At 32.8% G+C, this 125,981-nt stretch overlaps 4 protein-coding genes across 5 annotated transcripts in view; 1 reads left to right on the forward strand and 3 right to left on the reverse strand.

The window, feature by feature from the left end:
• LOC123708887 (fringe glycosyltransferase) overlaps positions 1-15,428 on the reverse strand; it is a 19,780-nt gene extending 4,352 nt beyond the window's left edge. Inside the window, exons 1-4 of the mRNA XM_045659885.1 lie at positions 14,989-15,428; positions 10,305-10,353; positions 9,960-10,062; positions 1-77 (exon numbers count right to left, since the gene is read on the reverse strand). The exon at positions 1-77 is cut by the window's left edge and continues 71 nt beyond it. Of these exons, the coding sequence (XP_045515841.1) occupies positions 1-77; positions 9,960-10,062; positions 10,305-10,353; positions 14,989-15,279 (520 nt within the window). The 5' untranslated portion in view covers positions 15,280-15,428. The remainder of the gene's footprint in view (positions 78-9,959; positions 10,063-10,304; positions 10,354-14,988) is intronic.
• A 16,725-nt stretch (positions 15,429-32,153) lies between these two features.
• Positions 32,154-121,629, forward strand: LOC123708213. The gene is made up of 14 exons (XM_045658798.1): positions 32,154-32,539; positions 49,787-50,044; positions 77,950-78,086; positions 105,330-105,621; positions 106,356-106,948; positions 111,037-111,389; positions 111,693-111,926; positions 112,470-112,658; positions 113,199-113,405; positions 114,532-114,739; positions 115,870-116,100; positions 117,096-117,283; positions 118,539-118,761; positions 119,137-121,629. The coding sequence occupies exons 1-14, from the start codon at positions 32,524-32,526 to the stop codon at positions 119,242-119,244; spliced, it is 3,237 nt and encodes a 1,078-aa protein (XP_045514754.1). The 5' UTR covers positions 32,154-32,523; the 3' UTR covers positions 119,245-121,629.
• On the reverse strand, positions 93,300-99,284 carry LOC123708214 (15-hydroxyprostaglandin dehydrogenase [NAD(+)]-like). Of its 2 annotated transcripts, none has more exons than XM_045658800.1 (5): positions 99,113-99,284; positions 96,134-96,370; positions 95,377-95,520; positions 94,802-94,932; positions 93,300-93,540 (listed from the first exon to the last, which is right to left on the reverse strand). In XM_045658800.1, the coding sequence occupies exons 1-5, from the start codon at positions 99,209-99,211 to the stop codon at positions 93,387-93,389; spliced, it is 765 nt and encodes a 254-aa protein (XP_045514756.1). In that variant the 5' UTR covers positions 99,212-99,284; the 3' UTR covers positions 93,300-93,386. The 2 variants fall into 2 exon arrangements, with proteins under 2 accessions (XP_045514756.1, XP_045514755.1); XM_045658799.1 differs by having other exon boundaries at positions 95,350-95,520; positions 99,113-99,280.
• Positions 121,630-124,734: 3,105 nt separating the features above from the next.
• LOC123708825 (15-hydroxyprostaglandin dehydrogenase [NAD(+)]-like) overlaps positions 124,735-125,981 on the reverse strand; it is a 4,452-nt gene continuing 3,205 nt past the window's right edge. The window contains exons 4-5 of the mRNA XM_045659738.1: positions 125,929-125,981; positions 124,735-124,921 (exon numbers count right to left, since the gene is read on the reverse strand). The exon at positions 125,929-125,981 is cut by the window's right edge and continues 99 nt beyond it. Coding sequence (XP_045515694.1) covers positions 124,771-124,921; positions 125,929-125,981 — 204 coding nt within the window. The 3' untranslated portion in view covers positions 124,735-124,770. The remainder of the gene's footprint in view (positions 124,922-125,928) is intronic.

The following is a 125,981-nucleotide window of genomic DNA, read 5'->3' on the forward strand; positions in this document are numbered from 1 at the left end:
TGTGGTTATAAGTCTGGAGTACGCTGACAAGTCGTGGCACATTCACATAATTGTCGTCGTCGAAATGACAAAACCACCTAAAACAAAGGAATTACGATCATTAATTACTATCTGATTGTGTGAACTTTGTTCGCGAAGCTTCATCGCGTATAAAAATGGGTTTTTTAAGTGCGCAATTGTCAATTGCTCGTACGAAAAATATAATGCCGGTAACCCAAAAACCATCATCGTTCAACACGTAAGGTTGATAATTGCTAATCAATCAAAAACACATACAGGTTTAGGGTCTGTTTAACAATGTATGGATAAAGTACGTAGTAGTATGATGGACTTTATGTGACTAATAGCGCTATCTGGCGGTCGTGAAACGCAACAATAGTGTTTATCCTACCAATAAGTAATTAATAAATAGCTTATTTGGAACCTATATAGAACTTGTCCGTACATTGTAAAAGAGACACTTATTCTTTATTTGTCTGTCTAAATTATAGTGACGAAATCATGTCACTCAAGAATTATGTTCTGCTGGTAAAAGTTTCAACACGGAAACCATTAGCTATAATCAACACAGAGTTTTTAATTATTTACAATCGGGCTATTCAACATTTTGAAATCAGTAATTTTGAAAACAATTTCAAATGTGAGTTTAACTATTTATTGTTGGTCCACTACTTCGCCATAGAACCTGTCTCTTAAAGAGCAATAAGGCATACACATTTTTACATCGGCATCACATATAATTTTTAACTTAAAAAAAACTAAAGGAGGATCGAATCCTCGTGTTTTATGTGTATTTTCAAGCAATATATATATAAGGGTTTTCTAATCAGATAGAAAACTCTGGACATAATAAAATGTGGATGTCCAGATCGGAAGCACATCTTTTGTCTATCGAAATTGATACATTACACTTGTCACTGACTAATAACTGGACAAAAAGGATCTTTTTATTCCGTATATAAATAAATAAATTACCCTTTCATTCATTTATCTATGAACTATAAGATCAATTAATACAAATAAGAAAAATTGATAGAAATTTATTAAAGGATACACATCATTCCTTGAAGTAGTGCAATTAATGATACATTTAACACCCGTAATAAGTTGACCAATTTCACATTTAATAATGTTTAGTTTGCGTACGTATAATTAACATCCCAGCGACTCCATATTTTACAACACCACTTATTACCGCTTGTAAAAAGGCTATATTAAATTGCAAGTCGCAGTTTCCTTCGGGTTACGGGTGGTAGTAATTATTACTGTATAATTTACTGACATTACGATCGACGTTAATAACAGGAGCTTAGACTAAGTTGCGCGGTACGACATATACGTACAATGCGAAGCTGCATGGCTACCCTGTAACCTTAAGGACGAGTTTAATATTGTGTGCACAACGTAATTACAAGTCGAAAGAGCATGTTCTTACAAAAACGGGTGTCCATGGGCTACCCTTAATGGGCGTACCGTAGCCTGGTTTACAAAAAAAACGAAATGGATGAAAAATAACTAAATCAAGTTGGGTTTTGTCGTCATATAACATCATAATAATTGTATAAATGATGGCCAATTATTATAATAAACCTATATTTGACGCAACTGAAGCATGCATACTCGTTAAATTATGTAAATCCAATCGTGATTCCAATTTTAGATAATATTCAGTATTTGTATTAACGTCTCCGCGATTAAGACGATATTTTAAGAAGGCTTTGTCGTTAGAAATAGAATTTTTAGATATGACGTTTTGTTATTTTTATTTATTATTAAGTTTATAGAAAAGGTTAGTGGTGGAAACAAACATTACATAGGGCTTTTTGTCCACCAGGACTTCGAACCAATTTTCAACTTATTTATCAATGAAAATATGTTGCTTATATAATTTTGATTATGACAAGCATTTATAGGCAAACATGACATTCACGAAGAGATAATACAAATATTAAACAACACAATTGAAATTACAAAAACTAAACGAAAATCGTGCAATTTTAAAATGAAGTAATGGGGAGAAACTACGGATATTCAGACCTAGCTCGTTTATGAGAAGGCTCAATCTAGACATCTGAGCTTTGACCAAAGCGCGTTCTTCGGAAAGGAGGAACAAATGATATGATGCCTGGGGTTTAACAGAAGTATATCGGTGAAAGTATTGCTTTACACAATAGCCCTGTTTGTCGCGTAAGACACAATACACCTAGTATAACAGGAGAGCAGGTGTCCAGTGTTACATTCGCCTTATCATTAAAGTGTTACTCTGTATGTATCATCTTGTTTAATCCTATCTTATAACTCACCATTCTGAGTTCTTTGTAGTATAAGATTTCATAAAACCATGAAGAAATGTATTGTAAATAGTAAATTTTCTGTTCTGAATATTGAAACATAATTTTACAACCCTATTAGTAATGTATTACTGTCAACTCTAGAAACAATAATGATTTGGGGACGGCAAATGAGATTAATCACTCGAATAGTCGTCTAGAATTCTTTGTGATTCGTATATACGATTATACAGGTATTCATACATTTATTATTTTAAGATACTATTCGTAAAGATAGAGCTATCGAGAAGCTTGTATTTCGTATTGATAGGAATTAAAGTTTGGATCAATACGACAAAAAATTCTCAATGAATTAAGGACTTACGTTTGCTGCGTTTATCAGCTACAGAGGTTTAAATCTGTAAAAAAATAATTTGCTCGTCTGCCTTTGAGGTTGATAGTCATTACCAATTAGATAACGAAGAAAATATATAGTGCAGACATCTAGATCACTACATTATCACAGTGCTTGCTTTTTAAATTGATTTTTTTAATTATAAGAATATCTTTAAGAATTGATAACTTGAACAGTCACAGTCATTTGTCAGCCTTTTTGTTTTTTTTTAATTTTGACAAGTTTTCTAAACATCAACTATAAAGGCAAACACGAGCAAATGATATAGTGTACTTGTTTTTTTAACTTTTGTAATAGGGATTCAATTGACAACGCAGCGCTACCATGGTGGCAGACGTTGTCCTTAATATTCGTAATCATATAAATGTCGCTATTAAAAAAAGCAGCATCATGCTAATCCTGCCGACTTTTTTTATAATAGTAGCATCAGCATCATAATAGCATAGCAATGCTATTATGATGCTGATGCTGATGCGGTGCTCCGCATCATATAGTTATTTTGTTCGCCAGCTCCCTAGCCAGTAGTTTTAGTCTATGATCATTTATATTAAAATTAAATACTTCTGTGCGTCCAAAATTCTTTCACCATTAGCAAAAATCTTTACGCTACAACCTTTTAGGTTTTGGCCTTTTTTGGTGATCATTTGTTTTATCTATTAGGAAGGTAGGCGATAATCTGTTCGTAACACACACTGGCGACTTTTTGGGTATGGGGCATGCCGTTTTTCTCTTATGGTTCTGAACCTGGCCCCTGAGACGGGATTTCTCTCCTTATTTTCGTGCGGAAGATTCTTCAAAGAGTCTTTGGTCCAGTATGCGACGACGGTGTTTGGCGTATTTGATACAATGAAGAACTTTATAACATCCTAGTCGACGCCAACATCGTCCAATTCGTAAAGTGCAACAGGCTCAAGTGGCAGGGACATGTGCACTGAATAGCGAACGACAGAACCTCAAGGTCTGAACGCGGTGGCAAGAGAAAATCGAGGCTGCGTTGATGGTATAGAGTTGTGAAGGACCTCGAAATAATAGGGGTTCGCAATTGGAAGCGGGAAGCACTGCGAAGTTTACTTAAGGAGCCTAAGGGCCACAAGGGGCTATATAACCATTGATGTTGATCATGTACAAGCAATTGTTTGATGCTCATAGACATAGGACCTCAAGAAAGAGTCGTTCGGAGAAGCCACTAGGCCAACACTGCTTACGCTTCACCTTTCCCTTTTTTTTTAAGTGACGTGAAAATGCGCAGGCCAAGGATATCGAGCTTGACGCGGGGACTGTGGGGCTGGGTCTACACTCAAATCCCTCTGCTATTCATATCAATATTCATATCATCTGGTAGCAAGACCCCACCCACTAAAACCACCTTAGCCCTTCACACGCCGCTTTATTATAAAAAGCAGTTTCCAGAAAATGCTAATATGTCGATATCGAGGTGAATTACGAGTAGTATTCTCAGTTTTTACATTTTACCGTTCGTTCTCGTTAGCAATTAATATTTTTATTGGAATGTCCGTCTTATTAGATTTATGAATACCTTGACTAAATTAGGAAAAGTATGGTTTAGTTACACAAACAAGGAGCTGATGTTGTAACAGTTGGTATGATATGACAATTTTTTGGTGTCGTTTCTTTATAAATTCCATAGTTATACCAACTTATATGAACACATATTGCATGATTGAGATATGTTGTATGGCCTGTATATTCAGCAATAAATCTAGTTCTTATGCGAAATTTTTCATGTATGTAATACTTGAAAGAGGTGACTTAGCGGTTAAGTGTGACTTTCAACCTTAAGGTTGTGCATTCAAATTCAGGCTGTAGCAGAATGAATGTTTCTATGTGGCTTATATAGCGCTTGCATTATAACTTTTTAACGCATGTTGGTGTTATCTTCAAACATGACATATCCAGCCAAAAACGCGTCCTTTCCTGCTAATTTCAAAATAAGCAGCATTAGAAAAAAAACATTTTGTTTGGACAACATTAAAATTCGATACTTCATACTTTTCAGATACATAACTTTAAGTAAAATTAAAACATCTTGTGCACCTATTAAGACAGCTTTATGAAGAGGGCACAGCTTCGGTTCGCACAGATGATGTCCTATCAGGTGATTTCCATCCAAGTGCCGGAGTACGCCAGGGGTGCATAATATCGCCGCTCTTATTCAACGTGTACACCGAACTCATAATGCGCATCACCTTGGAAGACTGGACAGACGGTGTAACAATTGGTGGATACCGGATTGCGAACTTGCGTTACGCGGATGACACCACTCTGTTTGCATCCAGTTCGCAACACTTGGACGAGCCAGAATATACGAAGTTTGCAAGTAATGCACTGTATGCACGTAAACTGCAAGGTGACATAAATATCCAACTGGGAATGTCGGATGTATCCCCGGTACGCTTTTCCCGAATACCACTCATAAAGTAACATTAAATACATTTTACTACTTAAACTACACCTGAGGTTGGATTTGAATAGCTTATCTGGCAGCGTTTGCATACCGCAATAAAGTATTATTACCTTACTTCTTAGGTGCATATTACGATTGGAGTTTACATTTGCTAAACGAAAGTTCGTACAGACATTTATTTACTGACCAATTACATTATTCGTGGCAATAGTTTTCAAATATTTCTCTATCTTCTGGCCTACATTCTAGGAGCATGATAAATATATGACCATAGTCATATAACACACAAATAATATAAACGTACTATGTATCCAAAGGCTTAAGTACCTGGTTGTGATGCGCCGAAGGCTGATCATCTACTGCATATAAAATTAAGTGAAGAATCCACCAAACCTCTATCCAATATCAATAATTAAATATCAGAAAGCTTTAAAAACAATTTTTAAAGCTTTCAATAAACACTGTCGAAAATGGATCTTATGTTTGAGTTTCTCCAGTTAATATAGATGAAACTATAAACGTTAAGTGAATTTTTCATTGCAACATAATAAACGACTTTATTGAAAATAAATGAAACACTTTCTATGTCATTTATATTTTTTATGATATGCGTTTGTGTAGGAGCTGTTCAAATGCTGCATTCACTTGGGATAATTTTGCTCCGTTTTTAGATTCTAAACTCGCTATATATTTAATGCTAACTTACACGTAATGATCGCCTTCATTATTTCTAGCTACTATTTGTTCATTACTTGCAAATATCACTTCAAGTTAGATATATGTTGTCTGACTTTTTTGTAGGCATTAAAAGTTCAATCCAATCTCTAGAACTCAATCATATTATATCTTCAATCATTAAGGTAGTGTTCGTAAATGTTTCCGTTTGACCATTTCTTCTAAGACTTAATGTCAATAATGACAAATCCATCTACCACGAAAAAGTCCTTTTACTTTTAGGGTTATTATATTTTGTATGAGAATCACAATAATCGTGGTATAGGTAATTAACCAGTACAGTAGATCCAGAGATTTAACTCATACATTACCTTTTAATAATATTGGCATAGACAATACATTTGTTCGTCAGCGTCAAAATCTTAGATTTCCCCTAAATTTTTACAAATTTGTGAGCGATTTAATTATTTTCTATTGAAATTCCATGACAATAAAGGACCGAAGAGGTTCAACAGAAAGGTAAAGAATCATAAAACTGCTAATGGAAAAAATCTGTTTGACGCGTGTCAAAATGTGTCAAAAGAATTATGTCGTCGTGTGAACCACTTATCTGTTAATAAAATGATCATTGTGTTTATTGGTAATTTATTAAATGGATTTCTTTTGTCACGTATAATCATAATATACCTATGCTATATAATGTGGCATATTTTATGCCTGAAGAGATTAATATTTCCGTCGAAGTAATTAGGTATTTCATTTACGTTTTGTATGAAAAGTTCTGTCTGCTCTATTTGTAGAGGGCTGATAGATATGGCGACGTTCTAGAAAAGTGTTCTTTTGCTTTTATGAGTCATTAAACCTGCACAACTTATTTGATACAAAATTTTTGAACGTGGATGTTTTTAGATGTAGTCTTTACTACGACCCGTAGAAATGACAACTTTGTTTTCGATATTCTAATTTCAAATTCGAAACATTAGAATTCGAAATTTAAATGAGTGTTTCGTACTAGTTGCTAAAAATAAAGTTAGTTAGTTATTAAGGTTATTAGTTAGTTAATTAAAGTTATTAGTTCGTTTTTTTGTTAGTTAATTATGCACTTCTTGTACTTTACCCTCTGAAGGTGTTTCTTTTTTTATTGTACTATATTAGAGTTGCCTGGAAGAAATCGCTTGTTAGCTTAAAAACTTATATAACCTACTTAATTTTTTTTATTTGTATATTATGGTAACAAAGTATAAATAAATAAAACGAAGTTATAGAATTTTGAACGTGAAGTTAGTCATCGGCTATAGCTAGTCCGAATGCTAAAGATATTATATTTACAAAAGGGGATCTATTTACAAATCCAAATAATTAGTTGACATAAAGTTGACGATGCCACTACGCAAACAGTTCTGTGGGAAGAATAACAAGAGTCTAACAAAAACATAGGTCGGTGCTATGCAAACGCGTGAAAATAGTTGTGCGCCCAAAATAATATTGGATTTGCTCTCAAAAACCCATTAACTATCTATTTGAATTTAGAGTGGACCTCCACAGTGACGTTGGCTGGACGTTGACGATGACTTGAGCACACAGGTACCATTTAATGCGTCGTTAAACATATTAGTATAACTCAATTTAGTTAATGGCTTTGTGCGCTACCGTTAGGCATTTTGCGGTACAAAGCAGGTCTTTAATATTACATAATCGATATTATTTCATAGATAGTCTTTTTGTATATATATTTAAATTTGCAACTTACTGAAAAAGTGCGTGCTTAGAAAATGTTTAGTGATATTTTTATTGTTATATTTATATATTTTTGAAATTAAACTTCTTTATCGGCGTTGGAAAAAAAATTACCGTCAAGTATTTCGGTCACGCGCCATCTTTTTCTTGTCCCTACCACGGTTGATTCGAAGAGATTCGAACCCGTAATAACAAAAATGTATAATAACGATAACAATGATAGTAATAATTATATTACAATTAATGATGTTCTGTTAGGATATTAGTAGTAATAAGGTAAAATGAAATAATTGTATTATTTGTATTCTATGATAATAAAGCCTTTTGTTAAACTTTATCTAATTTAACTATATTTAACCATTTTTCGAAAAATAAGGTAATAAAGAAGTTTCACTTCTTACGTGTGTAGTATACGCACATATTTATCTTAATATATTTGTGTCTAAATTAGATATAAGAGAGAATAAGAATGAAAACTTGCAAAAAGTTATAGTTGTAGACTGAATTCGTCTCTTTCTATCAAATTGTATAAACACTGTGTTGGAACGAGAAAAATTAGGAGTTTAGTTGATATATAACGTGAAATGTCACTTATTAAATAATAAAATTATCTTCAAACGATAATATATATTTAATTCATAGATTCTCGATGAAATAAAGAAGATCCTTAATAAACAGTCCTTAAACCAAATCATATTGTGCAGGTAATTTTTGTACATAGTATTAACAACCAAATCTACTTTGAATATACATTTACTGTTTACTGAACTGGCAAAAATCTCCCCACTATTGCCTTTAATTGGCAAGTATTTTGATTCACAAGGCTTACTCCACGTGTAGTCAGAACAACACGCAAACAGGAACCACCGCGATATTCCCATAAATATATATTTAAGTACAATATTTCCGAACCATGGTCCCCCATTGAGTCTTATGGTTGGCCCCATTAACTAAAAAAAAGTTGATATATACAAAAAATGCTTTATATTTTATACACACGAATCGTAGTTGACTATGGAAGAAAATATTAACATTGATATTATCATTAGGTACAAACAAAACCGCTCATTATTTATACAGTGAGGCTTCTCAAAACAGAAGTTAAGAGCGTCTTGTTTTTACTTGAAATAAAAAAGCGTAGCTCGAGTGTTTGTTAAGAAAATATTTTCACTTTAAAGTGTGTTTTTAAATGAATTATAGCTTAAAACGAGGTTTCAATTTATATTCTATACACCAGTGAGTTTGTCTATAGTTATTTTATTTCTGAATACATTATAAAACGCGTCGAAATGTAAAACAGTTTTGACACTTCCCAAATATGATTAATTTTTGTTTTTACAATTCGGTGAACGTGTAAAGTGAATAAAATATGAAATTATATTTCCAACCTGACTAATTCGAATCGACAACTGATAATAAAGCCTTTATACCTAATGTTCAAATTACAATTTAGTACGTCTACTTACCGATAGATGTCGCGATGGATTAAAGGTAATTTACTTAAACACGATTGAAAAGTACGTTTATTAATGTCTATAATTGTTGAAGTGAAACTTCGTTGTCGGCGTTTGATCGGCATTCACCGGCATAAAGAAGATTCACTTCTTACGTGTATACACTAGTACACGTACACTTAATTCTTTTCTATGTCAATAATCTGTACCAAGACAATAAAAATAGCAGTGTAATATATTTGAGTGCAAGACTAAATCGATTAAACACTTATTATAGTAGATTAAAAAAAGTTATTTATGCAAATAAACGATTATCTCTTTTGCTTTGTATAAGTAGTTATAAACACAAATGATAAAGAATGATTTATGCCGTGTGTAAAACAAAATATTACATTTTAATAGCCGTGTACAGTATAATTACACTTGTGATTAATTGCATCCGCTTTGCAAGCAATAGTCTGATTGAGTTTTAATTGCTTCCATTTTGGTGTTTTAATTGAAAGCTTTGACTTATACATTATTCATATTATTACAAGAACTCAAAAATGCTGTATAACTCATTATGGTTTTATATAAAAAAAATTGTAATAGAGGTCGCAAAAACAAATAGCCAAAATTCACATAATTTACGCGGGCGGAAGCAAGTTACAAGAACTTGCTTGTAAACAAGTTAGTTTCAAAGGCCATTTGATAGGTCTAATTATTTTGTAGGGAAATTAGTTTTACTCTAGACACAGACAAGCGGTAGACCACTATGCTAATTTTGCACAAGGCTAATTTTTGTTAATTCGTTTACAATCGTACCTGTATGAAATATTTTTAATTTAAGATCCGCTAAGGGCCCATGACCTTCCGTCACTCATACAAACCTAGTTACAAAAATAAAGCAAATACAACCCGATGTTCGATATACTCTGCGATAATCGAATAATGTAACCATTGGCTTTAACAAAATTATCGTTTTACGATTAAATGGTACTTACTTTTTACCGCTCTCCAGAAAACGGTCATATTCCACGGACATTTTGCAGCATAGGTGTTTTCGCTGATGTGACGCCGAGCAATTGGTGTTTACCATGTGGCCGTCTGCAATAATACCAAGCAATTATGACCATTATTCGCAAGCCGTAACACCGAGTTTGCTGTGAGGCTACGGGTGTTTGTGCAAAATTTGATTTAAGAATTTTCCAACCAGTACAACGTTCGTACGAAATATCATCGAAACTTTTCGTTTGAAATTTCTTGGTGCTCTAACTGGAGATAGTTTGTGGATTAATTCTTGAAAACTGCAATAATTTTAACTTTTTTCAAACATCGATTTTACTTACTTGTTTGGTTTTGGTGTTGGCGATTGTCTGTGTCCGTGAAAAACCATATCTGTAAAAGAGAAACAGCTAGTAAGATGAATATAATTTGGCTATTCTGACACAACGACTGTTTTCAATCAAAGGCATTTAGGTATACCATAGAGGCCTAAAAGAGAATTGTTAGCTGTCTTTATTTGAACCAAATTCCATTTTAAATCAACTCAACTCATTCAATGAGAAACTCATTAGAAGTAACAATGAGTTATTAAACTATATCCAGGTATTTAAACATCATGTATATCCAGACTGCCTAAGTGTATCAAAGCTTGAGCTTTTTGTAGGTGAATTTAAAACTTAACGTTTAAATAATAATATAGGCAATGGATGATTCCGAATACTTCGACTTACATCGTCGTATTGACGTTTAGGAATGCTTTTGTTTGAGTGTGGTATTCAAACCACATCAAATATTATATAATTTTCTACAGTATATATATACACGATTAGTTATGACGCTGGCGCATCGACCCAAAGAGAGCTATGGACTCAGAAACAAGACAATTAGGTGATCATACAATTTGCAAAACGCAGACACAAATTTAAAACTTAACTGAGAGTTCGTTTTGAATTTCCTGACATTTGATTGTGTTATGATAGTGTAGAAGTTAGACATATATTTTTTCTATCAACTGATATGTCATATGGCGACGTATCTTCTGCTTTGACAAAGAGTTAAAGATTATAGTACAACATTCGGTTTTCTATCTAAAATATATACATAGTAATAATATGATTTGTTTTAATACCGGTACGGTATTGTATAACCAAAAAGATTGTATTGTTCGATAATTCAAAAAAATATAATCCTAATAACGTATGGACATTACATTGAATAGCCACTGTTAATCTCGATAGTATGAATAATAAAATTCATTATAGTATTAATTATAGTGGTTCAACATTTATGTTTAAAGTATTTCAACAGTCGTCTGAAAAAAATTAAATTTTGAATAGTAATACAAAAATAACAATGAAACTACATTACAATAAAATTAATGTACCAAGTTCATTGATAAGAAAACAATCGTGTTTATATAGAATTAACAGCGGTTAAATGGAATAACATTGCCATTACATTAGCATTTGGGGCGGAAAGCCGTGCCTAGATGACGGAATTGTGATACACAGAACATTGTGAAATTTAGTCCTAATAAATTTAATCTATAGAAAATTTATTTGTTTCTTTTTAATTTTATATTATTTGCTTTCTGTAGTATGGGAATATGTCTTTGATGGCCCATGTCTATCAACACTGCCAAGAATTAAACCTAGGACCTCTGGATTATATTATAGTATTATATGGAATAGGAGATCTTTTAGATTTCCGTATGATACTAATAGAAAAAATAATAAAATTATTTATCTATATTGACCAAATATTTGGCTACATCCATTTTCTATCCAATATTCGTCTTCAAAAATACCTAAAGCGGATTTTAAAAATATTATATGTTTTACCACACACAACAGCAAAAGTGCTTTGCTATTGCAAATATCGGCCACGCCCGGTTACCTCATAGATCACACTTCAACCGAGCTGATAAATCACAAACGGGTCAATTTCGTCACGGAAACGTGAGCCCTTTACCAGGTTGGACCTCTCTAGAAGCAAAGTAAGCTCTAATTAATTTCGTGAATTACTTTCGGCATGTTGAAGTCATTTAAATTGCTTTGATCACAGAGAATTACTATTTTTACACAGCTGCGGCTGCCTTAAAGCTTTAATCAAGTATGAATTATTAAACTTTACAGGCTGACACGCTAGGGTAATCTAAAAATACTTTTTTCAGGTGCTAAAAATTTTCAGTAGACGTTAAATAAACCTTTCAGTTCGCGTTCCGTTAATTGATAAGTTTCATTTTCACCCGCGCCGAGACAATATTGGCAGTTAAAACAAATTATTGAAATATTAATACTTCCGATGTGTATATTTTACATAGAGAGCCCATTGTTGGGCTATTGTGATGTAAAGATATACCAGTATAAGATATATGTATATAACCAGAACAATAATGTATGAATTATTACATATTAAACAACTCTTTGTCCAAACAGAATTAAGAATCTTCATCACGTGATAGAAATATAAATTTCTAACGTCTACACTGTCATAACATAATTAAATGTATTTTTAAAATAAGTTATTTAGTATATATTTCAAATAAGAACGTGATTAGGATAGAGATTTTGAGAAACGAAAATAATGGAAAAAGCTGCTCTATATAGTGTAACTAATAAAAATGTATGTCAACGACAATTTATAGAATTCTATCACGAACTAGTTTCGCATTAGCACGAGTTAAGCTTTCTTGAAATGTTGATCATGCAAGAGCGATAAGCTGTTAACTAAACAAAAGCTCCGGTTACGAAAGTTTGTGTCAATAAATGCGTTCTTAGAACCTCACCTTAAAAATTCAAATGGTCGTGATAAGCTTCAGGAAATGCGATATGCGGAAACAAGATCTGTCAACGTACCGTAATTTATGGCGTGAGTTTAGATATTCTGTGGGCGACGAGAGTAGTTTGTTTTTAGGAAATTTATGCCCAAGATTAGCAGGTTTGTGGGCAAGTTGTGTTATGTTTTATAGGTGAATAAAGATTAGGAGGAAAGATTAATTAAAATTCTGTAACCCACAGCTAATTAGTATAAGTGATATAACCAAAGATTGTGGTATAATTTTGTTAGACTATGTAAAAACCATAATATGCATAATATGTATACATAGTTTTTGATCTTTAACAGATAAAACTAATTTAAATATATTTTGTGGAAACGTTGAATAACTAAAATAACTCATAAATCAAAGATTCGAGAGGTTGCCACAAAAAGGGCGAAAGCGGGGCAAAAATCCGGTCACGTGTCGAGCGCGCGCTATGCCACGCGCTGCGCTGGCGCACAATGGAAGCTATGTTGCTCCTTCAAGGATTAACGGTCGATTATGCACGCTCCAGATTCAGGAAATGGGTGAAGCACGACTTTGGTTTCCCTATATCGAATAGGGACCAGTAATGCTTAAATAGAAAGTGTAGTAGTTAAATATAGAGGCAGATTTTAAATACAGTTGGAAATAATTCAGATTTTTGTCTTGAAGCGAATTGCTTACACTATTTCGACTAATGTTTTCCCTTTACATGTAAATAACTAATTCAGTTAACAAATAAAAACAAATTACAAAAACATTAACGAATAAAACTTAAAAGTATAAATATTTGTAATTGATTAGATTATAACGGTTTGGTTATTCTGATTTATCGTTCCAATTACAAATATTTAATAAGCTTACAAAACTACCTAATAAATAACGCCCGTTACACGAAGAATATGGAGGTAGCTAGCAACCAAATTTGTAATTCAACCAGCGGTCGATAATAAAATAAAACAGTGAGAGTTTAAGTTCATATTCACGTGAGAGTTATTTTATTAAGAAAACGAAATACGATTAAACAAGCCTCCCACTGGGAGACGAATGTATGCAGCGAACATTTTTCCGTAATAACGTTGTTTCTGTCACAGTCGTACATGTCTCGCGTGAATAATGGGTTCATCTTCATATTAAGTCCATGGAACTTGTTTGTTGGGTTCACGAGCCGGGAAATCCGAGAGAATCTGCCGCACACGATTCCTTTTGCAGGAATTAAATTGCTTTAAATTAGACGTCTCGAGAAATTGCTCTTCCTGTATACGTACAGTAGTAGCGATACAGATGTTCTTAAATACATTGTTGCCATGTGCGGATAATGTAATTAAATATACAAATAGTATAAAGTCACGGCCAATGTCCCTGAGTTCTAGACTCAAGTCTAATAAATTTAAAAGCTTTTTTTTCTAGGGGGCTAAATTGATGTTACGTGAAACCGCCACCCATGGTTACTCAATGCTAGCGGGCTCGCGACTTGTATACTAGAAATGAGAAGCTACTCAAAAGTAAGCTAGGTATTAAATCTGTACTAAGACCATAAAAAATTAAAAAGAACCATATCTAGTTGTATTTTAAAGCCACTAAGATTTTATTACCCATACTCAAATGCTTATGTAAATCACAAAGTGATCTAAACAGTAACGTGAATGGGCAGTTTTAGAAATAAATGCTAATCGAGAAATCAAGTTTTAAAGTAATTTTGGCAGATGATACGAGATATTCGAGAACTTTAGAACAGGTTTATCAATCCTCGGCAGATGGACACGATAAATTGTATAAAATTAAGATGTTTTGCGAAAACCGTTGAGATTCTTATTTTGTCATTTTTACAAATGTCAAACATAACCGCCATATTAGCTTGGATTGAATTTAACATTGGTTTGAGATTAAACATTCTCAGATCATAAGTTGTGAATTTAATGTTTAATCATCAATAATCATATTTATGCTTTTTTTTAATTTTAAAATGATTAATAATTGTTCTATAGTTACTTTAGTAATAACATTATAATAGAATATTCAAAGGTACTTACAAGATTTTAAGATAAATAAAAACAAACTTTACTCTTTGATAACAAACAAAATCTTTCTAAAACAAATATCTAATTAGCACTAATGATATACAAACAATAACAAATCACCTGATTTCTATGTCGAATAATTTGTAACTTTTCTTATTTGGATATGAATAAATTACAATAAATGAAATTCTATTTTGAACTTACCTGTTGTTTAGCTAACTGGAACCACGTCTTAAGAATAATTGGCAGTCTTGTATACTGATAATGTTTTGTTGTCTTTACACTAATAAATACATCACTTAAAGTAATATTATTATCCAGTTCACTATCATACAACGTGGTCTTTGTAACAGGTTCAATAGATAGGACAGCGACTTGCACAGATGCTCGATTGTCTTGAAAATTAAAGTTCACTCCGCTTTGATAAACAAGCAAACTGCTGTAACCCAAAACAATGAGCACAGCCGCAGCCTTAATCAGCCTGCGTCCACCCATGCCAGAGCCGGCAGGCGCCACGCCGATGTCTTCCAGAATGTCTTAGTTCCTCAATCATCTGCACTACATAATCAAAACATTGTTGCTAACGACAACACAACTTATAACCGCCCGTTCTTATCAAAGAACGGTTACAAACTAAATAAAAATGTAGCACGGACAGCGAATACGCCCGCGCTTTGCTGCCCCACCATGTGTTGAACAAAACACGCACGATTATTGTATCTCGCTCGCTCTAGTACAGCCTACCTGCGCGTGCGCCTGTGCAACGCCGGCAGCGCCACTCGTGTCAATGGCTCAAGTAATTGTTGCTTTCATCGATGGCTGCATCTTTTTACAATTTTATGCATGTCGTAAACCCACTGTTGTGGAAACATAATTCTTGACTTGACTTGACTTTCGAAGCTTTTAACGACTACGTATTATCTTACGCAATTAAGGTTAGTATCGACGCGTTTTCCTTCGAATTATGGTTACTTTTACTTGAATTATTGATTTGTTATTCACCTAGATTCATTAAGAGCGCCTGACTTGGTTACGATTTTATAAAGTTGCTATGACAAATACCCTGACTAATATTATTCTAAAACGTATAACTAAATACGTACGTACGTAATATTTAACCTAAAATAATAACAGCCTAAATAAGAAGAATAAATAATAATTTATATAGTATCTGATAATACTACATAAATTAATATTTAATAATTATATTTTTTATAATATACTTTTATTCAAAACAATTAAAATAAGAATTTTAAATGAATATTATTTTCTCAATAATATATCTTTTATAGAATTTAAAGTTTTATTGATATTTATATTGGACAAGGCTAACGGTAGGATGTACGATTTAACTGGTCAATTGACAAGAGTGTCCGTGGGTGGTAAATTGTAATGGAATTAAAGCTAGTCATTCCGGCATTAAATTCAAATCAGTATAATAGCGGATAATTGTCGTTAAATTGGCTTTGAGTAATTATGAAACCCACAATTTCAATAACGATTTGAATTTGCATTATCACCAAAGATTTCAGACAATCTTTGCAATGCTTCTTGAAAAATCTAAACAAGCTTACCTACCAACGAATCATTCATTTTACTCCAGCGCAGTTATAACATTCGCATATTACAGCAGGGTTTTATGATTATGTTTTAGAGATATATTTAGAGAAAGAACGTAAAATTCCTGTAAGCCAGACAACGCACTCGCGAGCCCTCAGGCATTGAGAGTATTCACGGGCGGCAGTATCACTTAACATCAGGTGAGCTCTCTGCTCGTTTGCCCTCTGTTCTAATAAAAATATATATTGTTTTTCTTTAAGAAAAGCTCAGTCAACCATGTTGAAATGTCAAAGTTGCAATACAAGTTTTTCATTGAGATTGGGGACATTACGAAAACCAAGTGAATGTTTTATTTTAATTACATCGCTTTATTAACTGCATCCCATTAATTTCAACTACCAAATATAAACAAAATGGTGTCAAATTAAAATTAATAGTCTTAAGTAGTCCGCCCACACCGTTTTTTCTGGTAAATCAAGTTTCGATCGCGTAGGTATGATTTCAAATTCTAGTTTTTTTTAACTTAGAGTCAAACATTACATTTATTAATGGGTTATGTTATATAATTGAATCGGACAAAATCAAATTTAGGTTTATTGATATTTTATCTATTTTCAAAGTTCAGACAATGCGTTATATTTTTCTGTAACAGTTTTTACGTAGAACCATGACCAAACAATACATTTACGAATTTCATAATACCTTTCTACATGGATATTTCGCTTATTGGCAGGAAGGTCGTTCGATAACGCAACTATACCGGGCGTCCCAAGACTATGGGGACATCAAGGGCAAGTAACTAAAGAGAAGACTTTATTTTATTCTGTGAAATACTCAAATGTTAAATAACAACATTTTTTAATGCCAATCGAAAGAATGTAAACAATAATAATTCTTCTTCGGTAACAAAGTATTTCGAAAGAAAGTAACAACATGAAATTAATCATTTTAAACAAATAAAATCATGCATTAAACTGCTAAAGTCAATCAAGTCGCATTTGAGCCGGTTCGATTCCCAGACGAAACAAGTTATTTTTAGAAAATCTTTGAAAGTACAGTATAGTTTACTTTTCAGTATAAAATAAAGTCTTCTTTCAGCAAAGTACGATATTTAAGGTACTTTCCCTTGATGACTAATTATATGTATAGATCACAACGAACTCATTTATTTTACGGTCGGTCCACCGGTAGGCATTGTTTAAACCGAACTCATCAATTTAAACTTGTAAAAGCAGGTGAAGGTAAAATATAAATACATACGTGTCTGCATATTGGCTTTTATTGCATTACGAAATCGCTGAACTTTTAATTACTATATCGCGTTGTAAATTGATTTGATATTCCAATAACACAATTTGTTATTTTAAGCAATGACGTTAAAACCATAATAAAATCTCAAATCTACACCCGAACTTCAATCATACTATATAAAATATTAATTACAATTGGTAAGATTTGTAAAATAACATTGCTTAATAATGAAATGCAAAAAGTTTACAAACGGGTAATAGGCTCGCATGATGTTAAGTGACATTGACACTCCCACTGCAAGAAAGCCTTTCAAGAATTGTTACGCTCTTTTCTTGAAGGACCCTAAGTCGATTTGGTTCGGAAACACTTCAGTGAGCAACTTGTTCTAGGTACCAATGACATGCCAATTGACAGAACTATAAATCGCCGAAAGTGGAAATGGGTAGGCCATACTCTCTGGAGGGATCCAAATCTCATTGCCAAACCCTCGATTGGAATCCTCAAGGCAAAAGGAAACGTTGACGCCCAAATCCTAGCAACTTTGTTGCAAAGGCGAAGGACATAGAATGTTGGAATGATAAAGAATGAAATAAAGAGAGCTGCCCATGTCCGATCAGGATGGTTTTCTACGCTGTATTCCCTCTGCCCTACTTGGGGATATCGGACTTTAAGGTAACTTGCCTGCACTTTCAAAAGCTACCTGTGTGATGTTGGCCTTTTATTACATTTCTGCTTGTATTTCATATAGTTTTATTAAACGCCTGACACCCGCCTTGTTCTCGGGATGTTTTCTTCACCATACGAGTGAGTGGTGTTTGCGCACGTAGAACTATTATCCTAAATCGAAAATAAAACCTAAATTTAGGATTATATCCTAAAATATATAATCCTAAATTTTATAGAAGTTTATCCCTATTAAATAAATTAAAGTCACGACACCGTCGAACGCTGTTACTGCACTAGAGTCCATCTACCAAAAAACTCCGCAAGCGTTTGGAAACGGGTCCACTCCACACACTTTAGTATGATAATGTAATTTTGTAGTTTTAAACATATCTTATTTACGTTTAGGATGTACTCAGAGCAAATAAAGGTTAAGTAAATGGTTAGAACCAGTACGCATTCCCACGATTGTGGCTGGCATGTGCTATCCTCATTAGCCTTGCTTCCGCAGCTTACGATTTGATTGCAGTGAGTGCACTCATAAATCGTTTAGAACCGCATTGGTTGGTATTGTTTAAATGTCGTACTCGATACCCGATTAATGAACGATAATTCATCAAATGATGTTGGAGGTTTCTTACTTTACTTTTCGACTATATTTGTATATGAAGTATATCATATACGAATAGGTTTCATCTAGTTCAAAAGTATGGCTAACATATTAAATATTTAAAAAAAATTAACAACAAATGCAAACATAAAAATATTTGCTAATGAAAATATTTATTTCTGGAATTTAGGTTAGTAAGTCTTTGTTACCATGGTTACCAGAATATATTCAAATTCAAAATTTATTTATTCACAAGTTACATTGTTTTAGCAGATATTGGAGGAGACCTGTACATCAGAGTACTCTGCTTTTCTAACGGTCTAATGAACTTTTAACGTTTTAATTTCGTATAATAACTTAGGGTAAATATTAAGGATCCTATTAAGTTTAAACGGACGTCTATGGTATCAGCCAGGTACTAGTTTTAATCCAGGACTAGGGGTTTCACCCCGCCTTGCACTATTGGACACTTGTTTCATAATATATATTCTACGTATATAGCCTATGTTCATAAGAGGTAATGTAGAATGCTGATAGATCAATCCAATCTTTTCTGTTTGAAATAATAGTGTAGTTATTTTTAGTAGTAAAAATAATATTAAAACATTATTTATGAACAAATACATCATACAATTCAAAAAAAAAATTCCTACTGCATAATATTATTATCCATTCGGGGCTTCCTAAAAATTTTAATTCATCATTTTATTTTAAGTTCTTTAATTGTTCCTTTTTATAGAACCATACGAGAAATATTGTAAGACAGTTTAGGAGTGTAATGTGAATTTCGTACGCCTACATATCCCGTCTTTTGTTAACGGTGACGATCCATATTAGGAATTATTATAAAGTTTACGACTAAATAGCGGACGTCGGCTGCGAACCGGTTGATTCGATTCGGCTTAGACTGTAATAATTATAACGAATGAAAACGGATTTAATAAAAGCTTACATAAAGTTCTCTGTGGAATATATAATTAATTAATCCTCTAAACCAATGTTATGGTCCGTAAATAAAGTGTAGGAGGCGTGGTATAAACTGGTTTACCGTAATTTAGGCCTGAATGTATTTAATATATTTCAGTGCACTTTTCATTGCAAATCACTTTGCGCTACAGTATGACAGAGGGATTATGAAAATGCCGGTAGCGATTCGTGACTAAGGCTCTTGGTAGAATGCTTCAAAGTCAAAGTCAAAAGTCAAAAATCATTTATTCATAAAGATAAAACAATGTACACTTATGAACGTCAAACATAAAAGAAGTATACATTAAATGCTTCTAATTTTACATTTACTGCCAGTTCTCAAATCAAGGGCATAAAACGGAAGAGAAGAACTGGCAATAAACTCTCCGCCACTCTTTTTAATCGCCAATTTTTTTTTCACCGTACACGTTTCACACTCACCTGACGGTGATGTACAAATCAAAAAAGTCCATAGGTACAAAGTCGGGGATGAATGGGAACCTACGACCTCTGAGATCAGAGTCGCACGCAGAGTCGTTCTGTGTGCCTTCTACATGCGACTCACAGCACGCAAACGCATACGGACAAATTTTTCATATTTCTTTTTAAAAATATAAACAGATGACCGTTTTTTTATTTACACAACCGCTGTATTGTTATATTTATTGTTCCTATATTATCCAGCGATGGAGTTTTTTCATCATCGCAGACTCATACTCTCCAATTCGCATCTACAAACAATGTGATGTCGTTATACACTAACAAAGTTATCGGCCAACCGACAACTTTTCGACCTAAACCACTGGAGCCTTCGGGCCAGTCAGGAAGAGCACAACATCCTTCCTCCACAATACTAATATTATTTAGTTGAAGAGTTTGGTTAGGTTAGGAAGTAGTTGATATTATATAATCTACGTATTGGATAGAACTTTTATCAATACTATAGACTATATTACACTATGTAAGTAGTGAAAAATATAATGTTGCAAATATAGGAAAAAAATATTACTTTTAGCTTCTATTGCGTGCACACAGAGTTAAAATGTCCTAAAGTTTACCAAAAAGTCTTTGACGGAAAATCTTTTAAAGTTGAATCTCTATATTATTTTTTATTTTAACTAAGTTTGTGACAAAATTGACCATTTTTGCGTGTGTTTTTCGTATCTTTGAGCAGTGTTGGCCATGTGGCTTAAGTGTGCGACTCTCATCCCTGAGATCGTAGGTTCGATCCCCAGCCGTGCACCTTTCTTTCTATGAGCGCATTTAACATTCGCTCGAATGATGAAGGAAAACATCGTGAGGAAACCGGCTTGCCTTAGATCCAAAAAGTCGACGGTGTTGATGATTAACAAATGATCATGAAACTGATACAGAAATCTGAGGCCCAGACCTAAAAAGGTTGTAGGGCCATTAATTTATTTTCATTTATTTATCTTCCTATCTTTAGTTACCAGTGCTGCAGGAACAAAAATCTTCTGAAGCTTTCTATAAATCCAATTAACGTAGGCCAACATTTAACAAAAAAATATTAAGGCATTCCATAACCTATTGTACGTCCAACGAACTCTTCAGTAGTAGCAAGTCTCGCTCGAGTGGGTAAATCCGTCTCAAAGTATGGTTTTCGGTGTCGGAAACGTCGTATTATTGGATTAAGCGGTATATTACACCGGCCATTTATCGGCACTTGCGCCAATTTAGTGATTGGTGACGTCCGCTTGCGATGCTCTATTATCCAATTTGTATGGATTTGTGACATTGATCGCTTTCATATTTTGTATTTATTGTTTCCTGCACGACCTCTGGACAGACACAAGTATGACACATTAACGCCAATTTATAAACCAAATCACTGTCCACTTGCCTTTAAAAAAATACAATACACAACTAATACTAAATGTATTTAGTGCTTGCTTACCGCTTCCGTTCAGAAGATGTCAACGTATCAGCAGAAATCAATCAACAGTTTAAAAAAAGGTGTTTATTCATTTGTCAACATTTCATTATAATGTGTAAGGTTTGGGACCCAAGTAAAGAAATACCAGTGTCAGGGTTTTAAGTTCTTAATAAACTTAATTATAAATAATATAAAAATATATAATTGAATTACATATTTTTTAAATTATTTTTGTTTTTTCAACTGTTTTCAACACGCCTGTGTACATGACTGAGTGGGTGCTTGTGAGTGAGTGAGTGAAAAGTAACTATATATTAGGCAGTATCAGTTGTACTTAAAAGCAGAAGCAGTATCAGTTGTACTTAAGAAATTTAAGGAATATAATCAAAGTTAAATGACGTTAATTGAAGATACACCTCTGGTTATTTCCATGATAATACAGAGCCGAATTCTCTATTCAACGTATAAATTTGCAAACATGCCTGGTACAAGATTAAAAAGTACATAACGTGCAAATCCTCGACCAACTCGTTATATCGATAATGACGTCATTACCTTGCTCGATAGTGAGCATTACGTTGCATAATGATCCTCTTAATGTACAGTTAACAAAAACGTTTCGTTGATAAAACTGTACATAGAATCGAGAAGAGATGTATTCTGCAAATAAATTATAAGGCTCATCTGATGTTAGGTGTGCACTATGCCCATGGATACTAAGTGCATGGTCGCATGTGTCACGCACACAATTTAATGCAAGGGTTTGATGGAGTCGAGTTGATTAGAGAACTGGCAGTAAATGTAAAATTAGAAGCATTTAATGTATATTTCGTTTTTATTGACGTTCATAAGTTTGCATAGTGTTACCTATATGACTAAATGATTTTGACTTTGACTATGACATTTAATATATGCTGCTGAGGCCTTGGTAGATTACGTCTTGCCCAGCTTCTAAATACCAGAAATTAAATGGGCATGAAACAAGTCTTACAGGCCTTTATCGGAAGCAGGAAGTACAAAAACAGGTCCATATAGAATAAAAAAATGCCTATTTTGTATACTTCATATACATGTAGGTTACTTGACATTTGTAAAAAAAGTAACTATATAACTCTATTTATATATTTTTTTAAATATTATTTTTATATTAAGTTAATTTACTAATGTTAAGTATTTATACGTATTAAAATAGATTAATTATACTTTAGAAAGGTAGAATATTTAGAAGTATTTATTTTTCCATAAAGAATACTGTTCCGTATTTCTGTAAAGTTTTTTATATGGCTGTTAGTGTTATTTTTAGGGTATAATGTTCATAACTGTTAATCTCATTACGGCTTATATTGTTCAAACGTTAATAGGCTTAATTAGATTAGAAATATAATGCTAAATGACCTAAACGTGCAAAGGGCAAGTGATGTTTTATACAAACATAAATTATTGTATGTATTAAAAAAATATCACCGCAGCTGCAGCTGAGTTTCATCATCGGACGTCAAGGCAGAATACGAAATTTTATCCTTATTATCTCGACATCCGTCGTTCCACAACGGAGCGTTTTTTAAAGCAGTTATTGCCGCGCAGCACTACTATGTGGAATCAGGTACCCACTGAAGTATTTCGAAAGAATTCGACTTAGTAACCTTTAATTAATCAGCGTACCAATTTTTAAAAGACAATGTACTTGTGAGCCTGCTGGTAATACGAGTAAGGTATGAGGTATCAATCTCTTAACGTAAAAAAAAAACGCTGACAAATTATCAAATCAACTGGGATTTTCACATATTAGACATTATACAGCTGAAGATTATATTGTGGGACAAAATGCAGCAAGTCAAAGACAAACAAGACAAATTCTATCATCGTGTGCGCTGTGGAAACTATTGATGATAGAACACATATATTTTGTACAGTATTATAGAACGTCAATATTTATAAAATGAATGTTTTACCCATGGGCAATTCTATGTTGGCCTATCCCAAGTCGAAAGTCCAAAACATGAAATTATTTCGCTGCCACAAAAGCAAAACTACGTCAAATGTTGTGTTTAGGGAGGTTCTAATATACTGAATTTCTATAAAGACATCTCTTTTCTATTTATTTATTTATTTACACTACAAAATAAAAATAAACATAATTAAATCAAAAGGAGGGCAACTGGCGGCCTTATCGCTTACGAGCGATCTCTTCCAGGCAACCACTGTGAGTAAAGAAAAAAGAAATGTATTAAATAAGATAGGCAAGTAGTGCAAAATACATGTAATACACAGGTATTAAAACAAAAACTAAACAGGAATAAAATATTAAAGATACATTAAAGAGTAAAAAGACACATAAATCACGCTAATTTAAGATAAGTCTCACGTCAGTTAGTAGTTAGTAAGAAAGTTAGGGATACGATGTGGACAGGTAATGTTTGTACAGAAGAAATTTAAAGGAAGATAAAGAAGGAGCTAAGCGAATAGGGACGGGAAGTGAATTTCATAGCCTAACTGCGGAGACCTTAAAGGAATCGCCAAGAAAGGAGGAGTTATGAGATGGGATTTCAAGGGTATAGTTTTCGGAAGAGCGTAAGCTATAGTTATGGGCTCCCAAAAAATTGAAATCATTTTTGAGATAGGAAGTGAAAACTGAAATGATTAAAAAAATCTATCATTACCTACTTGAAATGTACATTTTCAAAATATTTATAACATTGTTTGCACTCTTTTAGCCAAGTTACTTTACGCACTCACATAATGTAGAACGTAATATAATAAAACCGTTACTCTAAAGACATAATAAATGATTTCTTTTTAGTTCTATAATATATCAATCGTCATTAGTTGACTGTAATATAGATAAGAAATCTTATATATGCCTTCTATTAATTATACAACCAAGGCGTGATTTTCAAAGGTACCCACGAACATTAAATCAATACCCGTCATTCACGCTTAAGTCATTAAAATGATATCGTAAACATCTAGGAAATAACAATCACTAATCTCGATTTAACCGTATTATCTACATTCGTTTGATACGCAACTAAATCCATTAAACACGACTAGGGAGACGATAATGCGACATTAGGCTGACAATTGGTATGTCCGGACTGTGGGTATTAAATTAAGTGCACTGATGTTATAACAACAAACAGAGATTACTTACTATAAAGCAGCGAGATAATTACGGTTTAAAAATAAAGAGATGTTGCCGATTTTCAAAAGATCGCCAAAGCTAAAAGTGGCAGTCATGAATCCTAACCTACCACTTACTAAGCTATTTATTAAAAATTAAGGTATTTTTAATTAATTAATGCATAAAAGTATCCAATCGGAAACTAAAAAAGGTCTGTATTGTATACAGGCAAACATACATAGACATTTATTAATTTCCTAGTCAGTATTAGAAGACACTATCCGACGATAGATGGACCATAGGGTGACCCCGTGGGGAGGACCGATTGGGAAACGAAACAGAAGAAGACCGCTCACGAGATGCATGACATTACTAAAACAGCTGCCTTGAGCTGGATGCAACTCACCCGCTGTATGTATATTGGATACCTGGAGATCCTTGGAGTAGGCCTTCAACTGCTGATGGGTTCTTGCAAAATTATTAGGAAATATATATAAAAATAAGAAAAAAACTTATTTATATATTTAATAAGATTAAGGTTACCTTTGCAAGAAAGAAAAATGCTTTTCGAAGTGAAACTTTATCGGCGTAGTAAAAATTATTTTATTTTATATTATTTATTTATTAGAAGTTGAAGCTTACAGAGTACATTTAATATATACGTATGATTATCAACAATAAAAGAAAATTTAATTGTGAATTGTGAAAATATAGAAGATTTAATGTTTTACTAGCGAGTCAAATGTAGCATCTCAATAGGTGATCATAAACTAAGCCTTAGAAAAGAAGGCTTACATCAAATTATAAGTTTCCATACAACCTTATTTTATTCATACAAATGCAATCGTACATACTTTTAACACATTTTAATCCATCTATTGTCGAAGTTATACCCCCATAGCTAGGCGTTAAATCAGACAAATCGTTTTATATATTATTGTGTATACAATTTAAGCTTAAATTGTATTAGATTCATATTAATTGTAAGCCTGGCGAGGGATGACGTTAACGGGTTTCCAGCTGAGTTATAAGTTACTCAAGTAAAATCAATTAAGCCGTGATTAACAGAGCTTTACTGACCCAAGATTTATCTAAATATTATACCCGCGGTTATTGCGTAGACGGTTAGGATATATTGTATGCTTTTATCATGATAGTATTATAAAATTATTGAGCTATTGAAGAATATTAGGAGATGTGATTTGGCTGCGTCTGTCTATATGAACACAAAATTCATAATATTAAATTTACCAAACGGATTTTGGCACGATTTTTTCCAATAGATAGGTGATTCCTAAAGAAGGAATAATGTTTATTCATTCATAATGGTTGTACGTGAAATTACTGTCTTTTGCCTGTTGATAATCTAAGGAAATATGGTGGTCGAAGACCAGTAGGTCGTCCTAGGTACCGTAGGATCAACAGCCAGCAATTTGTCGGGTGGCACAGGGCAGGGAGCGCTGGAAGTTTCTTGTTTCAGAGGCCAATACTCTTTATGAGTTGCAGAGCCAGTGGAGTGAGTGACTGAGTGAATATGTATATTTTTGTAAGATATCGTCAAAAAGTCGTCATCGTTTAAGAACAATTTTTGAATAAAAATAACACTATAAACAATAGTAAAGATAACAATTTATTTTCTTTATCATTCTATGTCAAAAGTTAAAGGGAAATTAATAAAATCTGATCCAGAGGTAGCTTCTACACTTGAAGAGTTTTTTACAAACATACCACTTAATACGGCCAAGTCCCTGGATTCTTCACCTGCTGCTGTGATCTCTTTACTAGAAAAATGTGTACCTAAATGTAATATTTAATTTCAGTTTATACATATAACTTGTATCATTAAAACTTTTAAGCTTATTAATTAAAAAAATAGTAAAGATATATGGGGTATGTCAACACTCATGTTAAATTCCGATATTTATGTAATAAGCTCTGAATTGTCTCTAATTTTTAACAGATGTATCGATTGTGGAGTCTTTCCGGACGAAATGAAATTAAGTAAGATTACACCATTGTTCAAGGCGGGTAGTGAGTCTGATGCGTCAAACTTCAAAACTGTTTCAGTGCTCCCCGCGTTGAGCAAATTATTTGAAAAGATAATGCTAGACCAACTTTCTTTACATTTTAATAAAAATAAACTCTTACATAATAAACAGTATGGTTTTACTAAGGATCGCTCCACAATCGATGCCGGTGTGATGTTGATTTCGGACATATTTAACGCCTGGGAAGAATCATATGATGGAGTTGGCGTCTTTTTCGACCTCTCAAAGGCCTGTATTCATCTTGATATAATGGTTGGAAAGCTTCCACACTATGGCGTTGATGGCAAAGCTTCCAGCCTGATGAATTCATATTTAAAGGAAACGATCCAAAGAGTGCATGTCAATGGAGTCACCTCTCCGGGTTCGCAGGTGTCAATCGGCGTCCCCCAAGACTCAATTCTCGAGCCTTTCTTGTTTTTGATCTACATAAACGACTTTATCAACGAATTTCATGAGATGATATTGTTTGCGGATGACACTTATGTAAGTGAATAGGAAAAACGTATTATTGGACGATGTAAATAATTCTATCTCCCGTATAGTTAACTGGTTTAATGTAAGTAAATAACTTACTGCTTAATGAGAATAAAACAAAATGTATTCGTTTTACAACTACTAGCGTAAAGCGAGATATTGGTAACCTGAACATTTTTAGGTTATCAATCAGGACAGTGAAGGACAGTAAACTAAACATTATTGAAAAAACTGTTTTTCTAGGCATAACAATAGATAGTAAGCTCCAGTGGGGCCCACACATAAAGACTCTTTCGAATAGGCTGAGTTCTGCAGCTTTGCAGTAAAGAAAATCCGACAGTTTACTGATAAGGGCATGGCTTAAATTGTGTATCATGGCGTCATCACTTTCACAGCATTCTGTAGTACGGTATTCTACTGTGGGGTGCTGTTGCAGAGGTTGAACCCATATTTGTGCTGCAGAAGCGGGCTGTTCGGGGTATTCGTTGTGTTTTTCCGAGGGAGTCGGTACGGAATAAGTTTAAGGAATTAAATATTATGACACGTTTGTCGGTTTACTGCCAATTAATTATAGACAAATAATTTGCAATAAAATAAAATTGCGACTATAATTAAAGATCTAAGCTATCCTATCTCTTAAGTTGGACCAGACTGCTCACGGTGTGCCAATTTTATTTAAAATCGGTTAAGTAGTTTAGGAGTCCATCGCGGACAAACATTGTGACAGAAGATTTATATATATTAAGATTTTAAAACAAATGGTGACTTTCGCCAGTATAATACGCGAAATAGAACTAATTTGAGTGTGCGACCAACCAGGCTCTAGAAGATAAACCACTCCTTATATGGAAATTGTATTCGTTCTTACAACAATCTCCCAAGGGAAATTAGAGAATTATCCCAAAATAAATTCAAAGCCCTCGTTAAACGTAAATTAATCAATTTTTTTTTATAAATTTGACGAATACTTCTTCTTCTACTTCTTGGGATTGATTTGCTTCAGTTCAAACAATTTGTATGACTCAATACATTCTTGCCAGTTCTTCTTACCCGCTCTACGACCTTGACTTGCGAACTGGTAGTAAATGTAAATTTACAATTAATTTAACTTCTTTTGACGTTCATAAGTGTACTTGTTTACCTATATGAATAAAGATATTTTAAGTTTGTGTTTGAAAACATCTCTAAATCTAATTAATAATACATCCTATACAATAACCTATACTTGGCAAGAAATCCTTAAATTTTGCATCACATTTTGGATATAAATAACTATATAGCGAAGAAACTTTACGGAAAATAAATGGAAGTTGGGATGACTGATCGCCTGTCTGCTCGAGCAGTAATTGATACGAAGTTAAAATCAGACTGAAAATGCATTTTATTTCCATACAAAATTATACGTCTCATTGCGTCAGACATTAACGGTATATGTATAAATACTAATAAGTACTGCTAGTGTTAGTACGTTTAAATATATTTTAAATGATATTAGACTCTATTCCATGGACGGCTTTCTGGACCATCGGTTGAATTATCAAAAATCTTCAAACACAGAAAAGACTTACGGCTTGTATAGATACGGACATTGAACATAAGGGCATATCTCAAGGAGTGATGCCTCTAAACAGAGGATGTCACCCGTGGCCATGTGAAAGGAAAACGTCTATACAACTGGCAACAACTGGCCAAAGTGGAGATCTATAGTGATGCGGTTCCGGGATGAAACAACGAAGTGGATCAGAAACCGACCACTCGATTAAGAATCGTCTTACAGGTGACTGTCCTGCCCGTCAGGACAGTCACCTGATGTTAACTGATACCGCCGCCTATGGACATACATTGCCAGGAGGCTCGCAAATGCGTTGTCGGCCTTTTAAGAATTGGTACGCCCTTGAAGGACCCTAAGTCGAACTAAGCTAAGACTATTCATAAAGTCTTCCATAGACTATGTCTAATCTTATTCAAAACATTTTCTGAACAATTCTGAGGTGGTTATTGGTTTGTGGACTCAGTTTCCGTACTTATGCGTAAAGTCCTGGCCAACTAAGCCAGCCTAACTCCTTCCAAAAGCACAGAAGCATCTTGGGCACTTCACAGGCTTCACGGAGCGACCTCACTGTTCCAAGGATTTCGGCACGTTGTTTAGCCACAGCCTTGCATTCAAGGACTACGTGGGTGACTGATTCCTCTGCGAATTCTGAGGTGGAAACATCACCTTAACTTTATACATCTATCAGGAAGTAATATTTAATTTAATGAGAATATAACCGAAATAAAAATGCACTTATGTAGCGTTATTGTAACAGTGTTTTTTAATTGAACTTAGTTTCATTACCGGACGTCGAGGCAGAATATAAAATTGTACACCTATCACCTCGACGTCCGTCCTTCCACAACCGAGCGCCTTTTCAGACAGTTTCTGCCGCGCCACCACCTCTACGTGGAAACATCTGCCCACTCAAGTAATATATTTCGACTTCTTAAAAAGCAGGCAACGCTCTTGTGGGCCTTCTGGCAATGTGAGTGTCCATGGGCGACGATATCACTTAACATCATGTGAGCCTCCTGCCCATTTGCCTCCTATTACATAAAAAAAGAAATTAGACGGACGGATCTATGGTTTACCCGTATTAATATGTAATAATTCAAATGTTATTGGTAAGTATACAGGATACTGTGACAAAAGCGCAATTTGAATAACCTTATAATAAATAATTCCATTAACGAACCCAAGAGTTATTGCTTACCGGTGTAAAATTGATTCTTGTACAGAAGATGTATGATCCAATCGATTCTACTTAGGTGTAATAAAATTTAATTACCGCAATCCTCAGCCGGTGTATGGTGTCAGCTAATACGTTATTTATCGGACGACCCGGGGTTTGAAATATATAATACAAGGTTATAGGACTGCTGAATTCAAAATATAATTATGATTTACGGCACATTTAAATAAAAAATATATTTAATAAAGATGACGAGAGTCTCTCTGAACACAATTGTAAAGCCCTAGAATCGTTAAGATTTGTAATGTAATGTTATCGTGTATATATTCGTATATAGTAGCTAAGCACATTCATACTATACAATTATTAAATGTTGAACTTTATGTTGTAATTTTTGCGGATTCATACGAGTTCATGTTAGAGTGTTAAAACGCAAATAATTATAACAATCTGACAGTGGATCTACCAGTGTTGCCAACTCCCGATAATTGAAATGCGCTGAATGAGCTTTCCATAGGGGCATTTACAGATCAAAAATCACCTAACATACAAAATCAATATCTTTAAAGTAACACTAGATTGGGCTCTAGACAATCAATTTATTCAAGGTTATAGGACTACGGTAGATCTGTCAGCGAAAGCGATCCGTTGGTGACAGTGGGGTAGGTCAGTGATCATTTCTCGACTTCTTGCGTTGTTATGTTAATGAAAATTAATGATAAATAATTCATTAAAATGTATTTATTAAAGTTTACACAAAAAAGGGTTATTTCTACTAAACACGTTGTAGACCTCTTCTGTTTTTTCCTATAAAAACAGAATTAAAATAAACATTTTTAAGAAGGGATTACTTATTACTTTATCTACCATTTTTGATAAATTACAGGGGGTCGCTTTAGGTGATAAATAATATCGAGGAGACGAATTAGAATTCTCATTAATTCGTTACTGATTTATAGACGCCTATTCATTTTGTACATTTACAAACTGTATTAAATATTAGAGTGATTGCTATAATATTTTACGGGGCGCAAAAAGTTCTAACATCAACTTCTGTACTCGTAGTATAAGACATATTCTTAATAGTCCCATGATTGCCTTAGATAAGGAAAACATTTTATCGCCCAGGAACTCAATTTGTAACGTGTTTACATTGAACTAAATTAAGTTTGAATAGGGAAGTGATTTATAATGTACTTGGTAAATGCCTACGGATTTTGTGTTAGTAGACTTACCTATATAGGAAAATAAAAAAATCACATTTTTTTCTTAAATCGAGAAATTGCTGACAAAAATTTATAGGCTGAAAACAGTGCTTCAGATCATATTAAAATAGTCCTTATTTCATTATTATTTCTGACTACAATAAATAATTGTCCTAGAAATAATAAAAACGCGTATAATATATTTCTACATAAGAAAACGTCTTTTGATGCTTGAGTGAATTCTCCATCCCGTCTCATTTTCTTATAGAAAGGGAAAAATCCCTTGGTTCATTGATGAAGCCTTTTTGCATTATTATAAAAAGGCATGTAAAAACGTATTTGTTATTCTAATTTGAATGAAACTCTTGTTTCAGTATTCACAAAAACCCGAATGAAGGGGTTTCATTATTCAGGCAAAATTAATTCTTGCTAATAAAAACAAAAACTTTTTGCTTGTTAAAAAAGGCTGGCTGTAAAAAAAGAAGGATGATAGTTACGTACAGTAAAGACTAAAAAACTAAGTGCAGCCGCAATATTTCACCCTAATAGCGTATGAAAGGTCGCAAAGCAGTCTAAGTTGTTTAGTGCCAGTAAACGTTGCAAATGGGACAGTCTTACTGCAAGGCGGTCAGTCGGCTTAACTTGTTTTTGTTACGACCGATTAACCCATATTGTATTTTGTGACGTCACTTTTCGTCCTCAATTTTTCTATCAAGCGAGGCTTCGGATCCGATTGTGTCCCGCGCGTAGCAAATAAACCGCGCATGCGTCAAAATTGCGCCAATTTCGCACGCAGCGGCCTCTACCGCCGTTTGCAGTCTAGTTAAACCACGTCGGGGGTATGCCGCCTCGCGGGACGTTTCGATTCGCGGGAGATGTCAAATTTGATATGGATCAGTACGATGTGATGCGCGATTAGGGATATTAATATAACGTCTGCTAAGTATTGGTAGATTAGATTATTGTGTTCATTTAGAATGTAGGGATGTTTCATGGGCTTGAATGTCTAGGTGTTGAGTGGCTGAGTGCGGTCCGACGCGGTTATATTGTGTAGCCTGCATAACCTTGACATCAATTTCCCGCGCTAGAACGCAGACTTATCCAACACTCCTCTCAAAATTGCAGCGTGGAAACTGTTATATTAATAGGAAGTATTTTAGACGTAAAATGAATGTTAGATTTTAATTAAAATCGTGAAGTTAAATTGTGATTATCAAAATGATTCGGTTTAAAGGTAAGTTTATCTTATATACTACATATGTATTAATTTCCCAAATATGAAAGTTCCCAATATTTGTTAAGATTTTTTATTTGTAGATATCAAATTTTTCTAATTAATCAATATTTTTTTATAACAAGTGGTGGCGTAATCCTAAGTGCTAATCATTATATTCGTAGTCACTCCAACTCCGCAGTCACACAGCGTTTGAAATCCAGCTAAAATGGTTGATATTTTCTTCTGTACCCAAAAAAATAATAATAAGGAAACTGGCCTGTCGTAGGGTCGCACAATCGCACCTTAGCGTTGAGTATGACTTCCGTATGTCAAATCTAATACGTGTTTCATACACTCGACAGGAACACTGCGCTACGTTTTGACAAATAATTTAACAATGTTCGACAGAACAAGTCTATTGTCTATGTCATAGACACAGGAAAAATTTTATAGCAATATTCATTTCATTTCATTTATTCAGACATCGGTCTTGCCACAATCGCAAGACAAATATTAATTTCTATTTCAATCTAACTACCATAGAATTTATTTATTGTGCGACTGGAAGGGCGAGGAATTTCCTCGTATTTTGTATTAGAACCACTCGCATTGATTCCTATGACATATAGTTATTTGATGTATGGAGTTTTTCACCTGACCTACTCTGATTATCATTTCTATCTATAATATTGGATAAAAGTATTTCCATTTTTTTTCAATCCGCACAATCAGCCATATATAAATAGGCATGCGAATGTCATATCAATTTATACTATATCTTATTAAGAACATACAATAATGTCAAAGTTAAGTTATTTAAAATGTTTGTTAAATCTATGGTCGAAATACTCGCCTACGCTAAAAAGGCACTTTGCCTTTAAAAATTTAATCACATTCCCCTTGAAAGAATTACACGGCAATAATCTATAACTTCTAGGAAGGTGATTAAATAGTTTTATAGCTATGGCGTAATATTTTTGTTGTATATATCGTGATGGAACATGCAGGGATCCACAGCCATGTTGGATACCTCGGTACATAAAGGCAAGTTTCTTTGAATGTTTTGAACAATTTTTTTACAGTGATTTTTTACAGTGTTACTATATTTTACCGTACCGTTTTACCTCTATAAATATAATGCTCATTATCTAAACCTAAACAGGCTTATCAATATATTTGTATTTCTCACATTATGTATAGATTGGTTACTTTAAGACACTAAAGATTTCGCTATTCGTTCGTTCGTTCGTTCGTTTCTAAAAAAATATGTTTAGTTTCACTAAGGCACTCAAACCAAACTTCTGCATAGAGTTAGCATTAAAATTCTATTACAAATCCAAAATCCGTGGCGAACACATGCAAGAGAACACTTAGCTTCGCCGCTGGGGCAATTTACTTAAGTATAGAAGAACATTAACTATCAGACTCTGCGGTAAACTTTAAACTACCCAATACATTGTTAAACGAGTTGAGACTTACCTTCTTATTCATAAAATCAGCTATTAATTTGTCTTTAAGCGTTTTGTTAGCTTTAATACGTCTGCGATTCAACCATGCATGTGTTCAAATCCAACCATGATCCAAATAATATTTCATTTTTGTTTTACTTACGATGTTTACTATACAACTGTTCATTGCTAATGTACACTGAATGTACTGTATACAGCCGGCTTTTGAAGGCACAAACTCATGGTTGAGAGCCTTATATTAGCGAGCAAATATATATAATAATATATAAAATATTTTACACAGATTAGAGTACAATGGAAAAAATAAATTCTCTTTGTTTTAACCTATGTTAAATTAAACCTTTAGAATACAATAAGAATTCATATTATCATGAATACATCATTCATGTTTATGTAGTTTGCAAGGCGTTCTATCAGGAAATTGTCAAAAGGAGTTTTCGGTCATTTAGTAGGGATGTCTTTCGGGTACAGGTATTCTGACCTTCCCATTAGGTATCTACTTTTTATTCCTTGCTTCTTCAGATAACATAAGAGTTTTTAATTTTATCGTCATTCCATGGCTTTGTAGAATTCTCTCCTTCGGGGAAGAGATAATTTTTTTACCCCAAATAGAAATTGGAAGCTAATTACAATATCTTTTGTTTTTATAATGCCCAATTGGGAAATTATTTTATCGCAGCGCCTTCAGTGACTAAAACACGTCGACGACTTTTGGACCTAAGACAGGCCAGATTTTCCATTATTTTTCAAGCTTCAAATTCACATAGAAAAAAGTATCCTTTGGTATACCATCAGGGAACCAATAGTAAGGAAAATATACTCATAACTATATTCTTAATTCAAATTGTGTCATTCGTTTGACTGCCATGAATAAAGCTTACCAACATCTAAAATGATTGGTTTCCTACGAAACGAAATAACGTATTATTACATAGTGCTATTTCATTAACTTTTCTATAATTGACTGTGAATTTTGACTTTAAAAGCCGGGCGAAAATATTGTAACACATTAAGCATGTACGCTATGCAGTACAAATCGCGTTAGCAAAATTGCATTTTATTTTTCACAAATAATATTAAACCTCAAAATGAAATTTTATATTGTAGTCTGAATCAAAGAGGTCGTACACCTAATGTCTGGTTACTCGACCCGGCTCACCTTACAACCTTTAGAAAGTGAAGAATAACGACCAGACAGACTGTCATTAGATTTATTTAAAAAATATAATATTTTTGTAATATTAACGTTCGTTGTACATTAATTTCTCTTATTGCTTTTTACTGTTGACATGCCGTACTAAGTAATCCCAGATACCCGTACTAAGTAAAATCTTTATTACAATGTATACATTTCTAAAATAATATGTCAGATTTCATTTTCGTGTTATGATAATTTTATATACTAGTTATATAATATATATTTTTCTGAACTAAGTTAACGTTTTATTACTAACTATTTATTAAATTTATTTATTTTTATTATTAACTAGTTAGAGTTAAAGCCAGGTCTAAGTGCTTTTTACTTCCTACCTCAAAATACTACTACAATTTGTGTCTTGGCTTCGGATTTTCTGTATAAGTTTCGTGACCATGTTTTAGCATCAGGTTCTTGTGCCAGACACACGTCGTCGTTTATTTAGCTCTCAGACTTATCTCATGTTTTCCTTCACCGTACGAGCGATTGTTAATTCCGCACATAGAAATTACGATTGGTGCACAGCCGTGATTCAAACGTACGAGCTCATTGTTGAGACGCGCTCAACTAGGCCAACACTTTTTAACTGAGGCAATCATTAATTACTGTTCAAATTTATTTCCTCAGTGTTGTTCCAATTTTGGCATAAAAACGTTGAAGATACTACTTAAATGATGAATATTATTTTTTTCTTAACGTATATAGTCAATAAACATACTACTGTAATACATCTCAAAGTGTAAAATATATATAATTAAATAACAAACGGTGTGGAATAAATCAAAAAGATTTAAAACATTGGAGAAATTCTTCGCCTGTTGTTTGATTTGAAAAAAATTGCTGCAAAATATACTGTAATATATTTAAAATGATAGATAGATATATAGACCTTTTACATACGCAGATTGAAATGGAGGGGGCTGGGGTAAAAGTACTACGTACGTGCGTCCAGTTAGCCCCTTCGAGCACGACCGTCATTAAGCGGCTGTTCAATTTGTATAAGGGTCGTCTCTTAAACAAGCACTTTTTGCACCTTTTCCCCTCCAACAAAGAAAATGGAATATTATCTAAGCTTTAGAATTTAAAAAGTTTCTTTTTTTCCCTTAAAAAGGGTCAGCCTTATGGTTTTTTATATCGCATGTAATTGTAATACGTTTGCTAAGATTTCAGAAAGTAAAAATTTGTGGTGAGGTTCAGTTAGTTAAGATTTATGTGTTTCTGTTTGTACTTATTATTTAAATAAACTAAATTTAAGAAAACTAAAGGAGTGGAGTAAGTTTCAGTTGTCTGAGTCGTTACATAGATTGGGCTTAATTTGTACACTTGGAAAACAATTTTAACAGTAAGCCGGACTTAAAAAAAAGATAAGTTACTGAAAGTAGTTAACTATATGAAAAAACTGTTTAAAAACATAAAAATAAAAATACGTGTCAAATATTTTAAGATTTCAAACTAGATACCAGGGTTATAGCAAACTCCAAAGAATTCAATGGAAAAATGGCGCGCCGCCTCTCAAGGTTAAACAAAACCTGACTCACGATGAAAGTCCTGAATGATGTGAATCGCGTGATGAAGTATGAAGTGAGACATTTTGTATTCATTGCTCGTGGCGTCAAGTGACAAGAGATAATGTTTTAAGTGAAATATAATGAGAACCTTAATTACAGAAAGTTGGGAGATTTTTTAATTTTATATTTTAATATTACGTGTTGTAAAAACGTTACGTACGTTTTTTATTATATATTTTCTAATATGCTAACAAAATGCAAAATCAAATTTGCGTCCTTCAAAAAAAAAGTACCAATGCTTAAAATCGGCAACGCACTTGCGAGCCCTCTGCGATTGAGTGTCCATGGGCGGTGGTATTACTTAACACCAGTAGAGCCTCCTGCCCGTTTGGCTGCCCGACGAAAAAATATGAACAATTTACATCTTTATCTCTCACGCGAAGAGTTTTTACTATTACTACTTATACAGGTTCTTCGCGTAATATCTGACAGTAAATTTTAAAATTATAATTAGACAAAATATTTCTTACTAAAGTATTTTGTCACTGTTAGGTAAATATATGTTTGAGAACAAAACCAACCTGACACACTATGCCAGAATATCTTTGTTTATTTTCGTCATTTATCATCTTGCGGAGGCTACAATCTTTTGTAACAGGAGACCATAAAAACACGAGAGCTTGCCAGGCGCAATAAAAGTGTTTTATTGAAGGAATTATCTGCACATGTTCAGAGTTGGAATATGTTCTCAATCTTATGAAAACTTTGCATCTTTATTAAATATCAGAATTCTTTTATTATAAAGTGATTGGAGAAAATATATAGTTAATTGAATTAATCTGATGTTGTTTAACGAGCGAAAATTTTTGGTCAATTATTTAATATGACTTTCGTAGTGGGCTTACTGAACAACAAAGCTACGATAGGCTGCGATTAGCATTTCTAAATGAAGCCCCATCTCGTGCCACTATTTACAATTGTTTTTACGACCTGTAACAGCAACTACTAAAGATAACATCAAAGCTGTGCGACGATAGAGGAAGATAAGAGAGTGACCTATCAGCAGATACAGGCAAGCTTAGGCATTGTTATGAGTCAAGTTCAAAAAATATTACATGAACACTTAGGCGTCAGGAAGCTTTGTACTAGATGGATTTCCCACACTTTAACCGATGACTAGAAACACCTTGGCATGGACTGGTGTCGCCAAATGTTAGGTAAGATGACTAAAATTGACACAACGGCGGTGACTAAAATTCTGTAATCGACATCGTCACAGGTGATGAAAGCTGGATATAATACGAACCCGAAACCGAAAGACAATCAGCTTAGTGGGAGAAAGGAAGAAGTCAAGGAAAATTTTTTGCTTCATTCTTCGATTGGAAAGGTCATTTCGCAATAGTTGTACTAAAAGATGATACCTTGTATGTCAATCGCCGCTTGCCTGTTGTCTTGGAAAAAAATCGACAGCAGCGCCCTCGAAACAGGATCCTCCTTCACCACGACAATGCTACAGCGCACTGCGCAAAACGGACTGTTGAATATCTGAGTCCTGAAGATGCGGTGAAAGTAAACGAAAATGCCATAGAAGAGACCCTAAGGAAGAATAGGAACGGAGATTACTTCGAAAAACAATAAAAGTATTGGCAACTTACTACATTAGGCCGTTTTTCATTTACGGTGTACTCATACTTTATGATTTTATATTGATAACACATAAATTTCATTCTTGATAGAAAACAAAAGTTTATTTCAGATTGGTACACGATATACAAGGCCGCCGTAAATTCATAACACAAATTTTGTGTAACTTTTATCGTGGCAACAAAACAGAAAAAATATATAAATTTTTAAACGTTTCTCTAATAAAAAGCCCCATTCCTTTTTAATTTCATTATACGTATATAGAACCTTAATGCTCATACAATTGAACTCATAATTTGTTTCTGAAAGGTATAAAATATTACTTCCATTCAAAGCCTCGCAATATATACCTTAGGACAAGGAAAATCCCTCGAGCGTAATAATTTAGAAGCTCTTCCAACACTTCTAAAATTTGAGGATTCGACTCTAAGCGCCAATAATCACTTCCTCAACCTGAAACTACTCTTAAGGGATCCTTTAAATATTAAAGGGTGAACCCTCTAACTGACCACTTCTTAAATGTTATATTGAAGTTGTAAAACCAAACGTTATTAGCTTCGACATGAATGACATTTAAATAAACATTTTATAAAGTTTTATTAATAGTAGCCGGCGTTTCAAGGTCTTTACCTCAGTCTCAGATTGGCCCTTAAAAATTTCTTAGTCTTTATACACTTTTAAGTACTCTTCATAAACATTTCTTAACCATATCCTATCCTGCTCAATCGTGACTTTTGTAATTCTTGTATTTCTGATTCTTTTGTAGTGCATCGCAATTCATGAATCCGTGAGATTTGATTTTTTAAATTTATGTTTATTTTATCTAAAGGTTGGTGACACTATATTCTTTTTTATAACATTTTTTTCTTGTGTTTTACCCGTTATATTTTTTCCTTACTATGGTTGCCCGAAAGAGATCGAGATTAGCGATAAGGCCGCCCTATAATTTTATGTCATGAAGTGTTATTCAATAAATACACAATAAAAAAACGTTATAGAACGTTATAGTTATAATAGAATTTTATGTTTATTTTAGGACTTTTCTGCTTCTATCATAAATCTTTCATTTTAAAATACTATTTAGTTTAGTAAACATCTTATATATAGTCTGTTACTACGCTGCTCTTTTATGTCTTACACGAAAATTAACATATATACACAGACAACACTTTTTAATTACAAAAACTGGTACCAAGATAATTTACGTTTCTTAATGCGTGAGCTGACTTCAATGATTCTTTTACGATTCCTTAGTTTATTTTCTTATTTATTTACGACGTGTCGTGGAATTTCAATTACTTTCCGGGTTCTACGATGCTTCGTTATTTTATACGTGCGAAGTATAGTCGGCGAAGGATATTATTATAGCGTATGTTAATTAAAAATATATTTATATTTCTTGCATTATTTTATTAAAATTTTGTTCAACAGTTTTGTGCAGTTGGAATAATACATGTATTTATTGTGTACTTATATTCACAGTATGAAACAAAAGATCTTGATAAATGTATTTCATATGCAATACTAATAAAACAGCAATATTAACTGCTTGTTATTGTGTTTGTTGCATTTCTGTTGATTAAACTGCTGTTTTTTTTATGATCCTGTAGGCAAACGGGCAGGAGGCTCACTTGGCATTAGGTGATACCGCCGCCCATGGACATTCGCACTGCCAGAAGGCTCGCAAGCGCGCTGCCGGCCTTTTCAGAATTGGTACGCTCTTTTCTTAAAGTGGTGGTGTGTGGCAGAAATTTCCGTAAGAAATGTTCAGTTGTGGAGCGACGGACATCGAGGCGATACGGATGGTATTTTGTATTCTGCTTTGATATCCAATGATGAAACTCAGCTGCAGGTATTAGTCCGAACACTCTGCCGGCCTGTTCATGCTGTATACGCTTATATATAGATATTATACAAACTACAACAAATAAACAACTTAAATAGATTTAATACATTTTAGTTCTACCCATAACAGCCACCTTAGCACAAGTTGTTTTAAAAAGTTTCGAGAAAAACTCAATTCAATTTATCCCGAAAATGTTTTTCATTTTCTTGTTAACCTTTTCGTAGAACGCGTTGGCTAGCTTTATTTAGGAATGCAATAAAGCTACAAGATTTGTTTTTTGACCCCATGTGGGCGAGACGGCAGTTTTATGAAAATTCTACGCTTACAATTGCTAGATTTTCTGATATATATTCATGTATGTTGACTTACGTGTATGATTAATGTATCCTGGCTATGTTTTTTGACTGTTCAGAACTGAATATATTCTTGAACAAACTGATAAAATAAATTAATATATAATTAAGAGTTCTATTGGTAGAATCATTGACATCTGTAAAACTGACATTGACTTAGTCTTTATAGGATTTGGACGCTTTGTTGCCACTCTTTTTAATCGCCAAGTTTTTAGTTTTACGATTACACCATTACATTACATGTTCCACATGTATTTATTTGTTCGAAATACATAATTTCAATTTAATAATTTTTGATGAGGGTGATCGAAAATATTTTTTCTCAGCCGATCGTCATTTATTGGTTGAGTAATTATTGAGATTTACTCGGGTTTCGTTAGTTACGTCCACTATTTAGAATTTTATAGTGAGTGTTTAGTGCGTTTTTGAGAACTATCGTGAGGGAAGATATTAGCATCAGTCTAACCTCTCTTTGTTCCCAAACTAATAGAATTTCTCCAAATCCTTACGGCTGATAATATTGTGTGCCTTTCTTACTGGTAAAAAGATATTGTAACGATATGTACTCAGGACTTATTATTCTAGTATAAGATTGTGTATCGACGGCCACCGAACCGTTCTTTGTGGTACATTATTAATAATAAAGTTAATTAAAAACAAAGGTTTATCCTCTAACAGCAGGAGGCATGGTGAAATAGGAGCACGCACTTACATTCTCGTGGGAACAACATGCAAATACATAGTCGAAATAACTAACATAGATACTATATTTATATACTAGATAAATAAATCAGACCATTAAAAAGAAAAAAAAACAACTACAAAAAATATTTAACGAATATTAGACAACACGGTCTAATTTGCATCCTAAAAGGAAAAAATATAAAATGGAAGGGCTATTCAAGCTTACGTAGATGAACATGGATGACCTAAAACTCACATTTTGTAAGAGCTAAGAGGACACCAGAAGATAATATCTTAAAAGGTATGTTCATCTTAGAACAAAGCATTAAAAACTGGAACTAGCCTAACGTGGAAATACTTTAATCTAAAAGCTTAATTGTATGTATATATCTTATATAAGCACATCAAAGAGTTTTCTTATAAATTATTCTAGTATGCCCTTAACAACCTCTGAGTAATACAATACAAAATTTATGTGTTAAAACAATTATAGTCACACATGAGATATAGCTATATATTCCTTGTAATTCAGTAAATTTCCTTTTTCAGTCTTAGAACTAAGTATGATTTTAGGACATCAAATCCTATACGGTTTTCACATACGGAAGTCATACTTAGCCATAGTTAATATCTATGATATATAAAAGTCAAATACTTAACGAATCAACTAATAAACACGCTTCAAATTGTATACCTCCTTTGAAGTCTAACAAAAAATAGCAACGATAATAAGGTTATATATATATAATAAAGTTTAATATTTTGCCAAGTTTATACTCGTATGTTTTAATTTCGTGAAATAGTTTTATTTGAATAATATCAAAATCAGTCCGTAGATCATCTTTGAAAATTCGCGTGCTTAATTTAAATTTTACAAAGTCCTTTGTTAACAATTCCAATGTCCATTTAACTTTAAACCCAATATTTACAGTCTCATAGACTAAAGTTGTAATTCCCGATAGCACAAAGCGACTGTTCCCAAATCTAATTTCTATAGTATCGGGGCTTTGTGTGAGACAATTGTACTGTTATTTACTGGATAAGTTTTAAAACTATTTTTGCTAAGTAATTAAAATTATTCAGAGAAAGATATTTACTAACACATAGGTTATTAGACATAATTAAGATAATAATGTATATAAAAGATACATTTAAAGATAATTCCCCAATTAAAATACATACATTTAAAAGTTTAGCTCTAGCACGTGTACTAATTTAACAGAAACTAACCCTCACTGGAAAACACTATATTAATGAAGAATTCCTCTTTCTGAAAGAGAAAGTTATCTATGAAGGAAATGATCTCAAAGATTTAGGTCATACAGCCATAGTCCTTATATGTTCGTTGTGACATTAGTTTTTAAGACACTTCGCACCACCACTAAGTTGAACCTGTCCATCAAGTATTTCTGAACAAAATTGACGGACTTTTGTAAACAGAGCCCATGTGTGGCAGCGTATGTGTTCACATCAACCTACTGCTCGTTTGTAGCCTATTCTATAAAAACTTAAAGGACAATACAGGTATATATGTATTTAAAAACCCGATTGATTTCACTGATTTAAGTAAGCATGGTTCAGAGAAAGGCTTATTTTAATTCCCTGAGTCTGTGACGTGATGATATACTAGTAACAATACTGATCAACTAATAATAATTTCAAAATATTATAAGTTATCACGTTACAATAACTGTCAGATAATATTAAATAACTAAGACCCGAATAGGCTGACAGATGCCGAGTCGAGAAGGGATGACGTTTCCGTTCTGTCACCTCGACAAATATAGTGGAAAATTGGGAATCTCTGTATTACGTGATAAAGTTCGTGATATATATTAAATCTCTCAGATATGAAGGGTTTATTAAATTGTCCCTTGACTAATACGAAAGTTAATTTTAGATTTAATACCTTTCATACATAGTTAAAGCGGTCTTCATATAAACAACTGATTAGCTTTGGTTGATGTTAATGTTCCACTCTAGGAACCGACCATGTGTGTTCATTATTTGTGGATTTTTTATACTTAACCAATTGTAACAAAAGATGAGCTCATTCGTTGAACTTCATATATATATATATATATTTTCTGAGCCGTGAGCTAAATTCATTACCGTGCACGGAGCATTACTTAGCTGCGGGAAAGTTAAAATTAATTATATGAAAGAGAAATCTAGAAAACAATTACTGTACACTCGTTGGCCCAAGTTTCAAAAGTGGTCAAACCTTTGTGAATGAAATGTTTCATGATGTGCACAAGATAGGTTTAGGATTTACGATATAGCATCATCATCATCAGCCTCTTTATTTGGACTATTTCTAGACGTATTTCCTCCATTTACCTCCAGTACGCCCTGCACTGGCCTCTTTGCATCCACTGGGATGCCAACCTCCTCGACATCAATCTAGTTGGACGGGTCTTTTATTTATTCGAGCTAATATGGCATATATATATATATATATATATATATATATATATATATGCTATGCCTATATATATATATATATATATATATATATATATATATATATATATAGGCATAGCATAATATAAATGTTACCATGAAATATAGCAGTAGTATACTTTGCATAGAAAAAGTTTTGAATCGCTGTTGGAAGTTACCGATAACATATAACAATATTATATTTAAAAGATACTGTTTTATTTTGTAATAGTTGGTGAGATAATAGGAAAAAGATGTAAGCATTTTGTGATAGTTTGCATAATATATTCGTTCATTTTAATACATAAATAGGCACAAATAAAGCTCTCAAAATTAATAATGCTTTGAAATCAGTTTGTCATGATATTGGTTCTGATTAATATGTATGATACAATGGTTTGATTAAAATACTTTTACATTTTCTATTCATCAAATAATTTATCTAGATGGGAATTTAAAAATGTCAAGCGATTAAATTTTAGCTACGCACCAATGTAATATGTGCATATAACACTTACTTATAGAAGAAAAATAGTGAAGAAAACAATTATGGTATGAGACAGCCACGGAATTTAATTGTGTTGAGTTGACCTTAGACCTTTTATAATTCTGTATCTGTGTAAAGTCAGTGAATTTAAGTCTGTATAAAGAACATTTATTAAGGTACCAGATACAGACATTTGATACAAGATCAAAGCGCCTACTGGTTATATTTTTATGTAAGCTGAATATTAGGAATTTTATGACCTTAAAAATATTTGCCGTAACTAAAAATTCGAAGTTTTTGATGACCAAATGGATTAGAAAGTAAATATAATTCGGGCGAAAATAATTTATAAAATTCAGAACCTCCGTCCTTTTCTGACCTGATTATGTTTAAATTACAGTGTTTGCTCGGATTTAATACAAAGGTATATTTAAAAAAATGTACAATAATTTAAAAATGTAATGTTTGCACTGTTAAAAATGTATCAGAACTCATTAGCTTCCACGAAACTTGATTTATATTTCGTTAGACTCTTAAATATTGTTTATTTGTGTTCAAGAAATATGTATTAAAGCATCTTAATAGTATTAAAATCTTCATTTTCGATGGTCGTGCCTGGGTTTGAAATGCTCTATCCGCAACTTTTCTCAGAGTATTAGGTTGAGACCTACTGTCTTCGTTGGTCAGACCAATGGGGGGTTTGTCCTACCAACACTTCTCACAGTTTGTGGACAACATCTGGTTCTCTATTTCTCGGATATGATTTTGTCTTTGATTAATACGAATAGGTATTTTATATTTAAATTGAACTTCATAAATTTACTGAACTTTATGAACTTGTGTTCAGTAATTGTGATCAACTAGAGATTGATCTCTGACTGAGTCTTCATGATATATATGCATCATGATATTTTGATGGACATATGACTTTTACTTTTTATAGACGAAATAAGAGACATCTAGAAAAACAATAGTCTCAAAATTTAATAACGAAAACATTGCAATTTAAAACGAATTGTTTTGCTGTTATTATCCTAACAAAACAATGGTAACAAATGATTCTATAGAAACTGAAAATTGAAAAATGCCTTGAAAATATTCAGTGAACTTGCGATCATTATTTTTTGAGTTTAATTTTAGTATAAGTCATATAACCGTGACATACAAACATGTTTCAAACTAACATCAACGCAGACAATAATTTTAAAAAACTTTGCTCGTTCTTGTTCGTATTCCACTGAGTTCGATTTGGAATAGTAATTATAGGTTGGTAAGTGTGTGTAAAATCAAATTAAAATTAATTTACTATGTAACTATGTATACGAACGAAAACTATTAAAACAAAATTGAAATGTTCTAAATTAACATCTACTCCAAGGCCCATAGAGCGTAGAGCGGCTGAGAAGAACTGGCGAGAATCTCTTCGCCACTCTCTTTAATCGCCATTTTTTGTTTACAAGATGATTGTTAGTAACTGCAACCATGCAAATTGATAATTCATTAAGAAAAACACTTGTGAGCGTGCGTGGTCTACTACCCCGTGACTACGCACGCTGAAAAGCACGCGAAACGTCAGAAAAATTTAGAATTATATAAATAATAATAAGTTTTTAATAATAATACATAGCTTCAATCCGTTCAAAAAGTGTTTTTCTTAATGTGTAAAAGCTATGTTAACAAAAGACAATACTATTTGATAATTCATAATTAAAAGGAATGTACTAATTACTTACGTCAATCTTTTACAAGTGGTTACACACCATGAAACCAGTTGCCTATTATAAACATGTTCAATGCTCAAACCTAAGGTATTATTCTCGTGCGACAGTAGTTTAATTATGAAATTGTAAGTGTTATGTAGAATTTATTACGTCAAGTAGCTAAAATCATTAATATCTCCACGACTCAGGGAACTAAAGTTTTTGTTTCTCTCTATTTTATATCATGCCAATTTAAATGTAATATGACACATTCGAGACACTGATTATTCATTCTTAATCGCCTCTTATTCCCAGTTCCTAAAGCAAAGAAAATAGTATAGGAAAATAAAAAATAAAAATGTTGTGTAACGTAAATACAAAAGGTCAATCGCATCAACCCTATAATTCTGTTTAATTAGTACGAAGGTCATCTTTCATTAATGAGACTTAAATACAGCCTCGATATTTTCCAGAGATAAAAACTAATTCAAGTGTTGTCTATTTCTATTCTTAATTCGCGTATCTATACTTTTTTTTGACACAATCAATAGACACAGGTAACTTAAGTTATATTTATTTACTCTTAAACATAATGGCGAATGATTTCAAATAGTTGTTAAATAAAGCAATGAATTTGGGTTACTGTATGCTACGATGTATTATCAATAAATGAGACTTTGGTTGATGGTGGAATAAAATATAAGGTTTTAGTGTCATCAAGAAAATAACAAAAAAGCGGTATTTTATGTCGGTACTTTTTGGATTTAATTTAAAAATATAATTTCTTTTTACAATTTATTATGCATGGTTAACACAATAGCCTACACTATAAGTGTATTATATTAATTTTAGTGTTTAATTAGAAAGAACAGTATTGCCTAGGCATAAGAGGCGTGACTGAGATCGCGGATTCGCATCACGGTGTACCAATGGTTTTCTCTATGTTCGCGATTTAAACTGTTCGTATGGTGGAGGAAAAAATAGTCAGGTAAATAATCGAGAAATAAATACAGATTGAGACCAAAACGGTAGCTTGTCACTGGTGATTTTTATATTTGATTACACTTACACTTGTAAGTGTAACAGAGTATGACATATATAGTCTACAGAGATGTCTGACAGAATTATCTTAATGCATAAATTAACATCTAACACAATAGATATAGTTCAATCCAATACAAGCATGAAAAGGTGTCATCGTGTAGAACCGAGGAAGATTGATTACAGTTTCCGTGAACAATCCGTTTTAACTCTCGGGAGTTTTGCTGAGAAAAAGATATAATTTTCTTTTGAATCCTGGATAATGGAGATTGCTTCAATGAAACTCTTCATGTTTTTAAATTTTCTAAAGATATAGTTTTCAGCTGCGTTTTTATATAATCACATTGTTTATAATTCCTTAGATAACGAATTTCTGCTTGTCTCATCAATTTTGGTAAGGAAACGTTTTTTTAGTTGCAACTTATGGTGATTTTTGATTAATTAATAACCGAATATTCAGTATATAGTACTGATTAGCGGCAATTATCACAAAATCTTTACATCAAAACTCATATTGACAGACCGATATGCGAGATAGCATACTCGTAGTCACAAATTAAATCATTTCAATTAACATATAAGATTAAATTTGCTCGCGTCGCGTACATTACTTCAGTTATAATATAGAACTAATAGCCATTTACATATCCTATTAATTCGTCTTTTGTGAAACAAAGTCAAGAAATCGTTTGGCCGAACTGCAAAATAAATTCTAAATTTGAAACAAGGCGAAAACAAAAGACGATAATCATTGGGCTGTTCCAATTATATTTCTTAATTAATAAAAGGTATTTTTAGATTAATTATATTGTTATTCTTTATATAATGCCTTAAAAAAAAACAAAAGTGGTGTATATGTTCTACTTTTCAAATTTGAGTCTTTTTGATGATCTTTATATATTTTATGCAATTATAAATAAACTCTCCGTTCCATATTTAACACTATTTTATGTATGTAAAATAAAACAAAAGAGTAAAAGATATATCAAAAAAGCTTAATATTAAAAGGAACGTAAAGTAAGTACGTAATGTACTACTGAATTAAAATTAGGATACCCTTAACATTAACTAAATAAATATATAAAAATGGTAGGCGCCACAAGGATTTCTGGACTGTTCAATATATATATATAGATATATGTAATTGTAATAATTTTTACTGCAAATATTGTTTTTTCTGTCACCATTATGTTAATAAAACAAAATTTTGCTCTTACAAAAATTCCAAAATCCTTCCATCAAGAACAGAGCGTTCCAATTCTTAAAAGGCCGGCAACGCACTCGCGATCCCTCTAGCATTGAGAGTGACCATGGGCGGCGGTATCACTTAACATCAGGCGAGCCAGGAGGGGACGAACGGATTCCTATCCGTTCGTCCCCTATAAAAAAAATAACACAGAACGTCAAATTCACGTCAATCACCGTTCGTACCAATCATTTATTCTCTTTTCTACCTTTAATCTATCATAACGCACTGTTCAACTTCGCTGAACTCGCAAAAAAGGCCACATGAATAACTATAACAATTAAACGTTAAGCTTTTTTAAATTCATTAATTGTTCAACTTTATAGTTATATTGATAAGAATTGTATTTATTGCCAAAAACAGATTACATAATAATTGCGTATCCTAGGCTTTTATAGTTTGAGAATTGTATTCCTAGTTTATTTATTTATAGAGAGACTAGACTCCAACGCAGACCGCGTTGGAGTCCCGAATCGATAAATCAATCAAGCACAGAAATGTATTTCTGTACCTTATCACAAAATCTACTACTCACTATTTAAAAAAAGTGTGTCCCTACAATGTACACATGTCAGAAGTGAAACTTCTTTGTAAATTAATTATTAATAATTTCATCGACTATTAAACAACTGTATGTTTATAGCAATCGTATCTTTAAAAAAAATTAAATGGCTCTTTCCATCATCAGCTTATCATTTAAAAAGATCAAGGACACAACCAACACACAACACTCGTCGAGCGAGTTTGCTTATCTTGCCGAAGCCGCGCACAAATTATTTGAAGAGGTCGATTGGGTATGAGGGTGTGCAACTGTTTAATCGGTTGCCATCTAAAATTCGCAATATTGGCGTGTTTGACAGATTCAAGGGGGCATTAAAATGTATGTCAAATTAAATTTAGTGGACTAAAATTGGGACGTGTATCTCGCTCGTATATACATAATATTAAGTTTCTCATGTAAATAAAATATAATTTTGTAATGAGAAATAAATTTGTTTAAACATAATTATTACTAAGGTAGAAGCCCCAATAGATGATCATGTACCGTGCTAATGATAATATAAATAAATAAAAAATCTGCGTTTACTGCACAAGACGTTTTATGCGACAGTAATGACATCTAAAGTTCTTATTTGTAACTACTAAACGAATACATCAACCAATAGCGTGTATTTTTTCTCAATCTCCCTAATTCTCTCTCTCAATCTTTTTCACTATAGCTTTCTCCCACCTCCCGTTCCATGGCACTGTGCGCGATACGATCGCTATATCTCACTCTCTCGCGATATTTCACGCTTGCTTGCTCCGTTCTCTTGCTCTATGGCTATTTTCTTCATACTACGTTCGCCCTTTCTCACTCTCTCTCAATCGGTCATGATCGCTCTCTCCCTTTTCTTAGACAAAAACGCTGCACATCTTTGTGACGCTAAATATTATTATTATTACGTGTTATCCCTACAAATTTTACCCTCGTGCGCCTAAAGAAGTTTCACTTCAAAAATGATCAATGTAATAGACACAGAAATATGCTATTATGAATAATAGTATTAATTTATGACGTCCAGTGATGCTAATCTACTGGTTCAGTACGACGTGAAAGCCTTAATTGAACATTTCAACTGGCCTAATCAACCTTACCTTTTGTTTCAGATATAACTCCATTAGCTGTTCATTTAATAATCGTAACACTGCATTTAACTGACTGCGATGTGGTATCCGAAGCTCCGAGCTCAAAGGATACCCGATACATTCCTGAACCGGAACTACTTCCGGTCCTACATAACAACGATTCTAGATGTAGAATATCGGAGTACCAGTGCGCCAATAAAAAATGTGTACCTATAAACCGATTTTGTGACGGAAGTAATGATTGTGGCGACGCATCGGATGAACCAAGGCATTGCACTCGTAAGTACTGTATTACCTATCATGTCATGTTTTCTGCTTCTCATTGGATAGATTTAAGGTAACTTTGCGTATAGGTCAAAACAAAATTTGTTGATACTGTGTTTTAGTGTTTCCAATAACGTGTCCTTTTTAGGAGTTTGTGAAGAGCAGTGTTGGCCTAGTGGATTCAGCGTGTGACTCTCCTCTCTGAGGTCGTAGGTTCGCTCCCCGGCTGTCCACCAAAGGACTTTCTCTCTATGAGCGCATTTAAGATTGGTTCGAACGGTAAAGGAAAACATCATGAGGAAACCTTAGACCCAAAAAGTCGACGACGTGCGTCAGGCACAGAATGCTGATCACCTACTTGCCTATTCGATTAACAAATGATCATGAAACGGATACCGAAATCTGAGGTCCAGACCTAAAAAGTTTGTGGCGCCATTGACTTTATTTTAATTTTATTTATGAGATTTTTAGGAGTCCCAGGTTTTCCCCTTAACTAAAATCTCAACCTATTGAATGGTATTCTAACTGTTGTGAAAATTGTTATTGTTTGGTTATATTTCGTTCATAAAGGAAATTATTAAATTGCGTTTCTCTGAAAAATGACAAAAACATAATTAAATATTAAAATATTCTACGCCCATTCGTCATCCGGCATTCAGAAATCACTCTTCTAGGTTAATTTTATGTAATATTATATATGTAAACTTATTTATTACATATCTATATTATAAGTATGCTCGCAGTTGGCACCTATTATCGCGGCCCCAACGTGTGGGTTAGTTTGTATAACTTGTTTATTTTCTGTACGGTGGCCTTGTTATTGCGGTCAAAATAAATACCCTTTATTTAAGTTTGCATTAATTCTAAAATGGTAATATATTAATTACTCTCAATAATCACATTAATTAAACAGTCTCCCAGAATTTTCTTTATTTAATCAAAGTATTGTATTTTACACGCTTTATTCAGGCGTTTAACGAACATCGGATCTTTCAACTAGAGTTTTTGAAAATTGACTTAATGTACAAAAGCAAATATGTATAAATAACTGAAACTTTATGATTAATATTAATTTGATAATGTAATAATATTTTGATAACGTGACAATGTAGTTATAAAATAATATTAGAATTCAGTATTGTCATATGACTCATAATGTATGTAACTTATATGTACAATTCCCGTCAAGGCAAATTAGCACGCCATTATGTGTGGCAGAATATTCGAACTTTGGATTCCAACACCATAATATTTTTGTACCATGTTGCAAATAAATTATTAATAAATCCTAGTACCCAATCATAGAGTACGGTGTTATGATTATGGTTTTTGTATTACACACATTTTGAAATCAGGTACAGGTAGATATAATTCAGCTTCAAAACCCTGAACGCTGACCTATGAAGTCTCACAATAGAAATACCAGCGACACGATTTATTCATGCATGACTTTCCGATTGAAACGGATTGGAATTTTGCGTTTTTCACTTTTTCATTAACAAATTGTAACCGAGCGCTTCTCTCCATTTTAGATTTTCTAAAACTAAAGTGTACAATTGTGAGTTAGAAGTTGTAATTGAGAATTTAACATACAGTTAAGATATATTTAATGACTGTTTGAGCCACAATGAAGTATCCGTATGTAGCGATGTCTACAATCTACGGTTACGATCACAACAATGACGTCATACATACCAGTTGCATTCATTCGTTAAATAGCAACATTTCATTATTTCGCTTATATTCTATTGTTGTACGCGAGTGTTTAATATCTAGAATAAAATTTAAAGCACCCCAACGACCCAGGAACGGTATAATATAATTTATTAAAAATATATTGTAAACGGATATCAAACCAAAATATGATCAATGTTTCATATTTAAAATTTAATTTTTACCCTCCAAACGAATAAATGTTTTCGGAAATTGGAATTGCAATCGAATCGCATGCAATGCCCTCGCATATGCGAACTCGATTATGCAGCTTAACGAGGTGAATAGACTGGTCATACTATTGACACTGATTGAATTATGCAACTACTTGCCCCGGATCTACTTGAAACGTTTCAGGAATATCTCAATTTAAAATAACAGGCTCTAGAATAATATTCCAACTTCACATTCACATATTTAAGAACTAACTATAGGCGAAAGTTACGGACGTCAATATTAAGGAAGCTTCTAAATTTGTATTGACTACAAATTAAGAGCCGGCAACGCACTCGTGACCCCTTTGGCATTGAGAGTTTCCATAGGCGGCGGTATCACTTAACATCAGGCGAGCCTCCTGACCGTTTGTTCTATACGAAAAAAAAGCGAAAAGAACTGGTAAGAAATTTACTGGCACTCTCTTTGATTACTAACGAGCAAATTGGGAGCACTGCCGAGAAACACTAATTGCAACTGGAAGATAGGCCAGACATTACGAAGAGATTCCAATTATATGCGCAAGCAGGCGCTTGATTAGAACCAAGGAAGCGAAAGCTCGGCCGTCCCAAGTAAACCTGGCGTCGTGCAGTTGCAGATGAGGCAAAGACAACTGGAAGACTTGGAGCAAAGTGAGATACAAGGCAAAAGCAATCGAAAGCAATCGAATATGGACATGAAGTCAATTAAGTAGTAAGTTTTGGGATATATGGGACGGTGTGAGGACTAGCGTTTATATGAATGGCTAGCATAATATTTTGTTATTTTTTTAATAAATAAAAAAATATAGGAAGACCATCAATGAAACCGGACAATAAAACACAACCCAATAATTCGTAATTAGATACCAGACGTATTAGATTTTGATACATTGTTATTGATTGCGCTACATTGAAGATGTTTGACGGTGACCGAATACTTTCATCCCCGTGTTCTTACGTTGAGACGAATAGGTTTTTCTTTCTTTGTGCGTAATTGGCCCTTATGGCGAAAACATTGTGAGACAACCATTATTTCTTAGAATCGATAACGAGTCGGGCTCAGAAAGTTCATCATCTATCAGCCTGTCAACATAAATCATAAGTAAATCCAAATGTATCTGCACAAATCTATTGGAGTTGTCACATAGGGTATCCACGTTGTTTTGATTCCACTGATTATTTATTTTCCAGAGGAAAACTAAATATCGTATCACCGTCCGTGACGTCCGTCGTTCCACTACTGAGCGTTTTTTAAGGCAGTTTTTGCCGCGCACCACCACTATGTGGAACCAGCTGCCCACTAAAGTATTTCCCACTAAGAATTAGGGTCCTTAAAGAAAAGAGCGTACCAATTCTTAAAAGGCCGGCAACGCAATTGCGAGCCATCTGGCTCAATATTATACACCTATACCTTTCTCAAGAATATAGTAATTACCTAAAATCCGTTGTGCTTATTACAAGACAGATGCGGCCTCTGTTTTATAATATGTAAGAATATTGTCATCAATGTTGGTAACTTATTACAAACTCATCAAATCAAAAAAGGTTTTTTTGCCTTTGGGGATTCTGACGTTATTAAGTTTTAAGGACATCACTCAGATGCCATAATAAAGAAAAATAGCATCTATTTCCGTTGCTGTTAGACAAATAGTCCTTTGCAAACTGTGCAAAGTGTTTCGATGTTGCCTAAGTGTTTGTCGTAAACAATGTAATGAAAAGTGGTACGCGTAATTAACTGTATGTTTACAGAGTACGATTACTGTTGTTATAATTACAAAATCGTTGAACAATCGTGGACTTTGTAATATAAGTGTTTTTATTAAGCCCACTGTCGTAGCGACCTGGCAGGTTATTAACAGAAGAACGTTTTCCTATTATTTTTCTTAAAAATGTAATATATTGTGACCACACCAATACGTTTAAATACGTCTTGGGTGTAATTATTGAGCTAGAACTCCTCCGGACGACTTCAGTTAATTCGTAATAATTTCGATTATAACGACTTTATTTATTTATTCACTTACTATAAATGTTGTGCATATATAATATTATATGCATAACATTCTCAATATCACTACTGCGAAGTCACTGGACAACATTTATCGACAGATGTCGATAGTTTCGGAGACAACAGCCGTATTAGTCGTTCAGTATTCGTATTTGTTAACAGGGATCTATGCAACAGACTCAAAATGACTTTATTCATATAGGTAACCAAGTACACTTATAAACGTATAAATAACTTAATAACAATATGTTAAATTAATTCTAAATTTACATTTACTACCAGTTCGCAAGTCAAGGGCCTAAAACGGGCCAAAAGAACTGGCAAGAAACTCTTCGCCACTCTTTTTAATCGTAAATTGTATGAACTGGCAAAAGCAAATCAATCGCAAGGATTAGGATTATTTAAGTAATATATTATTTAATTATTCAGTGATAATTCTCTAGTATCGTTTGGGAGTTCGTTGTAACACTTCCTACGCTAAGATTTGTTCTTCTTCGTTTGCTTCTTTCGAGTGCATTATACTGGTGAGATTGATACTGGCCCTTGGTATGTCAAATAACATTGGTCTTTGCAGTCGCACATATCCCCTAGGTACAAATGAACCGAGTTTTTTAGTTAGTTGCTTACTTTCCCCCGCAAGATTTTAAGTAGATAGTAGGCCAATTGTAAGCCGTCTTCGTCTTAATATTATTAGAATTAAATCAACAAAGCCATGGTGGCAGTTGTCATTTGTATTCAATACAAATCGAATTAATTTTATAACTTTCGTACGTTAACATAATAAATACGTCAATTAAAAGTATGTTCTCATATCTTAAATAGGACTGTTTTCCAAATTCATTCAGTATTCATTTGTTTTGTTGGGTCAGATATTTCATAAATTTTCTTAACAACCTGTCTTTGCAAATATAGGTTAACTTATATTTTCTTCAATAAAGGCATCATCCGCGAGGCCGTTCGTATTATCCCTATCATAATTTTTATTATTTCGTACAAGGGAAAATAATATTATTCCTTCTATCGAAATTCATTAAAATGGGAATTTGTGTGTATATCATACTGTGGGTTAGAAAACTTGAAAGCTGATTTCCGAATTCGGTCTGAATTATACATTCAAAATAGCAATAGACATATTAGTGTCTGCGGTTTTACCCACATTGATATGACTGTAGCGGTCGATATACCTATTAAATTTCTTGATAAATGTACAAAAAATTACAATTCTGGGCACAAGGTTATTGTTTTAAACAAAACAAACAATTAAGTTTCATAAAATTGGTATTTATATAATGCATTAGAAGTCGTACGAAATACGACACATTTTCGGGTTTTTATCTAAATCGAAGAGAGAAATTTGAAAGAAGAAACAAATTAATATACGACAAACAGTGGATCTATAATTGCTCTATCTATTTCGTAAGCAAGTATAATCACTTATAGGTGATCAGCCTAGCCTTCTGTGTGACATACGCCGTCAACTTTTTAGGTCTGTAGAAAGCGTGTAGCGAGTGATTAGTGTGCACATACATTTTTCGTTCCCAAAGTGTGCACGTACATACACAACTTAGGAAACGAAAAATGGCCTTAATGAAGATCAGTGATTAGGTGTACTTTATTACGTTGTCATATCATATTATTAGAAGACATATTTTTGAAGTGAAACTTCTTTATCAGGGGTCGAAAAAAAATTACCTGCACTTTTTTCGGTTACGTGTCATCTTTTTCTTGTCCCTACCACGGTAGATTTAAAGAGATACGAAGCCATTGATAACAAAAATATATAATAACGATAACAATGATAGTAATAATTCTATTACAATTAATGAAATTCTGTAATAGTCTTAGTAGAATTAAGGTAAAATGAAATAATTGTATCATTTGTATTCATGTCTATGATAATAAAAGCCTTTTCTTAAACTTTATCTAATTTAACTTTATTTAACCAATTTCTGTAAAATTGCATATAGTAGATCATTTTTCGAAAATCATTCTTAGAAAATAAGGCACACATTTTTTATTTTTATAGAAAACGTCTAAATCCAATAACTTATACTAATTATTTATCTTTAACTGTTTATATAATCGCATGTGTGTTAATAAATGATTCCTTCTTTCAAATTGATTTTAATATAAGGATAGATACAGAAGTAGCCATTAAGCTGAAGATTAAATCGGTACCGTCAAGATTGTGTTACGAAAGTTTGCGCCAGTTGCACTTAAATGGTCCAAAGTTTCGCTTCCCTGAAACATTATTTATCGTTGACTACAACTTATATTTACTGTATACTTTGAAATATAACACGGTACTTTGCATAACGTAGTTTCCTCAAGTTATAAAGATTAAAGCTAAGAAAGTGCGCTGGTAAATCTTTAACTATGCCATAGAGATGGTGACTTGTTTATTTTAAGCTCTGAGATAAGTCTCTTCTGTAAAATGTCTCGTAGTAAGGCATGGTTCATGGTATATGCTTCTAATGGAGTTCATTTAATTGGAACGACCTTCGTATGCATTATATATGTATTAACCCAAATTATTTTGATGGTATTTGGATACTTTATATCTGTTGAAAACCGCGGTAGTTGGTGTATCCTGGTTGCTGTGTATAGAATCGCAGTAGGGATTGATTTTGATATAAGACGCCAAGATCCCAAATTTGATGGGAATTTGAGAGAAAATATTAGATATTAAATTTTAATATGGAGAAAAAAAGGTAATGAAATTGACTCAAGCAGAGATTAAACTAAATCTTTAGAACCAATAATGGACGTATAATACAACTCATGTAAATAATTGATAAGTTTAAAATTAATTTATCTATAATAATAATTATAAAGTTAATGTGCCTCTTTACAATATTGTATTTTACAGGTTTAAATAAGGTTTATAACCTTTAAATATAGACTGATTTTTAAAACGAAACGCTTCGAAGTGATTCAATACCTATAAAAATAAAATCATCTAATTTCAAACCGTAGTATTGTCTATTAACTCCAATCAATTCAACACATGTCACCGGTAATCTACCTACGGCAACTTCCTTGTTAACGAACAAATGAAACAATGCATTGTAACTAGAAGCGCTTGATTGGATTTCAAGCCTCCGTCGCAAACTTATCCAGTGCAAACTTCAAGTTGAAATAGGTCAACGAATAAGATGATCTAGGAAAAGAAAAAAGTTATTCAAACCCTTTTCAACAGTAGTACAAGATGCGCTTTTAAATTCTCAATTTAATTTTTCTGTATTGAATAAAAAATCCGATGTATCAGGCACAGAAAACGGATTATAGTTGCCGATTATAGTTATAGTTATTAATGACACAGACACATAAATCCAGTGCCGTTGCAACATTTTATTGGACGATTATTTCGAATCATAATTGTAAATTATTTATTTATTTATTTATTGTATAAGTGTTCTTAATATAAAGGAAGTTGATGTGGTGGAAACACATACTGTGCACAGTTTTTCTATCCACCAGGACGTCGAACATAATTAAATCATTAACACACATATATATGTATATATATATACTAAGGCCAGTGACATATAAACTGTAAATTTATAACAATCAAACCATTCAAACGATTTAAAATTGCACGTAAACGCCATAAATAAATTAAAACTTAGTACAAATACATCAATGTTGTTTTCCGTATATTGGAAAACAGTATCTTGATTGACCCATGATTGAGGTGTGGGGTAGTCACTCTTCTGTGTCCATTTCTCTTTTCAATTTTGTATTTATTTCAAAAAAGGTCATCTACTATGACCCGAACTTTTGAAGTTTTAGGTTATTCCTCAGTTGCAGTCTTTAACCACTGAAACAAAGACACAAATGTCCATTAAAATATTCAGTTTCATTAATTTATCAATATTTAGGTGGCATGGTCACACACATAAGTGCGAAGTCGTTCACAAAATACATTTTCAGACTCCGCTTTCTGAAGTAAAAATTATTCAAGAACGTATATTATTGTATTAATTCGAAATAATATTGTTCCCTTTGAGCAATTTAGCATCGAGTGTTCGTATGAGCGAAATAGTCTCGAGTAATACGAATGGCACTTGGAAAGGATAAGATCGCCTTGAGTGGCTTTTTACGCCATCTATAAAAATAAAGTGGTGTAGAACAGGTCGGATACAATTCTTTCTCTTGATTACAGCTTTATTAAAGCTGGCCGATCGTAAAAGTGTTTTACGATGTTGGATAAAGGTTAGATTCGTTATTGGAAAAATAAAGAAATTCTATTTTTTATTCAAAAGTCTATTATTTGATAATGTTTGATAGTGATGCCATACTTATATAGTTAAATGGGAATTTTTTTGAATTAGTAGTCACAATGAACATACATGTATAAGAAGTAGATTTAAAAAAAAAATACATTTTCGATACAAGTGTTATTTTGGCAGTTTCTGCCTTTTGGCACGCTGTATGCTTTATGAATTTTAATGTCTGACGAAAATTTTTTCTTTGCTATGAACGTATTACTAAAAGTTCAACCTTCTAACCATCTTTATCATGGCGAGTGTACAGAGGAGTCGTTCATAATACTTGAGGCTGAGTATCAGCATCGTCGAGGCAGAATACGAAATTCCACCCGTACCACCTCGACGTCCGTCGTTCCGCAAATGAGCGTTAGTTAAGGCACGTTTTGTCACGCACCACCGCTATGTTAAACCAGCTGCCCACTAAAGTATTTATTAACAGTGTTTGTTCATGCTCATCGCTTGATAGTTGCCCACGCAAATGCAGAAAGAAAAATTGTGTACCTAGATTATCACCTTGGTCCAGTCGTTCTACTGTTGACCGTTTCTTAAAGCACTTTCTGTTGTGCACTACCCCTATGTGGAACCAGTCCGTCGAAGTATTTCGAAACTAATACTTGAGTCATTCAAAAAGAGCGTACCGAGTAGACCGGAATCGGCATCACTTCGCATCAGGTGATGTTATGTCACTTAGCTCGGTACCGTATGTTTAAGAAAAAACATACAAAAATTATGAGTTTTATTGAAGTGAAACTTCATTATCGGCGTTGGAAAAAAATTACAGTCACATTTTTGGTCACGGGCCATCTTTTTCTTGTCCCTACCACGTTTGATTCGAAGAGATTCGAAGATTAATAACAGCAATATATGACAACGATAACAATGATAGTAATAATTCTATTACAATTAATGAAATTCTGTAATAGTCTTAGTAGTATTAAGGTAAAATGAAATAATTGTATTATTTGTATTCATGTATATGACCTTGATAATAAAAGCCTTTTGTTAATTTTTATCTAATTTAACTTTATATAACCAATTTCTGTAAAGTTGCATATAGTACATAATTTTTAAAAATAAGGTCATAAAGAAGTTTTACATCTTACGTGTGTACACTAGTACCCCGAGTTTTACACCGAAAAAAAAAACGAATAGAACTTTTACTACGCAAAGAAAGCTATCTGCACTCGTAAGTTTATTAATAATGAAAACGTTAAGCGATTACAACGGCTGGTATAACTCATAATGGATATAATCGTTTGGATCTTGGCGACTCGCCCGACACTGCAACTTTGCAGATTCATTCTTTAGTATTTTCCAACATCGACTTAAAAAACTTGAAAATGCTCTCTACATTTAAGTTCTACAATATATTTTGAAAATTGTTTTACCTAGTTTGCAGTTCATGCAAATATTTCTTCAGCGTGGGAAGATGAGACAGTTTTAAACAATGGTGTGTTGTAAATAGTAGTGGAAAAATAGTAATAATTTCACTATAATAAATATATATAAGGCCAGTCTCGAGAATAATGTTAGTCTATTTAAGGTAAATATTTCAATTTGTTACAATATAGGAATACTAGTAAAATGTTACTTGCCTCTAAAAGTGATCATAAAGTTAAAGAAAGATATAACATCTTCCGTATATTGTGGCTTTTATGACCTAGTTGGGTCTATTACATAATAAACCTTATTTAAAGACATAGTTTACAATTTTAGAACGTTTTGTTCTAATAAAATATCGTATTTATAAAATCCATTAGGCAGTTTCTGAGTAATCTTGGAAACCCTACTCGACACATGTACCAACGTATATGCTTTAATACTTATACTTTTTAAGTATATAATGTGTACAATGTAGAGGCAATCTGACAAACGTAACAATATTTTTTGTACTCATCACACTCTTTGAACACGCCCTTGAACATTTGAATAATTTTTCAAATTATCTTTACTGATATATGCTTGGATAAATATGATAGTGTTGTGAAAAATTTAAAATAACAACGGTACCTGAGCTTTGTTGACTATTAGGAGAAATAACTATATTGGTGATGTTCTTTAAGTAAAGAATCAACTTTTTAAATTGAAGAGCAATGTATATGACAGAGTAGTAATGGAAGGAGATTTTTGACACAATACGACCTAGGATTTAAACGGAAATAAGAGTGTTTGACAATGAATAAGCTGAAGGTAAAGCCAGCAGCCTATTGTAACAAAGCAGGATACAAGAACCTGAGCAATGACTAGACGCCCACCCTGAATATTAAGAACACCACGACCTGAAGTTAAATTATTAAAAATAGTGATATTAAATAGGACTGAACGAACGGCAGTCGTTAGAGCGACTGTCTCAAATGATTTAATTAATATTAATAAGCGTTTAAGTTTCAAAGGTTTAAACTAATAACTACTTTTAATAATAAGTATGAAATCATTTGTACCATCGTCCAATGAAACGCTGTTAATTTATAGATCTGACAATATTGACAAAGTGAATAAACCACTAGCTGATAGATACGCCGTTGCTCCGACATATATGTAATAAAGTTATTATATTATATTTACATACGAAATAAGATTTTCTTTACGTAATCCAAATTGAAGTGAAAATCCTTACTTTGTAATATACGAATTTCGGATTCCAATAACTCTGAATACGAATGATTACAAGGCGCCCTTTGACAATGTTGTAATTTTGTACCGATTTTCTTTTTCTAAAATTTTTTGGTTCGAAAAGTGACGCGATAAATCTATACAAACGCAAATTCACAAAACTTATTACAATCAAGAACTTATTCCAAATAAGATTAATTTCATTTCTATCATTGTTTTAGACAATCCAGACTAAATTAAACAGCTTTTCTTGTAACACTAGGTACCTATAGATACTGGTTTTCTCCATCCAGCAGTGCAGTAATTTCAAAGTGAATAGTGTTTTTAAAAATTAAGATTTAGTAAATTCAGTATATAATTTTGTATTATTTAGGGGTATTCAAAGTGGTAATACAGCAAATACGATCAGAGGCTGTTTCGACCTCATTCTCTTTAAAAACTTAAAATAAAACAACGATATTACATATAACGAACGCAAAAAGGACCTATATAACATTTACGAATACTTCACAGCGTATAATAAAGTGCCAGATTTTTATTTTCTCGAAACGCAATAAAGATTTAACCAAGGCTATGAGTGTGACGGTAATTGTTGGTGTGCTACGAAAAGACTGCGACGCTTCTACGAAATGCATCACATATGAGCGAAATACACGTTTTTAACCAAATTTGTGTATTCATATTTAAAAAAAATACTTGTAGTTTATGTGTTTATTTATACTGAATCAAAAATGTTAAATATAAAATAGCATTCATAGAATCGTTAATATTTATATAATTTTTGTATTTTTGAATGCTGTTCTTTATTGGGAATAAAATTGCCGTCACATTTTTCGGTTATGCATCACATTTTTTTCGTTATGAGCCACCTTTTATTAGTCCCTACCACGGTTGATTCGAAGAGATTAACAATAATATATAAGAACGATAACAATGATAGTAATAATTCTATTACAATTAATGAAATTCTGTAATAATCTTGTAGTAATAAGGTAAAATGAATATGATATAGAAATAATTGCATTATTTGTATTCATGTCTGTGATAATTAAAGCCTTTTGTTAAACTTTATCTAATTTAACTTTATTTAACCATTTTCTGTAAAGATGCATATAGTAGATCATTTTACGAAAAATAAGGTCATAAAGAAGTTTCACTTCTTACGTGTGTACACTAATACACGCACACATTCTTCTTATAAATAAAGCAAAAGAGTACCATCAAAATAGATTTGCCTCCTAGATCGTCTTTAGGTCACCAGTGAAGGCCCTAATTAGATTATTATAGACCGACTGCGTGGAAAACAAGTGCGATCCTTTTGCCTGTTCAATCTAATTACTCTCGCGGATTTGAACCTGTGACCTCGTTTCCGTAAACGGTTATAGAAATACTTTGAACGTTGTTCATAGATCACTTGCCTAGGGGGACTTACGTCCGGCCAATTAGCTCGCTCTAGCAAATAATTGTCAATCGCCCGCCGTGACGTTGAGTAGAATATTAATAGGTTGTAATATGGAAATGTTAACAGTAACGCACTGGTTGTGATAGGGAATTAAATACATACGTCAAGTATATTATTCAATTCTTATTTCAATAATCTTAGTTTTGTGCGTAAACACCGCGCTGTAAAATTGTGATCCATGTTCAATTACTATCAACCGTTAATGTATTAATACCACATAACACTGAAAATGTTTAGAAAATGAAAAAAAGCTTAATGTAGTAAGTTGCCAATACTTTTATTGTTTTTCTAAGTAATCTCCGTTTCTCTCTACACATCGTCGCATTCGATGTAGACCACTGAGAAAAGCAGTGGGCCCATTCTTCCTTAGGGGTCTATTCTATGGCATTTACACACGCTTTCACCGCATCTTCAGGGCGTAAACCGAATACCTAGAATTTTATATTTAGTTCTTGGGTATAAAGTTTCTTGGGGCACCAGGTCAGGACTATGGTGGATGACTCATTTGCTCGACACCTGTCAAATATTCAACAGTCCGTTTTGCGGAGTGCGTTAAGCATCGTCGTGGTGAAAGAGATCCTGCTTCGAGGGCACTGTTGTCGAATTTTTTCCTGGACAACAGGCAAACAGCGATTGACATTTCAGTCTGCAGTCCTGTCCTGAACTGTCCTTCCAACTTCTAGTACAACTGTCGCGAAATGACCTTTCCGACCAAAGAATGAGGCAATCATCTTTTTACCTTAACTTCTTCCTTTCTTCATCTTAGTTGTCTTATCCTCGCAAGAAAACACCCACTGATTGACTTTTGGTTTCGGGTTCGTAGCAATATGTCCAGCTCTCATCACCTGTGACGAAGTCAAATACAGCATTTGAGTCACCGCCGTTGAACTTATCTAACATTTGACGACACCAGTCCATGCGAAGGTGAGTATTTTGTGAACTTGACTCATACCAATGCCTAGGCTTGCCCGTATCTGCTGATAGGTCACTCTCTTATATTCCTCTAACATGCGTCGCACAGCACTGATGTTATCTTTATATATGTTTGGCAGTTTTTGCCATACAAAGTATTGCCCACAAAAGTATTTCCGAACCAAATCGACTTAAGGTCCTTCAAGAAAAGAGCATACCAATTCTCGAAAAGCCGGCAACGCACTTGCGAGCCTTCTGGCAATGTGAGTGTCCATGGGTGGCGGTATAACTTAACATCAGGTGAGCCTCCTACCCGTTTGCCTCCTATTACATTAAAAAAATCCTTAGTAGTAGCTGTTAAACGATGTCCCTCATGCGGGTCATCATTGAGATTGCTACATCCACGCTTAAACTCGTTTAACCATTTGTAAATAGTGGCACGAGGTGGCCCCATTTCATTAAGAAATGCCTCTCAGCCTACCATAGGTTTGTGGTTGAGTAAGCCCACAACGAATGTCATAATAAATCATTGACTTGAAACTTTCTCGCGTTAGGTTAGGTTTAACGTGAAACTTGTAAAAAAAGTTTAATTTTGCCGCCAATTCACAAAAACAAATGACAAATGAGTTCATTATATCTAGATTTGGTTACCAATTTTCTAAAATTGAAATTCAAAAAGTTTTCATTAGCAATGTTTCTAACTGGCCAGTTCTAAACATTTTCAGTGTTACCCACGTAGTCAAGTTTTTTCTCATAATCCAAAAACATATCAAATTTTATATAATAGGTAAAAGTAACTACACAGAGAGCTGCGAAGTTTGTTGTTTAATACAGCTCTAATTTATTATTAAATGATGATCCTTAGTTACATTACCACAAGGGAAGTTATAAGCTTGGTTTAATAGAGGAAAGATAAATAGAATCCAGTTTACCTTTAAGAATATTAATTTGCTTCTCATACAGAAACCGGGAAACTTTAGATTATAATAACTTGTGGTAGTTCATTGAATTCTTGGAAGAAAATAAGTTTATTTATTTTATATTCGTTGCAATTTGTTTACATACATTACATCTCTGCTAGAAGACCTGAGAAAATGTTGCAGACCTTTGTTACAGGTTTTTAAAAAAATCAATGGCGCTACAACCTTTTTTAGGTCCGGGCCTCAGATTTATGTATCTGTTTCATGATCATTTGTAAGTTGAATAGGCAAGTAGGCGATCAGGCTTCTGTGCCTGACACAGGCCGTCGACCTATTATGTCTAAGGCAAGTCGGTTTCCTCACGATGTTTTCCTTCACCGTTCGAGCTAATTAATGTTAAATGCGTACATAGAAAGAAAATCCATTGGTGCACAGCCGGGTCTCGAACCTACGACCTCAGGGATGAGTGTCGCACGCTGAAGCCACTAGGCCAACACTGCTCAAATTGCCTGCATTGTTAGATACTAATATATTTGTGCAAGCTATAAATAAACATACTACATACGAGTTGTTCTTAATTTAAATTTAAATAAAGAATTTTGTAACTTATCTCAAATAATGTCAATATAATGGTCTAATCTGGCTTTAAAATAACTACGTACATCGTGTATCTAAAATTTCTCTGTATGGAGAAATGTAATTCAAAATTCCACCCGTTTCACCTCGACGTTAGACGCTCTACAAATGACGGTAAGGTATTATTCCGCTCATTACTACTGTTCAGCTGCCCACTGAAGTATTTCCGAACTGTCTTCGGGTTGCTCAAAAAAAGAAAGGCGAATAAAAGGCCTGTAACGTACTTCCAAGACTTTGGCAGTGTGAGAGTTCAGCGGCGGTGTCACTCAACATCAGATGAGCTTCCTGCTCGTTGGCAGCTTGTTATATATAAAAAAAACTACTTCCCAATGATGCCAATGTTTTTTTTTTAAATTAAAATGACGAAAATGATGAATATTGACTTTTTCAAAGAATTTCAATCACTTGTTTCACACAACTTCTTCTTCCTCACAAATATAATGCTAGTGATATACCGTGTATGATTTACATAATTGTTATCTGATGCTGTAATTGAGAATCATAGTTAAAAATAAACCATTACATTCTATTTTCGTATATAGGTCAACAAGTTATAAGATGGGAACAGTTCTTTTGTTAAGCACTAATCTATCTACAGTTTTCATGGGATATTTAAACTTTCGTAAAAGTGTGATATGATTTGTGGCAAAATTAATTTTATTTTTTACTGTATCAACATTATGAACTTTTTTTTTTTAAACGTTTCACTTATAGAAATGTTTTTAACGACCATATTAAACCAACATAAGTATTCCTTTTAAGCTTTAATTTGTATACATTATATATTATTTAAAGTTTCATATAGATGTGATTAGAGGTGACGATGTTGTTGATTTCTTTAAATATGTTAAGCCTTGCAGACTAAGTAAATTTATTAAGTTGAAACGTCTCAGGACTCTATTTTAAGTATAATTTCGTCCCTTAGTATCAAATTTTAATCACGCTATGCTGAAAATGTCCAATTGAATACGTCGAAACTGTGATATTAAACTGATTTAGTATTTATGAATAAATATACTTACAATGTAATTATAATCTGGGTGATATTTAATAAAGTAAAAGTGTTATTTTTAATTCCAGATGCATTTCTTTGTGTGCTTCGTTATTGACTATTATATATGGGATTCGATAACCAGAGTCTCGATTTACAGGTTTAATGTTCATTAAACTGATACAGGTATATTCCAAACAATAAATACATGTCATAATATCAAATCTCTGTTATTAGTTTTTATTGTTATAGCAACCATTTTCATTAATGCACACACAAATTGAACTACGTACTCATTTTGTGAAATTTACGCTCATTAGACTGGCCATTTGAGTATTATAAAAGTTTTATTTTGGTTCACTACGTTCGTTTTAAAACTATTTTGTATGTTTGTATTACGGTTACTTTCAACTGGCCCCTAATATGTTTTTCGTCGATTTTCTTATCTGCTGTGACATGGTATCTTCCAAATAAGTGTAGCATAGCAATCTAGTTAATATTTATTATAACGTATTGTTTGTAAATACAATTAGCGTTACTACGCGTTCAATTTGAACCCTTAGTTGCATATTCATCCTAACTAATAATAACGTCTTTACTAAATAATATATGAACCTACAGCATTATTATAATTAAATAATACAATACTATATATTTTTCATTTAAAACTTATTATAACATGTTATTTATAATTAGAATTTTAATGAAGCTTAACATTCTTAGAAACATAATTATCTTGTGTGCTCTTTCATTATAAAAGTGAGAACATGTAGAAGCAAAATAGTTTTAAATAAAAAGTTAACGAAACGTGTAACATTAAAATGTTACGAATAAACAAAGAACGTTAATGGAAATTCCGAAACAGCATATGCTCTACTTTTGCATAAATTTAAAAGTACGGCTTAGAAACACGCAGAGCTTTCAAATATATTACATATTAAAATGAATTTAGTTCTCGTTTAACTTTGTTCAGTGTCTCGATGACATTAAGTATTCATTAGCATCATTTATTTATTCATCAATACGGAAACATTGCAGACACATCACATATACATGATATGTAAAAAAATGAATACTAGTTATAATTATATGAGTGACCTTAAATTGAACAGATAAGATTTTTTTAGGGAAAGTATGAGTAACACAAATAAAAAGAAAACAATAATAGGCACGAAAATTTATAGTACATACAAGAAAAAAATAATTAGAACAACAAAGCAGTAGGGGGGGTCTGAGATTACAGTGACTTATGTCAATAAGGCGACGCGAATTACGAAACGAAGACGGGTATCATTTCATTGTGATTGTGTAAGAACTCACATTTTAACTATGAGACACCAATAAACACTGTTCGCAATTGTGTGCTTAAATTAAAAGTATTAAAAAATGCGTGCACACAATGCTTCGTACACACGTCAGAAGTGAACTTCTTTGTAAATTAATTATTACTATAAATAAATTAATTATCATGTACCAGTATATGATCACTCCGTGTATTTGTATAATCATATTCACACTCTTTAAACACTGTATACGTGCTAATGATCATATAAATAAATAATAATATGTAACTACTAAACGAATACATCAACCAATAGCGTGTATCTTTTATCGATCTCCCTTTCTCACTCTATCTCAATCGGTCTTAATCGCTCTCTCCCTTTTTTTTGACAAAAACGCTGCACATATTCGTGACGTTTCATTCGTTAAAAAATTACCCTCATACGCCAAAAGAAGTTTCACTTCAAAATTAATGACGAAAATATTAAAGATAGCAAAACTGATCGGGACGAACACGAAACACGGCAGTAGCAAAATTGTAATAATTGGACACGTAGATTTTCTACGTAAAACACTAAAACTATAGTTTTATCATTTAAATTATAAGTTTCATTATGATGCTGTCTTCAGATAAGTCATAATTATCAGTTTAATTATATCTGTCACTCAGACAGGACTAGCTTGAATTAAAAGTAAATCATACAAAATCTTGTCACGTTTTCTAGCAAATAATTTCTTTGTGTAGGTTGTTTATATTTTGCTCTGGTTAAATTTTCATTTCTTATATTTTACATTATTATTTATTATCGCATATTCTAGTAATTTTCTTTAAGGCGAAACTTTTGAATATAACTCGAAGGCAACAGACAACCACAAAGTACTTAAAAGTTTTTTAAAGCTCAAATTCGTCGTTCAATTTTCAACAACTTTTTCAACTTATTAGAAGTTAGATTGAATAAAGATATAGACACAATGAGAGTTATATAATGACGATAATGTAACGCGAAAACTTTTCTTTTCGAACATACGAGGCATTTCACGAAAAATTTATCTTAGACAGATGACGTTTTAGAAGTTAAATTATTCCGTTATTCATGTCAGACGACCGAATTTAATATACTATAGCAGCCTTACTATAAAGTAAACGTCATCACCGTGGTAACAAATACGATACTAACTTCCAAATTTTGTAAGTTCAGAGAAGTTAAGTATATCATATTACTAGTAGTTGTAGTATATGTAGTAACAGATAGCATATCTTTATATATAAATACCTTTATATGTAAACCTTTCCGTCGAATCATTCTGATAGTTAAAGACCTAAGTGACGATAATTAACCTAAGAACTAAGGCTAGTTGGCAGCTTATAATACGCCCTACATTTCCCATCTCACATCAAAAAGCTGTTTTATAGCAATCCCTTATTTTAAATATTCCATCTATTCCTCATCCCTAAATATGGCTACAAAATTATTATTCGCTACAAACCCAATAGCGGCGTACAAATCTGCAAACAATTTGACGGATTCATTCAATATTCGGGCCTCAGGTATTAATCTATTTGCATTTCGGAGCACACTTTTGGTCAGTTGGATTGTCATATTTGAACAACTTCCACTCATTTATCCTGTTGAATATTCAAAGCTATTACTATAGCGGAAGTGCCAGCTTGCCTGTCAGATTTGAAGAGTTTCATAATAATAATCCGTTTACGCAACCCTACGTGTATATGTTGTAGACAGTAGTCTAGACATGATTCGTCTGATTTCACTGCATAAGTCTTAGTAAAAATTTCTACATATTTAAACAAGGTTTGATACTTACTCGGAGAACGCAACTATTGCTGATCACGCGCTAGTTAATCGGCCACTATAAGCTCGCGTAAGCCTTTCGAAGGCTTAAAGAAGCTGGACCGAATTGCAAAATACACATTTTTCATACACTGAGCATCTCCCATTTCCTTAAGATAATTGGTCAAACTGAATTTTTTACTCCTGGATTTTATATTTCTGCCTGCCTCTTCAGCTTTCATCCTCAGTCTTCATCGAGCCTAACGAGCAGAATAACGTTAAGTGGAGTACTAATTCAAAATAATAAAATATCTCATAAAAATATGTTTGACGAAAGATTGTCAGTCAAGGTTCGGCGGTCGTTATATTCTGAAATAAGAATAGTACTTTATCATTCAATTTCAAAGTAGTTTCTTGGAAAACGTAATAGTTTCAAACGTTAATTTTCACATAACTGTGTGTGAAAATTTGTGCACTTAAAAGGTTATACAGTGGGTAATGAAAGCAAAGCGTTTGGTTGAAAGGATTTCCTAATTTTACGAAAAGGGTCTGTAAGGTGACTTGCGTAACGTTTCCTTTCATTCATTCAATTTGACCTAAATTCGTTATTTTTGTCCAGGAATTAGGTGGAAATATATTATTGTCTTTTTTATAACTCGCTTATTAATCCTTTTATAGTTGTCACTGTGATCACAAAAATAATTGCTAAATGCAATTTTTAAATCAAATTTATTTTAAATCTACCTTCGTTATAAACAATTAAATATGCGAGCATTAAAATATCTTTGAAGTTATAAGTTATATATCGAAAACGAATTAAAATATTTTTCTTCCATTAAAACAATATTATAAACGCCTTTAGCCACAAGTTCTGTTTAATATTAACAGTAAGTTTGTTTGAAACGGATTCTCGTTTTTATCCTAATTAAATCCGAAAAACAAAATAGGTGTATTTACCCTTTCACTTTTAACAAATATATTGTTCGAAATTCATAATTTCAATTTAATAATTTTTGATGAGGGTGATCCCAAATATTTTTTCTCGGCCGATCGTCATATTTATTAGTTAAGTCATTGTTGAGGTTTACTCTTACTTTTTTAAAATTATAATTGATAATAGTTACGTCCACTATTTAGAATTTTATAGTGAGTGTTTAGTGCGTTTTTGAGAACTATCGTGAGGCAAGGTATTAGCATCAGTCTAACCTCTCTTTGTTCCCAAACTAATAATAATAGAATTTCACCAAATCCTTATGGCTGATAATATTGTGTTCCTGTAACAAGGTATATACTCAGCACTTATTATTCTAGTATAAGATTGTGTATCGACGGCCACGGAACCGTTCTTTGTGGTACATATATGTTTTGGCTAAATTCATTATAAAATATTTGAAATTTAAATTTAGGTTATTTGGATATTTTTGGATTGAAAGTTAATAAATTTGAGCATGCTGGGATACTAGATTACTAAAATACTTTTATTTATATATATATATATTATTTCATGAAATAGAATAGTTATTATGATATTAATTAAGTCCTGTGATACTATGATATTTTATTGCGAGCCAATCAATGACCAGCTGGACTGCATTGTCAATTTGTACCATGACTTCGCATGAACTGGCCAACAGTTCAAATAGATCGTTTTAATAAAGCTCAAAGCCTCCAGCATATTGGTTTGGCTTGTAAATCTTTTATATTACTTCTTGGAAATGTAGGATGTAAGTGAAAATATAATATTAATATGAATGTTGTGTTTTTGATGTAACTTTAGGTGATATATATTATTATTCATCTCTATAATGGTCAGGACTTCTATTATTATACTGATTATAAAATGAGTACCGCTGAACAACATAATGTACTAGCCAAGGATGTAGATATTTTTAGTTCGTATTGAATAACACACAAGATATTATTAGATGGTTGAATGTAGATAATGAATAAAAATTGACTAAATTTTGAAACTTACCATACAATTCAAAGTCAGTTCTACTTCAATTACAATTGATCGTCGGGTCAGTTATTTGCTATTTTAACAGTATTTTTAAAATTACATTAATTATATGACTATTATTACGTACATAAAAAGATAAATCTTTTGTTCCGTTAAGAATACTGTTTACGCAACAACTATCTCCAAGTCAAACACAATAGTTCATGTTTGACAGGCCGCAATTTCCCTCCTCGTTTAAAAATAAGGTTAATGCGATTTGAGGATTGTCTATTTAGTTCAGTTTGTTTGATTTAATATATTTTATTACAAAGTAAGAATCAACTTGATTGAAAAAAACGTGGAAACACGTATTTCGAACAGATTAACATCGATTGTGAAAAGGTTTTTGTCTGTGAGGTAATGACAGACGCCATGAAACTTAAAAGAAAAGTTTACAACTTATGTTCATGCCAACTGCTGATGATACTACTTGATGATGCTTATGGCGGTCAAATATGGGCTATAACCGAGTCCTACTAAATAAAATAAGTCTTTTAGTTAAGTGAATCGATAATTTTAAATTTAGAAATGCGTAAACAAAATGTAAAAACCTGAAATGGCCATGGACGTGATAGACATGGTAACAGAAGAAACGGAAAAATAGACAAAGAATGGTGCATAATATGAAAGAACAGATCAAGATGGTGATATGGAGGAGGTCTTTGTCGAGATGCAAGCTGATTAGTGGTTACAAAAATAAAAAAATGTGATAATGAATGTCCGAAATAAAGGCTTATTTTAACGTCTATTGTTGTTTATCGTAAGTGCATATTATATTTTATATAATTTTGTCATTTATAGATACTTATATTAGTACATATACTATATTAGTACTGTATATACCAGTATTGAGAACTAGTTTTAAAAACTTTCTATAAACCAGAACTAAAAATATAACCCAAATCAAAACAAAAAACCATTGTACAAAAACACTTGATAGAAGGGCCGTGGCACAAAAACACGATATCAGAAATGAGAGCAACAATTTTTCACGAGGACCGAAATGCATCAACTGAAGAGTACTCAACACGCCAAGAATCTACGCGCAATCCAACAAGCAAAGCACAAAATGTTGAATCAACTTTCTATACATTTTATACTTAACAGACGTCTTGACTTTATTTGACTTATCATAAACTTCCGATTTCCGATTACAGATATAATAAGAGAAAACCGTCTCAGTACTAATTAAAACTAACTGCGTATAGGGATTTTTTTATATGCAGACGAGCAGTTGAATGACTTGGATGCGCCTGCCACCTACGCCCACTTAAAAAACATATATTCTACATGTATAGTGCTTCTCATAGCGATCTAAATTACCGCGGTATTGATCTTAATCACAGGCAATCGATTTTATTTATTTTTGTGTTAAGTGCACGCCCAATGATTATTGTTATGCAATAACTCTAAAAATATTTTGATAAATGCCGTGTCACTGGATCGAAGATCCGAACGTTTAATAAATATACCATGATTAATGTTATGTATTAGAAATGGATAAATTTGGAAATTTACTGTTCGCTTATCTTTCATAAGTCTACTTACTGTATAAATCTAAAGACATCTTAGGTATTCTAAACACGATTAAAAAACCATTTTGTTTTAAATAGTCTTGGTTGGATACCAGCCTCAACTGAAGCTTGCTACACCCCTATTGGCATTTACACTAAGCTGCGACTAAGGCTAAACCGCTGTCAGTATACATACAATCTACGGCTCCAAGCGATGGTATCACTCTCTGAAGCGCACTAACAAAGTATCCTCAACCCCAGTGTCCTGTCATTCAAAATAGAGGATGCTCAACTAGTCAACTAGTTCCACTGGTTATCCATCCTCTCTTTAGATTGGAGGAATTGCACACCTACCTTCATCCACAGTCTATATGCGAACTCACTATGACCAAATTAATGCGGGTGACATCGAGGGATACACATACGTTAGGTTAGTTGTTATGTTCAAGACTACTGGCCAGTTATACATTGCAATCAAAGAGAAAGCTTTCAGGTTTTCAAAGTGTTCGTATTGTGGATTCGCTTTGAACAGCGAATACATTGCGATACTTCTGCGCTTTGATGTATCGAGGTTTGCATCTAATGTTTTTAAGCAACGACAGATTAACTAAACATATTGATTTGCCACTGAAACAGAAAGCATTAGACACTAATGTTTCAAAAGATGAAAAATAAGACCGCATGTCTTGAATTCTACGGATTAAATCAGTTCTTGAGCATATTTCTCGACTAAAATGAGATTTTGAAATAAGGCAGAGTACTGATTTAGCGATCATCGATCACCGGAAGGGGATAGTTATTAGGAGGCAAGTGTATTGACGCCATTTTAAGAATTGGTACGCTCTTTTCTTGAAGGACCCTTAGTCAAATTGGTTAGGAAATACATTGGTGGGCAGCTAGAAGCCTGTCTAATGCTGCTCTGTGAATGTCTTGGCGAATTTACGGTAAATGTTAGTGTATTACAAAAAATATTTCACCCTTTCCTTGACGAATGCCTTTAAATGACAGAGCGCTTTATAAGACACTTGTTGCGGGGCACTACCACTTCGTGAAACCAGCTCCCATTCCAGGTATTTTTGAACCGTTACAACGACAAAAGAAGAGCAGGTGCAGAAGGTAGTGGTAACCTTAACGGTCGGAAACGCATTTGCAAACCTCCTGATGCTGCATGTGTCCATAGGCAGTCAACGAGTTAAGTGACCCGCCTACTCGTTTGCCTGCAGTCCCATAAAAAAAAGTCCATAAATAACCAGCACTTAACATCAGTTAATAAAACAACTCAAAGCTTCAGGTTGTTTTAACTTTAAAGAAAACATAATTACAATGTACTACCCTTAATGAAATATAAATATTTATTGTTTAACATAACCTTTCTGAGATAATCACCGCTAAATTCCGTTTTATTTACATTTAAATTAGGTTCGTGAGTTGGCATACGTTAATATAATGAGAGCATTAATAATAATAATTGGCCGCAAACAAAACGGAAATTGAATTACCAAAAGTGAGCTTCGCGAAATTCTTGCAATTAATATTTGTAATTACACAATAATAATGGAGACGATAAGAAAGAGAAAAGGAGAAATACATTATATTTTACGTACTAATATAATATAGGACTGATTTGTGTTTTTGTTTGTTTGTTACGAATACTCAATAACTACTGGATCGATTTAAAAAATAATCACACTAATGCTGCAATTTATTTCCAGAATAAAAACAAATATTCAGCCGTGCAAGCCGTAGGTATTATATATTTTAGGGAAAGCTTTTTACAAGTATAAATCGTAATTATTTATAATAACATTAAACATGACGTTTGTTAGCAGTTATAAGTAAATTAAGCGCAAATATTTTTTATTATATTTTTAAAAGGTACCATACATTTATTATTAGATCTAATAAACTGACAATATACTTTAAGAATTTTACTTCCCATAAGGCTGAATTTAGAATGGCAATGCTAAGAATCGGTTATTTCATTTTGTGTAATATTTAGTATTTGTCATTAAAATCCTCGCTAACTTTTCTTCTAAATAATGTCCGCGTATAAACGTTACTAATATATTTCTAACATTTTGCATCGTGCAGTTCTTTAATTAACATAGAATTTTACTCATGTGTATCCCAAGTACACGCAAAGTAAATGTGTTCTTTAAATTATCGATATCCTTTTGTCGTGAGCCATCACAGTTAAGACACTATTTTATTACAAAACTATCAAAACCACTAATATTCCATCTAACAATAGTTCTTTTCACAAACAAACCTCAAAGCACTTTACACTGTAAATGTACGCAACCTTAATTAGCAGCTATTTCAGTTACAAAAGCTTCATTAGGATAAAAACCGCATTCTTTGCATTTGCGTTTCAGATTATTTGGTGTTAATTGCATTTTGAATACAAAAATATGAAATTGAAGGAGAAATTAAAAATATGAGCAATATGTCGGGAAAATATATTCTCCATTTCCCTGTTCATTTGCCTCATAAGATTGTAGGTTCCAGGTTAAAATATTAGTATGAAAGTAATATGTTTAGCCCATAACTAAGATTCATCATATTCTTTGTCAAACTTATAGTAAAGCTTCATTATTTCAACGTGCATACTAAAACATATAAAAACGTTAAACTACAAAAACAATTACGTCTTGACGTTTACTGTTGCTCCTAGATAGTGAACTATGTTAAGTAATATATTAATACAGGGCGACGATCTGGTGGATAGAAAATAATAAAATTATTTGAATAACGTTTTGAAGCATTCGAAAATTTTCCAGCAATAATGGAGAGCAAAAGACTGAATAAAAAGATTAAATAATGTAATTTTGTGTTTATAGCCGTAGGTATCTTTTTTTTCAATGAGTAGTTTTTTCAAAATAAATACAGTTTCGTCGTTAGCTTTTGTATTCTAATAAAAACATTGTATTAAAATATTCCCCACAAAATCTTAGCATACTTTAAACAATTCACATAAATATTGTCAGAATTCCAACCATGTAATGCCTCAAAAGCATTACATGTTCCAAAGACACGTATTTATTGTTTGGGCAATCAACTTGAAAGCTCCATGTAGACGGAAACTTTGGGTACAACTTTCGCCTGCATTGCAACTTGTTTCTACAAATATAAGGTTTAATGCTTTGTACTTAATTAAATGCGGTGAATTCAACGATTTATATTATTACTATTACTTTGACAAGATATAATTTGAATTTAGAATTTATTTGATTAATTTATAGTTTAAACCTGTTTATAACATTGAGAGTTAAAGATAATCCTTACATATTATAGTAGTTATAATCCTTACATAATAGTTTCCTCAGGCCAAGTTTGTCTATATTAATATGCAAGCACAATAAAGGCAAAAACGGTAACTAATAAACTAACGTAAACGTTTATTTTAGGGAAATATAACGATGTCAGTTCTAGATTGGAATTTAGAATGAAACTATAAATAAAGGATAAACACCGATATTAAGATTCCCAGGAATGACTGCAGATCTTAAATAATGTCTAGAAAGCGCGACCTCAGTACTCGTTCCGCGACCGAACTCGTACATCGTCGAACGACAATTGTAGGAACGAGTGCGAAATTATTTTTTTATAATAATAATAATAGTTAATTGGCCAAGATCATGGTACAATAAGATCAATCAACTACAAATATCCGCACAATCAGCCATGTATGTAAATAGTCATGGAAATGTCATATAAATTTTTACAATGTCTTATACGAATTAACATAATGTCAAAGTTAAGTTATTTACAATTGGTATTAAACCTTTATACGCCTACGCTATAAAAGCAATTTGTCTTTTAAAATTTTTATCACCTTATCCTTGATCTATAAATTCTAGGAAGATTAAATAGTTTTATAATTAATGTTGATTGTCTTTAATTTTCGAAGATTTACAGTTTGGATAAATTACGTTTGATAATACTAATAACCCTGAAATCACTATGACCACTATCACTTTTACTAATGACCATCGAATAGTCGTTACTTTAAAGATCTAGTAATATTAGTAAATTGAATGAGTCAAATAATCGTTCTGGACTGATTTGACTTTGACGTTGTTAATTTACTCATATAACCTCTGTGACATTTGACATTGACAGCTCACGACACTAATGTCATTGCTCCAACATGTATAAAAGTAGCGTATTTTAAAAAAACAATCATATCCAATCCATACTTTTTCATTATGTAGCTCAGTATATAAATTACATTATACGTCTTGCTTGCTCGTTTTCTTTCACAGTAGCAAGTTTCCCAGAAAATATGTATAAATTCAAGCCTGGACGAAAGTGGAGACATACTTCACGTGGAATGTGTGTGAGAGCTAACAAATGCGAGGTATTTTCTGGTGTATGTAGAACGATCCTTTGTTTATATGTAAGTGGGTGAGTGCCAACCCTGACCGGGATTGTTCGCGGTAACTTGAATATTGCTCTCGTCATTTCTAGGATATGTAACGAAACACTTGAAAATCAAATTTTTGCCAAAATTATTTCCACATTCAAAATTTTTTTTAATGGCGTCAATTCGTTGAATTATTTTTATCTAATGGTTTTACAACCAAACTAGACTAGCTCAAATACTAGGTTAATAAAATAATTTTGGAAGGGATTTTTTATTTTGCATTAGAGACTAATTTTATAAATTTATATCCGGACAACATTGAAAAAACGTACAAGTGGTAACAATTTGAAAATAAGTATTTATTAGCTATTTAAATTGTTTAAATGAATGATCTTAAATGATCCTAACCCTTGGGATAGATTTGCTCTGGTTCAAACAATTTGTGTGACTCAATTAATTTAACTTCTTTATGACGTTCATAAGTATACTTGTTCACCTATATGAATAAATATATTTTGAGTTTGAGTTGACTAAAAGAGGTTTGACAATATTTTCTTACTTATCGTTAATCATTTTATTATTTTTGCAAGAACAATTTCGTAATAACAATTTATTACTAATGTTTCAATTAATTTATTACATATATTATTATTAATCCCCTTTAAAAAAATGTGTCAACGCCCTTATAAAAAAATACGCTTCCTAACTTCGATTTGGATCATCTTATCACATCACTTCTGTTTATATAAATCAAACGATATGAAAACGTTTTCCGCTGTTGTATTTTATTAGAACCCCGATAGATCGTCATGAGGACTTTTATTCAATCAACCTCACAGTATTACTCGGGAATTCCACTTTGTATTCACTGTGTGTTAGCAAAGGTGTTTTAACTTGCATAATTTAGTCCTTGAAGAAAGCTTTGAAAGTTTTATGCGCTTTGCGGATTTCTAGTGTCCTTACATCGTCTTTGCGGTTAGTGTTTTATCCTTCCTGTTAGGTATGATGCTAGAATGATTGTGGTTAGTAAAAAGCTAGCAATGTCCCCATATTTTATAATACTGACTATTGTAATCACTAAGGCGGTACTCACTGTTTATAAGAATCGATAGTCTTGAAAATTGTCTAGTTAAACCCCAGTAATAATAATGCTACATACTGTGAGCAAACTGGCATGCCTTAAGATCTAAGCATCCACAAAAATTTCGGGTTTTAAATCAATATTTCCTAAGGTCACGTTTTCTATTCAGGGTGCAACCGGACGTATTATGGAGATATAGGCAGAACCTACGAACTGGAGCTTCACCGACCGCGGCAGGACCTGGTGCCCTATGTCTGCCTCATCACTGTCACTGCTGCTGGAGGTATACATGGAGATCTTATACAGGTATGTGTTTATTCGTAATATCTTTCTTAGAGAAATGCCTGAGCGTCAAGACTCAACTTTTTAGGTATTAAAATATCTATCGGGAAATCTTTTTTATAAGGGATTTAAATTACAACCAAACTAAAAAAGTAATTAATTGAAACTAGCAGTGTTATGGCATTCGAGCGTTCACCTCCGGGCAACCACTGTGAAAAAAGTGTGGAAATAAATTAAATTAGATAAGCCAACCAATAAGTGCAAAAGTACATGATGTTATTTAGACAAAACTAAAATAGGAACAAAAAAAACTAAAGAGGACACAATATGAAAAAGAAAAAGTGCACAGGAATCACGATAATTTAGATCAGTCTCACATCAGTTAGTGCGTAAGTTAGGAATACAACGTATATTAATAAGTAATTTATAATTACATATAACATTATTATTGTCTTATTATCGCTTACATATAAGTAAGCGTTCTATTTAACAGTAAAAGGATCAAGCAAATATCGATAACAAATTTTTTTAGGTCTGGCCCTCAGATTTCTGTATCTGTTTCATGATCAATTGTTAATCGAATAGGCAAGTAGATGATCAGCCGTCTGTGCCTGACGCACGCCGTCCACTTTTGTTGGGTAAGGCTACAAAGGCTAAGGCAAGCCGGTTTCCTCACGATGTTTTCCTTCACCGTTCGAGCTAATATTAAATTCGCTCAAAGAAAGAAAGTCCATTGGAGCACAGCCGGTGATCCAACCTACAACCTCAGGGATGAGAGTCGCACGCTAAAGCTACTAGGCCAACACTGCTCTTAAATATCGATAAAACTTACAATTATTTAGTCAATTGTACCAAACCAAAAATACAACTTGCATTACTACGTACAAAAAGTTTATGATGATGAAGAAACGCAGCAATTACAAAAATCATAAAAACGAGACATTCATCTAATTGCCGTATAAAACTAAAATCCCCATACATGTAAATAAATGTGGTAAATCAAAAGTCCTGAATGGGTCGACTGAATAAAATATTCCTCACGTTGAAAACAAAAATCGTCAAAGCGAGCAACGAAATATGAAGGAAAAACGTGCCCTTTCACGCGATGGAATATGAAAAATGATCTGTCGCGCTACCCGGATAGAGTTTTGAACCTTGTCTCGTTTTGTTTGAGCTCAGAATTCCGTAACACACCACAAATGCCTACGCAGAGATAAATTTAAATTTATATTGTACGGATTTTCATCATGAGTACCTGCTCTATATGAAAACGTTAACAAAGAACTGATCCTTAACACTAAATTCTAAGATTTTGTTCTATATTATACTTATTTTGATATCAAAAATGTATTAATCATATTGGTTGGGGATGTACTAAAAAAACTGTGTGTTTATGTACACGCATTAGAAGCGTAACAAGATAAAAATATTTTTAAAAATGTTACAAAAAAGGTATTTAATACATTGAAAGTTTTATTATAACGCATTATCTAGTTAGATAATGTTTATTTAAATATCACTAAATAAAAGGTTGACTATAGCTAACTACGGTTTTTCGGTTTTTGCCGACGATGTGCGCGCGCATCGTAAAAATTTACACTCATAATTTTCCCCTAACACTCCAAAAGAAGTATAACTTCAAATAGTGCTAAATTTTAATTTACTATCAGTCCCCCAATGGAACTGGCAAGAAACTCTCCGCAACTCCTTTTAAACGCCTCGTTTTTGGGTTACAAGGAAAGTGCAACCATTACCTCACTTGACATATTGAAACAATATTGTGCTGGTATATCCATAAGTACCTACATATGATTTTTTGAAGATATATTTCATTAAACCTAAATTTCATAAAAAATATTTTTCACTTCCAAATTAAATTATAAATAATTTTTTTCAATACATGTCGTTTTATCTGAGTTGTATAAGGTAAAGAGGAACATCGATATATTACATGGCATCTATGAAATTAATTATTTTTAAACTATTTTTCTCAAGTCTTTGCTAATCTTTAATAATAATAATTTTTAATTTCTAAACATTTTATATTCTTCTTAATATAATGTGTAACACTCTTTTATAAAATTAAGAAGTAAGTTGAAAGAGTTCTTTTTTGTATTATATTAAATATATGTTTAAATATTTACGCTAATAAGATTTAGAAAATCGGTGACAAGTATGTATAGTGCCTATGGCTTTCACCACTTTTTTATAAACATAAATTTCCAAATATTTTCGATGTTGGGTCACTCTGCATCTTCTACGGCATTTACCATGGTGAGTGTTCAGAAGAGTAGTTCGGTCTAATACCTGCAGCCGAGTTTCATTATCGGACGTCAAAGCAAAATACATAATACCATCCATATCATCTCGACGTCCGTCGCTCCACAACTGAGCAATTTTCAAGGCCGCTATGTGGAACCAGCTGCCCACTGAAGTATATCTGAACCAATTCCACATAGAGTCCTTCAAGAAAAGAGCGTATCAATTTTTAAAAGGCAGGCAACGCAATTGCGAGCCTTCTGGCAATGTGAGTGTCCATGGGCGGCGGTATCACTTAACATCAGGTGAGCCTCCTATTACATTAAAAAAAATATCTTTCAAGAAGGATCAAATTCAAACAAATATTAAAAAAATTCAAACAAAAGAATTTTCACTAATTCGTTTTTCATTTATGATACCAGAAATAGTATATTGCATAAAAAGGAATAAATTTCTTATAGGACGACCATAAATATTCCGAACTCAGTTATTGAGAAAAGTTATATCTCATTTCATTTAAATATCTGCTCTAGACTGAAGGTAGAATTTTATTAAATTTCACCTGAGCACTACGACGATAAATAATAAAACATTTTCAAGTATAAATCTTATTAGAGGTGCGAAATAAAGAATAGTTCAAACTTGGATCTGGTCCGGACTGTTGTCAGCTTTAGTGACTTTATATTGCAACTTGTTAATTCAAATATTGATTTATATTAATTTGGTGATGTAATTATGTAGTTTAATAATGTGATGACGAAGTTATAATGTAAAGTAATCATTATACAATAATTAAGTCATTTATAATAAAGTTTCTGTTCTTGCCATGTGCTCCGAAAAGGGGCTCCTCTCCTCTTGGTGGAGATTACTGGTATTAAACTGATGCTCAAGTTAAAGAAAAAGAATAAACAATTTAGAAGCTGCATAGAACAGATTAGGAGAATAGCAAGTGGTAGATGTCAGAGAGAGAGAGATAGAAATAAAATGTGTGCGTATACTAGTGTACACACGTAAGAAGTGAAACTTCCTTATGACCTTATTTTTCGAAAGACGATCTATCTGCAACTTTACAGAAATTGTTGAAATAAAGTTAAATTAGATAATGTTCAATAAAAGGCTTTTATTATACATATAATACTATTATTTCATTTTACCTTATTACTACTAAGATTATTTCAGAATTGTATTAATTGTACTATATTTATTACTAACATTGTTATTGTTATTATATATTTTTGTTATAAATCTCTTCGACTCAACCGTGGTAGGGACAAGAAAAACATGGGGATATGTGACCCGTAACGGTATAATGTGACGCGTAACCGAAAAATGTGAAGGTATTTTTTTTTACAATGGATAAAGAAGTTTCACTTCAATAAAAAAAAAATACGTTTATTATGGAATATAAGATACAGGTATCACTTATTGTGTGTGGCCTTTGCCAATAAAGGGCACACATATATCTAGAAATGAATCAGATGGTAGAAATAAATGTATTTAAATAAAATGATCTGCCATTGTGTCTATCAAAATTTGCGAATATTTTATATATATATTTATGTGCAATTCCGTATCTTCCATATGCATGCCAATAAAGGATTATAATTATTATCATTAACAATGCTGATGAATTTTAGAAATAATTTTCTATTAAGATCAATTGATTCTTATATAAACTACTTAAAATGGAGTCCCTGCGTCTTTAATATGATGTTCTATATTCAAAACTATACTATCTACTATCTTTGAATCGTTTTTCTATAATCTATTTGACCGTAGAGGTTCTCCATGATCTGTCTCTTACTATCACAGCGGAAATCCAAGTTTTTCGAAGCAAATTAATTGGTATTAATATAAAGTAATAGGAAGGCAAAAGCACTACAGGGAAAAGCTTTAAGGCTTCTACCGCAGCCCATGATTACCCATACTAGTGGAGAACAATACTTTATGTGTAATTTTTATTTTTGATATACACATTTAAAGGAGCGTAAAGCTTTTGTAAATAAGGGATGAATTACGGTTATTCATAAAATCTTTATATGGATATCTGTAGCAAAAAAAAATACTTTACAATTAAATAATAATGTGAGATAACTTAGTATTAGTGACTAAAATATATTTTTTTACCAGTTCACATAATTTATTGTGTTCTTAAACAGACTTGACAGTTAACTAATTATCGTGTCTATAGAAAACAAATGAGAAAGGTTTACGGCTGGAATGAGAATTTGAATAGGGTTCGTTCTCGGCCTCACTATATTAGGAATGTCCGATCAATATATGTCTCTGGGCAAAATGTGTCACAAATAGCTATTATGAATTTCATTGTTGTCTAATTTTGAACTTGATTTATTTTTAAACTACTATTGCGATAAAAACCAATTTAATCCATTTTTTGTTAATTAAAATAACTAGTTTAAGGTCACGTATAAGTGATATGAAATCTAATTAAATGCCAAGTTTTAATATACTGTTGATATATAACAGCTCATGACGCATTGCAGCTCTAGGTAAATTTACTTTTCGATTTAAATGAAAGTTTATTAAACAGCCATTGTGGTCAAACGACTCTATGTTTACGTAAATAATATAATAATTCTGAGTTTATAAGCGGTTGGGGAAAAAGTCTCTTCGCATTTTTTAAGAAAATTCACAACATTTTTTAATATAGTTTATTTACATTTAACTAAATTATCTAGGTACCATTTTGTTCGATAATTTTTTTCCATCTTGTAGGTAGGGACATGATCTCATGGCTATATAAATTTTGGGGCTTCTGATCAAAATACCGTGACAATTGGCAGTCCTCTCGTGATGTTAACCTAAAGAATTCTGAAGAGACCGAAACAGGTGGAAATATGAAGGTCAAAGGTCAGGACTATATGGCGGATGCAATAACACCTCCCAGCCAAGCTCTCTTAATTTTTGCTGAGTGGCTAAAGATGTGTGAGGTCTAGCGTTATCATGATAAAAAACCACACCCCTTCTATTGATTAATTCCGGCTGCTATCTCTTAACTTCTTGCTTTAATCTCATCATTTGTTCGCAGTACAGTTTAGATTCGATGGTCCTGCCTGGTGGTAACAGCTCATAATTAATAATCCATTCCCTAGCCAGAAACAAATAGTAAACCCGTGAACGCTGGGGTCCCACAAGGCTGTGTTCTATTCTGTTTCTTCTGCATATCAGTGATATGTTGCAATTTAGCAACATTCATTGCTATCTGAATTACAGCACTGGGGATACTTTTTACACTGGCCGGGCAGGTATTTCTCGGGCAGTTGTCGATGAGTACCGGAACAAACTTGTGTCTGAAGTCGAAAACTTAGTCCAATTTAACCCCAAGAAGACACATGTTTGTGTCCGGTATCACTTAACACCAGGTGAGCCCCCTGCCCCTTTGCCCCCTGTTCTATAAAAAAAGTATAGCCTAAGAGATTTTATTACAAGTTCACATATACTATAATGCGAAAATACTTTTTTCTTCAATGCAATATATTCATATGTTATCTGCCTTAATTAATGGGCAATATAGCAAGTTACACAGAAAAAAAATGGACTTTAAGGGAAACTATAAGTGTATATAACTATAAGCTGTATATCATTATTTATTTTTTTGGAATGGAGTCTCGCTTTTTGCTGTTTGCCTTAAGAGCCTTTACAGCTCTGCTCGGGCCGTTTTCACGAGCGTAGCTCTGCCTGAATTGGTGTTCATCCCGCGGCTAGCGCAAGGGCGTCTCCTGTGAGACTCGGACCTCGGCTTGGGCCGTCACAGGTTGGTCAATCGCTTGAAGGGCAGGATGGAAGCTCACTGGATTAAGCCAAGTATGCAGTAAAAGTGCAGAAATTAAACGGACCATTTATTATTATTATGAATATCTGCCTTAATAATATCTGATTAAATTAAACCAATTTCATTTATTTAACATTTAAGTTTGAATATGACATGACATATATATTGAATATATATGAATTTGATATGACATATATATTACTATAAACGAATCGTATCATTGTGGTATACTTAGGTTATTGTTCAATATTGTAACAAAATGTAATAGTTACAAAACTATACTTCCGTTTTAAGTTATAGTTTAAAACATACTTTAAAATGCAATGCAATTTATTTAGTAATAATTATAATTTTAAAACAATTTAAATACAGATTACTGCTAACGAGTGTTCTTTTGATTAAACTGCCGCTCTACGCTATATTGTAGCGAATGCTACGCCGTAGCAGAATATGTTTAATATAAACAGTCTGTGGATAGCAATATCCGCTGTAAATCCTTGGAGAGTCAATTTAAAACCTTTTAAATGAAAAGTGAAATCATGCATATCACAGTCGCTAAACAGACGATAAATATTTCCAAAAGAATTACACAGCCTCCGTTAATATTATATTTTTGATTGAAAAAAATGTCACTGTGATTGATTACTGAAAGACGTATTTGGGGCCTCCGCATTACGAGTTATGTTAGTAATTATGAAGATATTGTTTGTACCTAAAGAAACACCATATCTTTTAGAAAGGTATTGGCATATTTATTCGAATAATTAATTTTAAAAAAGTTAGCTGGCTGACCACGAAATATTCTCAAAAAAGTAATACTGTTTAAGAAAAATAGAAAGAAAGTAAAAGGATTCACTTACGATGAATATTAAATGACTGACAATGTTGAATCCAATAGTTATTCCGATGAGAGATCCAGAGTTCCTCCAATAATAACTGCACTGGTAGTTTATGTGAGCTGTGTTGGTCAAGTGGCTTCAATGTGCGACTTTCATGCCTGAGGTCGTAAATTCGATCCCCGGCTGTGCACCAATAGATTTTCTTTCTATGTGCTGATTTAACTCTCGCTCGAACGGTGAAGGAAAACATCGTGAGGAAACCGGCTTGCCGTAGAGACAAAAAAATGGATGGCGTGCGACAGGCACAGAAGGCTGATCACCTACATGCCTATTAGATTAACAAATGATCATGAAACAGATACATAAATCTAAGGCCAAGACCTAAAAAGGTTGTAGCGCCATTGATTTATTATTTAGTTAATGTCAGCAAAAATTGATGCACCCCTGACGTAAGTTATGCCGAAAAAAGGTGGATTAGTAGTTTTGGATCTAAGATATAACATCTACTTTTTTATTTTATAAGAACATTTTTTTAAAATTATTAATGTTAAAATTAATAATCTTTAAATTTTACTAATTTTAAAATTATTAATTTTTATATCACAATTTTTTATTATTTTCGAATAACAATTCGTTTCACACAAAGTTTTAGCGTAACCAATGTCCCTCTTTTATAACTCTAACAAATTTACAGGGAATGTGGCTAGACCAGCGTACTTTAAATATTTTTTTTAACTAGCTGTGCCCATCGGGTCATTCAGTGGTGTAGTAACTTGGTCATAGCGCGATAATATAACCGCGAGGAATCGATAATCCAACACAATATTTTCAATCATCATCATCGTTAAGACGAAGTGTTCTTCTTTGTATACTATTGATTAGTTAATCTATGATTACAGATATCTTATACGGCAGCTAAGCATAAGCTTAATAGAAGTATTTTCGTTAAAAGAACTCAGAATTAATGTTACTAACATAAAAATCAAGTAAACTCGGTCAAATGAATACGCCCGTAACGCTTTAGTTACTCATGCTTCATTACCGTCGCGTTTAATTTCAAAAGTCGTTTGTAAAAAGAACTCCGCGTTTTAATTTGCATATAATTATACCGCCCATTTCTTAACGGGTTTGTTTTTCATTGATGCAATTGGTTTTGTTTGTTTTAGCGAAATGTTTTATGTAAAGTATCTTATAATAATTGTGCGTGAGGCACACCTAGACAAGCCCTAACCTCACCTAACTGATATCTAATATTAAATTTAAAGGGTTTAATTACTATCAAATATATATATAAATTTTTAGCTCCGTGAACGTGAATACGAAATAAAAAGTTATTATCTAATTTTATAATCTTTAAAATAGCAGTATAGTCAATATGCATAGAGCGCGCGTGTTTTTTTATTCTGATTGGAGGTCTGTCATTGGTGGTTGGTTAATAATTTATCTAAATATTTCTGTGTAAGGAAATTGACATATTAATCTGCTGAATAGTCATTACCAAATGGCATGCCATCGGCGCGTGAAGACAAAAATTATTTCCGGTCACTGCGCTGTACGGCCGAGGCGTCTGACCTGTTTTCACCACAGTATAGATATATTCAGGTTGTATTGCAACCATAGATTGCTATACAAACGCTCGGCCATTTAACAAGACTAACGTTGCTATGTTTACTTGAGGCTTGTTCTAAATACTAATGGATAAATTGAGAAATGCAACGTCAGTCCAACTTAAGGATCCAATCTTGAATCATGTCATCACAGAACTTATTTTAAGGTAAAATATAAAATAAAAATAAAAAAGTGTTTATTCTTTAGACAGATTTGGAAACGGTTCCCAGTTACCTACTAAACTTAATAGTTAATTCCGTAATGTATAATCTATATTTGTTTATATTACTATTTTGTTTTTTTTATTTATTTATTAACACTTCGTTGCATTACAATATAAAAATTAAACATAATAAAATTAAAAGGAAAACAACTGGCGGTTTTTTAACTGTTTACAATAATATCTCCGATTTTTGTAACGAAAATCATTACGCGATTAATGTGTGTGTGTGAATAAATGGGTGCATGTGAGCGAATGGGTGAGTGTTTGGGTGCATGTGAGTAATGAATGAGGTACGTCTCTATTCTCGAATCTTGATTGGGAAATCAAATTTTACAATAGCCTTTGTTAACAAAAAAATGTTAAAATAAATTATCTAAATGTTACCAATGGTCTTTGCCAATATTGAAGTATGAACAAATATATCATTATCACTTCCATTGATTTCCTTACTTCCACCCAATTCTACATGGTAGGATTGGCGAAACAATTACAGAGACATCGTTCACCAATTATTATTATAGAGATGATAACGCGTTCCGTTGAATCTTGATTGGTTATCAGCATCTCTAGTCCAACATATGACATGATATGATCAATGTGTCCCATCATAATTCGTCTGTCATCCGTTGCTTTACGCTTTCACACCCAAAGAGTATAAATTAGTTCCATTCCTGTTGCAACGCGCAAAATTTCTGTCTTATATGCTATTTCATGTTTACAATTAAGTGTACAAATTTTAAAAATATAACAATAGTATATAAAACAAACTGTAATTTGTAGTACTAACCTCGTTTAACTCGATATAAAAACCATGAAATATGAATACAAGTCGCCAAACCACGGTAGTTGGCACGAAATTGCATTTAAACTGCTTTCCCATAATAAGTTTCTGATTTATGTTAAGGGCTTAGCGCAATTCTTGGAAAAGCAGTAACGGCTTTTATAGAAGCCTAAACAGATTCGCTTCTAACATTTTGAAACGGTAGTAGAATTGTATTACAAATCAAACATTTTCGCCATCAGTAAATCAGTTTTAAATTCAAAATCGAAATTGCGTGATTCTTAAGATCTGTGCTGTGAACTTCTAGTTTATCTATCCTTGACTGGTCGACGGTATTTCGGAATGAAGAATTAAAAAGTGGGCTTAAATATTATTTTAAAACAAAATGGATAATGCTCCAGTTTTATATTTCCATAATTGACTATCGAATAATACTAGTACCTTGGCAAATGTTTATCCTGAATTCAAGTAAGCGAGAGGCTAATAATGCATCTGAAATCTGATTCTAACTGGTTGCATGTTGTGGTATAAGCCGCTTTTCCGATACAACGATTGGGTATTCGATATTGCATTTTCAGATTTCTTTTTGTTTATGTTACGTTATATGTAGAACACTGAGGAGTATTGATTATAGTTTAGCGTTCTATTATTGTCTGCTAATTTAAGCAATGCAGTGTTGGCCTAGAGTATTAGCCTTGGCTGTGTACCAATGGACTTTCTGTCTCTGAACGCATTTCACACTCGCTTGTACGGTGAAGGAAAACATCGTAAGGAAACTGGCATGCCGTAAAAACTAAAAAGTCTAGAGTGTCAAGCACAAAAAGCCGATCAGTTACTTGCCTCTTTGAATGAATCTGATACCGAAATAGAATCGAAACATATACAGAACGCTTTGGCTCTGAGGTTTATCTTAGTTTGTTCCTCTCATTTTAAGAAAACACTAATAAACAATTTAAAATCAATGATGTGTATAACACTTGTGATGTTGCACAACTGCGTATATGTTTTATTATATCAATATACGTCAATGTTTGCCTCAGATAGATGGTTTCTTTTTGTTGACAATTCGATCAGCCTTCTCCAGTTTTTGAATGATATTTTGGTTTTCTCCCGATATTTATATTCGCTGTTCGAGTAAGTGTTAATTGATATAAATCAATAGCTGTACGACCTCAGAGTAGAGGGCCATCATATCACAGTATGTGTGTCTAGTAGATATTAGTTTGTAATAAAAAAATTACAAAAGTTTATTATCTGTGCGTTGTATTTTTTCATGATTACCTACATACGACTTGACAGAAATAGACGAAAAAGTCATTTAGGTAAAAGTGTGCAAGACTATTTTTGTTGTTACAAATATTGATAGAACATAAAAATATATGATGCAAGGTATCATTATTATGCTCCCAATTCAAATATCAAGCGGAATTGTGAAAATAGTGGCTTTCGATTGCAGTCGAATCGAGCTCTCCATTAGTGCGACCGTTGAAGCCGAAAATTACATCAAATTCTCGAAAACCTATACACGTAAAAGTGATTGTATATTCTTTCGACGAAAATTGGAAATTATAAGTTAAAAAACAAGACTGCTATCATAGATTCAAAAAAGGGCCCACGTAGAACCGTATTTTAACGTATTATTATAATTATTAAAAAATAAAATAAATAAGCTTATTATATATGGCACAAATAGACGAAAAACCTAGGTCAAAACCTGAAAGGTGAAATTTTTCAACTTTCTCAGCGAATCTTGTCCACTCAATGAAAAACGTATTATCGCTTCTGCTTACGTCAATGTATATATATTTATTTTTTATTACTTCATCTTTATCTACAAATATCGACCTATCTAGTTCAAAGAAGTCTTTTGATGCTTTAACTGCCTTGTAACCGTAAATTTGTAAGTGATCCTTAAGGCGTAAAAATTATATTAAAATTCTTAAGCGGTAAGATATTAAGAACAAAATGTGTAAAAATTTACCGCGACTTTTTGAAGTGTAGGGTACACTACACAATTGCGCCCCGAATATATTTGTTTATTATGATTCATTTTTGTTACTGACCTCTTTGACTATTCACATTTAATTAAAATAAATAAAAATTGAGCACCGAAACGTTGAGATACAATATTCATTTTGGTTAACATTAACATTCCTTACACATAATATACTTCTATCACCACTAGCGTTTAAACTTGGCCAAGCTTGTATCTTAAACCTAGCGTTTGGTTAAGTTGTTTGTCATTAGATGTTTATTAAACTAAATGAGGGTAGAATCTATTTAAGTTGCTGCAATGGGTTAGACCGTAGTAAGGGTTCGATAAAGATTTTTATGTCTTGTGGATAAGAAATTTGAATACGAGATATGAATTTGGTCTTTATTTAGGAAAGTGTGGAACCTAATATTTATTGTTATGATTTTCTAGTTAAATTAAATTTTAAATAATATAACAGACTGCAGTTAAAATTTTTAAATAGCCAAATTTTTTTATTTTACATCCAAACAAGTTTTAAATTTCATTATATTTTTGAGTTTTTAGCCATTCTACGAGCTTGTTTTTACATTCATAGATGTAAGGAGTATAAATATTTCGAATTTTATCCAGCTTATTGTACAACGTGGGGCCTGTGTAACATTGGAATTTTTGAATATGACTTGTTTTAGTTTGTATAATGGGACAGAATCTATGTGTTCGTGTACTTACAATGGCTTCATCATAAATTCATTTTTGGTGTTGGTTGATAATTATAGTTGTTTGACTGTTAAGACGTCGCATTCTGAATATAGATCGACTATAGGGTACCTGAATGGTTTAAATTTAATGACCTTGAGTAAGGTATGCTGCGCTCAAAATTGCCTTTATTAAAACTTAACACAAAGATTTCTGAATCATTTTATATTTCAATTTAAAATGTCGTCAATTAAATATAAACACCCTTAATCAAAAAATGGGTCACGCTATATTGTTTTAACTTATAATCATAATCAGTACTTTAGTTAAATATATGTAAGAAGACTTATTTATTCCCTTAATGAGGTTATCCGAATCCGATTTCTAAGTTTCTAATAAATGCATCAGTTGACAATGCACATAAATACTTTATAAGGCCTCCCTTGACCAAGTAATCAATTAGGTCGGTACTAAGACAGAAACCATAAAATATTGGTTGGAGAAAAATTACTTCGCTACGTCAATAAACTCCAGTAAAAGTATACAGAACGAATAGAACGAATCTAATCAGTCGTCCTCATTGCAATAATTTTGTACGAATTTCGTTTTTTATGATTTAGTATTAACTGTATATTTTCTGCATGCAAATGTATATTTTTAATTATCAAGCCAAGTCACATCGCGACTTCATCACATTAGCGACTATGTTAGTATGAAGAAATGATTGTCTAAATTAATTTCCGTTTTTATCCTAAAATAAATTATCTTATTTGTACTTCTTTACAACCGTTCAAAATGACTGCCCGTTTTGTATTCGTTTCTTGAATGTTCCGAGTAATACAGAAGTTGTTCCGCGTAAGTAAATATGAAATAGTTTTGTACAAATATTTTTGTTTCTCTAGCTGCGATTGATATAAGGAAAAATAAATATTGGTTTATACTTCTAAGAGAATTAAATTCCCTCGGGTTTTTATTTGTTATACGATCATAATTGTAGTACTATAGTAAGATATATTTATTGTTCTCAATTAAGTGATCGGTAATATTGAACTAGGATTAATAATTGTTAGGAAAAATTCTGTGACTCCGTACGAATTATATATAATACGCAAATGTTGGAGAGACTGGATTACTCGGCCACCACTCTCGGTGTGGAAAGTGGTCGCAAATGCTAGCAGTACTTCGAGCATTTTGCACCCTCATTAATAATGCATCTAAGACTAATATTTCATCGTACACTGGTTCAATTTATAATGGTAATTAATCATGTTATTCAATCAGTAAAAAATTACAGTGTATGGTAAAAGTAAGTTTTAAATAGAAAGTTCTCTATTGCATTAGAAGTTAGTAACTATAAAAATAGAAATAAAAATCGGTTGTCTGTAAAGTCGGTTTACTGACATAGTTAAACGTGACAACGTCATTATAAAATACTGATGAAATGGTTGCTTTTTCAAAAGAAAATTTTAATTTTATTTGTTTGATAGATATTTTGTATGGATATAGAGAAGTAGGTAAATGGAAATCACAATTGAATTGTTCTAGTTACATTTATTTGTACGCATAAATACAATTATGTTTTCATCGCTCACTCAAGTGGAAGCGAGACAGATGTCAAACGGACAAAATGAAGTCAATTCAAAGTGTATTTTATATAATTGTAATAAATCTCATAGCAAGTTAGATATTGAATGATAGATAGACCCGTCAATACAACTGTTAACTCTCAATGTCCTTCATGTGTTGAAAATACTTAACAATCATTAACCGTTATTATGATAGAAAATATTGTTTAATATAGTACATAATTCTTTTTGTTGCGAATGCTTCTGAGGCCTAATATGTATTTACACACACATTCACTCTCTGACTCAATCACTTACATATTCACACCCATCCACATACTCATTCACTAACATGTACCCACAAACTGTATAGTGACACTCGACGTGTTGAAAACAGTTAAAAAAATTAAAAAACAACAATAAATGAAATAATAACTGTAATAAAATTATATATATATATTTTTTTGTTTTTAAGGAATTTATAATTTAGTTTGTTATGCAAGAGCTGGGAACGCTGACACAAGTATATTTTTACTTAAAAGGGTTCCCAAATCTTACACATTATAATGCATACTCATAATGAATAATATTGTTGTATTTTTGCTTTTACAGAGACCAGCAAAAAAGCAAGAGTTGTTTATCTAATTTTAATCATATACAATGTGATACCAGGTGATAAAAAACATTAGATACTAGGACCCGATAGGCGTTTTCCTACACGTCAACAAAATAAAAAAATATATGTGAAATATGTTTGCGATTACTACCTTTATAAAGAAAGCCGTTCGCGTTAAATACATATTTTAGAGGTTATCTATCAGGGCCCGTTTTTTATCTAAGCACACTCGATTACTCCAACATTTATTATTGCTCACATTTTCCAGAGTGAATGGCCTTACGAAAATCTTGTTTTGTGGAGTACCTATTATCCGTTTGCGCTTCAGTGGGCTAATATCTAAAGCTTTTGTGTTTATTAATATTTTGAATTCTTTATTCATTTGGCATTGTTTATATTCCAGAATTGTTTTCCTGTGATTTTTTTAACATGGCTCATAAGGAAACACTTTTAAACCGGATTGAAGCTATGTATTATTATAAATGTATACATAGGTTCAATCCGGTTAAAAAGTGTTTTCTTTCAATATGTAAAAGCTATGTTAACAAAAGACAATATATCATAAGGATAATAAAACTATTAGTATGAACTGTCTTTCGTTGAGTTACAAATGCCTCGAAAGTTCTGCTACGTATCCATTCTAAAACGGCAAGTAAACTTACGTTTAGTATTAATCTTCGGTTTACGCTTCAAAGCATTTGGATCTTTGAGTTGATAATCTAACATGTCTTTGTATTGGTAGAATAACTGTTATTTTTTCCTAGAATCCAGTGATAAGGTAAAACTAAAGACGAAACAATTAGTAAGGGCGTTGTTGTTTAAACGTACGTCTTTATACACAAAGCTACATCATAAGGTGGACTTAAATCAAACACTATCACAAAAAATACATACAAAAATGTATTTGTTTAATTAAAATTTTACGTTTAATTATTATAAAATATTCCGTTCCGTAATCCCATAAGCTCATTAAAGAGGTTCGCTGATTTCTGAAAGAACCTTAAGGTTTTCCCTAACCTTCCTCGTTACGTCACGGGCCATATCATTGTTGGATATCATCCACGTTGTTCCGTTGTCCGCGCGCTGCATTACTTCAATTATTCCGTTAACTGCTGATTCTACTCTGAAAAATAACCTATATTGTTACGTTTACGTGCCTCCAAATGAGCGATGTATTCAGGGCCATATCAGCGCTGCGGATATTAAAATAGTTACATTGAACTTTGATTTTGTTACTAGATGAGGAATTCAGGAAATTTCTTTCTGTCTTATTGTTAAAGTTTTGCGAAGATCAGGTCGTTTATTAAGAATAAACGGTTACTTACAACCCGATTACAAGTAGGATTGTTAAGCGCCTAACAAATTTCTTCATTCTAATTACACGATTTAAGAATCTATAGGGAAATAAAAAAAATCACTTTTCTTATAATATTTAAGTCCCGACCATTAAACCTAGGACCATGAATATATATTAAATATGTATAAGTAATTCAAACCTACACGTTTGAAGCACAGAAATATAGAGACATAAAGAGGAAAATTGAAATTTGCCCGTTTACGCCTCATGTATTATGCATGAGTGACTTAAACGTGTGTTGTCATTTGTCAAAATAATTCCCCTATTTTCTGGGTCTGGTTGACGAGTCATATTTATTTACGTTATGCAATCTGTGGTCGCAGAATGCAAACCCCGGATGTCCTTGTGTACGGTTTCCAGGTAACCAATTAATCAATGTACAGCGACGTGTAAGGGTTCAGAGTCCAGTTTAAGCGCTATATCACTTTTATCATGGATTTGTATATGTTATTTTATATATTGGATTTTGTTATGAATAATGTATTTTATATTTAGAAAAAACTTTTTATTATTTTAATCTAAGGGTACCCAAAACTCAATTTCAATCAACTCAACTCAATTTGTGACAGAATTTGGAGTTTATGAAAATACTAAATTCATAAACTCCTTGGATCGTTTAGGGAGATACGGCTTAACAAATCCTACTTCGAGATGGGGAAATTACTTAATATAAAAAATCTATTTGCCCCCTTACTCAATTATTTTTTGTATTATTAAGAATAATTTGTATAACAGATGTGTGTTTCTGTAGTCCAGTCCCAATAATTACGGATGAAATTTTACAACAGAAAATTCGAACATTCTTGGTACCTACCAAGCTAGAAGTGAAACAATTTGTGACAATTCCAATACATAAATACCATAACAAAATCATTGAAATGCTTTCGTAATATGTCATATTCTTAATCAAAATGTAGATTAATAGTAAATTTGAGCAAAATCAAAAGGAAAAATCTTTTTCAAAGATTACTTTGACTTTTGCTCTCATTTCCTCCGGGGCGAGTATTTTCAAGTCATAACAAATTACCTTTGAGGCTCTGAAGTTAGTCCGTGAGCGTCCGTTGCGAAGTTGTTTAAGTTTCTCTTATGTAGCAGCGCCGTGTCCGTCGGTCCGAGGCAAACTGTGATTATACGTACTTTCATCCCAGATTCATCACCCTGAAAATCAATTGAATTTTTTTCAAAGATTTTGCTTAATGAGTTCACTCCAGTTGTATGTTTATTTTAAAATGTCTTGAGGTAAAAAGACTTTTGTATGCGCATTTAGGCAACACTTGGGCTTGGGATCAAGACCCCAAAATAATAAGATGTGAGTGAGTCTAATCTAAAGCATCTGAGCATAGAGAATATTAAGAAAAAAAAATACTATTACTTATACGTATGGTAAGAAAATTGTAAGGATTAACAAATAATCATGAAACAGAAACAGACATCTGAGGCCTAGACAACAGGGTTGTAGCGCCACTGATTTGTTTTTTCATAGCATACATTGCGTTGACTTATTATTATTTAACCAGTCAGTACGTTTCTAAAAACTTAAAAAAATTTATTAATATAATCAATCTTTGTTTTAACCGCTAAAAAATTAGTAAATTGCAACACCGCGGCTTTTGTAGCATTGTACACAGACAGAGAGGATGGTTTAAAAGCATGCGAGGATGATACGTTTATTACGGCCCCGCCGCTGCCTTCCACATCCGCCCTCATTATGCTTAAAGCCTTCAATGTACTCGTTACAGTACCGCACTGAAAAAAGTTAAAAGGAATTAAAATGAGCTTCACAAGGCATTTTTAGCCTGAATAAGTATGATAGATAAGTTTAGTATGGTTGGGGATTAAGGTTATCTTATTATTTAGGCGATAAATTGCGTTTAGATTTCATTATGAGTGTCGGAGTGCAACAATGAAAAGTGGTAGTTAATGTTAATTAAGATCTGTCAGTATTAAATATAGACGTTTATAAGTGTTCATAGTTACTAATATAATTAAATAAAAGTTTAAATGATTTCATATTCTCTCTTATTAGTCTATGTTTGTCAATTACGTAAATAATTCGACATTGAAAAAGCTTTTTAAATGGTATCTCTTCAATCTGTTTTTATTGTCATATCTACTAGAGTTGGAATTCTACCGGTTTCTTTTTACGTTTTACATCTTTAAACATCTAATCGAGAGTAAATGATTAACTTATTGTTAAGTCTAAAATTTAAATCTTCTAAAACTCCGTTGTGTTCTGATTTCAGATTATATCTGCAACAGTTTTTAAATACATATTGTATATGTTAGAAATACACGATATACTTTTGTAAAAATTATTCTCAATATATAGTATATAGTAAAACAATTAAACAACACTCACAAAATTAACATCAATTATCTCTCTGCTCATTTCATTGTCTCCTACAATCCCAGCATTATTTACGACGACATCCAGCCTCCTATATTTATCGTGAACTTGCTTATATGCCTCGCTGAGTTCTCCTTCCTTTGTGATGTCACATTTTATGAACTTCGCTCTCAAAGCTCCAAACTTATTTAGAAGTTCATTCTCTAAAGCGGCACCCTCTCTCACCGCAACATCAAGAAACGCGACATGCTGTAACCATTAAAGTTACTGGCATTAAGTCATAATATATATCTTATATAGGTATTTTTAGAAATTATCATGACTAATTCTGGGCTAATGTTAATATTTTTTTTTTCTACAATTGGGAATTAGCTTCTGTCCTCATATTATAAAAAATACTGAAATAACGAACAAACATAACAAGTTGTTAGTTAAGTGGTACATATAATATGTTGAATGTGTTAAAAATATAATATAGTTATTGCTTTCAAGGCTTAGCGGTAAACGGATGTCTGGAAGTCGTTGGTTCAATACCCAGCAAGACAATAATTGTTTCAGATTAGTACAAAAACCTGATATATAAGGTAAGTTGTACCGTATATTATTACCGCAGAGCAAAATATATAAAACACGATTTGTATATAATATTTGAGCTAAAGTCAAAAAATCTTAGATTTAAATTATTAATATAACAATATAAACCACTGTTTTAACAAGGTCATAATATTTATATAATATAATTATTACGTTCGAGCCATTCGTCGTGATGTGGACGTCCTGTGTCGTTGTTGATGTTTAAACAGTGAAACAATCGTAAACGCTTTTGCTCTTAAATCTTATTAAATAAATTACTGTAATGTACATTTAGTAATTTAAATTATTTACACTAAATACAAAACACCAATAATTATTTTATTTTCATCAAATAAGAAAAAAAAATACTTTCATTTCATAAAAATATATATATTTGTAAATGTAATGTACTTAGTATCCTAGTATTAATAGCATTACCTACATTTATTCCTGAAAAAAAAAAATAGATTTTGCTTTTAAGACTTTGTTCCCCGAGCCATCGATGTTATTTACAATATTCATAACATATATAGCATTCCATTTTGCATTACTATTTCATTAAATAATAATGCAAAATGGATATCTAATTTCTAGTATATATAATATCGCTATTCTGAATTTATATTGGATTTACTCTGTAATATATGTATTGAACCTGATTTCTTATCTTACTTCTTTTCGAATTTTCCTTGTGCGGATTTTCACCAACAAATCTAGCTTAACGAAGCCCAATAATGAAATCCTACGTGATTTGGCGAATGTCCCGTTTTGGGGTGGATTTCGATTGCTTTTTAGAATCTTTAGAATATTACAGTCAAAAGATAACTTCAATAGAGAATAATTCTACTCAAATGCGAAATTGGTTTCTTATCTAATATCTTTACTAATATTGCATTGCCAACATGTTATTCATTGGCTTTTAAATTGCTTCAATAATTATTTTTTTTGTAATTTAATATAGTATAAATATAAATGGATAGAAAAAAAACATAGCTGAAATACTTTGCGACTGAAATGTTTTTCTTTCTGTTCATATCACAAATGGTCTAATCTACATAAATAAAAATATATCGCAAAATATGTTGCTAAGCTCAATTCTCGAAGACGACTGGACTAATTTGAGTATATATTTATTCCTTGCACTCAGAGGAAGGTGTTTATGGAGAGCAAAATAGTAGTTTCAGGAAAGCAGATGAAGTAGCAAAATATTCTAATGTTAGTTTTTAGCTGCAAATAATGTGAGGTACGTGAAATTACATTCTCGCGGCGGTAGCTATTCAATAATATATTATTTATTCTTGAATAAATAAAATCAAATTATTTTATTGTTTATTCTAGATATGTTCATACCTAGTATAACCCTGTAATATACTTATTATATTCATATTTAATAGCTGATAAATCTGTGGCGCTGCAACCTTCAGGTCTGGGCCTCGACATTTCTGTATCTGCTTAATGTACATTTAATAAATAATATGAAAAATTAAATACACCAAAAAACCATTTCTGAAATAATAAATAACTTTAAATAATAATAGTATCCATCCTTAGTGGCTTAAGCTGTGCAATCGAATCACTAAGGATCAACAGTTTTTATTTATTACAGAGCAAAAGTAATTGACTGTATAGAACCACTTACGTTGTAGGAAACTGGGGTTAATTGCATTTCTTATAGACATAGTTGAAGTTCGGATATTGCAACATGTGGTGTATTATAGTGGTTAAACCAATATATAGTTGAGATATTGACTTGATTGATAGCTTACATATGTTATTTTAAGTGAATTATATATTAGAAAATGTAAAAATTATCAGTCTATATAGTAATGTCTGGTAAGTAAATTGCATTCAGTTATTGCTTAACAGTATTGCAGCGGACTTCAACAACTTTTTACGGTCAATTTTTTTTTGGATATTACAGAAATACTAGAAAAGGTTTAGGCTCAAAGTCGGGACTTAGTAGTAGTACTAGTACTAGTGGTTTCTCACTCAAGCGTAGACTTGAGTTAGTGAAAAGAGTGCCGGAGAGTTTATTGCCAGTTCTTCTCAATCGTTCTATGCTCTTGATTAGAGAACTGGCAATGTTAAAATAGAAGCATTTAGCATTTAATATGTATTTCTTTATTGATGTTCATAAGTGTACATTGTGTAACATAAATGAATAAACGAATATGATTCAAATGTTCCTGTCAAATTCCAATCATTGTTTGTTCCAATGTGGATTGTCATACTTAGCACTCCATTTTGAATCTTTTCTTTAGTACAATGGTGCTACAGTATTAAAAAATCAGACACTGAACAACTCAAAACTGTTAAAAAAAGATAGACATTTTCTTTTCAAAAGTTTAATTACTACAATTTACACGCAGTTAATTCCAATACCAATTTTTTAATTATTTTTTTAATATTCATACATACCGCTGCATTCCTAGCTAGCAATTCACGCACTAATCCAGCACCAACTCCAGCCGCACCACCCGTGACTAAAACTACTTTATTATCCACACTCCAAACCATATCGTATAAAACAATGGCATGAAATAAATCCGTATTATTTTATCGATATTTATCTACTGATAAAGGTGTTTGCCCTTCAGCGTTACGTAGCAACTAATTAAAAATGTATTTTGTGCTGGTTCTATTTGTATTATATTTATTAAGGATCTTACTAATTACACTTACTAATGTTAGTTTACTTAAAATATGATAGTACGCACGTACAATCATGCAAAACATGAGCCAAATCTGGCGTACAAAATGCTTTCTTTGTAAAACTAAAAAAGTGATTAATTAATATAAAATTGTTAAATTCGTTTCTCTGCTTTACACGTTTTAACCTTGAAACTATCAATCGATAATATTTTGATTATGTTCTAACGTGTATATGTGCGTGCTCCTATTTCGAAATGTCTGCGGATGATAAGCACTTGTTATTTTCTTATTATGACTCATTGTTTGCCAGTTCTTCTCGCCCGTTCTACACCCTTGATTTGGGTACGGAAGAAGGGATAGTCAATGCTAATTTAGATCATCCTGTTTTTTTTTTAATTTCCGTTCATAAGTGTACTATTGTGTATTATCTAAATAAATTAATTTAAATGTGATTTGCATAACGAGGTATTTCCGTCTTCAGAGAAGAGAAATATTTCAACAGATTTTGCTCGATAGATAAGGTATTAAAATTTCAAAAGTTTGTAAAGTGCTTTTGACCGCTGCGGGCAATCGCTCATTTCAACTTGAGAACTTTGATCTCAACATTTTTAATATTAAATGCGACCTTGCCATTCAGCTTTTTCGAATGACATATTTTCTAAATAAACGATTTTTTTACTAGTTGGAAATTATTGATATGCGTACGTCACTGATGTTAGCACATTATTAAAATGAAATTATAATTTAATGATCAGAATGCATTGATACTGATATTAACCCTATAGTTTTCCAATATGAATTATGCTTTATAGATATACAGTGTTGTTCTAGTGGCTTGAGCATACTACTCTCATTCTTGAGGTCGTAAGTACGAACACCGGTTGTGCACTAATGGACTTACTACGTGCGGAATTAACACTGAACGGTGAAGGAAACATCACGACGGCGTGTATCAAGCATTCTGTGCTGATTCACGTACACCCTTAATAGGTAGAAAAAACATAATAAATACACAAATATAAGGCCCAGACCTAAAACGTTATAGCGCCCATGTACAGGTGTCGCAATGTACTTCGCCTAATGGAGTGCCTAATAAATTAAAAAAATGTGTGCGTGTACACACGTAAGAAGTGATACTTCTTTATGACCTGATTTTTCGAAAAATGATCTATTATATGCAACTTTACAGAAATTGGTTAAATAAATTTTAATTAGATTAAGTTTAACAAAAAGATTTATTATCATAGACATGAATACAAATGATATAATTATTTCATTTTACCTCATTACGACTAAGATTATTACAGAATTTCATTAATTGCAATAGAATTATTACTATCATTGTTATCGTTATTATACTTGTCCCTACCACCTACTTGTCGCGTAACCGAAAAATGTGACGGTATTTTTTTCCAACGCCGATAAAGAAGTTTCACTTGAATTTTTTTTTATTCGAGTACTTAACATAACTGAACTTCACTAAGTCCATATCATTGCGTTTTACACCAATACTCTATTTCCGACGGAATAAAAGCCTCCTCCAAATTCTTTAACTTGTCTCTATTCTTAGCATTTTTAAATTCTGCCCCTTAATTCTGAACCCCAAAGGTAACGGCTTGGGGTGGTACAAACGCACGTATAAAAAATCCTTTAGTGTGTGCATTTTAAATGCACATTCTTAAGTTATTTACAGTATAACGTATACTCGGTTGAATGATGCACAGAGAGCACTTTTATCAACGTTAGAAAGGAGACATATTTGTGTATGCTTTAAAAGGACAAAGGCAGCGTTTGAGATCAGATCAGTTTTAGTTCAATTTGGTTCCTTTTTAGTATGAACAACAGGATTTAGGACATTTTTAACTGACTTCAAAAATAGTCTGACTTCTATATTATATTTGTGTTATCAACAATATTTGAGTATGACGATACATTTAGGCTAAACACGTGTGGTGAATTGTGTGTATGTTTGTCCACAAATTTCACGGAAACTAAAGGTCATCTAGAGCTGACATCCCTTTTGATATCAATAAATTTTCCAACTTCGGATTTACGTTAACTGGTTCAGAAGTTTTAGATGTATGGCTCTACGCATTTCTAGAGGTTATAATAAATTATATTGAGAGCCCTTTAAAGTAGATTTTAATTAGGGATGATAGTAGTACCAAAAAAAAAATCACGATTTTGCTGGTTATAACATTTTTACTAGCAAAAAACAGGCGTAAACTGCGTTACTCAGAGACTATTAATATCGTGTAACCACGGGTATTCGTTTTTGTACTTTGAGATTAAACATCAAATCGTGGAGATGACTCGGTTGAATTTCCACTGAAGTTTCTCTTTGTTTTCGCTTATTATTCTCTTCTTCACATTCCATGTTAATAAAGAAAAGAATTCGCAACACGGATTAAAATAAAATCTAGGACTGTTTCCGCATTTTAATGGTCTTTGTATTCTTGACACATTTGTGTAATTTCGCCCGGTTTTTCGGTTGCAAGGTCAGTTTGGCTTGTTAATTACGCAGGGAGGTAATGAACTAGATACAAAAATTAGCTTCACGTTAAGGGCCAAATTACCAAAATACTACATTCCAAATTACTAGATTCTCGGAGCTCGTTCGAAACTTGAAGTGTTCAGAAGAAGAAAAACATTTATTTAACTATTAAGTTACTTGGTAACGAAAAAAAAATGAATATTTTATTTTTTTAACAGGGTATAGGAACAGGAGTCTCATCTCTTAAACAATATGTTGGACCTTTAAACTGCCAACGTCTAAGGCACAGGAGAATCACATAATATTAGTAGCTTAATACTTGTCTAAAGAGAACATATAAAGAATGTTCTTTTCCTAGCTTGTATATATACAAACAACTATCCTTGTGTTTCTAATAAAGATAAGTGGTATCTCTACTTACACATTCACGCCATGTGCGAACCACCTACGAATTAATGATCAAATTAAAATTTGTCCCTGTAACGAATATGAACATTATCCTACACATGTTGTGTATGATATCAAGCGAAGTGTATGTACGTGACACTCTCCGTCATTTCCCTTCCTGTCGTACAGAAAATACAATTTTAAGAGACTTTCTCGAGAGACAGTATCGGCCCTGCAAGTGTCAACTACGTAACATTGCAATATCGAAATTCTTGTTTCATACCTTGAATTCTGAAGTATAAGGATTTATAGTAAAAATACCTTTTATTTTTTTTAAATCTCATAAGATAATGTTATGGTGTGCTATACTAGCCGCAATACTTTACGGTAAAGTTGTAAACCTAACTTCTAAGGCAACACTGCAGTTAGTTAAACTTAAATATACTTCTGTATAAAAACGTATAGTATTTTTACGGGAGCAATATCATAATTGACTTTCAAAACTCATCCCTCATGATCTTAGAATATAGAAAATTAAATAGCCTTTAAATCAGTATATTTGTTTCCAACACACAAATATTTATAATATTATTAATCTGCATATTAATAATAATTATTAAAAGTTAATAAGTATAAAACTTAAATTAAATTTAAAATGTTTGGTTACTATGGCAGTGTACTTTTAATAAATATAAATCAGGTGAAATGTGAAAGCGTAACACTCACATTTATTATGGATTTCCATAAAATTACTCCAAAAGGTTTTTCTTTTCATTTCCTTACGCGAATATCAGAATTAAACAATATCAAAAATGAAAAGGCACTCACTCATGACACGCTTCGGAGCGTATAACAATAAAATACGTCTTGTATTCCGTTGGCCTATATCAGAGCCCGGCTTGCATTTACATTGCCAAGGACGTCGAGCGTCGGCTCTTTGATGAAATTTAAATGTGGTGGTGTCAGCCAAAATAAGATGTGGTGTTTCAATTTGCAGCTCAAACGAATGTGGGGGTGCCTTGAATTTTAAATGACGTTATATTATACTTAACGTCGAGTGTTTATATTCGTAATTGTTAGCTTAGAAAGCTTAAATTAATATGGATAATTCAAATAAAGTAATCGTTTTTTCTACAGTATTTTTTTAATTTATTATTGTATCGGCTAGATAAAATAGTGTTAATGCTGTTACTGTTAGGTCCTTACATATGAAATTTGCGTTTTGTCGTACTGGCCTCTTTGACCTCAAATACCTCCTCTTTGGTTAAGAAATTCAAATTCAAATTTGTACAGCTATTGATTCATGTATTTGTGCTTCGATGACCGTCATTCGTTTGATTTTTCTTCTATTTTTTTTCTGTTTGCGTCACTCATTTTACAAAATGGAAAACTTAAAGTATCGTATTATTTACGAGTACGATTTCCGCCGTGGCACGAGTGCTGCGGAAATGACTCGAAGGGTGAATGATGAGTATGGCGGTCATGTTGCAAAAGAAAACACAGTTCGTTTTTGGTTCCAACGTTTTCGTTCTGGAAATTTCGACCTGCAGAACAAGCCCCGTGGACGGGCTGAGACCCAAGTTGATAATGAAGTATTGAAGGCTATTGTGGAAGCGCATCCATCGCAAACTACGTCCGAGTTAGCTGCGGTGTTAGTGATAAAACTGTTTAAATTCACTTGAAGCAAATTGGGAAGATTAAAAAGCTTGAAAGGTGGGTACCTCACGAATTGCCTGAAGCAAACCGGCAAACGCGCGTCGACTTTACATTACTGAACCGGCACAATAATAAAGGTATTTTAAACCAAATCATTACCTGTGATGAAAAATGGATTCTTTACGACAAACGGAAGCGCTCAGCGCAATGGTTGGATCCTGGCCAGCCAGCCTAATCCTGCCCCAAGCGAAAATTAACCCCAAAAAAGTTACTTGTAAGCATTTGGTGGACTAGTGCCGGTATTGTTCATTGCAGTTTTCTCAAATCTAGCCAGACTTGAGAAATGAACGGCTTATGTCTATTGTCAGCAATTGCAAACCATAATGGAAAAGTTAGCGGCTAAACAACCTAGGCTGGTCAATGGGTCCACGCCACTGCTACTTCTCGACAACGCTAGACCACACAATGCACAACAGACGGAATGTCTAAGACATTCTCCGTACTCACCGGACCTTGCTCCAACAGATTACCATTTTTTTCGAAATTTGGACAACTTCTTGCAAGGGAAAAAATTTAACTCTGATGAGGCAGTCCAAATCGCCTTCACAGATTTTATTGATTCCCGTCCGACTGTTTTTTTTAGTAAAGGGATCAATGAACTACCTATGAGATGGCAAAAGTGCATAGAAAACAATGGTTCATACTTTGATTAATTAAATATATTATATTTAAAAATATTCGACTTTTTGTTCCTCCCATACAAAACGCCAATTTCATATGTAAGGACCTAATATATAAATATCTATTAGTACATCTATATTTTGTTATAAAACTTATTTTAATAATAAAACAGATGTAGTTTTAAAATGTTATGAAAATTTTAGAATTTTAATTACCCATTTCGGGATTTTTATTTTTATTTCCAATTCATACGTACAGTAACTAAAGGTAGTAAAACTAACGTTTAATACGTAACGTATTACTAATCAATACAGTATCAATTGAGATTCCTTATGAAAACATCTAAAGCAAATTCGCACTTTTAAATTATATTGAAAACCCGAAAACATTTGCACAAAATGCGTTAAAATTAATTTAAACTTGCGTTTGCAACTCAGCATAGGGAGAGCTTTATTAAAAACTTTCAAAGTTAATTATAGGAGAGCAGCAAAGTGCTGAGATGGAATGGATGTAGTTGCCGTGTTTACACTTTGAGAAACTTTTACTGCTTCTGTGAAAAATCCTGCACTAACATTTTAATTTACAAAATGAAGTTGCGAGTCTAGACAAAAACGCATTCGGTTAAGTGCAACGCAAAGTATATTTATGTTAAAAAAATAGAACAGTTTTAAAGATAATATTGCTTTTTATTAAAAATATCTGGCCACAATCAAAGTTTTTAAAATCTTAAACGTTTCTCTTTACTAACAATAGGTTTTTTTACAGATTCTATTTGACAGCTTCACACTCGGTCGCTTCACATCGTTTACGGAAGATGGGTGCCCAGATGGCTACATGCAGATACAAGAAGCCAGTAGACCCCAAGTAGGAGGCTCATGGTGCGGGACATCCTGGGGTCCCTCAATTTACTACAGTGAAACTAAATCAATAACTCTTATAATAAGACTTCTACATCTCTCCAAAGAACAAAACAACTACAACTTTGACTTCCGAATGGCATACAAAGTTTTGAGGAAGGAGTACGCGACAGTTCGGTATGGAGGGACGCCTCCCTCAGGTGAGTCACAGACAACTTGGAAAACATAACGTGATGATAAGGGAATTCGTAGATGTCAAAGTGTTGTAAACAATATACTTCAATTCTCCAACCAATCATAATGTCAGTAACGTTATATATTGAAACTTTAACTGCCTTGCTTGCCTTAAATTAATCTAATGTATGTGAACATTTTGTGTCATGTCATTTAATGTGTGAGTTATTGCTATTTAATATATACTATCGTCTTTTCTCTGTACAATATTTATTGCTTCATTTGTTGCTACTCAATCTATTAAGTGTTTATAATACTACAGTTATGTCCCTAGCAATTCTTCTATTGTATTTTGTGTAAATTTTATATTATATTTAACAAAGTTAAGGTAACATTTTAAATCACACAGATAAAGGAATTATTAGTAGATATATATCATTCATTCGATCACTCACTTATTTGCACCAACACACTCACTCATGCACTCAGGCGTGTTGAAAAATAAAAATAAAAGCTGTAATTGAATTATACATATATTTATATATATATATATATATATATATATAGATTTTATCTATCTATTATATAAATCTGAGAACCATAACACAGGTATTTTTTTACTTAAAAGTGTTCCCAAATCTTACACATTGTCATACATACATACCTACTTGGAATAAATACAATTTTATTTATTTATATAAAATTTTCATCATGAGATACGATAGCTAAGGGTTATATATCATATCTACTTCCATTTCAGAGCGACCCTTTTTCAAAATAAGACCATTGCCATATCCCGTAAACATAACGCGTGGCGAAGATACGAACATCGCGAGGCCAACTAAAGCCCGCGAGTATTACCTCGGGGATTTGATTTCTGGGACTTATTGCTCGAGAATCTTCAGTGACTGCGATCGTAAAAACTGTAGGTTACAATCACCAAATTTCCCTGGAGTTTATCCGAGGAATTTGACGTGCTACTACGCGGTTCGACAGCACGAGGTGCCTCAGGGGAAACATGCCCTTATCGTCGTTAAGCAACCAAATGGACAGCTGATTTCGATAAGAAGTCAGAAAGCGTTGTATGCGACTAACCAGCAAGAGCGAGGTAATAGTGGACGAGAGTTGAAATTTTGGGAGCAATGTGATGAAGTTCAAGACTATGTGACCGTATATGACGGCTACACAACGAGGGATCCAGTAATTTTAAGGTTTTGCGGAGGAGGAGTATCAGTTCCGGAAGCAATATCTAGTGGTCCTGAGTTGTTAGTAGAATTCACTACGTCACCTTTTGGAACCTTTTTGCAGCCGGCAACCGCTCAATCTTTACATGGATTTCAATTAGAAGTTGAGGTAAGAACATAGTTTTAATTCTTTAAAAAATCCTTTTATTAGAGATAGACTTAAGCATAATGTAATATATAACACAAATGTAATAATAATGATAAGAAAAACTTTCTTGTCAAAAATTATGAATCTAACAATATTTTTTTCAAGGAACAGTAAAGAGTTGTATAAAAGCAGATAATAAACCTATGGAAGTATTCTTTGAACTTGAATCCCATTTAAATATACACATTTGAGTCAACGATGAGCCTATTGTCATATTTCTCTTGAAATACCAGATATTTTTTACCTCATTCCCGAAGAGATTGTAATTATAATTAATGACAAAGTTTTCTTTTGTGTTCAGTATTATTTTAGGCGATCTATCTATTACAGGAAGCGAAATAATGTAAACGTTTGTGGTTTCCTCAAGGAACTTTTGATGTTTGAACATTCGCCGCCGCATTTTTACCTTGTTTGATAAGTAACCCTCAACGTAGTTTCAGATCGCATCGTAATTGGTTTATTCTGGTTATAGTTAATTTTCTTCTTATATTTATTTTAAACTTTATTTTTCGTTGCGCGCCCGGCATATCTAATAAAAAAAATTCTCGTGTCACGGTATTTGTAATTAAGCTCCTTCGAAATGGCTCGATCGATTTTTGTGATTTTTTGTGTGCATATCGGTTACGTCTGTGAATCGGACAATATCTATTTTGTAAACCCCAAATCGTTAATTTTTATTTTTATTTTAAGTTAGTATTTTTTATTAATTCATACAACTTAAACTACGCCCCTCTACGATCAACACCAACATTTAATTTGTTAATAAAAACTTATGACTTGACCTCTATTATATAGAGAAAATTTCACAGAAAAACCTAAAAAAACATTCCGGAAAAGCGAACAGTCTCTGGGGTAGCATAGCAAAATGTTGTATGTACTACAAGTAGGTAGGCTAAGTAAAATCACAGTAAGGAGGAACGAAGTTAACGGGGGCTGCTAGTACATTATATACTTTTGGACATAATGCTCCATAACGGTTCGAAGGTTGGTGTTGGTTTCGGTACGGTTTAAGGGAAACTGTTGTCCACAGTGAGCACATGGGGCTGTTAGGTTTTAGTAAGTAGGGCATCACACTTTAACACCCGGCGCGGTTTTCTCTAAATAATTTTCCAATAATAAAAAGAAAATGCAAATTATATGGATATGCCCCGTGCTAGTTACACTTGGATAGTGCTGCGTACTATAAAGCAATGACGAGCAATGCGATCTTCTCTTGTTTTATCCACATATTTTGAGTAGGAGTTTGTGACGTAAGGACTTGAATTCTTGGGATTCTATAGCTTGACGCGGACTTGGTAATAATTTATATAACCTTTTACTGGTAATTTTGCTGCAACATCTAAACAGTTTCAGTTGATATGTATTACCAAAACTCCTGATTTTTACGTATGTCGTAACTATTTAATTAACATTAGAACACAAAGTTATTTTACTCCATATATAATTTGTTTTAATGTACTACATATACCAAGAAATAGATGGAAGTAGTATAAGTATACCTAATATACCTAGTGGACTAATAAAGCTCGGTATTCTAATATGAAATCCAGTACAATGCTACGTTTTGCATTAGAATATTATATTCAATATTTGAAATTATGAATTTAGTGTAACCCCTGAATTTAGCCAATGCGTTAACCGCACCGGTTTAACAGCTACTAATGCTTTTACTTCCCGTTCAAATGCGATAAGTCTTGGTAAACGTTGGCCTCAAACTATTTTTTTCTCTTACTATTCGATTGTAATTTTCAAAGTATTACTTGTTAATGAATCCTCCACTAATTTATGATAAAGCCAGATTAGTATAATTTTCTAAACTTTATTTTTTATAAGTCCAATTTCGATTTACACCCTCAAACTTCCCAAAAAAATATAATACGGTTTTTTTCGATTTCGAAAGAAAACCTTTTTATCATTTACAATTTATTCAATTAAATTACATTGAATTCGTTTTTTTAATAACTAGGACATTTGTTATACGTTGAGCGATGAGTAAGCTCTAAAAGAACAATCTTATCACGATAAAATCTTTCTAATTAAATTATGCTTAAGATTGTAAAACCCATTGTCTTTGATGCAAATCTGCCCAGTCTCATTTGGAATATTACAATTTCAAAGAAATTCAATGTAATTCTACAAAGCTCTATTACTCTATTGCCTATTTAGAATTTGATAAATTTGTTCATTTACAATAATTATGACTTTTTTTGTACTACAACACGTTTCTTTATATTTATATATATAATACTTTGCTACCATAATATACATTATTATACAAACAAAAACCAAAAAGTAAGTAGGTTACATAAGTTATTAGGCAGCAGGCGACCTTATCGCTAACAAGCGATTTCTTCCAGGCAACCCTAATATGGGAGAGTAAAAAAAAACACCTACAGAGAGTACAAGAAGTGCATTAATTAACAAAAAAAAATGTTATGTTAATTTACGTTATGTAAATCTTGCAAAAGAATATTAATAAAAAATATGGATTTACTAATATTTCCAAACTGGTTTCGAAGTTTAATATATATTTTCGTTGAACTAACTTACTTACTTATTTTAACTCCCGTTACCATTGTATATTATGGCTGTATTGGCCTCTAACTTTAAATTTGGTGGGCTATTAAATCTAAATTATTTTTTATTACATCATCAGTCAATAGTAACAAGCTATTATTCGCATTCCCACCCATTTACATATATATACAATATCATGTATGCATGTGTGTATGCATGTGCAACGTCACTAAAAAATGCTTCTAAATTTACACTATTGAGAACTATACGAAGTACGAACGAGAAGAGCTAGCTATAAACTGTACTTCAATTTAAATTGCCTTTTACAAAATGTTTGTAAACACATGCTCATCGAATATTATAAAAGTTAATTATTGTAAACACATTACTAAAAGTACAACAAAAACACATAGTATCAATGTGAATCAAGGCTGATAAAAATTAATACAAATAAAACCAGATGCAAGATCTGCATACATATAAAATTCACTCGCGTTAAACAATAAATCAAGGCATACCATGCTCTGCTTGGGTCTATGCCAAAGTGTAATTAGCAGAGCTCGTACGGCCAGTTATTATAATGGAGCATTCACTATACTCCACAGCAGTTTGCATTGTTTCAACTTATCAAATTAGGCCGCGGCCTGAAACCGGCCATTTTCTCGCCAGGACTTTTTACCGTTTCATAATTTTACCTGAATCGAAATTATGTTTGCCGCTATTGCGGTATTAAATTGTTCATATCCTTTATACAACAACGAATATTACTGATGGCTTCGTCTGCAGTGTGCTGCAGAATTTTTTATGTCAAATGTAATGGAAAAGTTATCATAATATTTGAAATTACTTCTAACATTTGTTAGTGTCAAATAGTATAGTGGAAAACTTTATTTATTCCGTTTCCCTTCCTGGAAATCTATTCTATATATATATATATATATATATATATATATATATATATATACGCTATGATGTGAAGGTACAGATTAGTATTTTAGTAAAAACGGTGCTATTATTTCATTGATCTTATAAGAAAGAATAAGAAGGCTAGCTGAATAGTATAAAATCTAGTTGTTGTTTAGTGACCTAATTAATACAATTGTTTAAATAATTATAAATGACATTTAGGGTGTGCCTTGTTAATCTTGATTTTTATAAATGCTATAAATAAGGTATTATGTTAAAAACTTTTTTGCTACACTAAAAATCTTTTCGATTTTAATGTTCAATTATTTAAGTTCCCTGATACATTATGATATTTTAACGTAAATAATGCTAATGAGCTTATTTAAACCCACTTATTACAGCCCTTTTTAAGCGAAATCATCGTATTAAAATCTGGGTTACAACTCTTAATTCCTCTTGACCCTCTCCTCAGCGTATCACGTCTTGAATGCGCAAAGTATTATCTAAAATCAATCTTATAAAATTCCCATCACAAACAAATTTGAGAATCGGAAAACATTTCCTCGCCATCCAAACGTAATACAATCATTGAATGAAATTGATATTAGCATAATAAAACGTTTTAGGTTAGATTCGTCGATCAACAATCGCCGACCTACGCAAAAAATAAGCGGGCTTGTGAGTTTTGGATAAGAGGGACTGGCCGAGGTGTGTTGGAGCACCCTCAACACTCATTACCGCCGAATACAACGTGTCTATATCATATGCAGGGAATCGATACGTCTGGTCCTTCGGGCAAGAATATATTTTATCGACGACAATTTTCAGCTCCGAGATTTCGTGTCTGGTTCTCAGTATTAAAATTTTATGTGACGAACGCTCTCAATCCGAATTTGCCTGAAGATGAGTACTGCGGAAGCCATTTGAATATATGGGATGGACCCATGAGAATATCGCCTGGCTGCAGCGATATTTTTTGGTATGATATTGCTATTATGATTTTATTTACTATCTTTATTTATTGTAATTAGGGTCTTACATTACGTTTGATATTTTATCACAAATTATCAATAATAAATAATAAAGAGCTGACATTAATATATTCCTATATTTATAATATAAATAATTATTAATACGTTTTGTATTTTGAATAATATATGATAATTCGATTAACACTATCCATGTAATATTATTATAATAATATGTAAACTTCAATCCAATTTAAATATTTATATTAAAAAAATCGAAAAACTTAGTCTAACGAATGGGTTTTTATTTATAGTGACAAGGACCGTTCAGTACAAATGTCTAGAGCCACCTCACCACAGTCAGTGATAGTGGGTCGTCCTCCCACAAATGCCACTTTAGTTGCGAGATTCTGCCGTGAGAGGGCTCCAAGAACGTGTGAACATGCGTTACTTAGAAGGTCGAGGGCCTGCGCTCGAACTGAAAGTTTTTTATCAAAAGGCGATTCTCTAACTTTAGAACTGAAATTGACGCAAGGGACCGCTCTGAAGTGAGTTTTAACTTTCTAATTTGCTTACACGTTTTATATTACTTTCAAACTTATGGTCGCTCTTATTCCTTGAGCGTTTAAAACTGAAGTTGCGAAAGCTTTAACTAGGTTCTACTAAAGGACTTGTCTTTTCTTTTATACATTTTCTTTTTTTGAAATTAGTAAGTTTTACTTCATAAGAATATGTTATGGAAAAGATAATATAAATTATGGACGCTACAACGTTTTTAGGACTGGGTCTAAGATTTCTGTTTCATGCTCAATTCTCAATCCAATAGGCAAGTAGATGATCAGCCTCGTGTGCTTTACACACGCCGTCGACTTTGGGTCTAAGGCAAACCGGTTTCCTAACGATTCTTTCGCTTTCTGTTAAATGCGCTCATAGTAAGAGTGGACAGCCGGGAATCGATCCTATGACCTCAGGGATGAGGGAGTGAAAAATATATACAAAGATTAATTTAGTCTTTCAAAATACATCTAAGTAAATATTTAAAATGCCCGAAAATATTGCAGTTAATATTTACAAACTTTGTATTATTTTAGGCCAGTTTTCTTCAAAGCCTTATACGAGTTCGTTGACCTGCACCAAGATGGAGAGCCATGGGGTCATGGTCCTTGTTCTAGGAGGTTTTCTTCTCGTTCCTTTCCCGAAGCACCACCGGACCCACCAGTAACATTTTCATCACCAAGAGATGTATTTCTCTATGGCAGGGGAGGAAATCGTAATATCAGGTATCGAAGAAATTCGTTATCTCAAATAAGTTGCGCTAGATAATTTTAAACTATATATACTACATATAACTTCTACTGTAAGGAACTGAATTTACAGTAGAAGTTATAGGAAATGAAAAACTAAATTAGCTTCTTAAGGCAGATAAGGCAGTTTTTGCCGAGCACCATATGGAAGCAGTTGCCCACCGATATATTTCCGAATTAGACTTATTAGAAAAGGTCGGCACCACACTTGCGAGCCCTCTGACAATGTGAGTGTCTATGAGCGGCGATATCACCGCACATCAGATAAGCCTCCTACAAATAAAAGCCCAACGCTAAAATTATCCAATCTTTTAGAATGTTGGCAAAATTATTACAATTTGGAAATACTCATCATTATATTCATTTATGTCTTTATTTCCAATTTGAGTGTTTAAAACTGAAGTAAACTCAGTCTTGAGTTCTTTTTGATGTCTTGTTAGTTTACTTTTATACATCATCCATTTTAAAGTAATGCGCGATTTTAAAAGTTGTTTAATGTTAAGCGTCTTTCAACAGCTGCACATACCGATTTGAAGCTAACCCTGGCGAGGTTGTACGACTGAAGATATGGAGCGTCCGAAGCGGTGGAAGGCTATGCAGATCTGTGCATTCTGCTCACTCACCGTGGTTCAGGTGTGGTGGCGAGGTTACGGCGGCTGTTAGAGTATTCGACCGACCTTGGAAGGACAGTGGGCCTGGAGTTGTACGAGATTGTTTATGCAGGTAAAGTAGTGTAATTATTTATTTCTAGAATACGATTTAAATTATTCATATACGTATATTATACTACACGTCCTGTCCTTTATACTACACGAATCGAACTCAAGCACGTAGTAAAATAATTAAACTTTACATAAAAGCCTAAACTACTTCTGCGCCCTAATGACTCTGTAAAATATTATTTATTTGTAGCAGATGAAATTTCCTTTAAATATATTTATGATGAAATTCTATTCGAGACATTAGAGTAAGAAAATACGACGCCCTAAAACGATTTCAGGCGAAACAATCGTCGTTTCTCCTAAGTAATAATTATGACACATTTAATGCTAATTTAACACGGCTGATTGAGCGATTGTTTAAAATTTATTTATGGGAAATAATGTATTTATTATTTAGAATTAAATAAATCCCTTATTTGCCTTGAAAATATTATGATAGAGATAAGGCGTAAAACAATATCAAACTAGTATTGTCTTTGGTTAACATAGCTTTTACACATTGAAAGAAAACAATTTTTTTACCGGATTTCAGCTATTTGTATTATATAATAATTAAATTAACTTATAATTATTTACATAATTTAAAATTTTCCTACGCTTCGCGTGCTTTACAGCGTGCGTGGTCACGGTGACTGAAGACAAAAGGTGTTGAATGTCAAAAGTATCACAGCTGTAGAGAAAGTTGTGTTATCTGTATTTATTTCCCTGGAGTTTTTACCCGTCATCTTTTAGTCGATACCAACTTGGTACGATACGTCGACAACAAGTGTTTTCTTTCAATATCGAACTAGCATGCAAATGTCTATATCGCAGCAGCACCGTGCCATTAAAATCTAATCACTATTTCCTTGAAATCATTACACGGTTGTGTTCTGTAACCTGTGGGAAGGACTTTGATTGCCATGGCGTAGCAATTTTAGCGCGGTAGGTATTGGGTATATTGGGTATTGGGTATATGGGTATAGGCGCGGATTGAATAATTTTCCATACTTTTTAAAGTCATAACTGATTCTAAAATATACTTGGTACTGTCAAGCTTACAATGGGCCCAAGTCCCGGTTGAAAAGCCATCACTAAATATAAAAATTCAAACATCTTTCGTTAATCCTATGATACAAATATTTCAGTGATGTGTTTGACTACGAGTTTACATCGACATCTACTGTGGCTGAGTTGAAATTTGATGTTGTGAATATGACAGCAGTGGATGACTTCCGGTCTTTTGGATTTGAGGCTTCAGTAGAGTTTGTGAGAGTCGAATCCCATTGTGAAGCCACACACAAAGTTCATGGACCGAGTGGAGAGTTACTTCTGTATTCTTCTATTATGGGAATGGTAAGTACATAGTTTTATATCTTCTTTACTTAAATGTATTGCACATTTCAGTACTGGTTTGGGCGTAGATAACCATCACTACCAAAGTTTCAATATATGACAATGTACGGCTTATTGCGAATAAATTTTTTATCTTTATTCTTAACTCAACTCCGCTAGCTCTGTGTCTTGGCCTCCGAAATTAGAATCTTCCAGCGCTATATCCTCCCGTCAATTGCTAGGATTTTAGCTGCAGAAGGTCCTACTGCAAGCTGTAGAACCAGCGCTACCTAGGCAGGTACTGCAGGCCGGCCTAGGGATTTGTTTGGCTGGGCTACCAAGTCTTCTATTTTTTCGCCATAAATCGTACTAATCCTTGCCGGCCCCAGAATTTTACACAGTGCTTTTCGTTCCACGGCCAGTAGCGAATGCTCCTCTTTCATCGTTTTTGTCTTTAAAAGTTATGTAACGGATATAAGCGCACGTTTATCACATTATTTACATGACTCGTTTTACAATAATATTATTTACAAACACGACATTTTGATTGTTTAGTCAAATCAATAATTGTTAACTATTTGATTATTGAAATATTTTCATATTAGCGCCATCTATTGTCGAAATTATTCACTGGATTCTCACAAAAATAAACATATATTTGTTCTGAATATGTGTTAGGTTTTAATTTGTTACAAACCGCTCCATAATTTAGACATTAAAGACACAATAAATAATTGTTAACTATTTGATTATTGAAATATTTTCATATTAGCGCCATCTATTGTCGAAATTATTCACTGGATTCTCACAAAAATAAACATATTTGTTCTGAATATGTGTTAGGTTTTAATTTGTTACAAACCGCTCCATAATTTAGACATTAAAGACACAATAAAGATTGGACATTTTGAGTTATATATGAGCCTTGAAATAGTGTAGATGACCTACGTTTCTCAAGCGGGGGGGTCGAATTTGAGTTTGTTTTCAGTCCATTGTAAGTACAAACTAACTATAGGTTCAAAAGATTCGTTTATTAAAGTAATGAATAATTGTAGTGTAGTGTTATAAAACTAAATTATAATTTTACAGTGACGGGGTCGCAAGGTTGTTCTACTTAACATCCATCCTTATTAGAATATTTATACTTTCAGGATCATTGTGACCAGCGGCCTTGGTTGATTGACCCATCACCTGGTCGCTACCTCTACTTGAGGATTGAAGGCAGTATCATCAAAGAACCAGACTTGGATAACTTCACTCTTCTCAATAATATAACGGTCGCTCCAGATCTGCGGCATATGTGCCGAACGCAGAACCGAATAGCAGTGTATACTGGAGGACTGTCGCCTGTTTACATTTGTCCACTGCCGCCTCATAGACAGGTATGAATACTTTAATACCTTAGTAATACCGTGTAATGCAGATCTCGATAATTGCCCATGGTAAATATTTAATTATGTATTCTCAGCGATGCCAACTTGGGAGTTTCCCCAATTTTAGGGGAAATTAATATGTCTTGGAGGGGTTGTTAGGAAATAAATTTTAGAAAGATTTAAGAAAAGGGAAAAGCCTTTATATGTATACAAAAAATTACATGTGGTCTAACTTTTATCGTAACATTAGGTTAAATATTAAATTGTCAAAATTTAAATTATAATAATTCATTACATACAAATGGAAATGTCTTGTTAAACATGTATAACTTTGTTTAACATAATTATAGTATCTTTGTGTTTTGGATGAGCTTATAAGCTATTAATGTTACACATAAAGACTCAAGGAAGACGGGGATATTTGATACCTTCTTCATTATTTGTATCTTTGTAGCTACATGGACGAAAGTTCTTAATTTTAAATTATTACAATACAAGTTTTTTAACTGTTATTAATTATACAGAGCAAGTGATGACATAAATTTAACAATATAAAGTCCAATATATAGAGACTCTGTTTAAATAAACATAGTAGGTACAAGACCATTTCGATTATACAATCTCAACTAATGCATTGCAATTTACCTTAGGATATTAGTATATCAAAGGCTATAATCATAAGGTATAAATGTGTATTAATTTTGTTCAAGCATCAGGAAATATAATAATGATAATAAAATTAATTCCAATTACTATACAAACTGTATTTCATTTAGTTTAATTTAAAGACACGTGTCATACGATTAGTTGTTCTTTCTGCGGTATTTGAACTATTGTTGTTTGCTTTGTCGTATTCATTTCTCGCTTTCTCTCAAAGTGGCGAAGACTACTTCAAGCCCTTAATTATGGTGGTGAGATTTCCAACATTCAAATTATACTTTACAATAATTAAATTAAAATTTCTCTGTGAAAGACTATAGGAAGCCAAAAACATTTTATTCCAGGAAGAGCAGAGCGTAGAAATTTTCTCCGATGGCTGGATTAAAGAAGTGGACCCTCTAGCGAAGCATGTGTTGGCTCCTCCCCCATCACCGGACCATTTTGACCTGGATTGGCCCAGATCCCTCTCCGTTGAACTGATGGGGGTTGAGAGTGGTTCCTACTTTGTAACATGGCTGGAACTGTCTAGGAGGTATGTTTATTACGTCTCGTGCGATATGTACCATTTATTTGAGATAATATTTTTTTTGGAACCTAATATAAAATATCTGTGCAAGAATCAAGCGCAAGACTCTCATTAAATTAATCTACAAAAATATTTATTTAAATTAATTGGAATTTGAATTCCAGTCTGTCACTATGATCTGAAAATGTACTTATTCTTTTGGTAAGAATTTCCTTGTAATTCCTAAATCCTATCATTGAAATTTCTTAAGTGAACAATTTTTTTTTAATATATAAATTATGTAGGTTAATTTGGGGAGACATAAGCATTTTAGGTAGACTAATGTGGGTTGGACAAAAATGGTTGTAATTAATGATTCCAATTTATCATATGTAAGTGTCTAACTATTGATCTTGTTTTATTGAACTTAATTGGTTGATTTCATTTAGTTTAACGGCCGATAGAGGGCATTGTACAGCTTGCTAGGTAGTGGACTATGAATTGTGTGTTTAATCTTTATATGTATTGTATGTCAGGAGTATCTGTATTGTATATGTAATGTATGTATGAGCAAGCTGCACTAGATTACTAGATATTCATATATCGGGTGAGATGTAAGAACCTAACAACCCTACGGATCCCTAAGCCCTACGGATGTACCTTAACACATAAATAGTGCATATATAAATGTACTTATAGTACGGGATGTCTCCACCAATAGACCTAAGGTAACACGGAACGGTAGTATCAAAGGTTTGAGGTGGTGGGATTATCTCAAAGCTATTGGCCAGGCTCACCACCATAATTAAGGGCTTGAAGTAGTCTTCGCCACTTTGAGAAGCGAGAAATGAATACGACAAAGCAATATTCAAATCTGATTTATTGTTCAAAGACAATAACTTAAATACTACTTACACCTATCACACATACTTAATATTATTTTAGTGAGCGTTGTGAGTGTTGGTGTATTGCGCACCTTCAGCTATTTACATTTTGGAACACACGTAAGCCGTGTCAGCAATTGATCAATATTCGAAAAAAATATAATTCAAAATTAATGTTCAGCTAATAATATTTGGAAGACACTTGAGCCGTGTCAGCAGTTGGTCAATGTTCAAATGAAATCTTAACAGGGATGATTTTCTATTTTGATCCAAATGTAGCGAAACTTTTTAACAAAATTCACGCAGCTTTAAACAAATATCTAGAGATGAATTCGTTTATTTAACGCGTTTAATTGTATAACTATAACCGATAATATCACTTGAATATCTTTTTCTAGACAACCTACCGAACACGGTGGAGTGTTCGCGCTGTCGGGTGACTGTCGCTACCGCTGTCCATCTATAGATGCGTGCATATCCCCTGCATTGTGGTGCGATGGTATTAGCCAATGCCCTGACGGAGCTGATGAGCGCCTTACACAATGTTCCTCCTTCATGAACGCACCTTTCCATTACCTAACAGGGCTGATAGCATTCATCGCTTGTATCGCCTTCATTGTGGTGAGTTTATTCTCTATTGCTTAGACGTACGCAGTATTACAATTATTACTGAGATTATAAGTAAAATATATATTTTTTAAGGAATTGTAATTTCAGTTATATGCCGGTTTAGCTTTAATATTCTCTTCCCTTACCGGTAAACGCCTTTTTTATAAAACAGGGGCCAAACGGAAACCTGCTGCCCATGGACACTCTCAATGCTAGAAGGTTCACGGGAGCAGTGTCGGCCTTTAAAACGCCTTTTAGCTAACTAATTCCCGCCAAATAGAATTCTGCGTCGCCAGAACTCACGTGAACATTTAACCATCTCCAGGTTTTCCGACGCGTTAATTATTAGTGCACCATAATATTAATTTAAAAACTTGCTCTTGCCAGGTCGCAGCAACTCGAAGTTGCCGGCGGCGCCGTTCGGCGCTCCAGCAGCGCCTCAAAAGTTTCTCCTCGGACACCGCAATTTTCGATGAGAAAGAAGTGATTTGCTGACCAAGCGAAGACTCCGTGCGATACGTGGAAGTAGACAGGGTCACTACGGTGTGACTCTCCACGCGCGGAGTCTGGATTTTCCTTGTTAAGGACGCAATGACGTCACTGGGTCAATGACACGACGGGCATTGAACTCGAATTGAGATTGAATAGTTTTAAAGCGAGCCTTCGGACCAAAGTGATACCGATTGGTCAGGATACATTATATATCGTGGTAGTCTGATATTTACATGACAGATTCTCCAATATTAGCTCTCATACAAAATACTAAACGCCCAGCTTAATTTTCTGGACAAAATAAAATTTAAAGATTTATACTGCAAAACTTGTCAATTCCATCATGGGCTCGAAAACTGTTTTGTGTGATCTTTTGGGTTAGTTCTTTATATTAGTTTTTGATGCTTTTAATTGTTCATTAGATGACGAAAACTAATCAACTAAACAGTGTCGTGTCAATGGAAGTCATGAATTATCAGAATACCATTAGTTTAAATTCGAATTATTTTAAGGCATTTAAGTTTAGAGTTGACTGATTTCATTATGTAATTTTAATGAACGCACAATTTTTTTTACCTGATCCAATCGGTTCAAGAATGTACGAGATATTTGTTGTATTATTATCTTGTAAATAATTTTGTTGGAATGTTCGTTATAGATTAAAATATCGTTGTGGCAATAATTCAATTGTATCAAAATCGAAGCCTGTGTTCCATAAATTCGTATACGTGATACAATACTGCCATTTATGAAGTTCGTATACTTTAACTGTAATTTTAACCGAAAAAGTTTACAGTTTTTTTTATTACCAAAAGTGAGTCTATTGACATGTTATATTTGTTTAAGAGTGCGTTTCACTAACGTTTATCACGACGACTAAGCGAGGTTTTCCTCATGTTTCATTAAACTATATTTAAATGTTGAAACACTGCGTAAATAGTGTTGTTCTCTTGTAGTATTGTTATCGGGCATATAACAGCGTCGTCGTAGAAATGCTGGTGTCAGTGAAACGCACCCAAAAAGATACAATGACATGATTTTCCATCGACCATCAGCCATAAAATGTGTTCAGTGTTATCTATATCCAAAACTAAGACACGTAAAAGCAACATTGATGAATCATGTCAGTGACCTCATAAGCAATTTATAAATTATCCTACTGTAAATAAAATTAAAACTAATTCATATCTTAAAGTATTAAAGTGATATAAATTTGTTTCCCAAGGAAATTATTGAGATTTGTTATATCGAGTTAACTATTAGTAACTTGTAGTGATATTGATAATGACCTCGTAATGGTTAGGATATTATAAAAATAGATTTGACCCGACGGTACCTGTGACAGTCTTTGATTATTAACTTATTATTATTGATAAAGGTCCATAGTGATCGATAAAACCGCGCCTTGCGAAAAAATTTCGTTACATATTAATTACGATTTAAAGTTCGTGATTAAATAAAATTGTCAAATATCAAATTTTGACTTACGATTCCTGTCTAAATATAATATAAAATGGTTATTAAAAATCAATAAATTAAAGCTGTCGAAATTAATCTTTACAAACGTTATAATTACAAACTAATGTAAATATAAAATAGATAATTAGTGAATAATTGACAGATTAATTACAAAATATATAATCGTAAACTTGTAGGCAACCCACGCCTGTTAAATTTTTTGAACGTTTTACGTTAATAGTACAAACTTTAAGCGAAGTAAATAATTTTTAATATTAAAGCGCTGTTTTTAATACGTGAAACGCTTTAAGCTTAAACTGCGCTTTGGTAGAACAATATTAAGTTTAAGTAATGTAATAGATCAATAAATACTAATTGGATTCTCTAAAAGTTAATTATGGTGAGGCTATGAATGAATAAAATGAGAAGAAGTTTTATTCAAATATAATATCAAAGACTGTCATAAATCTGAAAACAATTATGAACTTAAATTTAACAAAATACTGAATATATTTTCACTAAGATTGACAGACTGTTATTTCGCAAGTGTTCTATGAATTAATTATACTAAATGCTACCAATATTACTAGATATGTTTAAGATGGTACCTTTAATGAATGAGACAGTTTATTTGAAAATCACATTATACTAAAAATAAGCGGACTTAAAATTTAGAAGTCTAGATTTAGCTTAGTGAAATCTACAAATTGGTTTCTCTCTTTATACTTAACGTTAAGTCTCGTATGTTACCCAAACACTGATAAACATCTATTTTTGCCGCATCATAAATCCTTTTTGCATTGTTCATTGTTTATTTACCACGAAAGTGTTCAGAGTAGTTGAAAGTAATAATAACTGCAGCTGAGTGTCATCATCGGACGTCCAGGCAGAGTACGAAATTCCACCCGTATCACCTCGACGTCCGCCTAAAATCTGAGCGTTTTTCAAGGTAGTTTTTGCCGCGCACCACCACTGCCCACTGAAGTATTTCCAAACCAATTCGACTTAGGGTCCTTCAAGAAAAGAGCGTACCAATTCTTAAAAGGCCGGCAACGCATTCGCGAGCCCTCTGGCATTCAGTCTCTATGGTATAAATTACCATCAGGTGATCCTCCTGCCCATTAATTACCGGATCCTCTACGACCTTTAGATCCATTTGGTATTCATGAATAGTTTGAGCTTATACATCAATTTGGTATATTAATATGTCATATTTAATTATTGTAAAGACAATGTAGCATAGTTCTATCAGATTTTTGGTTTGTATAACATGCTGGTCTTAGTGAATGTGTATACAGTATTATAATTATCGTTATAAAGTTTAGTTTATATGAAACAATTTCTTTTGTTTTATCAGCTGCCCTCTCAATAGCTTACATATAAATGGTTTATTTAAACTATTAACATAAGAGGTTATGGATATTTTGGTATTGATCTTAATGTGCAAATCTCGAGGATTATCTCGGAGTGTTGGAATGCTCAATTAAAAATACACACATCGTTTTGTTTTTTTAACTGAATAATTGTAACGAAAATAATTTACTATAGTCGAAACTGAATGGCAATGACCCTCAGTCACGAATTCACTTCCATAAAAATTTGATTGCCGTAAGTGGAACCAGCCGGATGCATTTCTAGAGTCCTAGGTCGTAAATCGTAGCAAATCTAGAGGTAAGATATTGAGATCGGCCGTGGTAGTGTTACTGACGTAGAAAATTTATCGTCTTCCATAATGTACGGATTCCGGTATAATTTTCTGTTCAACATGAATGAAGTTTCCGCAATTTGGAAGTTACAAATCAGGTGTTATCCTGGAAGACAATAATGAAGTAAGCAGATATAATTTCACGTTCACTGGTTATGAAAAGTTATGATGATATAAGAAGTTTTCAAATAAAATTATTTATTGCATGAACTGATTTGTTTGATTTACATGAACTTGACAATATTTTACTAAAACAGTAGTAAGTAAAGCTTCATACTACAGTCTATGGCACAGGAATCTTTTTTTTAGCGATAAGACTTTAATTAGGCCGATGTTTTAAAGTAATCATACTAACAGAATCATATTTCAGGAAGAGTATTCTCACACAAATATAAGTTTGTACTCTAGAGTTAAGCTATAACCTGGCAATGGAGATGCGCTCAGGTATTGCGTCATCAACGCTAAATGAGTGTGATGATATGCCGGCTTACAGCGCTCCCCCTATACATAACGTTAGAGAAACAGTACAATTTGACCGTTTATACTTATTTATCGATAAGGAACATGACGCATCCCAAATACAAGATATGTTAAGAAAAAATACAGGTTATAATTATAGAAGCACATAAATTGTTCAACAGGTAAGATTTTTTTTATAAAAGTATGACTAACACAAATAAAAAAGGTGTGTACTTATGTACACGCGTTAAACGTTACAGTTCTTGTGTAACAAGATAAAAATCTTTTCAAAAATGTTATTCTATAAAAAAACAACACTAACAATAGACAAAATTAAAATGTTGACTATAGATAACTTCAGGGTGTCGACTGTCGGTAAAAATTTACTGTCATCATTTTTCCCTAACGCGCCAAAAGATATATAACTTCATTAAAACAATAATAGGCACGAAAATGTAAACACAGTAATTTATAGTATATACACAAAAGACAAAACAATTGCTACAAAGATTTTAAAAGGCGCTTGAAAGTAGTGCAACACACAAACACGTAAACATAGCAACTTTGAAAACGTGAGTACGTAAGAATTGTAGATTTTGAACGATTTTCATTACACAATTCATTTACTGTTGACTGTTATAGCTACGGAGCAGGCGAAAATTTATGTGTACTCGAATTTCCGATGCGAACTTTAATTCCTATCAATACGACATTTTATCAATGAATTAAGGTACGTCATCAATACACGTCAAATCGATACTTAATCAGTTGCTCAAATCTGTAATTGGGCCCATTCGGTTTATTAGAACCCCTTGAATACAAAAATATTGGGAAACTTACTTACTGACTCTAACCATTACAGTTCGTTGAAGTTCACGAATCTGAAGAAAAGTTTTATGGCTAATTAATGCAATTATTGGTAGTAAGACCATTTTTATTTTTATTAACCTTCGATCATATATGAATTCTGAATCGAAGAAAAAACTTGAAGAAGTAAAAAAAATAAACACAAAAATTTCAACTGTCTGCTTTCGTAATATCAGTGGCCTGGGTGTCTGCCTCATATATCTGCCTGCCGTTTTTTATAAATAATATAAATAACAGTCAAAAAGGTACGCAATAATATTAGGTTAAGAAATCAATCAATGGGGCAGTCGAAACCGCCTTTATTATTTTAATGATTCCCGTCCGACTGGTTCTTTTAGTCAAGGGTTCAATGACCTATAATATGGCAAAAGTGCATAGATACATACTGTTGAATTAAATAGATATTATTTTAAAACAATCTACGTTACGTTGTTAAAATGTCAATTTCATATGTAAGGAATAGAAAACACAGCGCTACGATGGTGGCGGGCTATTTTACTGTCGTTCGCATAGTAAAGTAAACACTGCAGGTCTACCAAGCGAGCATTATATATATATATATATATATTTTTTTTTAAATTAATTAATTTAAAAGTCACTAGGTACTAAAAAATCTGACACATGAGCAAATATATAGATAATTTTCTCGCTACCTCTTCACCTATAATATAAAAAAATGGATAACGTTTCCATGACAAAAATTAAATGGGTACTAATGAAAACAAAAAAAGGCAAGAAATTCTTCTGTTTCCCTTTGGTCTCAACAAGCCATATGTGCTGATCGTTTCTAATGCATATACCTTTTTATTAATCAGAATGCACATAGTACTCGCTTTGGATAAGTGAAGAAGATTCTGTGTCAAATTAGTACTAATGGGTCCTGAAACTCTTATGATGAGTAAGACTGTTATATGAGACAGTTTTTTTATTAAATCCAGTTAGTTCGATTACATACCTAGTATTGTCAATACTAAAGACAAAAGCGTCAGTAAATTACAGCACAATTACAAATCGTAATGTTTAATCTTAATCAATATAATCTAATTCATCATGGTTTTGGATAAATTTGCGTAGCTATCTTTGACTGTCTGCGTGATGTTTTCTGCTGGTTTTCCCGAAGTAATCAGCCAGGTGTCCCCACTTTGGCCTTTTTCAATCGCAACCAGCAATCCTTTAACAGCATCATCAACACTGAAATAAGATTAATTAATTTATTTAAATAATAGGAAGATTTACTTTGTACCAAGGTCGTTTACAACAAACCAAAATATTACGCGATGTGTAAAATAACTTTCAACTGTGAATCATACTAAGCATACTTGTATGTACAAACAAATTCATAAATAATTTTGATTTTAATTCTTTGTTTCAAAAACAGTATGATAACACACAAAACAATTTAAAAAAAATTAGTGACAAGATTTATATATAATTTATGTAAGTTAAATGGCGAACAGACAAGGACCGAACCTACGACCTTAGGGATGAGAGTCGCACGCTGCAGCTACTAGGCCAACACTGTTCTGTCAAAAAACTATAGCCGAATTAATAATACGACAATCTACTAAACTATCTTAGAAGCCTTTACCAATTTAGTATGTGAATTGTTCTAAAGGAATGACTCGTTCGAACAGTGTTCAAAATCAGTAACCTCAAAAAGAAACTCGGTATGTACCTAATCAAAACTCTATGTCTCAGTTCATTTCAAAATACACCTTAACAAAATGTTTTAAGATACAATTCCATTTCAGAATCGTGAAACAGTAGTCATGCCTGCAAATTATTTGGTAATTTTATTCTCAGTAAATTAAAAGGATAAAATTAACCACAATCAGAAAAATAACGTAACACGACGTACATGATGACACGTTCATTTGCGTTTTCCTGTTTGTAACTTAAAACCTTCATCATACGGTAAATAAATATAGGTAATGCGAACATATCTCATTTTACCAACTTTACAATGCAGATTGACAACATGCAAATATGTAATTATGATTGAATAATAAACAAGTTAAGTAAAGTAACTACAAAGTTGTGTCTATCTTCTTTCAATAGAATCTAATCATCATCTTTCTTTTTTCAAATTGTACAATATTTCAATATTCTGTGGAGGTTTTAGTGAAGAGCTTAGTTTTTTTTAAACATTTTTCAGATACTCATAAAGACTTATTTCTACAGTTATATCATAAACTCACCCTTGTTTAGGCATTCTAGATAGTGCCTGTGGTATTATATTTTCTATTACATC

This window comes from Pieris brassicae, chromosome 4, assembly GCF_905147105.1.
Source record: "Pieris brassicae chromosome 4, ilPieBrab1.1, whole genome shotgun sequence".
Taxonomy (NCBI): domain Eukaryota; kingdom Metazoa; phylum Arthropoda; class Insecta; order Lepidoptera; family Pieridae; genus Pieris; species Pieris brassicae.

Coding starts and splice junctions, on each gene's coding strand:
- LOC123708213 (XM_045658798.1), top strand. Junction 111,390..111,692: donor GGCTGCAGCGATATTTTTTG/GTATGATATTGC, acceptor TTTTATTTATAG/TGACAAGGACCGTTCAGTAC. Junction 114,740..115,869: donor ATTCTTCTATTATGGGAATG/GTAAGTACATAG, acceptor TTATACTTTCAG/GATCATTGTGACCAGCGGCC.
- LOC123708214 (XM_045658799.1), bottom strand. CDS start 99,211: ATGGTTTGGAGTGTGGATAATAAAGTAGTTTTAGTCACGGGTGGTGCG. Junction 96,371..99,112: donor TGCTAGCTAGGAATGCAGCG/GTATGTATGAAT, acceptor TAATGGTTACAG/CATGTCGCGTTTCTTGATGT. Junction 95,521..96,133: donor AGATAATTGATGTTAATTTT/GTGAGTGTTGTT, acceptor AACTTTTTTCAG/TGCGGTACTGTAACGAGTAC.